This window comes from Colossoma macropomum, unplaced genomic scaffold (genome assembly GCF_904425465.1).
Source record: "Colossoma macropomum unplaced genomic scaffold, Colossoma_macropomum, whole genome shotgun sequence".
NCBI lineage: Eukaryota > Metazoa > Chordata > Actinopteri > Characiformes > Serrasalmidae > Colossoma > Colossoma macropomum.
Window position 1 is genome coordinate 15,959,055 of NW_023494806.1, and position 129,699 is coordinate 16,088,753.

Here is a 129,699-nt window from a genome sequence, read left to right on the forward strand (position 1 = left end):
TCGAAGTGTTGCCCATGAGGACACTTGATTTAGAAAGCTACCTCAACTCCCCTTACCTAATGAGAGAATAAACATTTTTGTACTATGTGTAAATGAGTACATTCTTATTTTTTACAGTTGTATTTTTGAAGTACTTTATAAACAGAATACACTGAAATTTTAAAAATTTGGAAAATTTGGAAAAATTTGTTTTTTGTTCTATTTTATTTTGTCATTTTGGCAGCTGGCACACCACAAACATTGCACTTTGGCCCCCCCAAAACAAAAAAAAATGGTCAGGTTTGCTTTAGATGAACACAAGGAATGTTTATAAATTCAAATCAATCACTTTTTTCAACATGCAGCCTAGATCTTAAACAAAAACTCAACTGCCATCAATAGGAAAAACAGATTATACACCTTTAACATTTGCCAAAAATGTTTTAGAGCGATATTCCAGTTCCATAGTTCCATGAAGAACAATTCAGTGTTTATTAAAACCACTTTTCCCAAATGAGATTTACAAGTGTAAAAAACATTTTAAATAACCTCCAGAAAATGCTAAAGTTTCAACACCAATTAACATTTTTCCTAGAACTGTCAATCCAATCCAAGAAGTATTTAGAAACTTTATGTTTTAGAATGTATACTGCTTTTATATAGACCATATAAAATTAAGGCTCCATGAGTGACAAAACCCTGTGATGGACTGGTGACCTGTCCAGGGCGTATCCTGCCTTCCGCCCAGTGACAGCTGGGATAGGCTCCAGCTCCCCCCGTGACCCAGAAGGATAAGTGGCTTAGAGAACATGTGTGCATGTGTGAGTGACAAAAGCTAAAATATGGAGGAACTTAATTAATGCCTCATTGCTATAGTCTATCCTCTTTGCTAGCTTTGGTTGGACACTTGCCCACTTTCTGCTCCATTGCTCTTTGGTTGCATGGGTGAATATGTAGACATCATCTCTGTGTCACCTGACAGAAGGTCTCTGGAGTGCTGTCCAGTCTTGCCATACCTGCTTGTGGCCTACGGCATGCCTAGAAGCGACAGGCCACACGTGTTTCCCCCCTAAAGGCTGAGGAACCTCTTTGTGAAGCTGTCAGTGATCCCTCTTTAAAGGACATGGCCCTTGGATTTGCCACTCATGTCCGAGCTGACTCGTGCCCTGGGGAGAGTCCAGCCTGACCGCTTTGCCTGAAGAAGCTGCTGCTAGCTGTCACGATGAAAGCAGTCAGGTATGTCGTCAAGCAGGCATGGAATGTTACAACTTGTCATGCTGGGGCTTCTCTCTGGCTGAAATGACTTGTAGCCAGTCAGGATAGAGCTGTCACAGGTTTATTTATCTGTCTCTGAGATTCTACAATTGAAGATTTTTCAGAGAAAAAAAAAAGCTGTTCAGAAAAAAGAAGTTATGTCATGTAAGTCATATAAGAAAACATGGACAATGTATTTTGTTTCTATGTATTATTTAAATGAATGAAAGTTCTTTAAAGAAGAAACAGAAAATGATAGCAAGCCTGAATTTGATCTGATCTGAATTTGATTCTAAATATTCTTGTTCATTGACTCAGAAACTATCACAGTGCATCTAACAGTAAGACAGCATCATGCGTCTTTTACTAGTGATAGAAAATACAATAGCACAAATTGCACATGATCCCACATGATCATATGGGATCTCCATTTCCCTAATTCTCCAATTCCACATGATGATACGTTTTGCTATGGTCATTATAGTTATGCAGGCAGCCCAAAGACTCTGGGGCAGATTTTAAATGAGTTTAACGACAATGCCAAAACCTTGTAATGTAGGGCTGAAAAAAAAATGATTTTTTTAAAGAAAATAAGGTTAATCTCTTAAACTGCACCAACACTGAAAAACTGTAAATACGGTAAGCAGTCTGGCAGCACAGATGCCAGACAAAACCTGTTAAATAACAGTAAAAGTATGTTTCTCACTGATGGTAAAAATCTGTAATTTGACAGTCATTAATTTCTTAGAAATACTACCTTTTACTGTAATTCACCAACTAGTTTTATTGTACCATGTACATAACTTTTTAGTTAAGCATTAGTTACATATTAGTTTCATAGTAGTTACTGAATAATAGGTCTTAAGTAAACCAAATAATAAGCCTGCAGATTAAGGGGTTAAACTCAACCCAATCACAGCAGCAACCCGTTTTTCTCACCGAAGTTCAGGCATTGGAGTTAATAGACACAACTATGATGACATAAATTATCATTAGAGCTGCAGTGTGGTGATATTTGAAAAGCATTTCCTTTTTTTCCCCTCTGTCACTCTCTTGTCTTGGATTTCGTTCTGCGGTTTGAGAGGCGAGCGTTTAAATTCAGAGAGACAGGTGTTAGCAGGATTATCTTTACGTACTCTCCTCAGATTAGCAGTGGATGTTGTGGTATGGCTGTCAACAGAGATTAAAATTAATAAGACAAAGAGGTAATAAGGATATGGTTTCTTTAGCAGCCATTTCAATGAAATTTAGCCCTGTAATATTTTGATGGCGTTCATTTATTTATTTCATTTTAAAAGGACTTAAAAAGCTATCCTGGCTGAATGACTGTGCAGTGTGCAAACTTCAACTTCAAAATTGAATATATTTATGTACACATTTTTTCAGTGTTTGTATAAATATGGCACACCTTTACTGAAGTACAGCTTAAGTTATAGTTGAATTATACCTTTCAAGTAATAGTTTAATGTTTATAAACTGATCGACTGCCCTTGCTACATCACATGCAACATGTAATTACAATCTTCTTTTTTTTTCTAGAGGCTTTAAACACATCAGAAAAAATTAATTAATACCCAATTCTATTTAGGTTATCCATCCCTAATACTGTATATTCCGCATACTAATGCCACATGTTTTCACACGCTCCTGCAATTTAATTACTTAGGAGTATCATTAAATGCAACAAATTTACAGTTTAATTTGGGTGCACTATTTAAGTCACTTTCGAGTCTGCGAATCCCCCCCTTCGTAAGTGGATTAATTAATTTGAATCAATAACTGCTCTCTTGCTTATCTGCAGCTGTGGAGGTCCAAGCTGGAGCTTTCGCTACTCGACTCAATAGTTTTGTTTCCTTTTTTTTTTTAAGTCGCACAAATTACACAGTAAGCAATCATGCCAGTGCTTCATGTCGCACAATATTATTTCTCTGTTTACAAATAATTGTTGTTATTATATTGTAAGACTAATTTTTGTGCGGATTATTGGCGGCTTGACGGATTTCCAATTTTTCCCCCATTTTTTTTTCCACCTTGCTTCCCTCCGAACTCAAACCGTCTGAAAATATTCTCTCTTTATGCATCCCGATCACTCTGAGGCAAGAATTATACATTTTAGTGTTCATCATAACTGTAAAATAGAATTTACTCAGCTAGAAAATGACAAGATTTATTTCTGGCTGTTTATGTATAATAAAATGGCTCTTTCCAAATAAAGCCGGACTTACTGAGAGAGCATTTCTGTACAAAATAGCTGTGCAAGAGTTTAAAGTGGATCAGTCTGGAAAACCTTAAAATAACTTTCATGCCTAGAAATATTCCCTCTCTCGCTCTCTCGTCCTGCAGCCACAGTGAGGAATCTGTGGAGGTAGTGCTGCATTTTTGTTTGTGTTCGACTGTGTTGCGAGCACGGCCTGGAAAGCGTAGCAGCCGCGTACAAGCAGCTTCCAAACTGTGTAAACATCTGACCTTTGAACATAAAGTAGAGGATATGTATGCACAAATTATATTTATTATTCTCATCACCTGCAAACTACAATCCAAAAATGTAGAGCTGGCTCTTGTACCTGTTAAGAAAACAAATCAAGTTGATAATAATTAAGCCCATTTTTAAAATGTACTTAAAGTATTAGTGCTGAAAGAATGTAATTATTCAAGGTGTTAAATCAGCCAAAGTCATTTAAGTTGATAAAAAGCATATGAATAGAATGAAATGAATGAGATTTTTAAATGGAATCATGAGATGCATACCCACATAAATTAAGTCTATTGTACTTAAAATAAATCTCACATTACTCAACTATTTTGAACTTTTTTGATGACTGCATGTATTCAAATGAGATCTTTAAGTTTACATACTGAAACTTTGTTTACTTTGATTGCCATTAGCAGCTGGAGGGATTGACACAAGATTTTATTGGTTTCTGGCTCCATCTAACTTAGATTACTTAAATTAGTTGACTTAGAAAGACTGTGCAAACTGCCTCAAAGTTATGCAACTTAACGTATTTAAGTTCAAGCTTAAATACTTTCTATGTGAGTTTTAGTAGCTTTCTAATTTTCACTGATCCACACTTCTGCAGCCAGCAAAGTTAACTCAAATGGCCCAATAATTATAAAAGGTTTCCAATGAGCTGGCAGAACTCTACTTTTTGAAGTTCTGCTTACTCTTATATTAGTTAGGTTAACTTGAATCAAATACTCTTCTTTCTGTGATGTATTTGCATTAATTAAAACAGTTCCTTTATACCTCATGGAATGTTTTGTACAATAAGGAATTGATGGTTTAGATAAAACTATAATCATCCATTTGTGAGGACTTGAAGAGCTTAATGCCTACTTGCCATTCTGTTAGCACTCATGGCTATAGGGTGGACTGGTAGACCTGAACACAAATGCATGACAAAAAATAACATTTTGCAAAGAGAATTACATTTATAAATTTTAAAAAATAAGAGCTAAATAACAGAAACCAACAATACCACTAAGAATGCTGGGAAGCTTTTTGGGCACAATAATATTCCATCTGTAGGACTTAACCAAATGATTTGTTTTTAACTAGATGTACATGAGTAACTTAAAATTATGCAAGAAATAGAAGGTGTTGCAACATTTGTATTAGGGATTTTAATAAACTAGTAAAGTAAACCGAAAAAAGATTAAGTTTGACTATTACGTTTTCCAGTGTATTTGCATGTTTAGTTTGACTTTCCCACTACTTTGCCAATCATCTCTGTATTGTCTTTCTTTCTGGGTTATCTGCCTTTGGGTATATGCTTACATTCTATATTTTGGTTAATTGTCCAGCCTTGTCACTGTGGATTGTAAGAGCAAGTACCATATTCTCTATTGCTGAGTGTGGTTCTAAACTAACTGGACTCTACAATGACCACTTTGAAACCAGGTCTAGTAAGATAAGTTGGACCAACATAAGTTAAGCCAACACTAATTCAAGTTCAGTGAACTTCAGTGAGTTAAGCTGGAAATGCCAATTTTGTTATGTTGGACCAACAAAGTTGCCTTAGTTTGATAGAAACGCTTTTAAATGTGTATAAATCCTTTCCAAAAGTCGATTAAACCAGGTATAGAATGATTTTTTGATTGCAAATGATACACTCTAGAATGGCTTGCTCCTACACTCTAAAATAAAGGTTCCTATATGGTCCTTGGCTTGAGCGTACAGTTGTAGGAAAACCTGTCAGTGGTTTAACCCGTTAAAATCCCAATTTTATTACATACTAAGGCTTACTATTCAGGGACTTATGCAAACTAGTTGAGCTTAGGTTATAGAAGTGTGAACTTTGGGCCCGCCAGCAGGCCATGGCCCCAAAAGGGGTTAAAATCTTTACATTTTGTTGAGGTCCTTTCAACTTTAAAAAGGTTGTACATCAAAATGGATTGTTTAAAGAAGCATCCTTTGAAAGTTTCTGAAGCAAAAGTGGTTCTTCTCTAGCATTGCTTCAACTAACTTTTTGGCACCTTTATTTTCAAGACCATAGAGCCATATGTAATGCGTATCTTTTGAGAAAACTCTGTGTCAGCTTGAAGTGCACTTCAAGTTTTCTGCTGTTATAAAGCAATCGCATTAAATGCGATGAGTCATTTTTATGATGCAATTACATAACATTTTGTAGCAGGCAGATGTTTTTAATGAAAGATCCAAATCATTCAATCATTCATAAAAACAGCTCTAATAGCATCTGTCACTTACACCGATGCTGCCACCTTTGAGAATATTGGAAACAGAATGCAAATAAGTTGCAGGCGACCTGTCAAAATTTTTGCATTGTTTAGACCTGAAAAAATTCATAGTGCAAGATAAAAATCAACAAGGATGATGGTACTGTTTAGTACCCAGGTAGAGTGACACTAAATATAATTTAATGTGCTGGGTAAAGGACAAATAACAGATGGTTACGAGAGTAGGGCTGTTTTTGTTTGAGGAAAGGCCTTGGCTTATGTTATTAAGTTGTCACATCTGCGTAGAATCGTGCATTTCCCAAGTTCTCAGGCTGGTAGGGCTGAAATCAAATGGTGCGTTTCTTGCTAGAAGAAGAGAGTGTGGAAATTGACAACATTAGAGAGTGCACTCCCGGTAGGGGAGGCAGTGAAGTATGAGTTTGTCTAGCACTGCCACTTCTGAAGGGTTGACAGTATCTAAATGCGCCGATGATGCCTGGAGTTCATCTTTAGTTCTTCAGCCATCAATATTCCGACTCATTTGTGTCAGCATCAGAACTACAAAAAAGAACACACACAAAAAGCCTCAGACAGTTTCACCAGACACTCGTCTTGCTTGGCCCTGCGGCAGATCATATTCAAAGCCGATGGCTTAGAATTAGAGTCATATTTAAGCACTGGCTATTAGGCTATAGCCCCAGGAGTTTTTAACCCCTTAAATTCTAGGCACGTTATATCCTAAGGCTTACATCTTAGCATGTAAAATGATCTTGAATGTAGTGTAAATGTCTAATATTTCTCATTAAAAAATAGTTACAGAAATATTATAATATTATTTAATGTATTTCTGCATTTTTACTTATTTTATGTCATGTTGTTAAGTAAATGATCTCATTCTATTGGCAGATAATTTATTTCTAAAAATAAGCTATTAGTAAGAAAAAATTGTGAGTTTCATTTGACCCCTTAAAATTCCAGTCTTATTACATACAAAGGCTTATTATACAGTAAATACAGTGACTGCAATACAAAACTGGCTGAGCTATTCTTGGGTTATAGAAGTGTGTAATAAAACTTTGGCCCACTGGTGGGTCCTGCGATTAATCTTCAGAAGTTACAGGTATCTCCAGCCATAACAAAAGTTCAATTCAATATTGATTGTTTCTCACATGTGCCTCATTGAAACAAGCATTAAAATTCTGTTGAAAGTGTGAATTTTAAACTTTCAATCAACAATAGCGGAGGAGGAGATATTTCATTACAATTTGAATTGGTTAAAAGGTTATTGTTGTGCATACCGCCTTGTTTTGCAACATGTCCTGACACCGAAATGATTGAAAAAAAACTTGGAAGTGCAGACTTTGAGTGTAATTACTGCATAATTACATATATAATTACATAATTATACTTGAATAGTGTAGCAAAACGAAGGAAACTCTTGATATCTAAAAGATTATCGAGAATGAAGCCAAATCCTCATTGTGCAAAGAAATTTGAGCAAAAACAGCACAAAATGTATAACCACAAGACTTTATTGAGACCATGAAAGGTGGTTCTAATTCTATTTCTGCTGATTTTTAGCTTGCTGTATCAATATTTGTTAAGTCAGGATAATATAATATTTTATTAAATAGGCTGTAAACATACAAAGTATGTGTAGTTCATGTAGTAAATGGTTCAGTAGAATGATGCTAATAGAGCAAGACCCCTCACAGTAAGATCTGATTTGCCATAACATTTCATGGGGTAACACCTCATCACAGGCTGAGCCCTTGGTGTTTGCATAGTCTAGATCTACTCCTGCTTGAAACAGGTAGCCTTGCTGAGAAACCCAAAGCAGATGTTGCGCTCTGAACCCCCCCCGCTTAGATGTCTAATGACTCTGAAAGTTAAGGGCTGCTGATCCGGAGCCGCTGTGATTTGCCAGCACAAATGGGCCATCACGTTCACGAAGAGCAGCATTACTTAATAGTATAAGCCGAGGATCTGGCTCTGCAGAGCTGTGGGTGTCGCAGCAAAGGAGGCAGGGGAACTAGGCCCCCTGAGACCTGAAGGTGGAGAATGAATCACTAGTATTGAGTGTGTCGTGAAGCCTAGTGGATAACTCATTTCCCTAATGTTACGCTTATGGGGAGAGCACTTCAAGCCTGCAATCAGAAAGACCTGGAAGAAAAGAAGAGAGACCTACACAAACCTTATCAAGGCCACGTAATGCAGAGTGGTTTATGCAAGGCTGTGTTAGTGAATGTGTGAATGATTGAGATTGTAAAAAGTGAGTGTATGTGAATGATTTCTACTGTAGTACAAAGATATTTAAAGGTGATTAATTGTGATTAATGGGATTTGTCTTGCTCAAATTTGACCCTAAAGAAACATTTTTTCCATTAAAAATGGTGCATTTTGTTATATGAGTGGATAAACTAAGCTTGGTCAGAATTATGATCAGTAATTCAGTAATATGATTTTCATCATGTCAACCCTGCATTCATATGATCCTGAACATGAAAACTATATGAGCTCCATTGGGTGAATATAGTTTCCAATTTTCATCACCAATGTCCAGTGAAGGCAACAGTGGCTGGATTTTCCAACAAATGAGTTGTCCCACTCGCTCTCATACCACTCTGTTATGTCTCATTTATTACTGTGGATCTATGGATTTATCCATGGGTCTCCCACAAGCATTGTAGCATAATCTCGTGTAGCCATCCTCCACAGCTAACATTGCTGATATTACCGATACTGCCAACATCAGTGCTGTTTTTTGATTACTTAATACTCAACGTCCTTGAGTGATGAACAAGTTCACACCATGGCAGTGGTTTTATTCTCAAGAATCAAATCTTCCGTCAATGGAATTTGCCATTTAAAAGCTAAAACAGCACATGAGCCGCTGGGCTTCAAGGTGAAACTATGAACTACGGATGATTCAAAGGTATCAAACTAGGAAAATTTATACTGTAAAATGAGTGACGTTAATATTTATTTATATATTAACTAATTATGAACATAAACGATTATTATTAACACATTAACTTTGACAGCAGTGTGTTAAACCAATAAATAAAAATCTAATTAAGGGTTCAAAGTTAACACTTAGAAGTGGAGTTATTATTGTTTTTTTTTAGTATACTATTCAAACGTAACATTATATTATGGTACATTAATAATTACATTAACATTCAGTTTACATTCTGTATCGACCAGTTAGATTCTGCACTTCTGACTCTTTTCTGTTTGTTTCAATGGCAAAAAATGATAAAAATCCAAAAGGTCAAATTACATGTTTTGTTGATTTTCTAAGTGAAAATACGTTAACACATCCTCCACAAAGAACAAAAAGTAAAATGGCATTTTTTTTTCTGCAAATGTTAGTACACAATTTTAATATGCTGGAGAAAAAAAATTGCACAAGCCACATTTTACATTTTATTTTAATCTTTTTCCAAAATGTTAAATTCAGTGAATGAACAGTAACTGTGCATTAAAATGAAGAAAAAATATTGTGTTATGATCTATTTAAAACCCAGATGTAAACTAAGATACTAAGATACTTACAATCTAAATATATACAGAATCACATCATCATTTGCATTTGAACTATTGCAAAGTGGCTGTCCCAAAACCTAAACCCTAAATTTCAACTTACAAAAATTACTTTTTTGTGTGTTTTTGGATGTTCTTTTTAAGATCTTTTTGATTTAAAATTAAATTTCAAGATTTAGATGTTTCATGACTTTATTTTCTTAAATAAAAATGTTTATTCAAATCATCAAGTCACTTTTTTTAGTCTTCAAGTCAGTTTTTTTTAGGTTTAGTCCATAGGCGGAGCCTTATTTAAGCCACACCTCTGCATTTTAAAGCAGGAAGTGAGACTGCATCCCTGTCCTTCATGGCCACATGGTGAGCAGTTAGATCCCACTGATTTGAAGTAAATGTGTCCCAAAGTCTGAAAATCAGTGAATTGTCACTACTGAAACACATTTTCTGCAATTAAGTAATTTTTTTGTATTTTAATGAAAAATACAGTGATTATATGTGTAAACCGTTCATAACTGTGTTTGGTAGTCATGTACTGGCTAGCATTGTTGAGTTACGCTCAAAATGAGCTACATTGTCAATATCGACACTACTGAAAAATTTTGTAAAATGTCAGTAGTATTTCAGTTGTTTTGTTAGTGACAAAATATTAAACATAATTAAAGTATAGGGTCACTTAAAGTAAAAGGATTTTAGTTTAAAGCCCAAGTCAGTTAAAAATCCAAAAGGGTTTTCAACTCTGACTTTAAACCAATTTGTTAGAATAACCTCACAGAATATGAGTGAACCAAAAGAATTATTAACATTTTTAAACTGCTGGAGTTACAATATAGAGTAAGCGACTTATCACATTAGACATATAAGCACATTAACCAACATTAACTACAAGCACAGCTTGGTCATCATAACAGCAGTGGGAGCAGTAATTATCTCCTCCTAGCTCTCCAGCTAAGAAAAAAAAAGCGAAAATCAGACTCAAGGCTTAGAGTGGAGAAGAGCACGAGTGCAATTTCAGAAAATAAACTTTTCCCTCCGTTTCTCAGCCCTCAATTGACTTGTCGACCCCTAAGTGTTGCCACTGCGGGTTTTAAAATTGACAGTGAGAGATGCTAATTGTTTTAGGGGCTGCTGGTGAGGGGGAGTACAGGCAGTGTTGGTGAAAATGAAAGAGAGACTTCCACAGCTCCGTGCCGAGCTTTTTTTTTTTCCTTTTTTTTGCGGTGTGGAGAATTAAGGTAGATTTCTTTCCATTTGTGTAAGCCTTGGTCAAGAAATTACAGTCTGCTCTTCCCACGGCGCTCCATGTTTTCACGCATCAGTTATTGTGCAGAGAGATGCATTACTGAACAAGTAACACACGTCCCTCCGCCCCCATATCTGCTTTTGATCTCATGATGCGCTTCGGCGAAAAACAGCTAATGTGGTTATGTGCTAACGTATACACTTCTCAACAACACAAATGACTACAATGTGCGGGATTTCACAAAAAAGCTAAGCGGGGACACTTCTCCGTTAAACAAGACATTATCTTTTCCAAAGCAGCCTGGCCGAAGCTTTTCAAGGACCAGAAAGCGTGCTCCTGCTGGCCGTTCTGTGCTTGACAGCCCTTTGTGTCCACTCTCTGGCTTTGGAATCGTTGGCTGTCACATTCTGAGCATAATAGCCGGCCCTTGTAACATGTTTTTTAGCTATTGTGCAATTTTTAGTGTCCTGATTTTTTTTTTTTCTCCCGTTGAGTGGCGGACACTTTAACCTAACAGACCTTAATGCTGGTGCCCCTCAGGGAAGGTAATTGCACTCTACATCCATCTGCCCTGACCCTTTCCACCCCTGCTGATCTCCGCCAAGAGCTAGCCTTTCAGCATGGCTGGTGGACCGAGGTGCTAACAGAATACAAGGCAAACAGCCATACCTGTTAAAGCAGTACTGTGCTGGCATACTTCTCAAAATATATAAGGAGAGACATTTCAAAAGTCATGAAGAAAATCAATGTTCAAAAATTCTTTTTGAATACAAGGTTATATTAAGAATCTCTCGACATTTTTTTTACTTTGCCACTGTTACAGGCACATCTCTATCACTTCAGCTGCATTTAAGCAACCAAGCAGTTCATCGCCTATGAATTGAAAGAAGAAACCTTGTCTTTCCTGAGTGGACAGTGATGAGCATATCTAACCAGGCTGCTAACTCTTCAAGGACCCTCATGGTGTGTACTTCATGCCTCTTCTTACATTTGGTTTGGTTATTTTTCACTCTTAGATCAGTGAGGCAAGCAGAGAGGTTTGTACAAAACGGTGGGTTCAACTGACACCATATTGTCATTCATAAGTAGAAGAGGAGATATTTTGTGATCATTTCAATTTGGAGAACACATTGCAGTGCTGAAAGAAAACCATGGCAATTTTTGTCATCTTTTGTCATTGAGACAAACGGGTAAAAAGCTGAATCTGACAACATGGAGTGTAAATGAATATAAATGTAATTCATTATCTTAATAACTGTGTAATTAATGGGTAATTATATTTGAATAACATAGTAAAAAGACAATAATAACAGAATTCTAAGACTTTAAAAAACTCACTTGTTCTTGATCTGTGATGCTCCAGTAGCCATCCTGAGGCTTTTGAAAGCATTAGATTCCTCTTGGTTTTAGTGAAGGAAACTCTGCAACTGTGACCCTCCAGTCCTGCTAGTGTTTTCCACAACTCCACCGCTCCTCATCCCCATGCCTTCAACTGTCAGTCGACGCGGCTGCCGAGCCAGCGTCACGCCAGCCGTGGCGAGATTAGAAAATTGCCCAAATAGTAGGGTGGAAAGGTATAATTGAAGATGGCAAAGGGGCTGAATGGGGGGAGACGTTTAAAATGAGTGTTCTACGCTGTTAAGTTCTCGGGTAGGCCTCGAAGGGCTACAGTGCAGAACGATTATGCCATGTGACAGGACTCTAGGACAACGCCATTCTGAGCAAGCTTGGCACATCGCACACAGACAAACAAGAACAGAGCTTAATCACGGAGATTACTGTGCCGCCACTGCTGCCATGACAGGGACTAATTGAGGGAACACGAGACACCTTCTAATGAACATCTAATTAAACCAGCACCATGTTCCGAGAAACAACTTGAAGAACTTACTTTGGCAACAAGGCAGGTGTTTTCTTTTCTGGCCATTTATGCACTCAAAGCTAGAGACAACAACGATGAGATGATGTACAATGCACCCAATGCTTGAACGTTTGTATTTGTTCTAGGTGACGGAATGAAGTTGTCCTTCACTGAAAAGAAAGGTTGTCTTTGACACTCATTCAAGCTGAAAAGTCAAACCTGCAAACTCATTTAAACATCTGACGTATCACTTTTTCCACTTTTTCTACTCAGACGTTAACTATCGTCGTGGTTCCATAATGATTTGTCTAATATCACTCTAAAGGGACTTGACAGCATGGCCAACACCCTAAACCTCTCCAATGAGTCTTCTGGTGTTTCAGTGGTAGCGTAGAGCTCTGCTAAACTCGAAAAAACACCCAACATATGCGCTTTACCCTATACTTCAAAATATACTGTAACTGCACCACAATTGCTTCAACACAAAAACCAAACCCAAATGAATCTGCACTGTTTATTTTGGACTGCTTGGATGTAGATGATGGTTGTCCAAGAGTGGCCTAAGATGATTTCAGTCAGTCATGTTGGTCCATTTTCTTTGTTTTAAGAGGAGGGAGTTCTGATGACTGTAGCTTTCTTTCTCCTTGTATTACATACAGTCAGATTTTGCATAATTTTGTATAATATATTCTTAAATATAAAGGTAAAAAATGTTTCTTTAAATGGATGCCGTAGAAGGATTCATTTTGTTTGTTACCCTAAAGAACCTTTTAAAATAAGTGGTTTCAATTTTGTTAAAAGAACCATCAAACTGAAAGGTTCTTCAGGGAACGACAAGCAGTTCTTCTATGGAATCACTCTAAAAACCTTTTGTACTACAAAAAGTCTTCCTTGAATTCCACTCTCTATAATGGTTTTGCAATGGTCTGTTTGTGTATAGAGATGAGAGTAATTTTTTGTCCCACTTTTTGCTCTCAAAAATTTAAAGTGATTATATGATTTTAAAAAATGCTACATAAAATGTTCATTTAATCATTGTGTTATTTAAGTGTATTCGATGTACCATCATGGGCTGCCTGCAACTCCACCATACATGTCAGTATTGGGAACAATTACTTCAGAAAGATATTCAAAAACAGAGACAGTTGACCATATTGTGTGCAGTTGTATGCAGAATAATATAGCTATTCAATCCTTCACTAAGTGTTGGCATAGTTTCTCAAAAAACAAAATACATTGCAATTTACTAATGACTTCTCTCAAACTTTAACTCTTACTTCCTGTAAAAAAAATGCACTGCTCATTTATGTCTATGTTACTTTTTAAAAGCCACACAACAAATATGTGCCACCTGGAAAGTACATGTGGAGAAAATGAAAAATTACTACAGGATCAATGATTTTATTTTATTTGCACATAATTTAGTCTGCTGATTCTTCACATCATTCTTCAGAAGATATGGAGCTGATGCTGTATATCAATCACATTCTAGAGTGGCAGCAATGCTAAAATGCTAAATGAACTCACTCCGGACTGCTGGAAATCAAATTACTGTCTTTCAAACTAAGTTAAGGTTTGACAAGGTCAAGATAACATTTTGCACAGATTTGTATTACAGAAGCAAATCTTATCTTAGCTGAAGAATTATGTCTTGTCCTACAGAATCTTATTTCAAGTTAGGAAATGCTAAACTACTCAATTGAGGTCGATAATCAGTTGTTATGCCTGTAACCAAGGAAGCGACAAGACGTGCAAGGTAAACATGTAATCAAAATAACTGTAAAAAGTTAGTTAGCTAGACAACTACCCCAATGTTAAAACAAGGCTAAAGTGCTATGAACTTAAAGTTATGAATTGTTTCTGCACCCCCTGCTGTTTAACGAACACGCCTGCGCGTTGTTGTTTCTCTACAAACATACAGCACAAAATACAATGCAAACATTTGCTGAAATGCAGAGTCTGCCTTTTCCATTGCATTTTATCATGATATTGTACGTATCTATGAGGCTATGAAGAGGGATTGAGATACTCGTCATCTGCCTCTCACCATATAATTGGTGGATTCATGTCTCTCTACATTTTGTGTAAAACTGGCCAATGGAAACTCAGGAAATCTCAAAGGACTTATGCATCACATCAGAAACCCTTCATTCTTCATTTAGTCAACTTCGGAGACATGTGAAATCGTGTGCAAGAAGTTTACAACTGCTGAAGTTGCTGCAACAGTTTTGCAAAGTACTGATGAAGATGACAGAGCAATTTGATATGAAACATATGAGTATCATGCTATATGCAAGTGCCTTTATAGAAGAATTTAAGAATATATGCAAAAATCGAGAAAATGCCTTTAGACCTGAGAGGGTTAACAGGGTGTCACCGTGTAGTTTCAGTTTCCATTTCCCAATGCTTTAGCCAGCCAACATTATTCCTCATTATAAGCCACACATTCAAGTCTACTCATTATTCACCATGTTTGCAGTGCCTGGGTTTGTAAACCACAAAGTTAGAAAAAACAAAAACAATTCTCAAATGAAACCACTGTTTTGCAATATAAATAAACATAACATCATTACGCTAGTTATAGTGAACATGCTATTCTGCCTGTCACAGTTGCTTAAACACAAAAGATACAGAAGGTTAAAACTGTAAAAACAAGTCCTAAATACTGTCCTAATGTCCTAATGTCCTTAATACGAAAGCCCTAACTTCTGTTTTAACCTTCTGTAAATAAAAATACCATTTGCAAGCAAGCTTAGAAATGTGGTATGAATGTATTCATAAGGGGTGTTAATAAAGTCTTCTGTAAATTAATTATTAACTGTTTGTTGACTATTGAGTTAAACATTAATTAACTGTAACATTTCCGTTATGAGCATAGTTTCAAGCATAGTTACGAGTATAGTTATAAACATAGTTACAATCATACTTTGAATGTCTTATGTGAAGTCTTCAGAAATATGAACAGGGAATCTGGTAGTAAATGCTAGTAAATGGTAACATTTCACACGCAAGTTTTCTCATGCATTTTATGTGCTATGAATCTGTTTGCTTGTCCAGAACATAAAAAACTAACAACTAATTTTGCAATGATTAGTAGACCACCATGTTTGAAAGTGTAAAACTACACTGCATGACACTTGTATTTAACAGCCCGTCAAATGAGCTGAAGAAGACATTCATAAACGTTTAAAGTTAGTCAAGCAAAGTTCATATATCTTGTTTAATAGAAATGCCCTAAAACCATTTGTATGATCCACTTACAAAGGTTTACAAACTACTTAAAAATAGTGTGCATATGAACACATACATTTAAAATGTATTTTATTTTTTCATTAATGATTTGCAAGACCTTAACTTAAGTGGAACTTATTTATTTCTAATAACTACTGTCTTACATTTATTATTTGCTTACATATAATATTTCCAGGTCATAAACTGTTAAACATGCTCATGAACTTTCAGACTTCATAGCTAAATTCAGTGAAATCCTGTAATTGAAGAGTACACTTTTTATTGTAAATTGTATTGTAAGTTACAAATCGCGATTTATGAAACATGACCATTCACTAGAATGTTGGGTAAATGTCAATTAATTGTTCATATTCCTTGATTAAGATAAACATGTGTGCTTATAACTGGAAGACTACAATTAATTAATATTTTACTCATTTGTCAACAAACAATAACTAATCTAATAAATATTTTACAACACATTTCTAAGCTTGCTTACAAATTATATGTTTCTGTTTGCTACATATTAAAATTAATGGTTCTGCAAGGGTTCTTTAGTAAAGACAATGGGCTTTTTCTTAAATGTGTTCTTGAGAAAAGTCCTGAGAAAAAGTCCATGACAGATTCATGACATGTTCTTAAAGCATAGAATTGTTCACACCTTTGTGCTCTCGAGAGTGTGTAGATTCTGTTCTTACCTAAGAACAAATCTTAAATATGAAAACATTGTTGAATGTCAGAAGCTTTGTGAAAACCGCATAAGTGGGTTTTAGGAAGACATTTCTTCTTAAGAACAGTTGGTGAATGAGGCTCATTGGTTATATATACAAACATTTCATGCTGAAATGGAACCATCTCCCAGTGCAAAGAACTACTTGAGCATGAAAACAGTTCTATATAGAACTCATTGTTCTAAACAGAGCCATTGCCTTAACTAAAGGACCCTTGACATTTTTTTTTTGAATAACCCTTGAATAATCTTTTCTTAAGCATGTAGGGCATTATTAAGTGGTTGTTGATAGTTACTAATTGTTAAGAAGTGTTACCAGATTCTTCTGTAATGTGGAGAAGTTGTTATGGTGATGAAACAGATAAGATTTGGGAGTTAGGAAGTTTCTGTAATACGGCCCCTGAACTTCAGAACTTACCTGCCAAAGGGTTAGTGTTTATAGCTCTCTCCAGTTCCAATTTATTATCTAAAGTAGTCATTTTGATCACAATGGTTCACTGAAATTACTCTCACTATCTTACTTTTACTTTCTAACTGCATACAACGAATCTGCTTCAAGCTTATGTTAACTTTGCTAACCATGCTAATGCTTATTATAAAATTGGTGGTGTACAATTTTTCAGTATCCAATTAACATTACTGGAAGTAATGCTTAAACTTGCTCTTGACATCATTCTGTACATACTAATATACGTAAAAGGTGCCCTGTTTTGAACTTTGTGCATCTGCTCCTCAAAAGGTCTCCGCATGGCCCTGCAAAGGTCACTCAACGGATTTAGCCGCGATTTAATAGGAAAAGTCAATGAGCTTCATTAGCCGCTGCCTGCTCACTATGATTGCTGGCCTCTTACGATGACCTCGTACTTTTCAGCCCACTCAGACCCACATACACTGGGGCCAAACACTGACCAGTGGCCTGATCACATGGTGTTCTATTGGAGCGCCTCTCCAAGACGGTGTCCTCAAGTGAGCTTCCTCATCATTACTGTCCTCGACTGACACATATAGCAGTCTGGCAGGGCTGAGAACGTGACCTGAAAAAGTGGGTTTAAGTTGGATTTTTCTCCACAAGTCACAGACTCCCATCAATGCTTCAGCTGCAGGAACATCTGAATTGCATCAGAAAATGACCCTTCTCAGCCAGGGCATGTGACAACATTATTAGGGGGCATTATAGTGTGAAAGAGATTTTGGGCTAATGTGGATGACACCGCTGCCCATTTATTTTCGAGCTGTAGAAGGTGGACATAACAGCGCCCACTCTGAAGACATATGTTAAAGATGCGTGGGGTTTTCTAACTGTCACTTTAGTGGTTTCGTCTCCCTAATTGGGATAACACCAGGCTGTTTTCCACTGAAAACATGTCATAGTCTGGTCTGGCTATCATTCTGCCTGCCAAACCCTTTAATACCCTCCCAAACAACTTAATTTGTGCATATTTTACTTGTGTCCAATTGACCTCCACATTTTACAGAGGTAAGTAGTGCAAAGCAAAGTAATATGTAACTTCATTAACTTCTCTACTGCTTGCTTTAGACAGCAGAAATGTAGAATTAAGTTTCTGACTCAAATCGATCACAAATGGTTCAACTTTCAGCACAGCTCTTACCCAGTCCACAATTGAGTTTCACCGAGTTTTCCATCTTAAGCATAAGTTGTTTCTCTGTGTTGTGGGACTTTAATTTAAGGGCACACTGTTGGTTGAAACCACTAAATATTGGGTTTTCTCATCTATTTTTCTCAGGAGCCGTCCAAGACAATTAAAGTTATTGGATTCTCTATCATTTAGAATAATCTGGAGAAAAAGGGTAACAAATTCAGTCTTGATACAACCATAAATATGCTATATACCTCATTAGTGAACCTGATTTATAGCACAGTATTGTTCAGGTATGAAATGATTACAGATTTTATACTATCTGATTAACAGTCATGCTCATCATTCCTTCACATTACCTTTATTGCTGCCATAGTTAACTATGTACTTTTGAATTTAACTTTTAAAAATCAAATTAATTTGACTATATAAAAGAATAGGGGGGTTTTAAGACTAGCCACATACCATATTTAGACCACAAGCGTGCCCTGTTTGATTCATCACCACTCTAAAGCTTAAAAATATGCTAAGCAGACTAACCATCACAAATCTAAGCAACATCCGATTCACTGGATCTCTTGTTCTTTCTATGCGATTACAGGAGCCAAATCTGTACACAAGAGGCTAAATGCCTTTGAAATCAGGGGTTCATCTTCACGTAGGTTTGTGCTGGCTTTCAACCCAAACAATCTGCCACCCCGATTTAGTCAAGAACAGCAAATCGCCAATAGAAGGAGCCCTGAGGTCCAAACCCATTTTTAATTTCATGCCACGGCTGTTTCGAGCGACAATCGCCAGGACTCGCAGCGTGAATATTAACTGACAAACGCTGAAATTTCAGTCTAATTTACTTGAGAAGGCTATGGGACTCACTTAATCAAACAGTTCACCAGTTTTGCTCTGTGCTTAACCAGCTAATATGTTTGACGGGTCTTTTAAATCAATGATACTGGGGGAGGCGTCTGATTGGCCAGCCTGTGACTTTAAAGAGGATGCCTGGGGCCCATGATTTGCTCACTGAGGATGGAGGAAGAGGGATCTTTGTGAGGGACGTCTGTCTGGAAGTGTCCACTGGATTAAGAGCTATTATGGGAACATTTATTATGACACCTAAATCGTCAGATGCAAAGCGCTGCCAAATGCACCATGAAATGGACCCGAGAAGACCTCCCTCTTCACACCCCATCTGTGCTCCCTGCCACGCCATCTTCTGCGGGAGGAGATGGACTTGCCAAGAGTCCAAGCTGTAGAGAAACTGAAGGCTTTACATATGTGAAGATGCAATATACCATACTTAGCTGAGAGTACTTATCTAATGAAACTGAGCTAAAGGGAAAGTTCACTCATAAATCCACTTTAGATGTATATTTTTTGCTCCTGATTAGTCATATTTATAATGTGTACAGATGACCTTCTTACCCGGTAATGTCAACTGGAGACAAACATTTGCCAACTTGTTTAGTATTACTTGGTTGTACAACAACACACATTCTTATTACATTTTTCTTGCACAAATACACTTCGTTGTCGTTGTCCAAGCCTACCTTTAGATTCTTTTGTAGAAAATCTCCTCTTGCCCTCTGTAATATCACCATAACTACAAAGTGACCCATGATTACTACCTTTCAAAAGGCAACAGCTTTGTGCACCTCTACTCCCTCCTTATCAACAAATTCACACCTTCAGAGGTTGGCTTATGCTTTCTCAGAGACTACTTGTAGCATTTAGACCAGTAGGAAGCAAGCAAAATGCTATTTCTGGCTACTGCAGGATCTACACAATAATGAAAACATTATCTTATCATAGTGTGAACTTCATCAAGCTACCATGTAGCTAATTCGTCAGGTATAATAGCATGCATACAGATGATATTACACAAAACATGTCAATACAATTTTGCTAATATTGCTGCCAAAACGACTTCCCATTATAAATAATGCAACATACCAAAAGCAGCATAATTCCCCTCGGCATTTGGATTTAGCATGCTTTTATTATTAGGAAGGGTTAGGTCTATTGTGACTAGCATGTTGTAATTTAATATTAATTATGTTTTACTTGAAGCTTAGTGAAGAAAAACAGACAAATCCTGCCAAAGAATGGATTTTGCTCTTTCAGTTGACATCACATTTGTATTTGTGGGTTAAATGTAAGGTAGGTAATTTTTTTATGATTTGAATTTGGTGAAAAGTTACCTATACAGTCTTATTTTGTGGAAAGAAACAACATCAACACATTTTTGTGACTTCTATACATCAAAATAAACAGAAAAAGTCAGGAGAAGAAATGTAATAACTGAATAATTACTAATAATTACTATGTAATTAAACATGTTATTTTGTTTGAAGGGTATAAATACATGTAAGTCACAACTTTTGACTGTGGGAGTTCGTAAAATGCATACTTGATGTTATTTATAATAATGTAAGACACATATAGGCATGCAACGCTTTGTTCTTCTTCACTGTACAAATTGCGACAAATACATCTCCACATATTCATACCATCTTTCCAACCTCATTACATTTGGTCTCAAGGAGCGCATCAAATCTATAGTATGGAGATGACCCAAGTGGTGGCCCTCCACTGGCTTCCCTTGCCTAGAGGTGAGTGCCTCCCATCTAATTAGGAGATAAAAGCTGCCACTTACCGTGGGCTTCAGGGCTCGCTCAGAGAGAGCGAGAGAGAGATGGAGAGAGAGAAAGACAGAGACAGAGTGTGAGAGGAGAGGCTGAGTGTGCACTCAGGTTACCATGGACACCTGCCAGCGCGTCCAGCTCAGGGTGCATCTCTATCAGCAGTGAAGGAACTGCATCTGCCTGGCAGCAATATGCAGCTAGGGAAAGGCAGTATTTTTAGAACATGTTGTGTTTTTCTCCCTTGCCACTTCAGGTACTTTGTACAAAATGGGTGTTAGCTGTATCGAGGTAATGGAAAGCCCTATTAGAGGTGATAAACTAGCATTAGTGTGTTATAGCATTGTAATGTTATTGTGTTAGCCGCGAGTGTGAATTGACATTAATGTATAAAAGGGCGAAATGATTTGATTGATTTCATAGTGGGACTGTTGTTATGTATGATGTAAATATATGTGACTTTATAATGATCCTTTTTGAGACTATAAACATTAACCCTCAGAATTGAAGTTATTACTTTTGTTTTCCTATATTACTAAAATATGTAGTTTTATATTTAGTTACATTGTGAGTTTAGCATTTAATTACATTTACATTTGTTACAACTTTGCACTTCTCACAATTCAAAATAGTTGTTACTATACTGTTACAATTCTCCCATGATTGCACATTTAATTACATGGTAATTACCCAATTAAGTACATTTACACTTGACTTACATCCTGTGTCAAAAAGTTTGAGCTTTTTCTGTGAATTTCAATGTCAAGAAATGACAGAAAAAAGTTGCCAAAGGGATGCTTTTTGTTTCCACAGAACAAGATCACATACACAAAAATGCAAATCATCATAAAATGTATGTATGTATACATGAAGATAATATATGAATGAGAAATAATTAAGGCAAGTCACTATGGACAAAAATGACAATCCGGGTCCCATCAGTCACTTTTCAAATTTTTGGATAACTGGCTAACTATAACATCTTCTTTTGAACTATAATCATAAAAATGTCAAAAGTTAGCAGAAATATGTTTATTTCTGCATGTTTTGTCATTTCGCATCCACTCATGTCTAAATATGTTTTCCAAAAGTCTGTAATATTAATGAAGGCTTGGCTCCACCCACTCTTGTCAAAACTGTGTCATATATCACTGAAAAGCTTGTTTCCTGTAGAATTTAAACAGAATGTCCAAAAATGTGTATCACCTTTGTAATAACAACAGATTCCTATAAACAGTGCATGCGGTAATGCTGTTCTAAGGACCAATGTTAAAATTGTTTTCTCAAAAGCAGAACAAATCTGCACTCATTAAATTTTATGTTTTAATTCCCAACCCTATTCAGACAAATATGAAAAAATTATCTGAAAAATATTTTCTAATAACAATGCACAGTTCTTGGTTAAATGATAATAATACAATTTGTAAAATGCATTCATAAGAGTGTGTGTTCACATTGAAAGGCTAGATTTTTGTTTTGTAAAAATGTGTTAATTCGTGTATATTTAAGTAAATAATATATTTTTTGCATACATATTTTCTTGCAACACATCCAATACAAAAACACTTCTAAGAATGTTAGCAATCAAGTGGCAAAGATTCATTGTGATATTTTTTTTGTTTTAAAAATTGATCCTGTTCACCTGCAGTGTCACATCTTAATGTTGAATTACACACTTTAGTCACCACAGTGAAGGGTTGAAGTGAGAAAGTCATAGCAGAAAATAGAGATAGAAAGACAGAGAGAAACTGTAGGAACAGTTCCATTCATGTAGCAGCAGGATGGTTGTCATCAGAGAGAGGAACTTGGTGCCAGCCCGTGGCTGTGTGTGTGTGTGGATGCTGGCAGAGGGAGCAGTAATGAGGGAAAAAAATAGGCCGAGGCACCAGCAATAATCCTGCCTTCAAAAGATCCAGATGGCTAACCTTTCAGTCAAAATATTGTTTTTGGAGGGAGGTGTTCAGACTCCCACCTCTCTCTCTCTCTCTCTCTCTCTCTCCCTCTCTCTCTCTCTCTCTTCTCTCCCTGTCTCTCTCTATCTCTCTCTCTCTCCTGCTGTGCTTTATCAGATCTTGGGGCCCTCCTGGAAAACAAACACTACTCATCAGAATGTTCCGGAGCAGTTTGGGGTTTGAGCAAGGAGGGCCGTGGATGTGTATAATGTGCTTGGTGGGGATGGTGTGTGTGTGTGTGTGTGTGTGTGTGTGTGTGTGTGTGTGTGTATGTGGTGGGGGATGCGGGCTCCTTGCAGTCTCCCGGACTGGACACACACAGAGCGACTCTGTGTGGAGGAGAGGGCCGAGTCACTACTCACACCACTCAGCACCACGGATAAAGAGCCGTCCATGGGTGCACTCACTCTCACACACTCACTGAAACACACACACACATACACACAAGTTTGATATTTAACATTGTGTTAACACTGAATGAACAAATAGAAATAGTCCAAAATTACTTGGAATGAATTCTTTTTACATTAACATATATTCAGTGTTTTGGAAATATGAAATTTTAGTCTCAAAACAAATATAAATATAAATATACATGTGTATATATATATATATGTATATATATATATAAATATAAATATACATGTATATATATATATATATACATATATATAAAATCATTATTATTATTTATTTAATGTCCAGTCAAAACAGCCATTAAGCACTAGTTATTTATTTTTCAGGAGATATTTCTAAATAGATTAGATATATTAGATATAACATTATAAAAATATATATAAAATACTACAGTCAAAGGAAAATAAGGGAAAAATGAAACTGAAGGTTAAAAAAGATGATGAGAGATGAGAGATCTCTGAGAGAGGAGAAAATCAAACTCCACGTTTGCTTCCACAGGTGTTTCTGTCCATCCTTCCACTGTGAGAAGACAAGTTGTTAGTTGTTAAGAAGCTGTTATTGAGAAAAGGAGTTAGTTAAAAAAAACAAAGACGAAAATTTGCAAATTAATCAAAGAAGCTGCTGGTGAGTCCAGACCTCAACAACCCTGAATGTGTTCAGGATTGCTTGAATTTTGAGAAGCAAAAAATGCAAACAACTATTAAGAATGAACTTTAGAGGTGTGGAAAAATACCCCTTCCATTTTTTTTTCTGAAAAATGAAAGCAAGTCTCCTGAAAACAACAGATAACGGCAATTGCTGGACCCACTGAATACTGTAAAATATTATATTTAGTTGAGGCTTCCTTTTAATGACTGTTTTAACTGCAAATTAAACATATGAAGGATGGTCTCTGGTGTTTGCACAGTACTGTATACAGTATTGTTCCTACAGTACTTGTAATAATAATATGCTTCATGTATTAAATGTGTGTACCTAGAGTTCATGTAAACACTTTACAAAAATGTATGAAAATAAAAACATAACCACTCTCACTCTCTCTCTCTCTCTCTCTCTCTCTCTCTCTCTCTCTCTCTCTCTCTCTCTCTCTCACACACACACACACACACACACACACACACACACGTTGCAAAACTCAATCCCTCTCCATTGTTAAAGTACTGCTGAATGTCCAGAATGTCAATTTTCTTTCCAGTTTTTTCTCCAATATGAAGCCAGCAGTTGAGCCTAATAAAATATTCTGCTGTAGTTTTCATAAATACACAGTGACTCTAAAACACTTATAATCAGTAAATTTTTAAGATGTTATTTTCAGTAGAAAAAGTCACCACCAGGTTATATTGCGTTACACCACATTAGCTTGGCACTAACTGCGCTGTTGTAAAAACAGTTGTAAATCACGCTAGGCTCCACATAAATCTGTCAGTGGCTTCATCAGGATAATTAGTCCTAATTTGCTGTTGATGATTTAACTCAGATTCTAATTGCACAAGACGCTAAAACAAACGACGTGTGGCATTCTCACAAGCGACGCTGTTCTGGACATCCTGTTGCTCTCGGGTCACAAACATAACGGCAGTCAACTTTGTGGCACTACAAACTGGAGTCTATGAGGCAGCTGCAAATGTGCATGCACACAAATACGTGTCAAGGTTTTTATCCTTGACAAGTCTGAGTTTATATAAGGACCTTATCTATCTATCTATCTATCTATCTATCTATCTATCTATCTATCTATTTATCTATCTATCTATTTATCTATCTATCTATCTATCTATCTATCTATCTATCTATCTGTAAATCATGTGTCATGCACCCACACTCACATACTTGCATAAAACAAGCTGTGCTCAATTGTTTCTTTGTCTCATGGGTATGAAAGCCAATTCCTGCCAGGTAGAGGTGAAAAAAACATTCTTTTTTCCCCTTCTCTCTTTCTGGCAGCAGTATGTCAAAATTTTAACTTAGTATCTAATGATAATAACTTACTATGTCAAATAATGGCTTGGTTTCTTGAAATAATGATTTATTGTATCAAAATAATGACTTATATTTTCAAAGTTTTGCCTTAGTATCTTGAAGTAATAATTTACTTAATTGCTACATATTTTGACTTAGTATCTCAAAATAATGACTCACTATGTCAAACTAATGGCTACTTAAATCTCAATAAAAAAGTTTTATTATTTATTATTTTTACTAAATCCAAATTCTGAAAGCACAAAAAAAAACAAATTCAGAATTTCGAGATACTAAGTCAAATGTTTGACATATTACTGCCAGAATAGAGAAGGAGACAAACAAGACAAGAATGAGCTTCCGTACACGGGGCCTTATGTTATCTCAAAACAATAATACACATCCGGGGACACCTTGTTAAATTTTTGGTGTTGGATTATGGTGAAATCCACCATAAACAATGGGATGCCTCCTCTAATCCCACCCAAGTTTCTCTAGTGCTTGCTCCTTTATAATTAATAAGCAAAACAAGTTAGCTAGGTAGTTTATATGAGGTTTTCTACCACAAGTAAGGTGTTCTCCACACACGGCACACATCTACATGCTTGACCAGCGTTTTCTGGGAGGAAAAGTCAGTCATGCTAACTTACACTACATACATGGGGTTAACGACCAGCTTATTGTCAAATGTTGACGAGCGTACCATCGTCCCTACTTTAAGCTCTGGCCTCATGAGGTGTTGGATTGTGTTAGAGTTTTCACACTGAGTTTGTTCCCACCCTAACAAATCTATGTTTTCTCCCACATTTAGCCCAAAATTTGTCATGGTCGCCCCCAGACATTCTTGTTACGAGATCATGTCTAGGCCACACAAGACTATTTCTCTCTCTGCGTCCTTACAAACACACAAAAACACAAACACACATAAAAAATCGTGCCTGCACCCCCATACTAAAACACTTACACTCTTCTTCACACACTCACACACACATGTATGCACATACATGCACACGCCCCCACACTTAAAACAAAACCTGCTCTCTCTCTCTCTCTCTCTCTCTCTCTCTCTCTCTCTGTCCACACACTCACACACACACACTCACACACACACACATACACACAGGTCCAGTCAGTGTGTGTTGGGGGAGCCGGGCTGGCTCCTGTGGTCGATGGTTGGGGCGTCTCGGCCGTTTGTGTGCTGCCACACTCGCTCTCGCTTCACCGGAGCTGTGCAGACAGCCAGACTCCTGTGAGTGTGTGCATGTGTGTGTGTGTGCTGCTGCCGCTGTCCCCGTCAGTGGAACACAGTCCAGCCAGCGGTGGACTAACAACGCCTGGACCTCTCCCACTGTCCACCACCCTGGCCAAGAACAAGAGGCTGGCTTTAAAGGAAAAGTTCAGTGAAAATCAAATTTGCACAAATGATCTCTTCCCCGAAATGTAGTAAACTAAGTCATATTCAGTGTCCAAAATTTGCTTCTCTAGTTCTTTAGTTTTGCGCTGCTTGTGTGTTTAGCTATGCTACACACTTATTTTCCATTTTTATAGACAACAATATTCAAATAAACTTTTTTAAGGTTAAATGTACATAAATAAACCATACATACACTCCTGGGCAAAAAATGGGCCAATCTACTTGTTCAATGATTTGTTGAAAATGTAAAATGTAATAGCTTCTCAGCTTGATTTGTGTGTAAATTTGCAGACAGCCTTTTACAGAAAGAAGAGTCAGCATTTTTCCACTTAGCATTGATGGCTTCAAACAGTAAAAAAACATTGCCGAGCTAGTTTTTTGTTTAATGTGAATCATATCGTAAGTACTTTAAAATTAAGCCTGTGATATTAATAATGGAGTGGTTTAGCATGCTGGCTACCTTTTAGCCTGTTATCTTGCTGACAAGGCTAGTTCTAGTTAAGAAAATAAGCTGTAAGCCCTTCAGTTTAAACAAAAAATGGGTTCTTACTTCATCAATACACTGGGTGGTTCATGTGCGAACAGCATTACAGTCAAAGATTACTCCATTAAGAGCACTAGGGTTTTTCGTGCTGTGGCAGACTAGTACAGAGTTTGTTGTGAGGTGGTCAAAGGTGTGCATATATCGTGTAAATTACAATGCTTAAAAGCTTAAAACTACACTATATAAGTTTTATGAATTTTGGACATTTCTCTGGTGGAAATGTGTGATTGCACACAACACTTTAGACCCCACCCCCACGTGGATGAATTTGATGATTGTGAGCATGATTGTGAGATTATCCAAAGATAACTCAAAACTTGTGTGTCTCCTAAAGATGTAAGTGAATTATTTACTGTTGAGATCATGTCTTCGTCAGTATTATTTTGATTTTGCATTTTCAACCTGAACATTGAACTGGACCTTCTTTTTGAGCCTGTGTGTGATGTTTATATGCAAAGATGTATGGTATGGTCCAATAAACTCCCATGAAATTTAACTCAACGACTTTTAAATTCTTATTTCAGGTTTTACAGGTCGACTCAGCAGCACATGCATTTCACACACTCAGACACACTCAGTAATACTATTTCTTTAACAAAATAATCTTACATAGTGCATCTTTAAAACGGTGCATAAGACCCAATAATTTACCTTAAATTAGTTTTAGATTCAAAGGGACATTTCGAGGCCTATACCTTTCCATAACTTAACTGTTTTTAACTAGAAAAATAAAACATATCATACATAATAAATATATAATAATGCCTGGAGTCAGGCTTTGTGGAGTCCATGCAATTTAAAAAAAATCCAACAAAACATATTGTACAGTTATATTCCCTAAATAAAGAACACCAATCATGTCATGGCCGATCAACTACATCTAGGTTAAGGGGAAACTGTGTCAAAAAGTTTTTGTCAGACTATTCCTCTAACTGACTTCAGACTTTCAAAGAGTAGAGCACAGCATTAGAGTTACTGTTAAAGTTTAAAACATGGAAGGAGAAGGAGAGAAAGAATGAAAAGGAGACCACTGGTGACTGCTCCTAATCTGAGTTGTTAATCATGTGGCAACACTGTGCTATGTAGTTAGTAAACAGTGGAGTGAGATATTTGCTGGGTTTGCTGGTTTTCCATCCACACGTTTTTATGCATATTTTGACAAAGTGAATAAAATGACTTAATGGAAAAGGCACATACCGAATAAAATCTACAAAATCCAAAAAACAGTTGGTATGCTTGTTCGAGGTGGATACATTTTTTTGCCACGTGTAAAGAAATGGGACACATTTGTGATGTAAATACATTTACTGAAAGTAAATGCAAGTAAATAAAGTCTTAAGACTGGACAGATGATCCTGTTCTGTTGCTAGGTAACATGGCAGAAGGCAGCAGATACCAATGAACTAATGAAAAAAATAATTAAATGTATTTGTAATTTTATGTTATTACAGCAGGAAAGATAATAGTGATTTTAGATGGTGAGCAAATATTAGGTGCTTGCAGCTGGTTTTGAGCCATATAATTACATCAGTGTTTTGTCTTTGCACACTTATGATGTAAAATTAATCTAAACAGCAACAAGAAGTTATTCAATTGGAAAGATTTCTTCATAAACTTGCTCCATATTTCTGAGAAGTGTTGTTACATACATGTTGTAAATAGTTGTGTTCTCTTGTATGGAAAAGTAGCCCAACTCATACCATTTTTTGTGCACCGTTTCACTTATGTGCTTGAATTTCATGAAAATCTATTACAAGACAGAAACAAAGTCAAAGAGTCACCTGCAGTGAGACTGAAAAAATTTTTGTCATTCATGACACTTTGTAGGAAAGAAGGAGAGAATCCAGAAAGTGAAGGGAAGAGAGACTATGTTTGTATTTGCAGTAATTTTGCTGATTTCTTTCACTGGGCTGCTTTTTAAAGGGTAATTTAATTGACGTTTTGACTTCTTACCGTCCACAGATTTCTCTTGTCATCCTTTCACTGTCCATAGCTGCAATCTGTCCCTGCTGTTTTTACAGTAACCATGCACTTTCACTGCTTTTTGTCATACACTTCACACCAATTACATCCCCATTACACTCGCGAAACATTAGCCACCTATAACAACACTGATTTCGTCATAGTAAAACAAACCCGCCAATGGGCCGAAATCCCTTGGATACTGTAAATACTATTACAGGGTCAATACAAATGGGATGCTACAAAGAGAATGGGATTTCCCGGACCCTCTGGGAATTCTCTTTTGATGCGGGAAAGGGTGATTTCCGCGCGGTTCTGCTATTTCAGGGAAAGCTGGAACCTAATAAATATTCCTTTGGAAAAATGCATGTGAAACCAATAATAGGGAAAAAAGTGTTAAACCATGAACTTTCAAGGGGAAACAAACAATGACTGATCAATGTGACATTCAATATTTTGAAGTCGCAGCGTTCACATACCGAAAAACGTCCAAAAATAACTTTGCTGAGCTCTTTGCTGTGCTGTAAAAGAATGTAATGGATATAGACTGGCAGTGTCTATCTGTCTTTCTGGATGCTGTAATGGACATGAAAGAAATTCTGCTCCCCAAAGATTCTGTAAAATTATTCTCAATCATATACACCCTAGATAACATTATGTGACATATAATGTTGTTATATACTAGTATTAAATTTCTGTGATATGAAAGCACTGAAAGCCTCCAAATGTCAGCAATCAAAAATACACTGAAATATATTGTTTATATTGTTAAAAAGTCATTTTTATTTAGCTACTTCAGTTTGTCTGATAAATTCTATATGACAAACACACTCGGCACCCTTGGTCAAATTATGTTTTATTCATTTTCTAATCAAAAATAAGTGAACACCTTCTCCACAGGGAACACACTTCTGCACATTTTAATGCATAATTGCTGTTTATTTGCTAATTTAACATGATATATACATATGTAAAACAAAATGTGTGCAAAAGTTGTGCATATATTTTTTGTACTTTTTTTTATTGTTTTCCATCACGTTAAATTAAATTAATAAAATCGTGCTCTACAATTTGCAAAAAAACGACTTAAGTTTTTGTATTTATTTTTTTACTTCTAAAAATCAGCAAAACGTAATTTGAACAGGGGTGTGCAAACTTTTACACATGATGGTATAACTTGAAGTAATTAGCATATTAACTTTTTAAAGACTTTAAGGGCTCCTTTTGGTCATTTAAACCTTCATACTTGTCGCATGACTGTACGAAAATAAAAAATATGTTTGATGCCTTATGAATTACCAAGCCTCCTCAAGCTCATCTCAATAAAGCATCTATTTTTGCCATTTAAGCCACTTTTCTTGAGTTAATCAGGTGCTTTCTGAGTGCTGCTGCTGTGTTTATGTTGATATGTAAAGAATGTGATCCAACAAAGGCAAAAATGCGGAGCTTTTTACTTAGTTTGTTTTACAAACTACCCTTTTTAAATACTCAGTTGCGCTTTATCATCATCATCTGATTAAACAAAAAATAATAATAAGCACTTACTGATAGAAGCCTCACTCTGAACGAGTTCACATGCTCACTTGAAAAATTATGGTTCATCTAACAAGAAAGCAAGTCTTGATGAAAACATGGTAGACACAGAAGCTCTGGTTCTACATGCTAAACTTGATAAAATGATTACACCGTGGCCAACGGGGATGTGCACATGAGCCTGTCATCAGGCTAATCAGGTTTACTTAATTCACAGGTTAATTGATTCATTATGTTATCTAGCAGTATCAATATCCTCCAATATGAATCTTTCCCACTGAGCAGAACTCTACAGATTTTTTTGATTTATTTTATCACTTGTTGTTTTGTAAAACCTAATCAACAATATCTGCAGCACAGACCAATTCAGAATGTTTGTAAATATACAGTTTGGGAGTACTACCGGGTAGATAACTTGCATCATGTCAGTGGTGGGAGCAGCTCATGGTGATAAATACAAACAGACTGAATCAAAACACTGCCGATAATAATGAAATCTAGCCATGTTTGGTGCTTTTTAAATAATAGATTACGTTCTTGTTTTCCAGCTTTCAAAAGGAGAAACTGAGAATTGGACTCAATTTGGGAATTGTACACCACCTTTAGCTTGGTGCTAACACAACATATGAAATTCCATAGAGGATTTTGGCTAATGCTAGTTGAAATCAGCATTATTGTAATGGACAAACAAAGGCAGTGAAATTTCCTTCTTTTAACACTGCTATATTATGCAGCGCTGGTGTTTGTTTAAGATTATATGAGGACAACATTAAAAAAGTGACTACAAAATGACTGGAATATACAGTTCTGACATTTCTCTCATTATTATTAGGATTATCATTCTTATACACAATAAAAAGCAAAATACAAAGATGATGAAACTTACTTAACTCACTAGAGTAGAATGTGAAAGCAACCAGAACAAACCTGTCCATCTGTATTGCTTGCAAGCACATTGTTTGGACAGGTTTAACACCCAAAGGAAAACAAAAACAGGATATATATTGTTTTTTAAAGTAAGCAGTAATAAGTCAAAGTTAAACAGAGACTATGAAGTTGTGTAGTTATCAACATAGGAAGTGGCAGCTATGAAAATAGTAACTGGCAGCTAACTTGGATTATAACAGCATTCGTGGCATTCAGGTTTGTTAAGATCAATAACAATGAAATTGGGAGTGTCTAGTTTGTCCAAAAGTGAATACTGAATACACAATATCTCAGGATTTTGATATATCATAAAGTAAATAAAAGTGTTCTGTGTTTAAAGATCCACTTTTGACTCCCTAAAACTGACAGAATATGAAGGAAGATTCTTTTAAATGACCCATCCAAGCAAAGAATCTTTCAGGAATTTTCATTTTTAAGGTCCAAAACTAGAACTTCAGTAAGGTGTTTTTGTTCCATTCTGGACAGCTGAATTCTGTGGAACAAATTCCAGCAATGACAAAGGTCTGGGTGTCAGTGATACCTCAGAAGGCCTAAATATACCCCATGTTCTGGAGTGACAGGAGCAGGTGGAGAACGGGCTCTGCCAAATATTTGTCCCCCAGGTCCCCAAATCTTACAGGTCACTTTTTTTGGCTGTGGGTGTGTGTTTTTTGCAGGCCTCGAGGGGTGGGGGTACGTTGGTGATGTGTAAGTGTGCACATAACACTCTGTTCAGAGGCGAAAAGGATCGGGGGGACGCAACACAACCCAAATCAGGGTTACTGTTCAAAGCCAGCTGGTCTGGCTTAATTAATGCAGGACATTATTTTTTTTGTGTATGTGTGTTCCATATACCAGATTTTTCTCCGCAGACCACTGAAGATTTGATTAACCTGGCCCACAGCAGGAACTGGAGGGTGTGACTTCCTGGGGAAGCGTGAAAACGGCACGGGTGAGTTTTTCTCTCCCTACTCTTCCCTTCCTCCTTCCCCTTTGGTGATGAGTCGAGAACTTCTGTCCATGGAAACTTCTGGAAATCTAGCGCAGTTTAGCACAGAATGTTCTGGTTGAGCGTGATTACTGGTCTTTTGTTGTTTAATATTCTTTATGGCTGGGACTGTACAGCACAGGTAGGGTTCACTTTTTGACTGCCAGGCCAAAATAGCTACTTAAAATTAGTCTCAGACAGTTGATGTCATTCATTTCTTTAATACAGAACATTCACAAGACGCTTTAACTTATTTGAAAGAAATAACGTTCAGAGTCTTTTCATGTATCCATATTGGTTTGGTTTGGGTAGTTAACATCTGAAGGGAAGCATGGCTGGACTGGTCACTTCAGCACAATGCATTTGTTAGAGTCTTTTGAGCTACTGCAGTATCTGCCCAGTGACCAGAATCAGATTTACCTTATTGAACAGATATTGGTGTTTAAATTTAAGAACACACCAGCTGAATATTTATATATTTGTTAAGTTTGCATGTTTTCCCTGTTGGAACAAAACCTTGCATCTCCAAAACATTATGTTTACAGGCAAAGGAAAAAAAAACATTGTTAACTTATAATGGAAGTTAAAGTAAGTTATAGCCCAAGTATTTTAGACCATTTCTTCCGGTCCATTCATTAGGCCATTTTCACATAATGTAAAGGGCAGAAAGTTGAAAATTATGAGTTTTGTAAGATATAATATCATCTTTGAAGGTGCTGTAAAAAAAAAGTGTAAAAGCAATTAAGTTTAAATCACTAGGTAGAGCTACTGAAGTCTTTAAATAGTCCATATGTTAACCACGTCAAATGCTTTATCGTTGCTGTCGGAACAAAACCTTGTATCTCCATTTTTATCATTTTGTACTTTCTACAGAATTTGAGAATGCCTTATACTGTATAACAATACTGAGGCTATGTATTGTAGAGAACTATTTCAGAGCACAATCCAAATCTGAGAATAAAAGCATTTATATCCTACATATGGACCAGCTTCCTAGACCAAGATCAAACTTGGGCAGGTCTATATAGGATTTTTAATGATGAAACTCCTCTGGCCTTGCAATTAAGCCCAAGACTGAGCTTAATCTAAGTCCATGAAACCAGTCCAAAGTTTCCTCTGATCTTACAATTGGTGCTTTGCATGGTGAAATGGTTCTTCTGACTGACAGAGAATGTGGTGTACATGGTTCTATAAAGAACCAAAAACCAAAAATGGTTCTGCTATTGTTATGATGTGAAGCCTGTAACAGTAGAAAAACCCTGAAAAACAATTTCACTGTGTGCAGAGCCATTTAAGCATGCAAATGGTTCAATACAGAATCCATGGTTCCAAATAGAACCATTGCCTTTATTGAAGAACATTTGCAGAACCATCCTTTTTAAGTGTGTACTAACTGAACCTACATATTTTTTTAGGTTGGGCCAATTTTATAAGTGACTGAACAAATTTATACAATAGTTATGAAGTTTATGTATTAGTTTTCTGCTCTATGGAGTGAACATGTCTGCCACCATCAAAAAATGACTTCATTTCATGGCAAGTGGTTGGGTCTAAAACATCAGTCATTGCTCAGCAGTTCTAAATTCTCAAAAATTGAGAAAAAAAATTGAGCAATACTCAGGCAGCCGTTAACATTGTAGCAAATAAACCACAGACGTAATCAGGTGGAATTAAACGTGACTGCAATGAATTATAATATAAATGAATCAACTGAAAACAAACATGTAAATCAAGCCCACCCTCCACCCCCGTGAACATACGCAGGCTTTATTTACATTCGCAGAACTATATTTCTGAGGCAGCATTTTCGGAGGAAGCGCCCGCTGACAAGCTCTCTGTCATCTAATCCCTCTCTTCCTGGGTGTTCAGGCAGTGCCATGTCGCACCCCCCTCCGACGCGCCCCTAGGAGACCGAGCCAAGGCAACTATGACCCAGTTTACAAAAGCTCCCCTACTCCTCATTTGAAAACTCACTCCCCCCACAACCCCAACGCCTTCACAGAAATCTTTGATCAGAACTGCGGCTGGGGAAGAGCGTTGTTTTCTTACGGCGAAAAGGGGCGCGCGCTTCTCTGCCGATCCTTTCTCGCCCCTTTGAGTCCGCGTCTGACGCCTAGAGAGCAGCGGTGTTGAGATTTTTGTTTGTGTTCATGTTCTTACCTTTTTCAGTGCGCTCATAAATTCACACGGTAGGCCTGTGTGTGAAATCTACCTACAACAACGAAGAATCATCCGGGTGCTTTGCGAAAACTTCTGCAATTGTTCTAAGCATCAACTATAGGTAATACATGTAGTTCAAGGGTTTAGTGCAGTAATACTACAGTGCTTGCATTGGCAAATCCTGGTCAGTTTGCATAGATATACCTATTAAGCCTTAAACCCCGTGGTCCAAACAGGCACCCCAGGAAAGTCTATTTATATTAATCACAGTTGGCGTGCGGCTTTGCAGTAGTTACCATCGTTATGTTGCATATTGCAGATCCAGATGCCATGCTCTTAGGTTACACGGGCCATATTATTGTCTGTCGAAAGAGTATTTCATATTTAAAACAAATTTTCGGCGAGCCGTGACATATTAAACACATGGAAGCAGTTTCATCTCCCCAGCATGGAAAAGGAGAAGAATCTTTGTTCCATTGTAATTGCTTGCAGTGACGGCCCAGTCCTCTTTTTTCATCTCCTTTCTCTCTCTTTTTCTCTCTCTCTCTCATTCACACACACTTTGTCCTCTCTCTCTTTTTTTCTTTTTCATAATTTAATTCTAATATTCCATGTCAGTGGTGTAGTCTAGGCCTTCTTTCGTTCTTTCTTTCTCTCTTACTTTTCTTTCTTCATCTTCCTCACTGTGCCCCTTGGAGAGGATGCCACCACCACGCAGCGTTCAGTTTCCTCCTCTGCTCCACCATAAATCTACAAAACATGAGCGCTTCGCCGCCTTTTGATCTCGGGCTAATCTCTGTTGCCTGCCTCCCGTCTGATCCTGTTTGAATAAGAATGAGTCTGGGGTGATTCTGCTGGCACAAAGAGGTTTAGACGGCGCCCCGTTCCGTAGAGTTGCGCTGCTGACTGCAGTGTCAGAACGAGTTCCTATACATCTATATTCACAATCAGAGCACTTCTGTAGTGGCTGGGTGGGAGGGGGGCTGAATATTCCTACAAGTAAATGGCCTCAAATGGCTTTAGATTCTTATCGTCAATCAGGGCTGAGTGGTTCTCACCGCAAACGTGGCTCAAAATTGTTTGGATAGGAAATGATATGACCTAACAAAGAGGGTTAACAACAAATTCTAAAGAAAACCGTACAGAAGAATTAAAAATTGCTCAACTGAAAAAATACAAACTGTCATCATGTCATCCATACCACAACAGGCTGGTTTTGTAGACATGGATTAAATCTAGTCTTAATAGTCACTAAACTGCAATACTGATTGTATTTAAGCTCAATCTTTTGATTTTAAGAGTTTACTTTCATTGTGCTACACTATTCAAATGTAATTATGTAATTACTCATTATTACATATAAAATACATAGTAATTTGTGCAACAAATTACATTTATATTCAATTTACATTCTGTATCAAAGGATTCCACAGGTCCGCATTTTCTTCTATTGTTTCAATGTCAAGAAATGGCAAAAACCTAGCAAAAATATAAAGAATGTTTCCAAGAGGGAAGATTGTGTACACAATAACTTTTAAGCAACTTAAATCCATAATAAAATATCTCCTTTTCTACTTAAGAACACAAACGTGGTGTTGATTGAAAAAGTAGAATTTCTCCGCTTATTTCAGTGAGCTACAACTGAGAAATAATTGCTAGTGAATTACACCATGCTGACAGTGACTGTCTCTTCTAACTTCTAAGGGTTATGGACAGTAAACTGGCCTGATTTGTTCAGCATGCACATGAAATGATGTCTCTAAAGATATTCTCCTATGCATGCTACATATTGTGAATCTCTATGCTATAGTATATTATGCCATGAAAGCACTGTAGTACATATGTTACAGCCTGAGGGGTTCACTGTGGGCAGTGAGGCTGCACTAGTGCAGGTCTCTGAAGTACAGTGTCAGGCCCGGTCAGGGCTTACAGGGCTCAGGGTGAGAGCAGCTACATGTCAACCTAGACACCCACTCTCCACTGTAGCCTGAATTATTCAGCAGGGAAAGAGAGTGAGCGAGAGAAAAAGGGAAAGAAATACAGAGAGAAAGAGAGAGAGAGTTTTCAGTTTTCTTTACCACCTGAAGGGTATTGGGAGCAGCTGGGTTAAAGCAGCACAATAGCTCCAGTCAAGAGCTTTCACCCTTATATACTGTATTTCACTGCTGTGCAGTAGCGGCCAGACAGAGAAAAAGAAACACTGACAGAGTGAGAGACAGAAAGAGTTAAAAAGATAAATAAATAGAAAGAGGTGAAAAGTAAGTGAAAAAGAAAGAAAAATAAATAATCTTAGCAATTACAAAAGGGTCCAGCAAGCACATGCTTGAACCCCTAATGAAAGAGTCAAAAAGGATGTTAGAAATTGTGCAATGTTGTGGTTATAATTTAACTAACAATAAAATAAAACAGGCAAATTATTAAAGGCCTTGAATAGGCTCAGATGACTTATTTAACACAGTCCCTTTTCCTTACTGTAGGCTAATTGTACAGCATGAATACTGTATATACTGTCTGCTTCAGTAAGTAGCATATGGGCAGTTTAGTCTATTTGTCAGGACATGTAGGTTTTTCCACTGCGCGTCCATAATACGCAACATCTGTTGGGGAACGGCCCCTGCACAAGCTCAGGAAACACCGGTTGGCACCCCAAGTCTAGAGACAGAAAAATGTGGCACGTTGGCATCTTTTTTAGTGCCGCCGTTATGAAAAAAAAAATGGCGAAACAATAAAATAATTGTGCGGATTTCGCCGAGGTTATGAGTGAATTACTTTCCAACCATTGAAAAGAGGAAAACTCATTAGAAGCGTTTTTCTTTCTTTCTCCTGTGAAGCAATAGACAGACAAAGGCAAGTCTGAGCCTAAGGCTAAAATATAAAAAGAAACCATCGTACCACACTAAAGTGAAGGCAGTGAAGGCGAGGAACTCAGGAAGTTGCAGCAACTTTCTCTGTGAGCATTTAGATGTCTAGAAGAGCTGAGTGATTGAGCACAGTTACTTATCTGCATGAACCCAAATATGGCAAAAACATATTACTGTGTACTCTATTTTTCATTTAATGGAGTAGGCCTTCTGCACTGAAATAGTACTACTGCTAAATTCTGACAAAAAATCTTCCAAGATTATCTCAGAAAGTCTTGGAGAGCATAGCTGAATTTAAGATACTTTCACTGTATTTTTGTTTACTTATGTTTTCCATTCAATTCTATTAATGACAATATTAGGTTTACAAAAAAGAGAGCATCTCTTACATGACAGAGGTTTTCTAGTTCCATCCCAACTCCAAAAACAGTACACAAAATGTAAATGAAAACAGAAAGCACTGATTTGTAAATCCACTTGGACCTGCATTCAAAAGAAATCAGTACAAAAACAAGATATCTAATGTTTCACCTTGTCAACTTCATAGCTTTGTGTGCTTATTTTGAAACTGATGGCTGCAACACATTTTAAGAAAGTTGAGGCAGGGGCAATTTAAGATTGGGAACATTGTGCAATGTTAAAAAAGTATCTTAAACAGATCTACTAGGATATAAAAGTAGCATCCAGGAAAGGCCTAGTCCTTTATGAGCAAGGATGGGTGGAGGCTACACAGTGAAAATGTGTACTGTAGTTTGGTGACTGTTTATAGAAATAATGTACACCATGTACACCAAGAAAAAAAAGACCATCCAGATTTTTACCAGTATAAAGTTTAAAATCCAGTGTTTGTCATTGTGTTAGTAAGTTGTAGTAGTATATGTAGTATACACTTTAGAGCAACATATCATCACTGTCCAAAGAAAAATAAGTTTCTGTAAAAAATAGTAACCTTATAGAAGAGGGGAAAAACATTATATACTTTTAATGTAAGTTAATGTAAAGAGACTTAATTCCAAACAATTTCTGCCATTGCAAAGCATTCCTGTTGGTCCAATCATCATTAAAATTTCACATAGTGTAAAGGGCAGCTGCTGAGCTCCAATGAAGTAGAAAAATGAAAATAAAAAAATGGAGATACTTGACAGCAATGATATGCTGCCTTCAAGATGACATCTTTTTCAGCAGTGTCTATGCTCATTTCAACATGATAATGTAAAGTCATATCCTACACATTACAGACTGTTTACTGGAAGAATGGCATAAATGTCTGCTTTCAAAACTGGATCAGTTGTCTTCATTCCCCAGATGATCACATTTACTGTTTTTATTAGCATTTGGCATACTATGCTCAGAGAATAAACCACAGAAACAGACCAAATGCAACTCTTCATGTTAACTTTAGCTAGTGGAAGCAACTAGTCCACTGTCAAAGAGCTAAACAGCTGTTGCTAAATAGGAACTGTAATCTTAGTAGTATCTAAACCCAGAAGAATTAAGTATTGATAGCCCAGAATTCACCTTATTCTCTTGGCTTTCTTATTCTTATTTGGACGAAGAGTGGGAACAGAGTGATTAGTCAGTCATCAACTATGAAAAAGTGGATGAAAATTATGTTTTTAAGTTTTGAAAGCATTAAATAAATGAGTAAATGGGTCCTCAAAGACATTTATTACCTCTATGTGACATAATGAGTAAAATGATATGGTTCCACAGGCCCAAGGTAGTTTTGAGATGGAGACATCATCCAAAACAGAAAGCTTCTGATACATTTGCCTCACAAACCCAGACTTTCTGTCTCCATAAACACTGAAGTCCTTGCGACCTCCTTTTGCACTTCAGAGATAAGCTGGAAATAGACACACACTAAGCTACCATCTGGACCAAAGTTAAGGTGAATTCAGTAGAAAAGTATTAATGAAACCATCTCATGACCAGAAACTTCTCTTTAAGTGAAAATTAAACGTACAAATTGCTTACTATTACATAGTAAAATAGAACTGAACAATTTTATAATGCACTTACATATTATCTTTTCTCTATGCAATGTATCACCATAAAACATATTTTTTCTCAAATTTGACTTTGTGCTGTAAATAAGGCTTTGAACTAAAGCCTGCATGTCGGACTTTAGTTCAAACCCTTATCTGCGACACCTTATCTGACTAATGAATGTCTTCAGAAAAACATGATCAGGTGTGTTGCTTACTGTTAAGATGTCAAGCTCTCAACCCTGCAGTGTAAGCTACATAGTTTTCAATGGTGGAGTAGAGAATTCACCCCAAGTCTACAGTCCACAGTCATGAAGATAAGATGAAAATAAAACTGCAGAACTGTTCTTGTACTGCAGGGTAGACAAACGTCTCCATTTTAAAGGATCTGTTTGGCAAAAAATCTAATTTTCCACTTGACGACCAAGTCATGTTTAGTGGCCAAATTTTGCTTCTTTAGTTTAGCGCTGGAACCATGAGGCTAACATTGGTAACAAACACTAGATGTCAATAGTCACCCTAATCATTTCCATAATTGCATGCCCAAAATGTCTCTCAACCCACTCAAACCACATCCAGGCGTTCATTAAGATTGTAAAGACCTATTGATGTGGTTTAACACAATTGTGTAAATTTGATTTTTAACCATTTATTCAAGGATCACATTCAGTGTATATGAATCCTATTGTAAATTTCTCATATTAGGCTGAATATTTATTTTTGTCTTAATAGCCTGTTATCAGGCAGCACTCACCCACTGCACTCACTTCTTGCAGCATTAGCATGCTATGCTACCTCCATTTTCTCAGAACACACAGGAGAACTGCTCCTATTGTCAGTGCACTATGTAGCCACCAGAGTGTCATGGTGAAGAATTAATAAAAACACATTACTAGGGTTTTAGTGTATTATGTAAAAAATGTTTGAACTGAAATCTGCAGCGAGTTATTATATATATTTATGTAGGTCATTATTCCCAATATTCAGGACACACACACACACACACACAGACACACACATACACACACACTATCTAAGCCACTCATCCTCTTGGGTCAGTGAGAGTTACTTTAATCAAGAAAAAATACTATGTTAATTATTACAATCAGAACCCACATTGGTTAAAATATTTACTTTATGACAGAATGAGCTGTTATACAATGTCACTAAATTCATTCTCCATGATGGACAGGATTGCTTCACATATGATAAAAGCTCTAGAGCTCCCCTGCTGGTAGAGGAGAATATTGCACCCTTTTTTAACATGTCTCAACTTACTTGAAACCTCTATAAGACAAAGCCCACAAGAAATACCATGTATAGAGCCTAGCCTAATAAGAAGTTTAAACTTTTTTTAAATTCCACCATGAATGTGTGCGTGTGAGAAAGTTTTTTTCAAGATCTTCATAGTCGCAGGGTCTTGGGGTGAGTGGGACAAAGCACAGGTGCGTTGACAAGGGAGATAAAGACTTCAGCATTGTTCAGTTAACTAGAACACCACGAGGCTTTTTCCAGAGCCTGGCTTCACCGCTGAAACGAGAGAGGCGACCTGAACAAAGGCACAACCGGCGTTGCGCTGCTCGTGGTTCATCTATAATGAATCAAAGGTGTAGCGTTGACGCGCTGTTTGCCCAACAGAACATGCAAATTACCAAATTTGTCCCACACGAGTCAACACTCTGCTACCCGTGTTCCTCCAACCACACGGTGAGCTGGAGACAACCACAGCGCTGAAAGCAGTTTGCAACTCTTCTGATAGAAGTGTAAGGGAGCCTTAAACCAAGAGATAGCATCGGTTATGAGCTTTTGCACCTTAACTGGTGAAGTTTTTGTTATTAAAGATAAGCTAATGTGGTTTTCAGCACACGCATAGCAGAGATTCAATGGAATTGTGCTAATGCCCTAAAAATGCTACAAAAATAAGTGAAGGCTTGTTTAATAACACTGAGAAATTGGAACTGCAGAATCTTACTTGAGAGGCTATAGAAGAAACTAAGCCTGTGTTTATGGGTATTGTAATCTTTCTGAAATCTTCCAGTGGCAGTGATTATGTGGGCCAATAAAAAGTTCATCTGCTGACCATGAACACTGCTATGCTGTATAAGTGTTACATTTACATAAATGTGTTGTTTTTGATGTTAATTGTATGAATGCAGATAGCCTGTATAATTTATGAGAATATGGATGTATGTGGAAATATTAGGAAAAAAATATATTGTCAAAGGTAATTCATTGTTATCTGCTTCATTTCAGTAGGAATAAAATATAAATACTTCAGCAAAAGCACAAATTCGGGTCAATACTGAGATTATTAGATGATGTTTAGAATTAGAATTGTATGCATTCTCAAACCCTACATCTATCTATCTATCTTTATCTCTATCTGAGCATCTATCTATCTATCTATCTATCTATCTATGTACCTATCTATCTATTTATGAATCTATCTATCGAAACAGAGGCTCATTATATCACAAGTACTGCATTGTAATAAGCGTATAATTTGCACCTCAATAGGACAAAATATGTACATTTCAGTAAAAGCGCAACTTTTACTCAATATTAAACCAAAAGAAACATTGTTTTGGTTTAATATTGAGTAAAAGTTGTGCTTAGATCTAGGAAATCTAGATCTAGAAAATTAAAATTGTGTGCATTCCTAGATCTATCTATCTATCTATCTATCTATCTATCTATCTATCTACTCTATTCTTCATATCTGTCTATATATCTACTATATCTTTCTTTGCAAAGGATATGAAGGAGAAAAACATGTGAAAGGAGAGCAGAGGGGGAGGAGAGAGATAATGTGTGGGGGGGAGGAGATAAGAGATGATATGAGAACAAGTGGGGAGGGGAATAGAGAGAGAAAAAAAAAACAAGAGAGAGAGAGATATGTGTGATCTGGCCAGGCTCTAGAGACAGATCTATCCTCAGTATAGCTCTGCTTGGTGTGAAGGCTTGAAGGCTCTGTGGTAGGGTTTGAGCACTTGACAACATTATCAGCTATGACAGCTAGATTGCTTTTCACGTGAGCAGATTACACACACAGACACACACAAACACACAGTTTACAAACACACGCTTGACGATTTCTGTTTGCCAAGAAAAATGGGCTGATGTTTATCATGCTCCAAGGAAATAAGAGCCTTGTCCTTCTTTCTTCTGCTAACAAAACACATTTAGAAAACAGATGCTAATAAGACACATTACATAGCACTACCGGCCTGCTGGAGACACACACAAAAAAAATGTAGGGTGCATCGCTGTCAAACGATAATGCTGGGTTATCTTCAGTATGCTCACAGCTGCTAGATCCAAGCAATAAAAACAGAAGCCAAAAGTTCACCAAACAATCGTTAAGACAGGGTATACAAAGTGAGTCAAACTAAAAATTTGTTATCACTAACTTTACGTAATGCTTTAAAGTTACTAGAAAGCAGACTACGATCTCAAATGAAGATAAGTGAAATGTGCATGTGTAAGTGTTTTATTTAGCTCAATAAATTCATTGATTTCACAGAAAATTATACAGACTTAGTTTCCACATTTCAAAGAAATCTGCAGGGATATTTTTCAATACCTCTAAAGTTCAGTCTTAGAATTTGGTCACATTTCCTGCTTCTCACAACCACAAACACATTCAGTGATGTTGGGGTCTAGACTTTGGGGTGGACAGTCCATTGTTCTGAGGAAAACCAGCAGTGCCTTTGTTTGATTTGCAAATCTTCCTCCTCTTCTTCTTCTTCTTCTTCTTCTTCGTCTTTTCAATTTCCTTTTCTCAGTAACAGCTTCTTAACAGCTATCAGACCCAAGTGTAGCACAAACGTCTATTGTCTACAACATTCTTTGACCCTTCCTTAATTAAGACATCTGACGTATCAGGCTGCAAATTTGATCAGGGGTTTAATACAGTTAGTACACATCCTACATTCTACATTCCGTAGGGTGGTCATGCAACATGCCATGGAGGCCTGTGAGTCACACATAAATACGTCAACAGTGTGCCCAGGAAACCACCATGTAAACAGAAGCCTGTGGGCCTGACCACAATATTCTTTGTCGACTCAAGACACGGCCTGGAAAAAAAAAAAGCAATGGACAGGACGTGTGTACTGAAGCTCATTTGGGATCAAGACCCTTCTATTCAATTAAATGTACTGCTTTGAATGTGGACTGTAAATTTGATCTTTGGTCAGTATTTTTATTCTAGGGATGTTACATTTTTCACCCACTTAATCCTCCACTTAACCCCATAGACCTTAAAGAGTCATATCCGGCTCACACTGTTTTTCCTTATCTCTATTTTCAAAAAAAATCTTTATCCACACCAACAGCATTTTTGAAAATCTCTCTCTCCATACAAGAACACAAAAAACCTCAAAAACACTTGCCCAGTGGAGGGCGATAATACCTCATTACATTTGAAGTCAAACACCTCAAGAAGAACGTGTGAATATTTATATTGTGCAAAATCTAGAGCTCAAAGCAGAGACTGCTGAACAAAGTAACTGCGGTGCATTACAAACACAGTGGGCTTTGTCTTGTAGACTATTAGATCACTGTAATTCAATAACATACACAAAGCCCAACTTCTGCCAGAAAATAAAAGCAAAAAACAGCCTACCAAATGCTGCTGCAGGGCTGTTTACGTTGCCCTTGCCACTGTCTCTAAAATGTCGACACAGTCCTGATCAGGCATAGAAGCTGAATTTTTCTAGCTTTTGACACCATTTGACTGAACTAGATTTTTTTTTTAAATCTCACTTTGGTTAATGATAAATAAGTCACACAGCCTTAGAATCACTGGGGTACATTTAATACTTGCGATTAAGTTGACATCCAATTTAAAAGAACTAACCTCAGTTCAGATTCTTCAGTTCTTCTCAATTCAGATGCTTCTTTACTACGGTGTAATGAAAAGTAAAGCTAAATTCAATTATAAACGTTATCGCCCCCAAACTGCCAAACACACAAACACAACCCAGTCCTTACCATGTTTCATAGTTCTGCATGTTTAAATACTGAAAAGATCAACAGGCATGTAAAAGTTAATGGTATGGTGTTGGGCCTAGTAGTTACAAAGTCTGAATGAAACTGAAGAAATGTATAAATTTTAGGCTTTTGTGATAACTGTTTCTGCTTTTTGAGTTTTTTTGCAAAGTATTGCAATGAAAAAGGAGCAACAAAATTATTTAGAGAAGCTATTCCTACATGGGGGCAGTAGTTCAATATTCTAGTTAGGGCTGCACAATTGTGAGCAAAAATATCACATTGAAACTAAACTGCTACATATTTTATATCAGCCAAATAATTTATAGTAGTTACTGAATAATAAGCGGTCTTGAGTTGACTGAAAAATAAGTCAAGGGATCAAGAGATTAGAAAAAAACAAAAAAAACAAAAAACAAAAACAAAACAAAACAAAAAAAAACAGAAAGGGTCTAGAGATGAGAGGGCAGCAGTAAGTGCTATTTGAAAGGTAGTACAACATTTATCTCTCACGTGGAGTGGATGGAAGCTGCATATGGACGCAGCAGTGTGTCCGCAGTTACTAATGCTCTTAGCAGGGCACGTTGCTGATGGTTAACTTTGATCTGAGGGCTTTCTGCGAGCATTGATGAAACCCCCATGAAGTCCCAGGCATCGCAAAACACAATGCACGAGTTGTTCTTATTGTATTTTTCCCATAACTCCCTTCTGGATTCTGCTAACCTCATGCATATGCACAAGACAACTCAATAGCAGTGTTTACATATTTAATTATTCCTTTTGTAGAGCTCTCCTCCACCCTGAGCATCCTGAACAGCATACCTTGCTAGAACTACAAGCCTATTCCAGCTAGATTAGCTCTACCTAATTTAAGTGATTATTTTTTTATCCAGTATGAATCTGCAGTGTCTGTAGTTTTTACAGCAGTTTAGCAGCAATAGTTCCAGTGTGAATTCATTTCTGTAAAAGGCTGAACCCCATATAGCTTAAATAGTGGTTACCAGTATGTATTTTAGGCCTAACTGAATACCTTCTGATTTTCTTTCTTTCTCTTCTCTCGCTGTCCTCCCCCAACAGGTGCCAAGCAATTCTAGAGGGTTTTCCTGGTGAAACCCAGAGAGACTACACTTACAAAGCAGGCGGATCTGGAGGAGGGCGCTTTTGAGCTGAAGGAACTTACGATCGTAGTGGGGGAGGTATAAAATCTTTTTTCTTTTTTTTATGGAAACTTGCTGGAAAGTCAACTAACAACTGCTTTACATCACTAACTTCACTTTACAAGGCATGAAAATGAAAGCAATTTCATTAGCTGCTTCCACAGTGTGCAGGTCAGTCTCAAGTTTGCGCTCAAAGTCACAAAGTCAGGATTGTAAGGCCTCAAGCCATGCTGTGGCTGCTGGATCCATGGCTTGCTGGTCTGAATGCCAGAGGAACAAGAGGAAATGCTATTCTATATTGCCATGCCTCATGACCCTGAGGTGGTATCCCTTGTAAAGTGACACCCGCAGGTCCGGTTGCAGTCTGCTAGGCAGATTAGCAGGTTTGATTAATTCATTAACTGATTTGATGTTTTCCCCCTGACTCTGGCTTGCCTGCTACTGTGCTAGTGTAAAAGCACAGAGAAGAAGCAGGGTGTAGTAATGCAATATTTCTATGAAGAAATACAGAAACATACGTCAGTGTTGCGGGATTTAAGAGGGAACTGAAAGAACTACTATAATGATAGTTTCTGTTCTCTCACCGTCTTTTGAACACAGATTCGTTGAATTAGCGTTACCAAACTTTCTCAGAGTAGCTCTACATGCTGTACTACAGTCTCTCACTTAACATCAGCATGACTCGTGGTGTTCATAATTGCATGAATGGATAGTATGGACTCACAGAGTGTCATCTGCTCATAAGTAGAATATGTGTGAGTTATTATTGAAAAAGATATGGAGCACCTATTGAAAGATAAACTGGAGGATGGAGAGCTCACCAGAACACATACGAACCTGCATAATATACATAAGGAACCGATACATACTGTTCAAAGGTTAAAATAAATCTACAAAAACTAAACAATCAGCAGCAGCAACAACAACAACAATGATGTACATAATTTTTATCCATCATTTCTTTATACTATCCGCCCTGTGATGGACTGGTGACCTGTCCAGGGTGTATCCTACCTTCCACCCAATGATCGCTGGGATAGGCTCCATCTCCCCCCAGGATCCAGAAGGATAAGCGGGTTAGAAAATGTGTGTGTGTATGTTTATTTATACTAGCTTCCTTGTAATATACTGTATGATGACTGTGTAATTACTCTGATGGAGTTCATGAAGCTGTTCCTAGAACTGAGCTGAAACTTGTCTCAACAACGGCCCTGACCTGTTCAATCATAAATAAATAAATAAATAAATAAATGCCCCTCCGTTTGGGAGTCCCGAGTCTCCACACAACCCCCCCTCCCACCAGCACCCCGCCCCCCACTTCAGGTTCCCCCTCTTTCAGGTGTGATTTAGGCCTGCTATCGGCGCGCTGCTTTGGCTGAAGCTCGGGCGCGCTGTAAGCCCGGCCCCCTTTCTCCTTCTCCTCCAGCTTCTCCACTAAACCCGCTATCTGTCCCCTCGCGCTGAGACACACACACACACACACAGAGAGAGAAAGAGAGAGAGAGAGACAGAGAGAGAGAGAGAGAGAGAGAGAGAGAGAGAGAGAGAGAGATACCGCGCGCGCGCCGAGTGTGGGAGAGAAGTGGAGCAGAGCTCACGAGCTTTAACGGCAGCCTCGCGCCACGCTCTCACTCACTCACTCACTCTCTCACTCACTCACTCACTCACAGCTCGCCGCGAGTCCGCGGAACACGAAGCCCAGCCTTCGAACCTCCTGAAGAAGAAGAAGAAAAGAAGAAGAAGAGCTGTCCTCCATACACACTCCGCTTCAGAGAGCGAACAGTTTTTTTTTCTTCTGAGGTGTTTCGTTCCTCCGTCTCTCAGTTTTTTTTTCTTGAGCGTCTCTTTTCTCCGCCGTGGTGGATTTTAAAGTCCCAGCCTGTGAAGTCCACCACCCCGCGGCTCCCTGACGGCTCCTCTCCGCGCGCTGTCACTCGGCAGGACGGTCACTCCACCGGACACTCACTTTCCGCACAGAATGAAGTAAGTGACGAGCACTGACACCCGGTCTGTCTGCGTGTGTGTGTGTGTGTTTTCAGTTGTAGTCAGCGTGTATGTGCCGTGGACAGCGCGCGTGTCAGGTGAAAGGAAAGGGCGCGCGCGTCCTCCTCGTTTTCCAGTCAGATTCAGGACAGAACCGCGAGCCGCTTTTTCACTCTTAATGTCAGCGCTAACGGAGAGCATTTATGGTATTTTTCCGAAATAAATCAGCAGAACGGAACCTAAAATCACTCTAAGCAGAGTCTCAAGCGTGAGGGCGCAAATATCAGCAGCAGAACCGTCTCCGTTTGGCTCAGAGGGACTTTTCGCTCTTTATTTTTAGCGTAGCTAGGCTAATTTTTTAAATGTCTGCTTCCACACAGTGCGACAAAAGTTGCTAGTCTCTCAGGACACGACAGACAACATGTTCACCTGCGTGGCTGTGGCTATTTTAGCGATTTACCCCCGCTAGCTAGCAACTTCGCTCACTTCACTCACACACAGCAGATTAGCCTCATGGTTTTGTTGACGTTTTTACCCAGAGCGCTGACCTTGTCTTTCCCGTTTAAACCCGCTGTTGAAAGCTGTATAAATGCTCTAGCAGGCTGTAGATGTCGAAGAAAAAAATAATGCTAGTCTCGGTAACTTCAGGGCTTTATTCACTAATCTCCTCAGCTCACACCTCAAAACTGGTAACTACTCATGATACGCTAGTTTTACAAGAGTCCCATCAGCCCCGTGTAAACTTCACTCAGCCTGTATTTTCACTTAAACACATTACACCTAGTTTTTCCTCCCATTACTCCCAAAACCTCTGTCCCACCCAGCTTAAAACTAAAAAAGCGTCTGCTTTTAACTGACTTATTTCTCCAGCAGCTGACTGACACTAAAAGGTGATGGTGGGAGATGCCTTTTTAAAAAAACTTTAACATGAGACAAATTTGCAACCCTTTATTTGGAAGAGTGAGGTCACACACACTACATCTTTCAGCGCAATCAACTAAACCTAATAAAGAGGGGCTACTGTAATTTTTTATTTATTTATTTTTAGAGGAACTGTGCTTATTTTTATCATGCACTTCAACATCGTTCAGCTGCCGCTGGCTCCCTGACCAAACAAAGCTTTTAACTTCGATGTGAGAATTTGTGATGTCCATCTTCGACTGAGGCAAAAAAGCAGACAGTAGTGCTGTAGAGAGCGATAAAAGCTGTTTTTTTTGTCTTAGCACCAGAAGGCAGGAATTATTACCACCATGCGAACTGATATTTACAGATAAAATGTTCCAAATGTAACTTTCTTACTTACAAGGCACTGATATAGTTTTTCCAGGGTGTAAAAGTGATCAAGAATTTTAGAATATAAGTTCATCTTTCACATACGTCAAAGATGTTTTATTGCATGGATTAACATCAGCAAACGCTAACAGACATTAAATGTTTTATTGCTCTAACGGATTAAGAGTTAATACAAATATTGCTTGTAACAATTTGGTGTGAGTTGTCATTTTCCTTTCTTAGTGTAAGTAAAGGGGAACAGCAAAACTTATTGCTTTTTGTGTGCTTCATTAAACAGGCAACTGGAGAATATAACAGCATTTTGTGTAATAAATAAAGTGGGTTTATGAATAGGATTGTTGTGATGTGAAGTGTGATATTTTGAGAATACTTTCAGGAGACGCTCTTTTGTTCTACAGTTTGAGTACGGTATGTGATACAGTGCATGATTGCAAAGAGATGCATTTGGTGATTATATTTACTTGAATGTTTTTTTTTTTTTAATGGGGGTGCATGGCTCTAATGATTTTAGAGCGTGAGGTCCGGCAGGTATTGTATTTCTGTCTGTCTACAAGAGAAAAGTGACCTCAGACACACGCTCTGTGTAACTGTTCTGTCACATGCTAAATGCAATCAATGAAGCTCTCCTCTGAGTGCGTGTCTCACCTGTTGCTCTCTTGGGATTTAGCGTTTGGCTAATCTGCCCAGGAGGAAGGTGAACACACTCACATGTGAACATGATAATACACAGAAGGAGGCTCAGTTACACACACACACACACACACACACACACGCATACGCTGGTCTTCCTCAGACCCTCAGACCTGTCGTCTCCGGGAAATCACTGGGGATTTGGCCTCTGCCGATTCACAAAACCAACAGTGACAACACGGCCTTATGTTTCCCCCAAAGAGCGGGATTAGCTCCACACGTGTCACTCTGATTGGCTAGAGGAGTTAAACCGATTGTCAGGGGCACACTTAGTGTGTGTTTCCCCTCTCTAAAGACAGGCGAATGCTCACAAGCACTGATAACATTAACGGCCAAACAAAATTCCCTCCCGTTAAGGACTTGTGCAATATCAATTTGGAAATAAAAGCCATTTAAATAAAAATTACAGTCAAATGAAACTGTTAGCAGAAAAAAAGGTGCAACACTAAACAAAACATTTCAGCCCACAAAAGACTTCCAAATCCCCAAAACAAACAAAGAAGCTTTTAAAGTGTTGCAGTTCTGCATGAATATCTAATGAATGACATGTAGTTTATCCCTCTATAGATCACGGCTCAACTGTTTAAATGCCCATATTACTCTGCTTTTGAAATGTAGCTTAGGACTAGTTCTAAATGTTTGTAAGGGTTTTTGCTGGGTTTACACAGTTAAACTTAATGAAAATGTTTTCATTTGCAAACTGCCGACTGGCAAGATCTGCTGCTAGATAGCGAAGCAAATTGCACTTTTCTTGCCCACAGGTAAGGAAAACAGTCTGTTTTGCAGTTTCATGACTGCTTATTTATCTTTCACACAAAGGCATGTCCCCCTCATATTGCATATTTCGTGGTGACGTGAGTGAATGAATGTATTTGTTAAATGCGAATGACTTTTGCCGCTGCTTGAGCATATGCGCCTCGCCTCTGCTGTATGATCTTTGCCTTTGAGGATAGCGAGTTTATTTTTAAATGTTCAAACTTGAAGGCCGACTCATAAGTCTAAGGAAGTTTCCAGCGCAAGGAGGTATTTAAAGGCACTTTGAGAAGAAATAAAAAAGAATTTCATTTCTCATTAAAGTTCTTTTAGTGTTACACATTATTTGGTATTATTTGTTTTAATACAGTACAATTCACTTCTTCACAGCTGATGAAGTCTTCAACATTTTATTCATTTTCTCCTGTTGTCTCATTGCTCTCTCCCCAGCTTCATTTATTAGGCCCCTAAAACTGTTTAATAAAGCAAAGAAACCAGCTTGAAATCAGTAAATTTTGCCCTTGAATATGGTGCGGTGGATCTGCGTTAGGGGAATGTGCCCGGTGTCCTGGTTTTGCATAACGACTTTCGCCTCTGCATCTGTCTCTATCTAGTAATTAGCAGTGATGCCTGGCAACTTTTCTTTCTGCGTTAAGTGGAAAAGAGTGTGGGTTTTTTTTTTTTTCGTTCACTGGAGTGTTCGCAAGATCACAGAGGAATAGATCTGCCTTTGATGTTTAATTGTATTGTAAAACACATTTTAGAATATTTCTGCATAACGTTGAGTCGAGTGGAGGCCTGCTGTGTGCTGTGGGCTTGTGTGGTACCCGCGCGTCTGCCGTGAGATCTGTGTATGCACTTGGGTGGGATACTGCGAGGTGTCTGAGTGTGTATGTGTGTGTGTTTTTGTGTGTGTATGTGTGTGAGTGTGTGTGTGGGTGGGTGGGTATGTGGGGGAGTTTGATATATTTTCGTGTGTGTTTGTCTATGCGCAAACGGCGAAGAGCCGTGAAAGGCAGCTAAGTCAACTTGAAAGAGGCTGTGTGATAGAGAAGGCGGTGTGATACAGACCAAAAGTATGGAAGCATGATTTTTAAAGTTTAAAAAATGATTTTACAATTAAGTCCATTTGTCAGCACATCTACAGAGATTTTTTTCCAAAATATTCTACTGGTTTACACTGATACACTCTTACTCTGATCTATTACATGAGAAAAGCCTTCATGCTTTTTGCTGACAACAGGTCCTTACAGTGAGCGATTTTTAATGTGCTCCACCTGGTTCATCAAGGGCCTCAGAATTAGAACTGTAATAAAGCAGCACAGATTAACAAACAATTAGTTGTACTCTGTTGCTGTAGACCAGGGTTACTCAAAGTGCACCAAAAATTGGCCCGTGAAGAAGTTTTATTTGGTCCGTCAGAAAAATTACCCTAAGCCCACGACTTCATCCAATGAGATAACATATTTTTGTACAATACATAATTCGGTTTTATTTTCCTTTTAAACTTGTATTTTAGTGATATAATATAGTGTAATGTTATAAAAGAAATTTTTAATAGCTGGATTTGAAACCTACGTACTGTCTTTATTTGTATACCACTTTGGCTTTTAGCCCACCACAAACATTGCATGTTGGCCCCCCAAAACAAAAGGTTTGTGCATTCCTAATGTAGACATTTATCTAAGCCATCGTGTTCTGTTGAGAAACATATTACTGTCAGTTATCTCTTAAAGAACAATTTTACAAAGCCTGTACATTCAAACATTTGGCCTGTAGTGTTTTTGCATGGATCAGTCATGCAGTCATGACCCATGCAGAACTTTAAATTGTGTTGCACTGAGAGATGCTTCAATCTAAACGCCGCTGTAGTGTTCTACACTGGGTGAAGGACCCTCCTGTTTCCCCTTTAGGCTCTCTCTTTCATGCATACTCACTACGTTAGGTGGTCTACCAGGGCCTTCTTCTCTTGAACCTCCTATCATCTAGAGCTCAAAACACCGTCCTGTTCAGATGGAAGCCGAGACTGCAGGCCTGTGGCAGGAGAGGCACATGAGCAGATAAGACAGAAAGAAACCTTCAGAGAAGAATGAGAAACATTCGTTTGTTTAAGCACAGGCTCATTCGTCCCTACATGGAAAAGCCCTCGAGAAAGTATGACTGCTTTTTCTTCAGAGGAAGAAGGCTTTGCTAAAGGCATACGCATAATCTCTTAAAAATAAAGCTTCTTTGGGGAGATGCTTTAGAAGAACCACTTTGATTCCCTTACCTTTCTGTGGATGATTCCTTAAAGAACCATTATAAGTGTGAAGAACTTTTTTGAAGTTTAAAGAACCTCCTCATACTATAAAGCAAAGGTCTTTTCTAGAATTGTAAATTTAAGCCAAGAACCATTTAGGAATCCTTATTTTTAAGAGTATATGTGTTTAGTGTCAGTGTCAGCGTTCTGTATTTAAGCATGCCAGGCTACCATTCGGGGCTTTGCGTGTTTGTTTGTTTTGTTTTCAGTAACCGCCCCTGTGAGAGGCCGCTACTGGAAAAAAAACAGCAGCTTAAAACTAGATAAAGTCCAGAGACTTTCAACTACTGTCCAGGCACCAAATATAGCCTTGTAAAAGCTGCCCGGTTTTTACGCATATTTCAACAGGGTTATTCCCAACACTTAGCAGAACCCACTCAGGACTGATTTCTCTCTTACAGGCTCCTGAGTGAGAGAGCCTGTGACCACGTCCCATGACGAAGCAGTGGCCTTCCTGGGCATGACAAGCACTGTGGCACAGTGCTGGCCCCTGCCCAAAAAAGCCCAAAAAAAAAGAAAAGAAAAAAAAATGAGAAAAAAATAAGGCGCGAAGGGAAAGCAGGGGGAGGGGGGTGGTAGCGGATGCTGAAATATTTTCCAGTGAATGTAATTTATCTTTGTCAGTGGGGGCAGCATAGCCCTGTCATTCTGTAACATCCTCTGATGGGAGTGAAAGGGGGGTGGGGGTTTGGTGGCTGGGTGGGACAGAAGGCCCTCTGTGTCCCGGCCTGGAGCAGCATCCTTCTGAAAAGCCGGAGCTGCTGTTAGACTAGTGCAGTGTTTTGCAGGGGATATATTTTTAGTAGATCCTGTCTCCACAATAGACTCGGAGGTGGAGGTCCTTGCTTGTTTTTTTTTTTTTTTCAAAAAAGCTGTGACGTAGTGTTTTTAACAGGTACCGTATACATGCTTGTTAGCCAGCACTGTAAACACTATAGCAGCTCTACTGGGACAATAAAAAAATGACAAGCGTGAATCTGAATCGTGCCCGTTTCTATGCAAAACAAAGGGGAAAGAGTTGCTGAAGTTTGTTCCATTTGCGCAGTAATTACTGGAGTACCCCTCTCCTGCACATTTTAATGTTTCCTCTGCTCTGACACACCCACTTCAACTCAAGAGGGACTTGTTAACCCCTTAAACTCCAGACTTAAATTATTCACTCTAGATAACTGATGCATCATTTTCACAGCAGTTACTGAAACACTTGTAGCACATAAAAAATTATCCATTGAAAAAAAGTAAGTAACCTTGCCTTCTACTAGTAAGTTAACATAACAATAATCTGTGATTTACATTCTCATATTTTATTATTTGAGGTTCAATGAGCTTAAAATTTTAAGGTAAGTTTTTGGTATTGTGCCTTTAGACTGAATGTCCTGTAATGTGCCACATTCAAAAAACAGTGAAACACTCTTTGTAACTTCAGGGTGAGTGGGAGGGGCTAACTGCTCTAGTCTGAATAGGCAGATACATGTAAATGTATTGGTTTGTGTGATATCACAAAAGCAACAAATCCCAAATAGGCTGGTTTTGCAGCTTAATTTCCATATATGAACTGGGGAATTGAAAGTTTGAATATTTACATATTACAAATTTTTATTAAAAAAAGCGTGTATAATTTGGATATGAGTCTTTTAGGGTTTATTTGGCTGACCAGGTGTGTTAGAAACACAAAAATGTGCAGGACAGTGGTACTCCAGGACCGCTGCATTATCTGGAGTTCAGGGGACTTTTACAGAGGATTTGGAGCCTTAACATATCTGTGCTGTCTTTTGGAGCACCTCGTATGGTGCTGCCAAAGCGCACACGTGTGTGTGTATGTCTTTCCACAGTCATCTGCGCCTTTCTCAGCGGCCCTTCCTGTCAGCGCAGAGGGGGGTCCGGAGTGGCGCAAACAAAAAAAAAAAGAAAGAAAAGAGACACGAGGCAGTGGACACAGTCGGTGAGAAAAGGGAGCGAGGCAATGAGGGAGAGAGAGAAAAGAAAGGTCTGAGGGGAAGAGGAGAGGAGAAGGTGTGTGAGGGGCTGGCGTTATGACACTTCGTGCCTTTATGTTTGCAGTGGCTGCTGTACAAGCCCCTTCAACAGGCTGTCACCTCCCAGCCCCATCAAAATGAAGCTGCTTCAGCGCTAGCTTCCAGCTTTCCCCTTCTGCCTGCTTTACTCTTAAATCTCCACAGAGTGAGAAAGCGACATTCACTCACACTGTCTGATTAACTGCTTTTTCCTTAGAAGTCAAAAGTTATTACTTTCAAATGTACTTTTACATGTTTGATTGCATAGAGGGTTACACAATGAATTACATTTACATTAAATTTTGACAGGTTTAAGTCTGTATTTCTGACTTTTTTCCTGTTTGTTTAGATCTCAAGGAATGACAAAAATGGAAAAAAATGTAGAAAAAGTTTTTTTTTCTTTGCACAAATTGGGGCACACAACAACAAAAATAATCATTATATTAAAATCATAATAAAATATCTTCTTTTCTAGGTTTAAACACAAACATATTGGTTGAAATTTTAGAATCTGTAGTTTCATCAGAATTTCTCAGCTTGTTTTGGTAAGAGATTAGTGAGTAATGATTACTATTAACCAGTGATAACTGAGACTTCTCAGAATTAAACTCCAGGTTTTATTTCATTATTGAACATAAGACATTTTGTGCTTTTTTCACACATTTGTGCTTATTTTAAAAGGGAATTCCAATGAGAAATACTCCCCTCTACGGAAACCAAAAGGATTTCCTTACAGGGGTGGTGATAAGAAAACTGAATTGTACTGCCATTTTATTTATGTAAAATGATCAGTGAGCCTCCACTTGTCTTCTGATAGTAAAATAGTGGTTAATCTGAAGTGCTAAGTTTCTTTTTAATTTAGGCCAAAACTCAGAACTGTCATAAAACAATGTATCAGGCATCAGGCAGCCTCACTGTAACCATTTTGTCTTAGAACTGTTTGCCAAGCAGCTTTTAGCGGCATTAAATGCTTTAGACTTCTGCTTCCTATTGCCACCACTGTAAACAATCAGACTTAGTACGCTTCTCTAGAACAGAGCATTTTACACCAAACCATCTTAAGGATTGAATTATGCAGAAACCTTAGTGAAAGCAGTGTTTTGTGTTTTTCAACACAAAAGTGTCGCATGTTTGCACAAAAACACGTTTGAATTATCATATCATTTTTAGAGCATATGTAAGGCATGTAGTAATAAGAGTGACAAATTGAAAGGTCTGGACCTGCTGAGTTCAAGGGGTTAATCTCAATTTGTGCTTGAAGCTGTTTCTTTTTTCCCTACTTGTTTTAAAAATCACATTCACATGGGTTCACATTGCCAGTCATTTTTCATGTCACCATTCTAAAATAACTGGGGGAAGACAGTGGAACTTCTGTAACAGAACAGACATCCAAAGCATGCTTTTATATTAAACGGGAATCATTTGGATGCAATCTTTTTTTTGCATTCAGAATACGCTGAAGAAGAGAGAGGGCCTTTCTCAGCATGGGTTTGACTCCATCAAGGATACCTCGCGCTCCATCCTTCAAAACCATTGCTTTAAACTCTTGGTGCCCACTTTCTTGTCTGTGTCATTTCTTCCCTTGCTTTGTCTCACACCAAGCAATGGAAAAAGAGTGGGCAAATGGCTTATTAAAGATGTCTCTTTCCCTCCATATTCCTTAAAGTTATTTTTTTTTCTTTCTCTCTTTCTTCTCCACAGTACCGTGTGTTTACTTTGATGTATGACTTTTCTTCCAGTAGTTCCTCCAAAGTGCAGCCAATGATGTCATTAATTTTATTACAGATGCACTGTCTGGAAAAGGAGAGGGGGGAGAGAGAGAGAGAGACAGAGAGAGTGAAAGAGAGAGAGAGAGAGAGGGAGGAAATGTGCAGCGCAGAGTTGTATGCATAATGAATGAGAGCAGCACTTCATTTGAAACTTCAAGGTTTGCTGAGAGACCAGAGAAGAGAAGAGAGGAGAAGGAAAGGGATGACAGAAAGAAAGAAAGAAAGAAGAGAGAGAAGAGAGAAAGAAAAAATGAAAGAGAGGAGAAATTGAAAGAGAAAGTATTAAAGAAAGAGAAGTAAAAGAAAGAAACAAAAAATGAGGTGAAAGAAAGTGAGAGAAGACAGAAAACAAGAAAAAGAAAGCAAACAGGGATAGAAAAGGAGAGAGAAAGAGGGAGTGAGAAAGAAAGACAGAAAGGGAAAGAGAGAGAATGAGATCGACCTTGCTTTCGCTTCGAATGAGTGGACTTGCGGAGGTGGCTGCATTCACCTGCAGCTGCTCCTCTCAGCCTCAGTGGAAAAACAAATAACCTTGTGTATGTATGTGTGTGTGTAGTGTCCGTTCAACCCTGTCGATGGGGGGGGTCCTGGTGGGGGGAGCTCCTGTGTCAGTAGTTTGGGCGACACAGGCGTGGTATTAAAGTTTTTTTGTTCTGGCTCGTGGCCCGTGCTTCCTAAACAGTGCCGTCCTGACAGAAATAGCTCAGCCATGAGATTGACTTTTCTCCTCATGTTTGCTCCCCTTGTCCCATGTGTGTGTGTGTGACGGTGACTATGTGTGTGAGCTCGCAGTATTGTTTGGGTTAAAAATGGCTGCTGTCTTATTTTTGGACCGGAGCGCCTCGCGGGTTTATAAATAGCAAAGGAAGTGAGGGAAGATACCTGCCGAGACTCTGGCTAGCTTAGCAGTCCCACTGACGCCCAGCATCCATGCTACTCTCTCTCTCTCTCTCGCTCTCTTCCTCGTCCTTCCTTTCATGTAGTTTGTTTTACCAGGCAGGTACATTACTGGTGCATACTCACACCCTTATTATATATTATATACAATTATATCCAGTGGGGTCCAAAATTCTGGGACCACATTGAAAATCTGGGAAATTATCTTTCATTTAGACCTTTTTGTTTACATTTTTGAAAAATCTAAAACAAAGAAAAGTTATGACAAGATCCTGCGGTGCAAATTTGTGATATTGACCATGTTAAGGTCTTTGTACAAAAAGGTCAGATTTTTTTAGTCTTATCTGTCTATCTCTTTCACTTAAGCTTGTGTTCAGGTGACTTTTAAGTGCATTTGATTTACTCATCAGAGGTTTTTCACAAAGTTGCTTGCTCAAGAGCACACTGTCATTAAAGCATATGGGAGAAATTTTTGTAAATGTTTCAAAGATTCTCCTGTTCTCTCCTTTTTATGCTAATAATTTATAATGAAGATTTTTTATTAAATTTAAAAAATAGGAAACAAGCATTTTTACTAGATATATCAGACTTTTGGATCCTTCTGTATGTATATATTAGTTAGTGCACGTGTCTCCATCAGGGTCGACTGTTTGGCCTGCAGACTGTAAGTCAGACAGACAGAAAACAGACAGACTGGACACACTTCTTGCTCCCACAACTTGTCAACTCAGGCCAGCTTTGAAATTCATCCTTCAGATAATGCTTTTGAGGGAAATGTTGGTCTGAAACAAGCTTAATAATTCAGGTTCTTCTGGAAGCTCCTTCTAACCTAGCAAAGTGGTGCTACGTCATTCCCCAATGGAAGAGATAACAAAATGGCTGCATATTTCTGAATCCATTTGTGCTCCACTTTTTTCTTTCCAGATACCAATATTGAATCTTTGAGTATTGCTAAGATATTTTTAGATATATTTTGTTAAATACTACTTTAAAATTATTTTTTTCATTGAAGCACTTCATGTAAGAGGACCATCTAAAAGTATGCTATCATACACTTGTTACATGATTGGCTGATCACAATTATTTAAGCTGACCACAATTATTTTCCATAAGTGTTAGCTTTCACAGTCATACGTTTGTCACAAACGGAATGTGAACTGGGCACATTTTCATCCGCTGGGTTGAGGCAAATACATGTAAATAACAGAACCAGACAAAGTATTTATTGAGACACATCATGGGTCTTAGGAAAACAGCAAAAGTTATAACTTCTGACCAGTGCAATTACACTTTTAGAGGGTAGCAGTGAGTAACGCTTGTTTGTTTGAGCGTCAGTTGGGAGGTACTAAGCATTGACAGCTACGAAGCAAGATAGATGATCAGCCAATTTGGCCACTCTAGGCTTGTGCTTTAAATTGTTAATCGTAATTATTTATCTCGCAGTTAATCATCAGCAAAAGTTTCATTATTGTGACAGTCCGACCGCCGCATTTCCTGCCGATATTGTCCCAAGACTGATAACCATCTATGCTGATATGCCATCTCTAGCGTCACCTTTTACCACCTTTAGCGAACATTGTCTGTGTTTTAACCATAGCTAGGCCACATCGGTCTGGCAGGATGTGGAGGTGGTGGAGGTGTCCAGGGGTAAAGGCCATAAACAAATGCACAGAAACTCCACAGAAAACAGCAGGCCTGGAGTAAGTGTCATACCTGTGGTTACTGTTGCCTTTTTTAAAAGAACGAGCATGCTCTGTGGTCCGCTTAATAGAGAAGGCCTGATCTTATTAACTAGAGTGTCTTTAGCCAGAAAAGGGAAGTGTCTGTGCCATGCCTCAGTGTGCAGGAGAAACCGTTGTCTTTTCATGCTAATTAAGCAGTATCCAACCAGATGAGTTTTACACACCTCTCTCGCTTTCACTCTGTTTCACTCTCCTTTCAACTATCTACAGTCATATGCAAAAGTTTGGCCACCCCTGGTGAAATTGTTGTTGTATTGATTTTCTAATTGAAAATAACTTAACATATTCTCTACTGAGAACACACTTCTGCATATTTAATGCACAGTTACTGTTAATTTAACATATTGGGAAAAAAAAAACAAACATAAATTGTGTCCTGTGCAGAAGTTATGGTGCAATTTGTATTTTCTGTTTTATTTTCTTCAATATATTAAACTCAGCAGATAAATAGAAATAATGCACTACAATGTGCAGAAAATGGCATATTTAATTGTGTTCCCTGTACAGGATGTATTAACTTGTTTTCACTCAGAAAAATCAACAAAATGTAATTGGACCAGGGGTGTTCAAATTTTGCATACATATCTAGCTATCTGTCCGTCTCTCTGTCTGTCTATCTACTTCTCTGTTTCTCTTTTTGTGTTATTAATGTGCTTATGACAGATTAATGCGATAAGAAGGCCACATGCAGAAAGACAGAGGATTGTTCTCACCAAGCAGAATCGTTTCTTTTATTTTAAACTTACTGTTCTTCAAAATGCTGCCATGCAGCCTGTCGATGACCCATTTCCGAGATGGTCGAGAAAACAAGGAAGAGCAGCAGAGAAATCCATGGGGAGTAGCCTATGCTCAGGCGCGCATGCACAAGAGAAAGTAAGCGCGAGAGAGATGGTGGGGAGGGGGGCTGTTAATTTTTAGTGGGAAATGGATGTGAAAACTGTTTTTTTTCTTAGATTTCTTCCAATTGCCCTCCCTCTTTCATGAGACCATAGAACATTCCCGCATCCACCACTCCAACATCTCTCTCCTCCTCCACCAGCGAACTCAGAAGAGAGGCGCTGGGAACGTGAGCATGGATTAAGCTTCCACAATAGCCCCCTCTCTTAATTACACGTGTAATGAGTTGTTTATTTGGGATAATGCACAGCAGGAGCAGCGGACCGAGCACCGGAGCCTGGAGCGGACCCGGTGGAGAGCGAGGGATGAGATGGAGGGGAGAATGAAGAGAGTGGGGGAGAGAAAGAGAGAGAGACGGGGGAAAGAGCTGTCAATGTGGGCTCAGAATGAGGGAAAAAAAGGATTGCTTTTGGGGAAGAGAAGTGGAGTAGGTACTTTTTTGACGGCCTAGGGTCAAACAGCCTTAGGATTTTTCTCAGGGTGGAGAAATAGAGAAAAAAAGGGCTTGATATCTTGGAAAACACACAAAAAAAGAAGGGAAAGCAAAGTTCGCAGAGTAGGGAAAGGAGGGGAAGGGAGGGATATGTGCCCGGCAGTGGAGTAAAAGGGAGTGGAAAAGACTGTGGGCGCAAGAGTGAGAGAGAGAGTGAGAGAGAGAGAGAGACAGAGAGAGACAGAGAGAGAGAGAGAGAGAGAGAGAGAGAGAGACAGAGAGAGAGAGAGAGAGAGAGAGACAGAGAGAGAGAGATAGAGAGAGAGAGAGAGGCTCTGCTATCATTAGCCAAAGGGGACAGGCGAGGTTATGTGAACGGTGCAGCTGGAGAAGGAGCTGAGGGAATTGGAAAGGGCGAACTGCTGGGCTGCTTGTGAACCAGCCCCCCTCCCTGCCCCCCCCAACCCAGAGCAGCCTGCATTTTCCCAAAGCACCCCCACACACACCCACCACCCCTACCAAAAAAAGTAGCAAAGATGGTGAGGATAAGCTTCTGGAGCAAGCCTCAAAAAACACACACACACATAAGCGCACTGTTGATTTATACACCGTTTTGGCCGTAGGCACTTGCCTCTCCTTGTTTTCTTTCCCATCCTTATCAGCCCCATCGAGAAACAGACTTTATTCAGCAAGAGCTGGTGATTAGCGTCAAAATAACAGTAATTAGAAGGGTGATTATTTTTGATAACCCTACCCCTGCCCCCACATAAAAAATGAAAATGTAGTAACCCCCTTTTCCTTTTTCAATTCCTCCTTCAAGCTGAATTTTATTGTTTGTTTATTTGTCTTGCTTGTCTTTTTTTTTCTCCTCGTTGAGCCATCGCAAAATGAACGAAGGAGAAGCATGAGCCGGTTTAATCCAGCGTGATGCATCAGACTGACTAAAAGACCCAAACTTTCCCTGTCACCCTTTTGTGATCACATGCGAGAAAAGAAAAAAAAAAGGAAAAGAAAAAAGAAGGCCCGCCACAGCTGCGAGACACGAGAAACACGCAGCAAAGGAAGCTATGCAAATGTGCACAGGCCTGCTACCGTATCCAACAACAAGGAAAAAAAAAAAAACACACGCACACACATATCACACTTCACAAGCTACTCCTACAAAAAAAAGGAGACAGAATGGATGATATGGAAGATTTGAAAGAAAAGGGGAGATAAAATACAAGTTGTAGAAGTTTCTTTTTTCTTCTTACAGGAGGAAAAAAGAAGAGGAGGTTGAGTTTAATTGCAATGATGCGTGGCACAGTGTCGTCAGTGTCAGAGTGGAGGGTGAAAGATGTTTCGGTACCCTGGAAAAACAGGGAAATACACCCTGACAGGTTTTCTTGTACCAGCCACATGTTGTTTGGTGCATCTTAAAAATAGCTGTGGCAGAGGTCATCTACTTGTAATCCTCAAGCTTGAGAAAGGAGTCATGTTGAGTGATTCTGTGGACATGGAGCTCCAGTCCAAGTCTTTCACCACACTCAGCCACCTCTCCTCCCCCTCTCTGTCTCAGTCTCAAGGGTTAAAAAGCAACACAAGTTTATCAGATTTGGCCGGCTACTCCTCTCCTTGCCTCCCTTGTGGGCCTTGAGGGTTTTTTTCCCTTTGAAAGTTCGGGCCGGTTTGATTCACTGCAGCTGGAGTGGACTCTTTAATCAAACGCTATCTTCTCGCTGGTTTACCTCCACCACCCATTTGCTTCGTCACCTCCCTCCCCCCCATACCCAGGCCTCCATCTCCCCTGAACACATCTTAATTGGTTGCTTTCTGTGACAAATTATGAGGACTTGCTTTGATGAGGTCAGCCCGAGCTGTTGCCTGAGTGGAGCGTGCCTGGCTTTGCCAGCCCCTTCAAGCTCTTCTCACCACTACAAACAGGCTAGAGGGAGAGAAAAGAGGACGGGATGTGGATGTGCCAGTCCCGTAATGACAGACTTGGGATAGGATTGGCCCCTTGGGGGATGACTGGACCCCTGCTTCAGGTTAGACTGCGGAGGTATCTCAGAAGTTGGTGGACAATATATGATAATTGCTAACACTATTTGAGCCTTTGCAATACTGAGGTCACAGAAAGCTGCAATATGCAATTGCAATATTGCCATCTAACCTATCACAAAATGGTTCATTTTGTTATTGTGAGCAATACAACCAATCACAGATGTTTCTGCTGAAAGTTGCTGGGTATGCTGGCAAATGAAGGCGTTCACCTGACCCAACAAACGTAAAACATTTTTTGGTCAAAATAATATAGGCCAATCTTTGACCATATCAAGATTTTTTGAGAATATCATAATTGCAGTACATAGCTACAGAATGGCAATATGGTTCTTATTAGAGACTCATAACCAACTGTCATTAATTGGCAATTAATTGTTAACCAGCAAGCCTAAAATCAAGAATACAATACATCACAAAATCCATTATAAAACAGTATAAAACCTTATAAAACTTCTGAAATCTGACTGTCAGGGCCACATTCAAACCCACTGTAAAATACTCGATAGACACACACTAATGAGAATCTACTTAGAGATCTACTGAATACAGTATTAGTGCACTAAAATATTAAAAAGTATTCCTTGTATGGACTTTTGTATGACGCACTGATAGGTGGGCCAGGCATAAGCATGTACATAAAGTAAACTCAAAGCCATATAAGACGTACCCTACAGGAAAAACACCCTGGTTTTAAATCAAGGGCTGACAATGGTAATATGTTAATGATTATGTGACCAAAAACTAGTTAACTAGTTGAGAAAAATATTGTAATGTTGGGCTATTGAAAGCTCTATTCTGAAGTTCTAAAACTTTATTTACCACTTATTATTAGCCTAAGTACAAACAAACATAAATGCCATGACTGGGGCTAGCTTTGGCTCAGTGTACCTTAGTAACTCCCAAAAGCTGTTGCTGTCCATCATGTCTTTCTGTATAATTTTGCAAACCCATGTGTGATTTCCTCAAACCACCATTACTATCTCTCAGAGAACATGGACAAAATAGTTGTCTGTCTTATCGCTTGAGGATGTTTGCTTTCAACGTGTTTGCAGTTGTGCTATCATCCTCTCGAAAGTGGTCTCGAGCACCACTATTTTTAGCTGTGCACATTTATTTTTTCAGTAGGTCTGTCTTGTGTAAACAGTTGCTTAGTGCATCCAATCCTCACGCATACAATTCAAAAATGTTCCTCAACTTGAATGCCAAAAATTCTAATTGTTATTTATTGAGAATTAAAATAAATTAACTGTTAGCATTGGTAGAACAATTGTTTATTGGCTGCTTAACAGTTTGTCAGTTAATCATTTACATCCCCAATTCTTAACATTCAGGTCATTCCACCACTCTTGACATTTAAAAAATGTATTTTTGTGCCATTTCAACCATGTAATGTGAATATAGTCTCAGTCTTATATATTCGCAGTATTTACTAGTGTTTCCATTGTGGCCTAAAAAAGTGATATGATCTGTCATGCTCAACTGATGAGTATGGTTGCATGAGGGGGAGAATGGACCAGAGAGGAAGTGCTATCTTGATTTGTTTACATTTTGACCCACTGGACAGGAAGTCAGGGAGGGAGAAAAAAGTCAAGGGGGGAGGCAGAGAGAGAGAAATTGAGCAAGAATTGAATTGGAAGGGCGAGGAAGGCACAGAGAGGAGGGAAAGAAAAATCATGGCCCTCTTGTTTAGACAAACACCAACTGCAACAATTGTTGTTTAATGGCGCGAGACATCAACAGTGCAGCAGTGGTTCCACCAATCAGCCCAATCAGCTTGCGGTAACTCTGAATGAGTATGACATCATTTTGGAAAGCTGAGGATGGTGGCGATGACTGGAACTTTTTGCAGTAGGAGAGTTTGAGAGGGCGTCTAGGCTAAAGCAGCCGCTCTCTCCTTTCTTTCCCTCTCCTCAAACTGGGTTACTCGGTTTTCGTGCAGAGCTTTGGGACCAAGAAGAAAGAGAGAGAAAGAGAGAGATAGTGAGACAGAAGAAGAGAGAGAGAAAGAGAGAGAGAAGGAAGAAAAAAATGTGTAGGTCGAACTTATGAAGGACATCCTGGTTGAAGTGCTATGCCTTCGTGTTTCAGATATTCTCCTGTACTCCATTTCGTAGACCACATTGTCTGTGTGGGTCAATTCAGACATCATTCTTTTCTAATTTCATATTTTAATGAATACGTTTACTGTGATTGTTAGTCTTATTTCTCCCAAAGGTCTGATTCATATGAACCCTCAAGTTGTGGTTCAAGCAGTTTTAGATTTTGTAAGGAGGCGTTTGTGGTAGAATATCTTAGCCTGGGATATTGATTACCATCTCTGGTCATTGAGGCCTCTGTGTACACTCATTTTGAAATATTGTACTGTCCGTTTGAACCTGCTCCCACATTTCTGTGAGGCATTTCATTTGCCTACAAAACAAGCCAGAGGTCAACAGGAATTTTAAGATTTGCACTGGTGAAGGACCAACCACAACTGACCTTAAATGAATGAAAAATGAATATTAAGGATAAAGCACCATGTAACCGCTTTAATCCTGAAATAACAAAGTTAACAGTTGGAATTCCTGTGATTATATACTCATATATGCATCCAAAATAAGTTTCTGTCATGCAGTTATGTCGCTAAGTGACATATCAAATAGACTATGAGTGCAAAGAGTTTATATCAATAACGAATTTAGAAATAATTGTCTCATTATTTTTTAGATTTGTTTTCATATAACTATGGATGCATAGAAAATGAAAAAAGCCAGTTTCTTCATGTTTACTGAAACATTAATCACAAAAAAGCACAGGGCAATTAATGAATATGCTGATTGATCAGAGGCACGAAGAGAAGAGATTGCTTAACTTCCTTTTTTCCACTCTCCATCTCGCCTCGTCTTAGGCGGCCTTCAGAAGAGGGAAGGAAAAAAAGCTGTTACAAGATTTCAGTAAAACACTTCAGTATCAAGTGCCTCAGTAGCTTACCGTACTTCGCCACACATGACGAAGAGAAGGAAAGAAGGGTGGAAGGAGAAAAAGAAGAGGCAGAAGCGAGGAGGAAGTGTGTTGGCACCCGCTCTCGGTCTACGAGCCATGTTAGCCTCTGGGCTTAATTGAAGCCAGGAGGGAGCGTTTAATAATTGCTGTCAGAAGATCAAATTTAATTCTCTTTTTCACAGGACCGCTGTAGGGTAGGGTGAAACAAATTGTCATCGGAGATTTCCAAATGAACAAAGCTTTTAATTAGTCTGATTAGAATGCCAAGGTAGAGAGGGGGCAGAGGAGGAAGGAAAGGGGGAAAAAAAGTGCGATGAAATAATCAGAGGGCCATCTAGGCGTGCTGCTGGCTGGTGTGGTGCGGCGACCACGTGACTCGGCCTGCAGACACGCCGCAACCCCTGAACACGGCTAACACCGCTAGACGCTGTCATCCTCCGTGGAGAACATAATTGGGCGAAGATGTCAGGCCTTTGTCTGTTCCAAGTGACATAGCTCTGGGCCGTGAGCATAGGGAGGTGATTAGTCACCGACCAAAGACGTGCGCTGCGTGTATTTATTTCTTTATTTCTTTGCTTTTTTTTCCTCAACCATTTTTTTTCCACAATGCATTGGTACTTCATGGAAGTCTACAGTTGTAACTGTCATTTTGCGATAGCATTTAAATGTAATGAAATAATTACATATTTAAAGACATAGTTATATAACATTAGTATATAATTTTTAGGCTTAAGACTTTTTTTCTGCTTTTTTATATGCTTCAGTGTTAAGGAGTAACTGAAATATGGCAAAACTGAAAAAGATGTTCACTTTTTCTCAAATCTGAATGCTTTCCACTTCTACTTGCAAACACAAATGTGCTGTCACATGAAACTTCAAACTTTCAATTTTTGATAGATTTCCTATGTTTTTTGATGACATATAAATGAGAAATGAGGGCCATATTCTACATTTTTGTTGCATTTTATTATTTTTTCATAGGGTCGATTTATAACATTTGTGTGTTTTGTTTTTTTTTGTACCAAAAATAGCAATAACAGGCTATTTTGTTACAGTGTCTTTAAGACCAAGATACAACAAATGAGCTCTGTTCTGATTGGCTGTCCTGTATTGTGCCTCATTCAAAAAGCAGTCCGGGCTCTCTGTAAAACTTCAGTGTGAATGGGTGGGGCTTAACTGCAACATTTCCATATATAGACTGTATGCACTGGGGAGTGAATGTTTTAAAACTTTGCCAGTGTTTACATGACTTCAAACTCCTTTGTTTCAAAAAAGCGAGGGAAATTTGTTTTTCCACGATATGGACACCTTAAAATGAAATTTCACCATGCTTTTGGTTGTAGCGATGGCAGTAGTGACTTCTAAATGTTCAATGCTTCATTTATACATTCGTCTGTTTATTGGGACGGGGTTTGTTCTGTTTGAAGTGTTAGTCAAGTGAAGAAGTAAACCAGAGATATAAACTTTTCATGAGTCTTAATTTTCATGCTGGACTCGAGCAGTGCTGTGGTTGCACCTGGACCTTGAGCTGCTGCGCGTGACGTGGCAGTGGTTAGACATTTGCTGATAAACACAGCTCTCCTTTTGCAGATGTGTGAGGAGGGGATCCTGAACACACGATTGTGGTTCTTTATTCAAATCACGGTGTCTGAAGACCCATGCATCTTTATGTCACTGTAATAGTAAAAAAACATGTTGAGCACAGTGCTGGCTGCAGGATATAGAACTTTATAATGAGCTCAATGATCTCAACCCAAGAGCCTATGATTTTCTTGCTTTCTCTTTTTCCGTGCCATTGGTAAATTTCAGTTCTCCTTTCTTTGTATACTTTGCTTCCACTGTACCAGCAATTCATCAGGAAGTGTGCATTTAGTATCTTCTAGGTACTGTAGTCTACAGCACACATGCTCCTCGACCAGCTGCAGTTTCTGAGAACTAGCCATACGCTGAGCCATTTTACAGAGCCCACTTCATCAAGCTGTTCTGAAGGTTCTGTAGCCCCCAGTATGCACTGGTACACTTCAGCTGAACACCTGTTCTGAAGAGGACAGTTATCAGTCACTACTGAGCTCACCCATTCATATCTCGAAGCCAAGCAGCTGCCTCCTCCCTGCCTCTCTAGTTGACATGGTGTGTCGAGCCACGTTGTCCTTGGCCCGCTTCGCAATAGCTAATTGACAGACGGCTCTCACCTGGCCCTGTTTCGGCTTTGGTGGGCCATGGTTGGTGTTTACCGACTGAGTGAGGGACGTGACTGCTGTCAGCACCCCTTCATCCCCGTTTCCACTCCTTTCACTTGGTCGTACAGTGCCTTATTTGCTAATGTAAGGGTATAATCCAGGAATTAGCTCCAGTCAAGAAAAGAATTTTTTTAATTTGAAATTTGGTGTAAAAAAATGTATGTATATACTAATGAGAGGAATTAGGCTATATCATCAAGGGAAACAACAGGACCTTTTGTATTCCTGTTTTAGAGATTTCTCTATAGATATTTGAAAAACAATCACTTTAACTACAAGTATTTGGCTGTCTAAACTTTAAAATGTGAGCAAAGTGAAGGATAAACATCATTTTCTTCTCATTTGATGAAATGCTAAGGCCTGAAGCCATTTGATAAAGAGAGGGTTCTCTTTGGGAGACATCTGTGAGACTGGCAATGAAGTTGAGCGTTATTTTAAAGAAATTTACAGCTGATTGCAGGGAGAGACAGGGGTGAAGCATTGCTGGGGAAGGTCCCTGAAAGAGCACTCTGTGCAATGTAAAAGAAACCTCTCCTTTTCCATCGAATGCCCTAATCTCACGTAGCACCTGAAAAGAGCTATTCACTGAATGCAGCCCAGTAGAAATGCAGTTCATCCATAATTTCACACATTTGCTAATAAAGTCTCTCATTGTGGCATTCCGCTATTTCTTTCTGCTTGTCTTTTTTTATGAGTTGAGGTAAAGTCTAGGTTTTTGGGGGCTGTTTAAACGAAAAATGATTGCTACTGTTGGAAAGTCCAAAAGAATGGAGACAGTGTGGGTTTCCCAATCAGAGAGTGATTGTATTAGCGATGCAATGAGGGGAGCTCCACTGGTGCTGGAGTTCCATCAATGCAGTAACGTAGTTTTGGATAATAGTCTTTCATGTTTAAATTCTGGCTATAATATTGCTTCCCCCATTGCCCTTTTGGCCCAGAATGCTTTGCTTCCAGCACTTGCATCAGAAAGTGGCCGTTTGTTTACGGTCAGCGGTGGCGGCAGCAGCCTCAGCTCTTTCTTTCTGTTCTTCTCTTCTTTTCTTTCTTCTTTTCTGGCCGGGAGAAGGAAGCACAGGAGTTTTGGTTCCCATTTTGTGCACTCTGGAACAGTTTAGGAAAGGAAGCACCTTTACACCTTTGATTGTCTGTGGTTGCTGATGTCACATCCTTCCGCCAAGGCTCTGTGTTTGTGTGTGTGAGTTTCCTGTCTTGCTGTCCAGTGTTGGGGGTCTTGGGGGTTAGGCCAGTTTTGAGAATGCATGTGGCCTTAGAATGCTGGTGTAAAAGTTCTTCTGTTTAACTAGACTGAGGGCAAATTTTCTTGCAAGGGACATGCTCTCTTTATAGTCCAGTTAAGCCTCAAGAATTCTAACATGCAAAAAAAATATATATGAAAATCTTTTACATTTCACAATCAAAGGACCAACAGAAGTGGTCCAAAATTACTTGAAATAAAATTTCATTAACAGATTCCCTTAATTTCCTTCTCCTACCAAGTTACCGCTTAGGAGGCACAAGATTTTCTTACAACAGCAACAGTAAATATCGATATTTCCACAAAATGTGAGCTGAACATAATTCACAAGATTGACATCGTGGAAAATAGTCAATCTTGCCTACAACCCACCTCACTTACAACCCACCAGTACACTCCCCTTAAGCTTCTGAACTGGCCTTAACAGTTGTCATGACCCATGCATTCCTCAAATCCCACCTCCACCAAGCTGGATCCTGGGATTAGGTCACTCATCCCATTGCATGGCTGACTGACGCTGGCCATTCGTCCATGCTCCTATCTCCCCCAGGCAGCCTTTCGGCTCACTTAAGGGTCTCTGGTTGTAATGACATTACAGAGACAATGGACTTCCCTGGATCCCCCTGCTATGGCCTGGCTTTATCCCTACGCTCAATTAACTATCGTTGATAAACAGCTGCCCGTCTGCAAATAAGTGTACTAAATAAAATCGGCTCCAACAAAATGAACACTGTTAGGGCAGGAAGAAAAAGTGTTTTGGGGGATTAAAATGGAAGAAGGGGAAAAAAAGCTTCCAAGTGCACTTCCAAGCACTAGAGTTCGTCTTCATACTCAAATTGTTTGGAAGCTACATTGAAGCTACTTTTTTTGCGCTGTCTCTTCAAGGAAACGGGAGTTTATTTGAAAAGAGTGAGGGTTTATTTAATGTATCATGCACCTCCTAAAAGGTTTACTTACTGCACTGTAATATGTTATTTCAAATCCCTGCGACCACATTTCCCTGCGAGGATAGAGGATACAGGCTCTTTTCAAGCACATGCTATTACCAAATGTGTTGCAGATGTGCAGGAGAGGAGAGGGAGAGTGTGAGAGGGAGAGAATATGTGGTGACAGTGCATACTGAGGGGAAGTTCTTGGAAGAACTAAGACTTTGTTATTGTCTGGTACTAGCCACTGAACTGGTTAAATATCATTGGAGGTATCTTAAGGTCACACATTGACCCCTTCCAACCCCAGACATATTAACAAGTCATTCATTTTAGGCCTTATTATTCAGTAACTGTTATGAATTATAAAAAAATGTGTACGTTGTGTAGTTATGAGAGGATGAGCCCATTTATGGAGCAGTAGGATTAACTGGTTAAAGGGTTTGTTCTATGTTCTGTTTCTTGTAAGGCGTCAACCCATAATGACGATAACATGACATAATGTATCTGTTAAAGTTGAGAGGTATGATAGCTGCTACAATTTGTAATGCTTTATTACTTTTTATCCCACATTAATCAAATTCAGTATTCAGTATATACCCTTGAAATGGGAACTTCGCAAAAAAATTGCTTTTTTTTTCTTTTTTTCCTTCTTTTTTGTGGCAGCCTATCTGATAAGCAAGCACAGGAAGTCATATTCACTCTATTAAGACTTTGACAATACAATTGAGTGTAAATGATTTTTTTTTCCCCTAAGTGGAACACTTGGGAATGAAACGACCCAGAATTGTGCCTGGTTTTGTTCGTACCCATTGCCCTCTCAGCTCTAGTTCTCACCGAGAAAGGGAGAAATGGAAAGAAAGAAAGAAAGAAAGAAAGAGAGAAAGAGAGAGAGAGAGAGAGAGAGAGAGAGAGAGAGAGAGAGAGAGAAAGAGAAAGAGAGAAAGACGGCTAGCAGCTCATTACATCCCAGTACTGGCTCTCAATCCTCCTCTCTTTTATTCTCTCTCTCTCTCTCTCTCTCTCTCTCTCTCTCTCTCTCTCTCTCTCTCTCTCTCTCTCCCTCTCTCTCTCTCCACCCCCCCCAACTCTCGTTTGTGGCACAAGAAAAGAGGCATGGTTAACAGATGGAAGGGTCAGCGGCAGCTCTTCTCCCTCTCCCCTTGAGAGACCTGCTCAGATATCTCTCTTTCTCGTTCCCTCTGTTTATAACATGTTCTCTCCGTGTTTTACTCTTTCCTGCTGTCCTTGCTCTCACACTACATATGGACGCAGACTTGGCAAAAAAAAAAAACCTTCTTTCTTTCTTTTTTTTTCCTCTCTCTCTCTCTCTGTCCCTTATGGCACCCTGCTATGACCCCGCAGCCCTTAGCCGTGACCCCTCAACCAGGCTTTCCTCTGGCTACTGCACAAAGCCAAGTCTTTAGGTACTCTTTGAGGAAAGAGGAATCTTTCTCGCTCTCTTGCTCTCTCTCTTCCCATATGCTTTGGCTGTGGATTAGTGAATTAGCCTAACATGGCAGAGAAAGCCTGTTAGTTGTATTTCTCTCTCTCTCTGAAACACTCACACATGCACACAAACACATACACTGAACCATGCACACACAAGCAGCACTGTTTGCTCTCATCAAAGCAAGTCAATCACGCTTGTGTGGGAAAATCAGGCTTCTCTATGTTTTTCTATATGTGTGTGACAAGGTTGTTTTGCCAGCTGCACTCCTGTTTATACTGTAGTGCAACTCTACCCATGTAAATTAGATTTTTTATTTCCACACCTCCAAAGTTCAATCTTAGAAGTTGCTACCATTTTTTGATTCTTATGTTCCAACTCATTCAGTGATGTTGAGGTCTGGACTCTTTATTGGCCAGTCAGTTGTTCTGAGAAAAAAAGCAGCTTCTTTGTTTGATTTCTTTTTGTCTATTTCCTTTTCTTGGTAATGGCTTATTGATAGTTACACGTCTTTTTAGACCCTTAATGTTGAGCTACCTTCTTACTTTGGAAGGATGGACAGAAACAGCTGTGGGTATTTTCAGTTCTGAAGCAAGAGTGGCGCTTGATTTCCGCCTGTCTCACAAAGATGAAAGCTTGAAGTATTGTTTATCTGATGGTGACAGTTTTAGTGGTCGACTAGGTCAATATGTTCTAGTTTTGGAAACTCGTATTTTCTCACTTATTTTTCTTTGACCTTCCCCTTCCTCATGCACGTGGATTGATTACGTAATATCTAAACTCTTCAGAAATACCTCCTGAATAATGAATAACTCGTACATAATAGCTGTATTGACTGAAAAATGAAGGGTGGTCTCAGATGGATGGATGGATGGATGGAAAGATAGATAGATATAGAATCCACTGTTCATAGCTTCATCTGCTGTCTGTTAGTTCTAATAAAGAACACAATTCTCTTTTTAACCAAGTCGCTGACATTCAGTCCAGGTCCCAAAGCCTTTAGCTGTTTATCCTTATATAACACATAATGCATTTTCCCAGCAGGGCCACTGAGGAACATAGCAAACCAGAAAGAACAAAGCTGACCTTATCAATAAGGGTGTTTCTTTGAATGATGCAAACACAGAACCTACTGTCCGATCAATTAAGCTTCTTAATCGTTAGAGCTTTCAGTTACACTAAAGTGAATGTGGCTTACACCAGCTTTGCTACTGCATCTCGGTAAATATTTACACAGTAATCGAGTCATTATCACTTGCTTGTCACCAGGTTGTTTTGCTCCTTGTTCAGCAGTAGTCCTTCAAACAATCATCGTGCTAGCTTTACTTTCGCCATCCAGGTGCTAAGAAACACTCACTAACAAGTCTTTCTAACAGCTCTCATAAAGTGTGACTGGTGTTGTTTGGATGCTAATAAAGCATACCATTAGGTCTGTTATTAATAGAGACCACAGCACACAAGTAGTGATGGGCTACTATATTAATAACGGCATGAAATTTTTCCTTTGTCTTGCACAATGTGTGTGTTTAACTAATAGGTTTTAACATGATAATGAGGGAATTTAACATGACAGTGTAGAATTTTATGGAGTAGCCACACAGTAGACTACAGAGCCAGCAGAATTTGACTACACTTGCTTTTTGACTCATGTGAAATAGAAGTATAGTAGTGTTCCCGTTCACTCCCCGAAGTGCCACATAATCTGTCTTCCTACAAACTCTCACTTAGGTAAAACAGGTGCAACATTATAACACCAAGGAAGGTGCACGAGACTTGCCTGTGCGAATGTCGCAAATTCAAGTTTCTGAAATCTGCTTATCAAAGAGCCAGAAGAGGACAGATAGGTGGATAGACGGAGGGGAAGACAGAGTGACACGTCTTTCAGATGTAGCGGCATCAACGTCTGCGACTCGTTCTGGCAGGTGCTGGGGAAACGCGGTTCAGAAACAGACGGAGAGAAGAAGAGAGAGGGGAGAAAGAAGAAGAAGGAGGAGGAAGAAAAAAAACAAGAAGAAAGAGAGCGATGGAGGGGTTTTAATGCGACACCGCTGACAGCTCCACTGCATTACACCCAGCCTAAATAATGGGATGCTCATTTGCATAACGAGGGACGTTATCACCTCTACTGTCAGAAGAAAACACAACAACACTTCTGCCGCTCCTCCCCGAGATGAATCGGGTTGGCCTACTTTATGGCACCGGGGAGGTGCACTCGATGTGCACACACACATGCCTGCACACATGCACATTGTGCTCATACACACACACACACACATGCGAGAGATAGCTCGCATCGTTTGTTATCGCTCGCTCTCACAGTACGCGGATCTCATAGGTTAGCTGCTCGAGTGAGGGCAGCCCCTTCAAACTGAGGAGCTCTCAGCAGGAGGCCTGATGAAGGCCTCACATGTCTCTCACACTGAGAACAAGAGAGAGAGACAGAGAGCCGAGAGAGGGAGAGAGAGAACAGAGATAGGCTGTGAAGTGATTACAGGATCATGTCAGAGATAGGCTCGCACAGTGTGTTTTGCAGAACAAACCAGAGCAGGCTAGGTTGGCATCAAGCCTCTCTTTCAAATCTATTGATATTCACATTGCTTTTATGAATCAGTCATGCTTACACAAGAAGTCAACTGATGTATCCCATCCACCGTTGTTTTCATTTTGTTGAGCCGATTCTACATAGCAGGGAGAACATGTGCGTAAACCAGCCCGTTACTTCAGTTTGTTTTTTTTTGCGAGTTGTTGTAGTACATGCAATAGTGCTTCCTGACAAAGTAGCATTTTTTTCTTTAGTAATCTAGATATGCTTCGCTGTTCAGACATAAACACCACATTGCGGGTGATTAGAGCCGTTAAGTTAGTGGCACTTCCAAAAAACCCTGTCAAAATCTGGGCAACTGCGGAGAGAGCGTGACAGTGCTGTCTCTCCTCGTAGTCAGAGCGCCGAAGAGCTGGCTCTGATTTGCATGATATCGACAGCGAAAAACAGCACTCGCGCAAAATGTTGACAGATTCTTTTGTCTTTATTCACTGTCCCATGTGGCTCAAACTCTGCTTTTTCCTTTTTTTTCACGCTGTGTTTTTTTTTGCCATTTTTCTTCTGACATAATGCCTCTCTCTCTCTCTCTCTCTCTCTCTCTCTTTCTCTCTCTACCTCCCTCTTTCATACAGGTACAGCTGCAGGAATCTTTGAATTGAGTGGAGCAAGTACAGAGAAGAAAGCCAGGTTTGAGGAAACGCAAAAAGAAAAAAAAAGAAACGGGAACAAAAGCAAAAAAGTTATCTGCTGAAAGAAGAGAGAGAATAAAGGAAGGGGACAATGGGGAGAAAAAAGATTCAGATCACGCGGATTATGGACGAACGCAACAGACAGGTAAGTCACACTGGCTGAGTGCGATGCTATACTGAACCATGAACAGGACGTTTAACCACTAAGTTAAACGCAAATGATTTTTTGGAGCATGTTGACTCCAAATGGCTTATTTTAGTACTGAAACCATCCTTAGCAAAAGCACCAGTGGCACTAATTTGCGACACCCTTCAAACAGCCCATTCCCGACGTGCCACCAGCTCTAGCTAATGACAGTGGAAGATTACTTTAGCTGGGGTGGGTACCGAGTGGGAAGCGAGAGCAAACAAACAGGCAAACAGAAGTTAAGGCACGCAGCGGAGGGAGAGAGGGGAGGAGCCCTTGTGAGTTCATTTTCAGGGGCGTACCACTTGGGCCAGTAGTTTTCCTTTTCAGATCAGCTTGTAAGTAGAAGCCAATGAGATATGAGCTCTGTGAGTGACATCACCACAATGTCCTTATACAGACTAACTAGCAGACTTTTTACAGTTATTGTTTTGATCTTAGGAACCTGGTATTTTTCCACATGTCCTCAAATTCGTGCCTCCAAAGGATGCAGTCTTATTCAAACACAATGAAATTGATGTAATCGTTATATTCAGGGATTAAATACAGTTAAAGCTTTTTGCTAATGCTTTATTATTTAATTTTTATTTCATTTATAGAGTTTATATGCTTTTATATTAATTGAGGATACAAAAAACATATTTGCATGACCTCAAGACATCAGCCAGCCAGGGCTGCAAACACAGACAGATATCGCACCTAACAAATGCTGTACTTGTATTGATTATGGTGGTGCCAGTAACATAGGTACTTGTTTTACAGCAAGATCAATGAGCTCTTCTCTGGGGCTGATGTTTATGTTCGTCCGCTGCCAGAGTAATAAGAGTTTAAAGGTGCCTTCAGAGGGCAAACCATTGAAAAGAAGCATGACTTTGAAGCACTTACAATTTGACTTAATGTGACCTTAAATGTTTTTTTTTTTACAAAGCAGCACTTGACAGTAGTTTGTTCAGCTCAGTTTTTTCAGGGCTTTTAGATATTTTTTTTCTGTTTGGTTGGGGCTTGTTAACATAGTTCAATTAATAGAAATTTTCTCAGCCTTGTATTCCAATACTGACGTCACAGCCGTACACAGAATCTAATATTGTCTTAAGGAAGAAAACAATTTGCAATTGCAGTTTCTTTGATCCAGATGCATTTGAGAATAAGACTTACTGTAGCCAACAGTTTCAGTGACATAGAAGGGGTCCACACTTCAGTTAATGGCTGCTGTCTGGACTTTGGGAAGAAGTTGATCAATTATTGAAGGTGGCACAAGGGGCCAAGGAGGAGCAAGAGAGAGGAGAGGAAGAAGAGAGGGGAAAGTAATGGGTGTGTCAGGCAGCACAGACGGCAGGGGGATGGTGACATTAGTCACTTGGTGCTTGTGGGTTGAGTGAGTTCTCCCCCCCTGAGGAAACCAGTGGCTCACATGCACATGGCGGCCCCTGACAGAGATCTGCAAAAATGAATCAAACATCAGTAGTTCTACTTCTTTTACCGGTATTCTTTTCTTCTTCTCTTATGTGAGCTGAAAAAAATTATGTATAGGAATCTGCAAGAGTTGAGGGAGTCAACTCCTAAGACATTCTTCAGTAGGAACAGCTTACTGGCTTGTTTTGTTCTTAATTTGAATGTCTTAATTGAACATATGCATTAAATTTTAACACATCCTCTTTCAAAATCACAAGTCTTCCTTCCTGTATTTCAGTACAGTGGTATTAGTCTATGACAGATGGTTGTCAAGGTGATATGACAAAGTGTTCAGGGCAGAAGCATAGTTGGTTTGATGAAGAGCCACACTGAACAAGACAGAAAGAGAGAGGAAGAAAGAGGAATTAAAGCGAGAAGGATGAAGGGAGCATGGTCTAGGTCAGGATGTTTTTGGGGGAGGCTATCGTATTGCACAGAGCATCCTGTCCTGGTGTTATCGCTCTCTCTCTCTTTCTTTCTCCCTCTTTTTCTCTCTTGCTCTGTTTCTCTCTCCCAAGATCAGAGATTGATACAGGAAGGACACCTGATGAGAGTCAATGCCACAGCTTTCCGGGACTTGGGATCAAGAGGGATAAAGGGAGGGCAAGGCAAGGCAATAAAAGAGAAACTGGTTCATGAACTGTTGGCCACATTTTATTTAGAAAAAGGAAAACCTGATTCACACCTTTTTAGAACTATGTTAAATATTCTTGAATTACAAAACTATGTGAACTATAAAACAGAGCACACTGAAAAAGGCTTTGTAAACATTATCTCAGATTATCTTTTTTTGGATAGTTTTTACATTTTTAAAAATAAAGGTACCTGAAAGAATTCTAGGGGCAGTGCCAAAGAAGAACCACTGTTGGTTCCTTGTAAAACCTTTCAATTGAGAGTTCACTGGAGAACCACTTTTTTAACTGAGATGTGAGAACATTTTTCTTCATACTCACACATGAAAGTTATTCTTAGGACAATGTCCAAACCACAAACCATTAAGGAACCTTTTATTTTTAAGATTGCATCATGTAATTTTTATATTTGGACTTGTTTGTGTTTATGTGTTGGTTGAAACTGTGGTGTATTAGGCAGCTAGAACAGAGATCTTTAAAACAGTGATCCTCCCACATCCGCGTATTTGACTGACTGCAGCAAACAAGCAGTGTCTGTATGATGCAAGACTATCATGAAGACGGACATCACAAGACAAGAATGGGGGACCTTTGACTCACAAACCTTATCCGTTCCCCTCCTCCCCTCCCCGCCGCTCTCAGTTTGTAGAAGTCGTGGCTGGGCCTTTGCATATTTTCACTTCCCCTTTAAGGAAATCTTTCCATACCAAAGCAAAATAAATAACTGCCTGCTTCAGTGGTGTTACCTTTGGTGCAACATTCTTGAGATGTTTGCATGGTTTTCATGCAAATGCCATCGGATCCTGCATCTGACCTACCGATTCCATGACAAGTTTCTGCTCTTTACTCACAAAGGGAAAAAAAGAAATGGTGAAATTAGTTACATTTGCCACAAGGGATATATTCCAACCAGTAATTACAAGTGCGTCTTCTTTATATAATTCCAAAACAGCATGTATAAAAATTCTGTGATCTGGCATTCACAGTGAACAGAAAATTGGCTCAGAGGGCATCCTGTTCCAGCCCAACTTCTGAGACATTAAGACAGTTTAACGATGTAATAAACGGATAGTTATTTGATTTTTTAGCCCAGAATATGAGGCAACCTTAAAAGAGCAAGAATACAAAATGGACTACTTATCTTAACATTGCCTAAAGCTGGCATGGGCTCCAAAAACGATGCTGAAAAGTACTTTAAAATTTGTGCACCTCATGTTCTTTCTCATTATTTCTCTTTTTTAATCACCCTCATCAGAGTGGCAGGCCTTTGTCCGGCCACCCTGCCTGTGGCGCCATGCCTGTGGGCACTGGGCCCCCGTCGCCCTGGGCGGCCACTTCGGCCGCCTGCCCCACCTCCCCAGAAACACTTCCCCAGAGCACAGCCACCTCCAGCAGGCCTCCCTGGCGTTGACTGGCTGCCCAGATGGCCAGACAGAGGGCATCAGTGTGCGAGGCCTGGCTCTGTGCCCCCCATCCACTCAAGCACTTTTCCCGGGCGCATCACATGAAAGGACCCCCTGTGTCATAAAACACATTAGCCGCAGTGCTAGCGCCTCCTCCGTGCCTGTACCGCCCTCGCTAGCATCCATACTTGAGCTCAGTTCTTCTTGTGCCATTTACTTTATTCAAGTGGTGGCCATTTTGCTTATTATGTCACACATAGGATTGGAATAAAGTAATTACTCAGTCTGCAAAGACATTTTCTCATAGCTGATGACTGATAACCCTGTCTATTAGGTAATAAACAAAGTATACACTATGTGCATAACGTGAATTCATTCTCTTACACCTGTAAAGTCAAATTAAATCAGAGGTGGATCATGCACCCTGTGACATCTTATTGCCAGTCTAGAAGCCGTTTCATTGGAGTTGCCTGTAATTGGGCCTAATGGAGGGTGGCTAATGCTGGGTTGTGATCCATCTGGCTGGGTGGCAAACCAGACTCGGGCCAGGTCAGGAGAGGCCAGGAGGAAGTGGCCCCTGATGGCCGTGTGGCAGGATGGGGGATGTAGTCATTAGTCATAGGAAGGATAAATGGTTTGCAGCTGACCCATCATGCTTCAAGGAGAAGACCCTATTTAACATGCTAGTACCAAAGCAGTGGCGGTTATTGCATGGTTGTAAGCCTAATTAATGCAGAGAAAAGTGTGTGTATGGGGAAGGACAAATCTCACGTGGAAGATACTCTCTATGCCATTTACAGCAGCACTCGGAAAAACATTTGTATAAAGAAGGCACTTCTCTGGTATCCCTAAGGCATCATACCTTGATCAAAAGCCCTAGCTCCATTAGACAGCCAGCTTGTGGGATACAGTACATGCCTAGGCCAGGAATCAAACAAGTCTCATTTGAAACTATTTGTTCTTATTTCGTTGGCATCCGTAGGCACTTGATGTGGTTCTAACTCCAGTAAATGACTTGGCTAAGACATTCAACTCTACATTCAGTAGGGTTCAGTAACTTTTCTCTTCATCTGTGCTTGGTGAAGTGATGGCATTGAGAAAGGAGCCGGATTCCGGCACCCGTGACAACAGAGACGTCTCTCCAATCAACAGTGGTGAGGTGTGAAACAGTTTGAGTGAAATTAACAGCAGGAAAATAATGAGGCCCTCTGGGTATCCCATCACCCCTACTCACCTTCCTCCGATTCCCACCTTGCTCTTCTGATCACTTCCTCTGCGTCTGTCTGCTCAAAAAAAAAATATATATATATACACTGCGCTTAGGTTTTCTTCTTCTTCTTCTTCTTCTTCTTCCTTTCAAATTCCCTTTGTTTCATAAAATTCTGTCTTCTCCAAATTCTGTCTTCTTTCTTTTCTTTGAATTTGTCTTCCACAAATTTACTTCCCCTTGTATTAATTGTCATTCCTTTTTTTCTCATTACTGTATCTCTTCCTCTTTTTCCTTTGCGTGTCGCTTTGTTTGCCTGTTACACACCTACCTCTGTACACTCTTTTTTTTTCCACTTGTTGTGTCCATTCTCCATAAATATAGGTCACCCAGCTTTAATAGAACCAGCCAGTGGAACCAGAAGGGTGTGGAGATGGTGTTGAAGTCAGCATAATATAAGACACAAAATCATACAAAGCCCTCATTGCAAGCTTACGCATGCATACCTCCAATTAAGACGTCTGTGAAGGGGCAGTTCAGGGGAGTGAGTCCCATGGGTGTGGGTGCAGCATGTGGGCGATTCAGGGAGAGAGCGGGGGTTGAGTGGGGGTGGGGGAAAGCATGGTGACAAATGGCTGCTCGTCCTCTCTGTCTCTGTTCTCCGGAGGAACTCCCCCGGGGAAAACAGCGAGCCCGGGAGGCGGGAAGCAGAAGCGAAGCCATTGTGAAGGGGAAGCCGTCAGGCACTTCCTGTTATGAGAGGAAATGCACACAAATGTGCTTCCTGACCCTCTGTCTCCAACCCCCTCACATGCAGGGCAGGGAGTCAGACTGTTGCTGACCTCATTTCTCCTGATTGCTCACTCAGTCTCTTGGTTTGCTTTGGGTTTTTTTTTTTTCAGCTGAATTGATCATGGTCCAGTCCTGATACTGAAAACTACCCATGTTTATTACACATGGTGAAGCTTGTGTTTAAGTGTATATTTCATACTCCAAGGCCTTCTGGCCAGGGTTAGCACTAACCCTACGCACAGCTGATTTTCAACAGTCTCCTGACTTTTCTCACCCACTCACCACGTAGTGGAGAAGGTGCCATAAGTGTCATTTTCAGCAATTAACGCTGTGACTTGCCAAAGGCTCCAGAGCCCCAGAAAGAGTGAGGCATGACGATGTGGTGGCAGGTTCAACAGTGAACTGGAGAAAAGGAAGAGAATCATGCCTTGGACTCTTGTGTCTTGCCATTACATCAGTAGCAGTAGAAGTGGAGAATTTTGCACAACGTGGGATTGCTCTTGGAAGGGCCTCAGATGATGATGTCATTACTTTGACCAACAGTGTGACCCGAGGGCAGTGCTGATTTAACACAAGGTGTCCCAACATGTTTCCTTTGCTTTTGTTACTTATTTCTTTGTTTAGACCAGTGGCAACAAATGGGTGAGTTGTGCCCACGTTGGCTCCATCTATTCAGATTTTCTTTGCACTGTTTTTGTGGCTGATGAATAAAGGACACTGTTGAAGGGCAGTCAGGGCACCGTTATTGATTTAAGAAGTAGTCTAAAGCAAAGCATTGCTTATTTGCAAATTCATACACAATGAAGACCACAAACAACAAATCATACTAAGATACACAGTGGTCTTGGCAGGATGCACAGAATTCTTGTGCTCTTGTGTCCATAACTCACTCCTTGACTCTTGACTTCTTGTTGAAATAATTGTGTGAGATTTTCAAGGGACATATAAACCGGCGGGGCCTTGTTGATGACTAGCAACATCAACAGTACCATTTGTTTTCTATGGCTGCAACATCACAAAGGACAAAGTGGACTATATTTCAATGCTGAATAAATGACTTGGAATTAATGTGGGACCACTATTCTGCCTTGAATCACTTAATCATACATCGCCAGCTGTATGGATGGATTACATCCAAGAATACCTTTTTTTCTGTAATGTTACCTAGCAAGCTTGTGCACCATCACCTGTTTCAGGGCACAGAACACTGCCAATGAGCCTGAACAGGTTGCCCTGTACCTCAGTGGCTATCAACAGGGTGAAAGGTCCTGCGCCTTTTATGGACACAAAGTCACGACTCAAAAGTTTCTGACAATGTTCTGTAGAGCATGTGCAGACAAGCTAAAGTAGGTTGCCTAGCCTTGTCATTTTAAACTCCCTATTTAACTCCTTATCTTGATAACAATGTGTATGCAGTTTACACTTCTCGATATGCAATTCAACGCACGTTCCTTTCAAATGTGTGAATTGAGCATCATGAGCAGCCTGCGCCAGGAAAACCAAAAAATGTAAAACCTAGGTTTCACATTCTTATCACCATCTTCAGAATGAGTCAGCGGCAGCATCGTGAGGAAACTTCACACACAGCCTGCGGGCTCAGGGGCGACAACTTTCTGCAGAAAGCTCCCGTCTCCACCTTGGCCTTTTTCTTAAATAGAAGAAGAACTGTCAAAACAATCGATGGTGTTCTCCGAGCTTTCCCTAATGAACCTCGCTGATGAGACGTAATCAAAACATAATCACTTCCCTTATGGCTCAGTGGAGAGGAATGGCGGAGGGCTGCTGACAAGATTTTATTTTACCCTAGCTGTCAGCAAGAGAGGCCGCTGGTATCCGCCGCCACACGCTACTGTCACCCATCGGATGGCATTCGTGTGAAGGTGACAGGTGTGGGTGCGTGAAAGCGTGTGTGTGTGGGTGCTAGCATGGTCTTGAAATCTTCCATATCCCAAACTCCGTGGATGTCAGATGTCTCTCCATTTGTTGATTCAATTAATGTCACACTTTGTTAAGATTTTTGTCAAAGTTCTGTAGGTGTGCATTGCATCTGAAATAATGCAATAGTTGTGTATCAGCAACCAGGTGTAATGTCAATGGAAAGCTTTGTGCTCCAATCTGAAAAGAAAGAGAGGGTGGTGTCTCTCAGATAGCATGTTTACCCTTCTATTAAATGTTTCCAGGTAATTGGCTTTGCAGCGAAGCTTCTTTGTTTTGCACTTGAAGAGTGTCACGGCAAGAGAAAAGAGGGGTAATGAGAGATTAAATTGTGAAGCTTCAATTTTTGGCACACGTGGCTGATTAGTCTGTGCATGTGTATATCTGTGCGTAATTTTAACAATGCCACCTAAGACTATTCCTGTTCCCTCCTGCTCTTTTAATTATGAAGCTTTTACATGTTCATGAACCAGTGAACTTATAAATATTTAAAATACCACCCAAGATTTGATGCACAGCTGCGCAGCCTATTTAGCAATATGTCTACTTTTACTAGCAAATCAAAAAAGGACAGTCACTCTGCATTTGGTGTGGAACACCAAAGCTGTCATATATCATATCACAAAATTTGACTGTGACTGTTCTTCTCAGACTCTGCCTTAAGAAAATCTGCTTGGCTAACTGCTTCACCACCCCACTTAGAGCCGTTAGCCAAACATAACCGGTTTTGTGGCGCTTAGCACTACTTAATCACAGTTCCATGTGAACTTTGAACTCACAGCCTTGCCATTAAAGTCAAACACAGTGGAAGACGAAGGGCTTTGCTGAGCCACGAGGTTCTTCTGAGTTTGCAAGTGCCGCAAGTCACATCAGCAGCTTTGTGGTTTCACTAGAGCTTTGTTTGTGTGTGCTGAGCGTGTTAACACGATCACAGGTCCGAGGGTGCAAGCTCTTATTTTTAATGTTTCTAATTTGATAGATGAGAGCATTTTCTGAGAAGTCACCTGTCTGCATTGCTAGCGCTAGGAGATGACAATCTGTGTATGCGTGTGTGATATGTTACAATGTGTTATCATTGAGGTGACAAATTACGTCATAGTGTGTCTTTGTGAATACTGGGTAGTGTCAGTACTTCTAGAGCACTAAATAACTCGTCAGATTTAGGCAAATTATAGAGAGACAGTAAACAAGAACAGCTAGTTTAGAATAACAGTATAACATTACTATCCAAGACACGTTTATCTATTTTTTTTTCCAACATCACGAGCACAGCACCTGCCCTTTTCATTGTGTGTAAATTTCATCATGAATAGACCAGAAGAAATTGTCCAGAATTACTTGGAATAAATTCTCTTTACATTAACTTGCATTAAAATTAGAATGTTTTGCCATCTTCGGTAAAGGTACCATTTTGGAGATACATGTATTTTTTATTGTTTTTGGACAGCAACAATAAGCTGTACAATAACATATAAATGGTGGAATCATTCAAGTGATTATTACATCTTATGAATTTATTTTTCCAATAGTTCAATATTTTTCCTGTTCCTTCTTTCTGTGGAGACTGAATTAAAAATAATTGTAATCAATAGTTTTTCAAAGCTGGTGGCCCTACTATTTTGCTGGTGCATTTTGTTAATTCCAACTTGTTTTTAAGCCTAAGAAAAAGTTTATGATACATGTCTTGTGAAAATGTTTTCAAGCCTGCCCTCTCTATGTGAGTGGTCTTATGTGTGAGCAGTTCAGTTCTATTCTTTTATGAAATAAAAAGTATAAAAAATAGTTTTTCGTGACCCTCATTCATCTACTTGAGTCAAACATTCTTAATTCATGTTTTATTTAGAAAGGATTAGGTGTACATGTTACACTAAGATACAAGACAATTAGCATAATAAATAAATACACTTAATAGGACCAAGAGGTTGATGATAGTTTAAACCGGGCTGTATCAAAGGGATCATTTTATGGAAGTGCAATTATACTACTGTCTGACATTCTTATATTTAGACTGGACATGTGAGGTTAATCAGGGGCTCACAATAATTATTCAGTTTCTCTGACAAGTGTCAACTTTTTATGCATTTATGTTGTTTAAGCATATAATAGTAACACAAGGGGTTGACTTTCATTGTAAGAGCAGATATAAAAAGAATCTGTCTCCAACATTTGCCTGATTTATAGGTGGAAAAAGTCTTATTACGCCAGTGTCTGTTTTCCCAGACATTTTGGATGAACACAAAAGAAAAGGGCAGGCATTGATTTTCCAACAGTAGTATTATATACAGGGCAACTCACAGGCCAAGGAGATTCAAAACAGTACTCCTTCAAATCAAAACACACACCATTCATCCTCAGATACCGTTCCAACCTTTTTCTCTCTATCTCTCTCCATCCTCCTTTGCCCCCCCCTTGTAGGTGACGTTCACCAAGAGGAAGTTTGGCCTGATGAAGAAGGCCTATGAGCTGAGTGTGCTGTGTGACTGCGAGATTGCCCTCATCATCTTCAACAGTACCAACAAGCTCTTCCAGTATGCCAGCACCGACATGGACAAAGTGCTGCTCAAGTACACTGAGTACAACGAGCCCCATGAGAGCAGGACCAACTCTGATATTGTGGAGGTGAGCAACCCTCACATCCTTGCAGCAAACAACTAGTACAAGCTCGTAGTACAAGATGAATTAGAGATGAATGGAGCAGAAAGTGATAGATGCTGTGTATAATGCCATATAGTCATTAGGGCTCTCAACCTTGGTCATGCATTTTATGGTGTTTTCCCTGCCCTAACACAACTAATCTAGGTAATCAGCTAATTTACAAGTCTTTCCTTTCCAAGTGGGTGTTAAAAAAAATCAAAAATCTGCAAGCTGGGGAACTAAGGTTAGGTCTAGGACAGGCATCTTCTGTCCACTATCTACATAAACTTTAAACATTTACACATAATTTCAATAGCAAATCCCAAGATTTCCAATCTTAGGCAGACCACCAGCGCTAAAAGTATAAAGTCTAAGTGCACGTATACTTTGTACATGTACAAAAGTCTTAGGCACCTGCGAAAATGCCTTTAAAAAGGCATTACCTAGGTAGTATGCAATATGCATTTATTTTTCCAGAAAAATCATTAATATGTGAATAGATATTCCAGAAATAACATTAATACAATACGTATGTATGTTAATGGTTAACATTTTCCAAAGCTCTCCTCAAGGAAGCCCATGTTAATTACAGTAGTCATCCAATACTCAATTTGGTAAAACAGTACTTCACTAAGTTAAATCAGGTGTGCTGCTAATGGATTTGAAGTCAACGCAGTGGCTGGGAGCATCAAGGTGAACCAATCCTGTGCTCTAACTTGCCTAAAAGACATCAACTACTTTTTTGAAAACATGAACATTCCTTTTTACTTTCCTGCATTTATGTTTATTTGTATTTATTCTGTTATTACATGATGTTTGTACTGGTAAAGCACATTTATTGCCCAGATAAATGGTTTTGAACATTTGAATAGGTAACTAAAACTTTAGCACAGTACCGTATAGCTGCTGTACATTCTTTCTATTATCTTCGAGCATGTGTGGGCATACTCCTCTACATTAACACTGATATGTGTATGGTGAATGGGAGAATTGTGGAGTGCTACTAGAGAGCAGACCTCTGCTACTGTTTTTAGCAAACAGACAGTAGTCAGAGCATATGACACAAGCTCCCTGACATCCGGCCAATCTCTGGCCACCTCGTGTCCAAGGCAGTGACCCGAACCCGCCTAAAGCTTTGGATGGCTCTTGGGCCTCAGTGATATGTTGCCTGTTGGCTGCGTGATCACTGGCTTCACTCCTGAAACCAAAGCTGTGTTCAGTTCTGCACTAAATGGCCGTGACAGTGGCTGGTCATGAGGCAGACATCCAGGAGCTAACCTTGAGCCTGGCATTAGCTGGTTACGCAACAGGCTTTCCCCATGGGCAAAGGTGGGCTGATGAGATACTTAGGGGCTTATGGAAGTAGATACTGTTTGTCCTCTCTGGATCGTGCCAATCTCAACCAAGTAGCTACCTCAGCTAGCCCTTTTCTAAACAGGTAGATCAGGGATATCATCCTCGAGCCACGCAGAGCCTCAGCTTAGTGTTCTCCCTGATTCAACTCGTTGAGTAATAAGTGAGTCCTGCTTGTGTTGAATCAGGTGGGTTGCAGCAAAGGAAAACACTGTGCACTGCTGTTCCCCCCTCCCCAAGAATGGAAATCCAAGTTCCTTAGAAACTTCTGATTTTGGTCCCTTTTTTCCACTTTCAAGTTTCCCACCTTGTCCTTGAGATGAGACTAAACCTTAAAGTCCATGTGATGTACTTGATTTGTCTTATTCCAAAATTATGGCTCTGCTGAAAGAATGTAAATGAGATTCTTCTTCCACTGACAGTCAAGAATAAGAGCGGCAGAAGCGATTAACCAGACCCGACAGATGTATCTCCATTGCCGTTAAATGGCACTGAAATCATTTTCTACTTTGTCATTGATTCAGGCTGTGTTTAAAGCATGTTTTTTATTTCTGTCAACATTTTTTTTCACTCTCTCTCTGAAATATTGCATGAACTCTCCAGAGTCTCTGCAAGCTTTCCCTCAGTCCCTTCTCTCATCTCCATTTCACACAAGCCTGTGTGTACACAGACTGTCTTTTTTTCATTTGCTCAATATTGCTATAAATTGAGATTTTTTTTTCTTCTTTGACTTTATACTGTATATTCATAATGTTAAGACATCCATATACAGACAGCGAACCCTTTATGGAATAAATAAATCTAGTAGGACAGCCTCCTGCTGGTCTCTGCATAGTGATGGTCTGTAGAGCAAAGGCAATGACTTGGTAGCCATCAACTTTCATGGCCAAAGAGAAGCATGCTTGATGTTTTTTTTTTATTTTCCTAATAAGCCAAGACCAACAGAAGATAAAACTCATTTCCTGCATTATATCTCCAGTATTACAAAGCTGAGATGCTCTCCAAGTGGTCAGCACAACCACTACAGTCCATTAATGCATTATAGACATTTGTATAGATATACACTTTTAACCTTGTCTAGACCTGATCTCTGTCCAGGGAATGATTTATAAATTGTCTTGCTTCACTTTGGAATTTCCCTGAAATTGAAGCACATAAGTGCATTACTACCCACTAAGTGCTAAGATAAGGAGCATGTCTGGTAGCGCTAGACATTTGTACACTATTTTTACATTTAAATACAATAAATGTTAAGCAAGAGGGGAAAAAAGCCACCTCAGAAAGAAGTGGCGGTGCCATTTTGGGCCCCTCTATTCTGCTCACATCAAATGCAGCAGTCAGTAACCTTCATGTCATCCATGACTGTTATTATGGAGAGCGCGATGTCCAAATTGGCCCAATTTTCAGAATGGGACATGTTTGGAGAGCTGTGCCCTACTGAAACAGTGGAATAAACAAACCAAAATCCTGAACATTGGTGTTTTGGCAGGGCCTCGCAAAAAAGAGAAACTCAAACCGCCAGAGGAGAATCGGTGCAAACGTCTCAGGCTAGGGTGTGAAAAAGAGCACAGCCTCGTTGAAGTCTTCCCTCACTTTGGGAAGAACTGGCGCTTAGTGCTAGCTCACTAGGTCTTTCTCCGTCCTGGCAGATTTGGGCTAGGAGAAATCGATCGGGAGCGTGGCTGAGGTGGCAAAGCTAACTGGATTTGCGAGCGGCAGAGCAGGCGGGCTCCTGCAGGGCCCGTTTTCTCTGCTGCTAGGTTACATCACGGCCGGGGGACGTGGGTGGTGGGAGGTAAGGAGGAACAAAGCAGACTTCCTGTTGTGATGGCAGGATGGGGATGAGGCCTCGGGGTGGGCTGTGGGGGGGTGAGGTGTTGGAGCTGGAGCTGAAGTTAGAAGGGGAGGGGGGCAGAGGGGTTGGGTGCCAGAGCCACAGAGCAGCTTTGAGCTTCAGTGTGGTTATTGTATGTGCGCTTGTAAGTTTATGAAAAAATGCATGTCTGTAAATACATGCATCTACTTACAAGTCTATATTCACTGATAGAGATTCTGCATTGTATAAATGAACGCACACACATACATGGAATTACAGGCGCACAACAGGATAAAACACACACGCTCATACTCACACAAGGATAAAACACACACTCTCAGGCAGTCTTTCCTGTCTTCGCCTGGCGTGCCTCAGGGGGTGCAGTGGGAGGATAAGGAGAGGCAGGGGAGCCGGGCGCAGCGTGTGGGCGTCTTGAAGAGCGGCCTGCTACATTAGCAATAAAGCTCCGTGTAATTAGCATGTCTTTGGTTGATAATTAGCGTCGCTGGGAGAGTGGCAGCGCCAGGCTCGGCCCGGCCTCTTTAGCTGTGTTTACGAGGGGCTGGCGGCCCTGCTCCCTCGCCCCGGCTCTCATCAGCTCGCTTTCTTTTCCGCTCTCCCCTTCCTTTCGCTCAATTTTTATCTCCGCTCTCCGGGGTCAGGCCCTTTCCTCTTTTAACCCAGTACCGTCTGCCAACCTAGCAGGCTGTAATAAGAGCCTATATACAGTATGTAACGAGGAAGCCAGAGACAAACAGGAGATAAAGAGAGAGATGGAGAGATACTTCACTTCGGGAAAGCTGTCTCAAACGCAGACAATTTATGCAAAAATGCATAAAAACCAAACCATCTTTTCTCTGCAATCCTCTTATGTGTATTTTATCACTTGGAGGAAATGGAAGACACCCGCACTAAATGTGATAATCCCACGGTGAACCCATTCTGACCTGAATTTATTAGAATGATGCCAACCCAGGAAGAATTCCCAACAAATCAATCCCTGTATTTGAAATGGCACATTAGTCACTATTTCCAATGCTGGAAAAGTGTAACACACAAACATAGGAGATGAAATTGATCCAAGTAAATGATTTTGCTTGCTAAAGGGATTGCTCATCATTCTGTGACTGTCTTCATATTCTGTTGCATAAACACCAACACAAACATCTTGCTAGTCAGCTGGCCATCAACCATCTAAAGCCTATTGATGTTCCATGTAGTGGCATTACTTCCTCAATTCTATTGCCTGGAATAATTTGTAAAAGGGCAGCTATACTCAAAAGAGGACTGAAATACAGTCTCTTAACCCATTAGCATCCAACTTCCAATGTCAAAGTCCAAAAACAGTAATTAGCCCGTTAAGCTCTTTGAGGATATTATTTATGTGGTCCCAAGCTGACCTATTGGAAAAGTCACATTCATAGACTATTCAGAGTGTATTATGGGTATTCCACACCTGTTAGGTCACATTGTTTGGACATTACCTAGTGCATTTTAGTGGAATAGTGGAATTTTATGAGTGGCAGTCTCCCAAAATAGTGCACTATATAGTGAACAGCTTGCAGTTTGTAGCATTCTGAATTAACACTGCCCTCCACATTGACCCTACCAAACATGACAGTAATAGACAGTAATTCTTGTAGTTTGTTTCTGCTCATTTTTAAGGAGCAGCTCATCATGTCTCAAACAAATTGCTTCTGATAGCACTTTTTATTATTTATTTATTTATTTTACTATGTGAAAACCCATTAAAAGCCTCCTGCATGCCAGCATCTCAGGTTTGAGGAAAGGTAGGCAGGTCCAGGTAATTACATGTTAAGTTGCAAATAAAGACCAAATTATGGGTGCTTACGTAATGAAAAATTAGCTAGTTTTGGACTAGCAGGAAGAAAGCAGCGCTGTCGATGGAGCAGACTGTTGAGTGTTCCTCTGGCATGGATACAGCACATGGTTTGTTTGGCAGCAGATGAAAAACTCAAACAGGCAGATAGATTTCCTATAACGACAAGTGCCAGGCAAGCCTACCCGACATGTGAGGCACATTAGAGCAGAGCCGAGGCAGCCAGGGTTGTGAAACCAGCAAACAGTCAGTGTTACTGAAGATTGACCATGATGCACTGAAAGTGCTTTGTTAATGCTGACAATCTTTAAAGGCTGAATACCAAATGGCCCCTAAACACATAGTACAGCATTTGGGTGTAGAGGTCATTATTTAATGACCTATGTAGTGCACTATGTAAAGAACAGGGAGGTATGTGAGATTCAGACAACGTCTTCCCATTCTTCAGCAAAGCTGCGTTGTGGGTTTAGGCTTAGCAGACCACAAAAAATTACAGGGGGTTTCATGTGATTAACTATCTACTATTTAAACATAATTACATAATTAGATAATTCAGTACATGGTTATGCAGTGAATTGCATTTACGTTCGGCTTACATTCTACATCAACAGGACTGAGGTGTGCACTTCTGACGTTTTTCTATTTATTTCAAACAAATTCAAATTTCTCCTCTCTCCCCTTTTCTACGCTGAAGAAAAACTGTAGGCAGGGATGCAAGACAAAGCCTGTTAATTAACAGTAAAAGTATGTTTTTCAGTGATAGTAGAAATCTGTCAAATTACAGTCATCTAATTTCTTAGAAATACTCACTTTTACTGTAATACAATAGTTTCACTGTATTTTGGCATACAATATTTTACCATAACAATATGAGTAACAACCATTAAATACAAATACAAATGTCTGTGACATAAAGGTGATAATTTGTTTTTGTGAATTTACATTCTATTTCTGTAAATTAACTACAGCAGTATTAAAATTCAGTTTTTTTTCCAAGTACTTAAAGACATCTGAGAGACTGAGAGATCCACAAAGAAAAAACAAGAAGTGAATGAGCAGAAGCATATGGGGAGTGCAAGGCCACCTCTAGTCAACTCCTCTCACATGCCCATCCACATGGAGTCAGGTAGTGTGGCACAGACACTGGAGGCAGCTCTGGCCAATCCCATTCCCCTGTCAGATTAGCCTAATCTGAACATTCACCTTTTAATCTCAGCTAGGACCTCCACTCTTACCTAGCTGCAACTTCTGAATGGGTGAGCAAGGCAGGAGAGGAGCAGAGCGGGGTGGGGGGGTAGTAGGGAGGAGGAGGCGTTGAGGGAACAGCGAACAAGAAAGAGAGAGGTTGGTAATTATTTCCAAAGGTCATTCTGTTAATGACTACCTGCTTGGCTAATGAGATTCTGTAAAGCTCCCTCACGATGTTTTGCCCTCATATGGGTCTCCATGTGCTGAGATGTGTGAGAGGGATCAAGCAGGGCAGTCGCCTCCCCTCCACTGTCGCCTGTCTAAAGGAGAGCGGGAGGGAGGGAGGGAGAGAGGGGAAAGAAAACTACAGAGAAGCGTCAACTCAGGTTCATTAAACGTCTTGCGGAACGCTTAATGTTGCCAAGGAACGCTAATTAATTGGACTGATTTCAGTTTAATTTCTCCTCAAAGTAGCCGTTATGACTTAATTAAAAGATATTTTGCTTGTGTGGGTGCTCGCACGTCAACAGCCTGCTAGCGCCGAACGCTTGTCTCGTGAAAATAACTCTTTTCTTGCTTATTTGTGGCGCCGGCATCAGAAGGAACATTAGCCCAGAGCAGTTTTTCTCGCAGTGTCTGAGCTGAAGCACTATTCATTCTCCACACAAAGAGCCGCTATACGATAAACTGCCTGACACGACCGTGTTCCCTCAGATAGCTCCCTTCAGCTGCGATCAGATAGGCAAAAGTGTTTGTAGTTATCATGATTAAGTTAATAAAAACACTCTTGTCCTTCTCCACCTGTTTTGGTGACAAATGTGTTACAGTGAACTGTGTACAGTTTATGGTCATTAGCGCAAAGTGATGTATGAGATGTATGAAATCAGTCACTCTTGATGTTTACACCAGTGAGTCTGGGATTAAGTAGGCTTTATCCACCTAAGCAAATTAACCTTGTTGCACGTGGACATCAACAGTGAAAGGACTGGAGAAAACAATGATATTGTCGCCAATAGGATACTGTTATAATGGAAAGATTACGATATGGGATGGATTGTTAGTGTCATCTTTTAGAGTGATTTGTTTATTTTGTATTATTTCAACAATAGCTTCTTTTCACAGTAGCTATAGAATGCAGTTCCCACTTGTTTTTGAGTAGGTCTCCCAGTTAAACTATGATTTTTTTCTCTGAAAATGTTGATAGAATATATTTCATAGAAGAGCAAGCAAGTCAACATAAAAAAAGAACAAAATGCTATGTTTTACTGGGGCCGTTGTATGTAGGTGCTTTAATATCAAGAAACCTGCAGTTATGCTGTCTGTTTTGTCTCAGCACAGCCATCTTTGTGGAGAGATGTGAATTGTTTTCACAATAGGGGTTCCCTCCCCTTTCACCCCATTGCTCACTAGCAGCTCAACAACGAGTTATAATATTTCACACAAGGACAGCCAACAGTGTCCTTAATCTGATAACAGCTGGGGAAACATTTTTATTTGATTATGTTAATTCAAAATATTGAATTCATTGGCCAGTAGGGGGCCTGCAGAAAGAGGCTGCATTGGTTATAAGATGAACATCTGTTGTTTTTCAGAAAGGTTTGTGCTCTTCAATTACTTTTTGTCTCCTCATGGAAAGGTTCCAAAGATCTCCTCATTAGAAATAAGCCAGTTCTTGACATTTGTACATCCCAGACGAGCTGATAAATAACTACCATTATATATATTTGCGAGGCCACTTCCAGCCTTCAAAGCAGGGTTGATCAGTCAGTGAGTGAGTGAGGAGCTTCTTTGTGCTCTCTGGGCCTTCGAGCTCTCCTCCTCTAAAGCTTTTTGGACAGACGGCCACAGAACAACTTGTTGTACTTGTGCCTCGTGGCTCATGGATTCTAGGGGGAAAAACAAAATCATTTGCATGTGCTCTCTCTCTCTCTCTCTCTCTCTCTCTCTCTCTCTCTCTCTCTCTCTCTCTCTCTCTCTCGTGTTTTCCCTACCCCTCCTCTGATTGGAAACAGCTGCAGAGCACTCGCAGCAACACTTAAAAAACGAGTGCATTTCAGATGTCCAAAGTGGGAGCCCCCTCCCTCCCTCCCTCCCTCTCTCTCTGTCTCCCTCTCTCTCTCTCTCTCTCTCTCTCTCTCTCTCTGTCCCTGTCTCTCTTACTCCCTCCCACTCTCCCCATGTGTGTGTGGTGTGTGTGCGTGAGAGTGTGTGTTTTTTTTAGTATTCTTCCCCTAATAAATGCCTCAAAAAAACGGTAGTGGCCTAAAAATAGCGCTCGCCGATGCTAAATTTAGCGCTTGGCTTACTGCGCTGGCGAAGCGAATGGAGAAGAATAGGCGTGGAGAGACAGGGTGAGTAAGCAAGCCTCTATTCATTCAGCACCCGATGAACCGCTGCCCTTGGCCAGCTAAGGCACAAGACTCGACTCTCACACCACCCTCCCCACCAGACCTCGGGGTGCCAATAAACATTTGATCCTCGGGATAAAGGTTCTTTATTATTTATTTCTCTCCTTTTTTTTCAGTGTCGGTCTGAGTTTTCTTTTTTTCTCCTTCTCCTCCTTAGCAGGGAAGACAAAGCCTTGTTTGATTTAGTTACAAGGAGAAAGAGAAGAAGCTGTGAATGGCTTTATTAGCGTTGTTCATGTTCTTATCAAGTGAGACAGATTTTAAAACAAAAGAACAGGCCTTTTTTGACCATATTTCTGTAAGACTTTTACTATGCGAGGGCACCAATAAGCTTTCCATTGCAAATAAACATTCAGAAGACACATGTAGGTCCACTGGTGGTTTCGGAAAGCAAATAAATTGGCAATATTTGCATTGTAGACATCGCAAACCCTGGCTCTTATCACCATCACTGTGAAGAGTACAGTAAACCACTTTACATCAAACCATTCTCAATCACTTTGTATTTTAAGGACTGAATTTATGAAGACATTTTGACAAATCAGTGGAATTTTTTTAGCCATTTCTCTTCATTTTGAAACGATCAAACAGTGTAAACCCAGCTGGCATTATTAACTGGTGTAAAAACTACATATAAAAATGGAATTATAAGGTTTTGATGACAGTGACAGAATGTTTTCAGTGAGTATTGTATGTGAGTTTATGATCTTGTGGGTTTTAATCTGTCTACCTTAATGGAAATCTTTATCGTCTTTACTCAATTTAATCTGTTCTAATATGAGCCACAAATAGCAATCTGACACTCTTAACTCATTGTAATCTTTCCAGTATGCACCACAATAGCTCAGACATACAGTAGTCAATTTCTGTGCAGCATACCAGTAATCAATGTTTTTTTTTTCGCTTAAAAATGGTATAAAATGAGAGACGCACCCTCCTGATCCTCCCTGCAAATGTGGGTGGAAAAAAAACGAGCGGTCTATTTTGGGCTGTGGGTGTAGATGGCATTCAGCAGCCCTCCGTGGGCTCCCTTTGGGCCAGTCGGGTGTGGAAACACAAGGTCATGCCAGAGAGGTCAGGTGCCTGATCATTGTTCCTCAAAGCCCTCGGCCCCTTCCTGTAATGCAGCTGCACGATAAGAGGCCCAGAGCAGACAAAAGCTGATAACTGACGCGAGTGTGTGTATATGTGTGCATGTGTGTGTGTGTGTGTGTGTGTGTGTGTGTGTGTGTTTTCACACTCAGGGGCAGGGACTCTCACCACCACCCAAAAAAAGAATCACAGCTTGTTGCGTGTGTCAGTCTGTCCTTCTGCAAATATAAAAAGAAATCCGGACCCTCTGAATTTGTAGCAAATAGAAAGATAACCATGGCATAAGTGCCCCTTTATTGAGCCTGACTGGGGTGCTATTGTGCAGAAATGGGATGGGTCATAAAATATGAATGCCTTCACTGTGCTCATTAATACAGACACAGTGAGAGGACATGAGAGTCTGATTTTTTTTACAGTCATAATCTGTAATCAACAGACAGATGCTTTTGAAGAACATATCACAGTCATGAAAAAAAATCTATCTCTGAAACTACATCTTTACAGAAGGACAAGTCTTCAAGACCCAAAGTGAAGACAGGATATTCTGGAGAAACATTATCCATATGGTTGCCAGGATTCGGAAAAGACTTGACAAAACTTAATAACAATTCCAAGTCAAACAATTGTATTGGTCCAATTGAAATGTCCACACAATAAATGTGAATGGAAGCTGCCTTTTTCAAAGCTAAATGGAAAAAATGTAATTATGAAGCTTTGCTATGAAAGCGACAAGAACAAATATTATTTGGTATTAGACAGTGAGTTAATGATATCTTGTTAGAGATAGGGATGCACGATAATACTGGAATCATCAGGTGATAACTGTTTTTAAAAAATCATCATTGAACAGATTTGACTGATATTTCAAATCCAAATTTGATGAAAAATGTATTACACTCTGAAAGAGAAAAATGTTACTAAGGCTACTAAAATATCTCCATTTTATTCATTTTTCTGCATTTGTAACTGTACAAACATAATTATAGTGGTACATTTCTCTGTAATACTAATCCAGGTGGGTTTACTCCCAATTTAATAACATGACAATAGTAACAATAAGTAACAATACATTTTCTAAATATTTTTGTACTTGCATCGGCAGATATCTCCATGAAAAATATTGGATATCGTCACAGCTATCACATCGATGCATCCCTAGCTATGACAGCAATGAGAACAAGTATTCTCAGTATTAGACAGTGAGTTTATAATGTCTTGGTTATAGATTTGAATCTGCATACTTTTTTATTGAAAATACAGTCTTTATCCATTTTAATCAACCCTAATCCCACTGACAGTATACCGCTAACAGTGTTCGCTATGGCTTTGGAAAATTACCGTAGTAAAAAAAAGCATAAGCCCCAGATCCAATCCATACCCTTAAGATATGTTTAAACCCTGTACGACTAAACTAAACGATTCACCAACACCAGTCCCCTCCCCCCCATCTCATTTTTTTTTTACTTTCATGCATATGAATGTTCCTATGAGGAGCAGCTGTGTTCTTGAATAGAGCGCCACTTGCTTCGCTATTGTGCCGTCTGCCAGTACGGTTCCTACACTGTATGCCTTTGTACTGGGATTAGCCCATATTCAGCAGCTCCCCAACTACAGTACTTATCTGTGTGCATGGATTTTCCTTACATACCCCCACCTTCACCCCTCCCCACCCAATATAAACCACAGACAGCTGTAATTACATCCTTAAAGTGCGGTATTGCTTTAACTGTGGGCTGATGGGTCTTAAGCTTGTCTCTTTGATACTTGATTACAGTGCATAGGGAGGAGGCTGTATTTTTCTTCTTTTTCTTTTTTTTTTTGAGCAGTATTACAATTATGGTAAAGTAGCCAATCTGTGGGGTTTGAGGAATTAAGAAAAGGCCCCTCACTTTACAAGAGAGAGTGGAAGCTTGGCTGTAACTGTATAAGGAGAGACAGGCATAAGGTCTTCTGCGACAAACCACCAAAAGGGAGGCAGTATTCTGCGCACACTCGCATACAGACACAGGCATGTGGCGTCCCTGCCCCTTGTCGTCTCTGTTCGTGCCCGGCTAGCGGATCGTAGTGTGTTCAAACCGCACTTAATGAAGTGGTGGCTTCCCCTGCTCTCACCCAGCCACCTGCTTCCAATAACCTACAGCCTGACTCTCATTCCCACTCTCTCTCTCTCTCTCTCTCTTTTGCTAAAAAAAAATCTCATTCACTCAATTATGGGACGTTGTGCTGTCCTGCATGGCTGAATGTGTGGTCAGTCTGTCTGCTTTGCATATGTAAATGTATGTAACAGGGCTGGACAGTATCATTTTTAATCTTTATCGCAATACTGCCCTTTGTGAGTAGATAAGGCAATGAGCCATTTAACCAATAACATTTTTTTTACTGTGTCCTGTATGACTAGATACCGATATTTTAAAAGCGTTTTTAGTGTATAAAATACTTTAATGTTTTATTATTATTTAGCAGACACTCTTATCTAAAGATATTCACAGTGGTAGATTATTGAAAATAACAATGTTATTACACTCACAATGGAACTTGAGCTTTGACCACTGTAAATGTTCATGTTCACTGTAGCAATGGATCATGAACTTCGCCATTGAACTCTGTATATTCTGTTTCAGATCAACAGAAATCTGCATACATATCTGAAAATGTCTCAGTCGCAAATCTCCCAGCCTTTCTGTTGCATATTAAAACGCAAATATTTTGATTCAAATTCTAAATATCTATCTAACTAAAATATAGCTTCTAACGAAAGTACACTTTCTGCTAGAATTTATGGTAGGACATTACAATGAAACACAAAGCGACCCAAAGAGTCTGCTGTGGGCTCTAGAAAGGGTGTGCACAAGCTAAAAATAGGATGCAAAATTATTGGTTGTAATTATTGGCCATAATTTCAATATTTGACTGATAATAATAATAATTACTTTTTTCCATTTATTGGTAAACAATATATCAGCCACCAATATATTGTGCATTCCTTATTCTGACTAATCACGGTGTTAATGAGCAGGTTGATGGTGTAAATTCATATCTGGATAACTACAGTTTTTGTCTCATGTACAGTTTTTGTCTCAACTTGTGTTCACACTTCCTATCTTTAAATCCATGTAATGGTCCTCCCCACATTCATTTGTAAAATGCTGGCAGCATCACTGCTAATGCAGGACTCCATAAACTTCTCATAGCATTATGTTGTGCCTGGAACTGGTAGCTGGATGTTTAAAAGTGTGCTCAGGAGTGGAACACTATTAGCAAATGTCAAAGAATTGTGAGAATTCAAAGAATTCTGAATATCATATATTTAGCAGGAGCATTTTAATGTTTAATTATTTAATTTTGAAACTACATTTCAGCAGTCAGTTTGGGTGGGCCAGTGATAAAAGTGGATGGACCTGGGGACCTATGTCAAATCATGCTGCTGCCATTGAATGTATGGTTAAAACCATAGAATTCATGCTTTGGTTACAAACATTTTTTTGAAAACTTTGCTACTTTTTCTGCATTAGTGTTTATTTCTATTTATTCTACTGTTATAATGTTTTTACAAGCAAAGACACATTTACTGCCTAGATAAATAGTTTGAAACAGTTTTCTTGGCTGGCCTGGACTGCTGCACAGCACTTTATGTAAGAGTGCGAGTAGTTCTCCGCCCTCTTGTGGAACACTTAAATACCCCGTACACCCCCAGCACCCTCACACACACCCCACACGCAGTCACGCACATGGCGTAGGCAGGGCCGCTGAGAAGTATGAAGTCATTTTTGCTGGCCTAATGGGACCACCTCGGAGTCAGCGGCTTTCTGCATGTGTCTACAGTTCTACAGCACAGAGTGGAAAAAGCTCTTGGTCCACTACATGCTGAATAAGGCAAACCACCCGACTGCTGAAATATGGACTTCATGTGAAAACACTCCCTTTTTCATACAACCTGCTAAGATGATTTATCAAAGAAAGAGACACTGCCTTGCCACAGTCTGAGGAAACACTAGCTTTTTTTCCCCCCCACACACAAATCTGTCAATCAGGCAACACCATAGTAATGTCTGATGTCAGTACTTTACAACTTTCTCAAGTTAGATAACAAAAAATGATAGCTACAGTATTTATCCCTTAATGTCTTCTCGTTGCCAAAAAACTTGAAATATTAAATAACTTTTGATGACTAACTTTTTTGTTTTAACTTTTGATGAGTTTATAATATTTAAATCTATACAAGTTATTATTCACTAAAACAGCAATGATTAATATGAAACGTGACTCCAAATGTTTGAACGGTAAATGTATACTAGAGCTTGTCTTAGTCTTGGTTCCAAGCTCATGGGGTTGCAGGTTACTTTTGTGGCCTGCGCAATTTGAACAGGGTCGCAGGACGCTGGGCTCAGCCTCTGTTTCCAATAAGGAAATGGGTTGAATTTGTTTTGTTGGCCGGGCGGGAACATTGCGTAAACACTGTCGCCCTGCTTTGTCTCCTGGCCTCTATAAACACGCCACTGAATGTGGGCTCTCCTCCAGCCCTCGGCGTGCTGTCCTGCCAAAGTGGCCCCAGGAAAGGAGGCTCTGACCAGTTTGGAGGGATCCTCTTTTACACCTCCTGAAAATACATCCCCCAAACTCCGCAGTGTCTGTCTGGACCTGAGCCCCCCTGGGCCCGATTCCAGGGTTGTCTGATGGTCAGGCCTGAGCGGGTAGAAACTGGTCATGCAGCAGAAAGAGGTCAAAGTGGACACTTGGGAGGCCAGCCAGGGCTTTTCCACAGCTGCCCAATACATCGGTTTGAAAGTCTGGGCCTCAGACGGTCTGACTGAGACCAAAATTCTCTGGTCTGGTATTACAGAGACATTTATACAACAATTAGCTTTGAATATAAAAAGCATTTTAGCACAAAGATGATTCCTAAATGGAAGTGCATGCATCACACTGAACATTCTCTCTACCAGTTAAGACCAAAATTCTTCTGGGAAACTGGACCCTGGTTGGTTGAAAAGCTTCTATCTGTTATTATTGCCTGCTAATATTACAAACATATACAGTACTGCGCAAAGTTCTTAGGCACCTACATACATTACTTAAAACAAATCATAGCAATAAGTGTGTTTTTACTAGTAAAATGACAGTAGATCATTAGAATAAATGCAAAAAAAGAAAAAAAAACAAAAACTATAAGAATGTATTTTTCTAATTATTTTTTTTTCAGTCGTGTGAGTTAGTTTAAAGAACAAATCACCAGCTCACTTAATTTGACATAATGAAGTATTGATTAGTCAAACCAGGCATTGGATGGTAACTGCAAGTAATACTGGGCGTCCTTAAGGAGAGGTTTGGAAATGGTTAAACAAGCACATTAACATACATAAAATCACTACTTATTAATATAATTTGTACTTGGCGTAAATTAAGTGTTTTTTCTGAGCAAATAAAACAGGATAAATCTAATAAATCTATTTTTGGCTTCTTTGGGCTTCTTTGCTTTACTGTTTTCCTTACTTTCAAAAACTTTTGTAAAAAAACAAGCTCAAATAGCATCACAACATGACTTAACCCCTTAAACCACAAGGGCCTGTAAATGGCCCCACAGTTAAGCTCAACTGTATAACTTACATATTAGTTCCATATTAGTTACTAAATAATTCATAGCAGTTACCGAATTATAAGTGTTGAGATTAATATCTGAAAAACACAAGCCTCTGGTTCAGGGGGCTAATGGCGAGGGGCTGTGGCATAGACTGTTCCCAGTAGATCCCTGGTTTGATGTCTAGCTTGAACGCACACGTGTGTTGGGCTGAAGGTTAGACAAAATGAGTGTATATAGGCCACTGTATCTCCACTGTTCTCTGACAGAAGAAGCCAGTAGGGAACAGTGGGAGGAAGGCATTTAATTAGGAGCATGCCTCTGAAGGGGTTATTCCCTCTTCTTTCCTTTTCTCTCCCTCCTTTTTAGTTCTCGCTGCTGCTGCCCGTTCTATCTTCCATCCCATTCACCTTCCTACTTTCCTTCATCTTTTCCTCTCACATTCCCTTGATGTTTTTAGCTCAAACATTCTATCTCTCTCTCTCTCTCTCACACACACACACACACACACCTGCATTCTGTATCTATCTCCATACTGTATCCTCCTCACTCCCTCTCTCTCTCTCTCTCTCTCTCTGCTCCCTTTGCCAAGCCATTTTCCGCTTTGTTAGATTGATTACTCCTCATCAATAATGTTTTGGACGGTGGATCATGCAGCTTTCATCTACTGAAGCTATTAAGATGTCAGCCTAGGAAATGATTTCTCTGCTCGCTCCAAGTACATAGCGGGTTTGTTCTCTACAGTGACTTATTTTTAGTCACACAAACTGGAAACATTAAAGATGGAGAGTGGTGTGTTGGGAAATTGATTTAATTGTCAGACAGGTTTGTTTTTTTTTCCCTTTAAATTAAAATTCTAGCATGTTCTGTTTTATTATAGCCTATGTGTCTATGTGTTATGTAGGAGTGGGTGATCTGAGAATTTTAATGTTATTGTGAAAAATTACATCACAGAGCACTTTCCTGAGCATTTCTAGTGAACTGACCAATTGCGTGCTTTGTAATAAACATTAATTAATTTGTTTGCTCATTAATAAAAGAATTTAGACTAATTGTAGAGAGCCTGTAAAACAGTAGTACCCAAACTTTCTAAAAGTGCAACATCTGTGGTTGACTGACGGAAAAAAGACAAAACAATTTACAAACAGAGAAGGTAGATAGGTTACAAATTAAGTTTTTAAAATTATATTTTACATTATGTATATTTTGTCACATCATTTTACAGTTGTCACAATTTAAAAGGATTTTTTTTTCTACTAAGTTAAGTCTTTGGTTATTTGGCTCTACTGTTTTGCTGGTGTCCCAGTTTGTTTGCAATCCTCAAACAAACGAGCACATATTTACATATATGCATTGTGTATCGTGATGATTTGTATGGCTATATCACATTTTATCACCCATGTCACCCACCCCTGCTGAATATTACATCATTAGCGATGGAGGAATAGATATAGATAGATATAGTGCATGGAGGAAATATATATAGAGAGAGAGATGAATCAAAAGGCAGTGAGCCATCTATGGCCATCCTCTGTATGCACACTGGTGATTGGCTCTTCCCCGTGCCCCCCTGCAGAACAGTCTGCATGCATTGCGTGTGTGTGTTCTATGTGTGTGTGAGGGCTGGTGACAGGTGTGGGCGCTCTGACAGGTGCACATGTCTGGAATGAGTGGCATAGCTGCCGGCCTCCAGGGGGCCCCCGTGGCGGCCCCACGCTGGCTCCTAAACTGCCAGGCCCTGCTTGAAAGCTCCTTCTGCCAGCATGGCCTCCCATCAGTCCAACACTGCCTCTTTACCCTTCAGCGCCTAACAGCCAGCGCAGTCAAACCCCCCAGCACTGTACTCCCTCCCCCACTGGCCTACCTGAATAACTGCTAGTGCTGCAGTAAACCTAAATATCACTGGAGCTATCCAAGTTCATTTAAAGACCACTCAGGGCCAAGAAAGCCAGGAGTTATAAACATGGTGGAAAGACAGTTTGCTCACATATTAGCTGATTCTTGACTAATGCTAAAAAGTCAGCACTTCCTTTGATTTTGATTTCACCAAATATTCCCAAAATTATGTGTACAGGTTGGTGTTATTTTATAGAGAAGTCTAATGAAGCAAAAGAATAATAGTAATTAAAATTGACCCTTATGAATAATAACTATGATAATTTAACATGACATTAAATTAAGTATGGTAATGAAACCTTAATAAAAATACTTTTATAGGTGTCAGTTATCGCTTCTGATATTAAAAGCATGGTTTTGGTGTTAATTATCTCAGTAACGCTTTAATGAATTTATAAAGCCGCATGACACCTACACACTTTCATGACAACGGACATAAACCTACTTAAACATTGATAAAGGTTTATTTCAATAAGTGTCAATTGTCATAAAGACTGATTCTGTCAATTTTGATGTGATTTCACTTCAGAAAGTGTTATGACAAATGATGTTTGTTGAAATACGCCTTTGTAGATATATTATAAAATATTTTTCGATTTTTAAATTCTAAAAAAATCTTAATCTGCTCTCCGTCTTAATTCAGACTTGATGTCTACAAAGTCTCGGTCTTGATGTGTCCAGGACTTGGTCTTCACTTGCCAAGGCAGTACAACCCTTAGTGTAACCATTATCCTTCACTCATATTTCATTGAAACAAGCAGAGAAATTCTAAAGTGCAGATTCTAAACTTTCAACTGAAAGTAGAAGAGGAGATATTTTATTCAGATTTTTATTTGATTAAAACTTGTTTTATATTTTTACCACGTTTTTATCATTGCTTAGCATCTAAACAAACATGAAGAAAATCAGAATTACAGACTTAAAGCTGGCAATGCAGAATGCATTGAATGTAAACGTAACTCATTGCATTTTCTATGTAATCAAATATTTAATTACATAATTACATTTGAATCGGACAGCAAAATAAGCTTAGTAACTCAGTACTAGGGTAGTTTTAAAGTATAGACCTCAATGTTGCTGTCATTTTCCACTCAAAGAATACAAACTGTATTTTTAAAGGGTTTGATCAGCGCATAGTAGTAGGATAAAACAAGGAAGGGAAAAAAAATAGACAGCACATATGCTGCCTCCTATACAAGCAGAATATCTTCATCCCTTCTAACACATGATTGTTATATATGCGTCACAGTGAAGACGGAAAATGAGCCTAACCTGTCTCATCTCACTCTTTTCGTCAGTGTTCATCAAATCTTGGCGTCGGCAGAGTAAATTTAATTATGGGGTGTGTGATGCAGACAGGCAGATGAAAGAGACGCTGTGTGTGTGAGTGCGCTAGCTGTGTGTGTCGTTAGCGAGCTGCTGCATCCCCCATATACGCTAATCTCTCTTTATTATAGCCAGTCGTGCTTCGCTTTGATGAGGCATCTTACTCTGCTATCTCTCTTTCTAGTTACATTGTGAGAGTTGAGCCTCCTTTAATGAAGTCATGAGAGGACATGGTTATTTATGTACCTGAAGTATGCAGAACCCACCAACAAGCTCATTTAGGAAATGTTTGTGAAATCTCTGTGGAGGACCAGATTGTGCTGTATTCACTTTGTGCTGAACAATCACAATAAGGTACAGTACAGACATGTTCTTCAGCCACTGTTTGTCTGAAACCTCCACGTGAGGAACGTGTCATTTCTACTAGAAGGTGGCCATCAGGTGGCTGGAAGGGAAATTGCTAGCTCTGCAGTCAGGAGAACTAGATTTTGAGAGTGGCTTAAATAGGAGTCACCATAATCGTGTTTTTAAATATCTTTTTTATGTGTCAATGTTCAGTACGTTGTCTTTTGTTTATCTCCAGCTTGCTTGTAGTATGTGTCTTTACGAGCACGATGACGTCAAGATACCTTTTTCTGCTTTTGTTTTGATGGAAATAAGGAGGTTTTGTCCTGAACAATGAAGATAGGCATGGTCCTTAAATGGGAAGTCTACCAATTTTCCAAAATTTCTACATAATTCGATTGTTGAGATGTAACTAAGTGAACATGTTCTGATGTAAAACTGTGCATTGTAGACAAACCTACTGACTCTGATTTCTTTTACAGTGGTGATGATAAGAACTAGAGGTTGTGATATCTACAACTTACGTATAGCCATCAAATGATTAAAAAAAATACATTTGAAGCTAAAAGTTTATCTCAAAACTTCCATAAAACAATGTCTCAGGCATCAGGCAGCATATTCATAATGATTTCATGTAATAACTTTCTGTGAGGGAGGTTTTAGAGGCATTAAACACTTCAGACATCTAGTTCCTGTCACCACCACTGTGAACAATTGTGACTAAGTTTCTATTGAATGGAAGATTTTACATCAGACCACCTTGAATAACAATGTATCTTGATTTAATATGTAGAAAATTTGAAAAAAAAATATGGAATTCCTCTTTAATGTTTGCAGAACATCACTGCTGGAACAAAACCCTGTATCTCCAAAATGGTAACTTCATAGGGGATGAAAAAAACATTGTTTACTTGTGATGAAAGTTAATATAACAAAATTTTTAAATATATTTTTATAAAGGCCTTTTATTAGTCTGTTCATTATGAAAATTTAACTCAAAGCAAATGGTAAATGGAGTTTTCAAATCATGCAAAAAAGTAAAAAATTGCATAATGTAGATACAACGCTTTTGCGTGACAGTGATGATATACATTCTTATAAGTCTATAACACTTAAACTTATAAGTTTATAATTGTGTTATTACAAAAGTAAGTAAACTGAACTGCTGATGTAATATATTTCATGCATAGGTAAGTAATGTAAACATTCAGATCAAGTCCATTCAAAGCAACAATTTTTTTCAATATTTAAGCCTGACACAGTATAGATATACACTTTCTCTCCCTGATGTTGGCTCCATGGCTGTTTTTTGATCTACGTCCACCCGCTGTGTTTGCAGACATTGCGAAAGAAGGGCCTAAATGGGTGTGACAGCCCGGACCCAGACGCAGACGACTCGGCTGGTCACAGCCCCGAGTCCGAGGACAAGTATCGCAAAATCAACGAGGACATAGACCTAATGATCAGCAGACAGAGACTGTGTGTAAGTACCTTCACTCATGAACATCACTCTCACTCGCCTTCTCTCTCTCTCTCTCTTTGTTCTCTATGGCCTTCAGGCGTTGAGCAAGAAGGAGAACAAAGGCGGCGAGAGCCCGGAGCTCGAGTCTGCTCTCGCTCTCACTCCGCGCACGGAGGAGAAATACAAACAGATTAACGAAGAGTTTGATCATATGATCAAGACTCATAAGATCCCTGTAAGTACAGCAGCTGCAGAGGAGGGCGCGCAGAGAGCTAACAGCTATTCAGACGTGCTAGCATAGCGCTAACCGCTGTCTCAGGAAAACTGAAAGCTAGTGGCTTGAACTGGCTTGAGATTAAACTCACTATTACCTTTATAAGATAGCATGCTGCTAACTAAGCTAAGTGGATGTTGACATTTTTTCTATTGCTTGTTGAATTACATTCTGTGGGTTTAAAAGTTTTTTGTTTTTTCTTTTTTTTTCCCCTTGATGAGACCAATTATGCCTAGTTATGTGTTGAGTCTTCATGAGGCAACAGTGCAATCCAATCTACAGCATTTCTGTTAATTCCACTTAGTCAAATACTCATTTTAACCTCACGTACAGTTCACTTAGGGTTTGTAGTGAAGTGAAACGATGTCTAAGCTAGTAAAATTAGCCAGTTAAGTTTGCATGGGTTTCCTCAGAGCATGCTAGTTGAAAGAGTGTGCTGGTCCATGTGTCTGAAATAACTCAGCATAAAAACAGCATAGCACAAAGAGACGCTGTCCCACAGACATGTACATACACAAACACTACGAGGCACACATGCCAAAAAGAGTAATGCATTGAATTTACTTAAGTATGTATATAATTTCCACAGGAATAAAATATATAACATCAACACAATTTCATCTTTCTGTCTGTATCAACTTTTGATATTGTGCTGATGTAAGATATTTTATGCATGTAAAAATAATGTACACATTAAATTCAGTGCATTATTTTTCAGTGCAGCAATTCCAAATAGAAAAGGTTTTGATGTAGATGTATGAAAATATCCAATACGGACATTGTAAAATTGTTCAAATGCAGTACTGTGCAAAAGTCAGAGACCACCCTTAATGTATTCAATTTCCAGCTAATTTGGCAGTTAAGTACAAGTTAAATAAAGTAAATAAAGCAAAATAAAGTAGAAAACATATATATTTAAACGAAAATTATACAGAAGCCTCAAGACTAAATGTATTACATTTTTCAGTATTTAGTGTGTCCACCTTTTCGCTACAGCTTCTGTTCCTTTTAGAAATCTTGCTTTCAGTTGTTCAAAGAAATCTGCAGGGATTTTCCACACCTCAGAAGTTCAGCTCAGTCTGAGAAGTTGGTTGAATAGAAACTAGAAACAAAGTGTTTTAATCCATCAGTTCAGGGACCCCTAGCCAGTCCACCTTTTTAGTCTATTCCAGCTCCAAACACATCTATGCCAGTCAGTGCTGAGTGCATGGAACAAAAGAAAACAACAAAAATGTGGACTGGCTATGGCAGAACCCACAGTACGCGACTAGTCTAGGGTGGGGTCAGGGTCAGGGATGAGTCGGCCATTGTGTCGGCCATGGTGGCAGCTTGGCTTGCGGTCACCATGGCTGGGCTGTGCTCTCCGAGTTACAGAGGAGAACAGGAAGGATGGCACCACACAAATAACAGCCTGCAGAAAAGATGGAGAGAAAGAGAGAGACAGAAAGAGGCAGAGGGAGGAAGAAAGCTGACCCTACGCATGATCTAGAAAACACAGAAGAGGAGAAATGATAGGACTCAGGGTGGAGTGGTAGATAAATTTAGTAGCAAAACAAAGGGTTGTTCAAGATTACTAAAACGTGAAGACTTTGTTTGGGATTTTTGTGGAAAACATGATGGGGCACACCTTTAGGCGGAGGAAGGAGGCGAAAAAGAAAGAAAGCAAAAAGTGAACACACAAGGGAAAGAAGAGCCCTCGTTCTCAGAGACCTTCAACACTGAACAAAAATATTTGCCTAGCTCTGTGCAAGTGATTGCTATGGCCTTGCGGGCAGAGAGAGAGAGAGACAGAGAGAGAGAGAGGGATAGACTGACAGTGAGTGAAAGAGAGAGAGAGAGGGAGGGACTCGTCTCCGGTTTCTGCCGGCTGATGCTCCCCCAGATGAGCACTTACGGACCCTTAGGACACATGGCTGCAATTAGGGGGCTATTTTCTCCTTACGAAACAACATGGGGGAGGAAGAGCTCACTTGCCACCGCTCCTCAAGGTTAAGCCTCTCTCCTAGAGTGACATGGTGAATGAGAGAAGATCATGCTCTGCCTCTCTGTCTACGTCTCTCTATGTGCCTCTATTTCTTTCATGTAGTATCTTTCTCTATATTGATTTGGAGCCTGTTAGGTAACACTGGAGAGAAGGACTGTCTTATTCAAATCTTTCAAAGCATTATGTATGGACATTTACCAAAGCACTTAACTTGATTCAAGAACCCTTGATTGCTCTTGTTCTCTCCTTTTCTGCAGTGCATAAACAAGTTGTTGTAATGATTGTAGTTCTGTTCTTTTACTAACTCTTGCCTTGTCCATATGTTCCCCCTCTATTTCCCATTAGGCTGTGCCCCCCTCCAACTATGAGATGCCTGTGTCCATCCCTGTGAGCAACCAGATCTACAGCCACCCCGGTGGTTCCCTAGGCAATCATAACCTGGTCCCATTGGCCCACCACAGCCTACAGAGGAACAGCATGTCCCCCGGAGTCACACACAGGCCTCCCAGTGCAGGTATCATGTAGAAGAACTACTGTGTCCTTTTGGATGTATATGTGCCAGCTTTAGATAATCATGTTAACCCCTTTAAACTGCAGGCTTGTTATACATTTATATATCTTAAATGACCCATTTCATGGAAGCGAAAACCAATACATTTATGTGTACTCGCCTATATTGAAGCTGAAGTTAAAACGAGTTTCAGCCCAGACTGCCTTTTGAATGAGTGCAACCATTCAGAACAGAGATCGTTCACATATATCAGTCTTAAAGGCAGAGTAAAGGCACAAGCTCAGCCTCTAACAACCTCTGTAATTCTGAAGGATAGACAGATCAGTAAATGGTTGTGTAAAAATGAACTTAAACATACTTAAAACCACACAAACAACATAACTGGAACTCAGGGATACAAAAAATAAATTAATTAAATGCAAGAGAAATGTAGGATATGGACACTTACTACTCATTAACTGTTATCAGTTATTATGACACTAATGTATAAGTTAATGTAGTTCTGAAAGTGAAGAAATGACGTTTGACTGATGAGTTTAAGTGGTTAAAACTTGATAATCTTTTGACATTTTGCCACTGACCACTCACCACATTGTATTATATAAATTACATTACACTTACATTTAATTTACATTGTGTCAGCAGGTTCAACTCTGCACCTTTTTCCATTTGTTTCAAAGTCAAAATAACAAAATAAATGATGACAAAGTTTATTTTGCTGTCCTTTAAATAAATATTTCATCTTCATATTCTTTTCATCACATATAAACAATGAATAAACAATGATAAAATATCTCCCTTACAAAATGTAAATATGGTAACAATTGTTTTGAATTTCAACATGATTTCTCTGCTCTATTTCAATGAACTACAATTGAGAAGCAGTTAATTTCAAATTACATCATGCTTTCGTTATCAGCAGTGGTAACTGCGACTTCTAAAGATTAAGAAGGGCAAATCCTTTGACCCCACTTTCAGAGCTTCAGACATTACAAATCACTTCCCTCTGGCCCCGTACTGCCATGCATTGCCTATAACCAAACGTAAATGTGGTATCAATTGGTGACACACAGTCACCAACCCCATCCCCAGTTTGTTATTGCTGTCCAAGTCTCTGCCTTGGTAAGCTAGGGGCTCTCCCCCTCAGCCCTGTCATTAGCAGCCATGCTCTCGCCATGCAATCAGCCGCCCATTACAGGAGCGCTGGCTAAATATGAGCTTTGGCCCAGCCCCACGCGTGCTGCCCAACCACAACCGCTGCACTGCCGGCTCAAAAATAAAAATGTGTCATTTTTCTTGGACGCAGAGGCCCAGCCTCTCTGGCCACAGGCCCCCCCCCCACCCATTGGCTCTCCAAAAAAGTGAAAAAGAAAAAGGTGCTGTCTTATTCATTCGTACACACTCTTTTTTGTCACCTCAGTTGGCCTGTTCCACTCTCTCTCATACACACACTCTCTAGTAAGAGGTGGGCCAAGAAGGTGGGAGATGGTCGTGGTTGGAAGAAGCTGAATAAATGATGTGACAGGTTTGAAGGAAGGTTTTGTGGTAGGATATGGATGTCAAGTGCAATGGGGTGATTGAAACATCTCCTCACTCTCTCTCTTTCTCTTTCTCTCTCTCTGTTCCAGGTAGCCTTATGGGGGCCGATTTGACCACAGGCCCCGGCACCAGTGCTGGTAAGGATGGCATCCCCACCTACTACAGTATGTCCCCTCTTGTTCACATCTTTCATACAATGATCATGCTTTTTCTTCCAGCTTAAAAAGACCACAAAAAGAAAAACCTTCAGGAAAAGCCAGGGGCTGTACTAACCATTTCCTTGCAGACTGCAGTCATTAACTTTCACTTTAAGTTTTAGGTGAGAAGGCTAGAACAAATATAAATGCAGAATAAACAACAAAAGCTGTCAGCCGGCCCAGCTGAAATAGGGTATACCTGTCATTTCTGTTATACATAGTAATTACAATGTAATAAATGTTAATGTAAGTTAATGACAACCATTTTCGATACTTGACCCATTTTGTCCGGACATATAACAATTACCGCGGAACACTATGCATGAAGCTTGATGGGCGCAGTGCAATGAAAACATTTTGCCTCAATATGTCATCTGAGGTTTGGCTAAGCCTAACATATACACACACCGTGTTTTTCAGAGCGCTCAAAGAACATTTAGTCTTCGTAGCAAGGATCGTAAACACTGGTAGTCTTTTGTAAAGGGGTAAACAGCATTATGGCTTGGCTTTGCCTTTGTTTGACCCCTCGCCAGTGTTTGTTTGCCTTACCTCCAAGCATCTGATCTAAGCAGAACACGGCAACACATGTAGCATTTGCTTCATCAGGCCTGTTTGTGTTTGGCTACTTCAATTCTTGTTCTCGTATAGGATAAATGCTAGCATATGTCTGGAGCGCAAGGAAGTGTGCGTTTGGATTTTTTTTTTCTTTAACTAGGCCGTAAATAGCTTTCGGAATGTGTGTACGCATGTGTGTGTTTAATCCACTTGAAAGGAAAAGTTATAGTGCATGCAGACACAGACTGGGGCTTTGACTTGCGGTCGCCTCGGAGACAGCTTATGTATGCATATGTGTATGCTTGTGCGCATATGTGTCTATGTATGTCTGTCAGAACCACTCAGCAGTGGTCACCACAGAAGCATGGCTTCTATATAAAAATCAGGACAGTAGCTTCTTGGAAACTGGCATGGGGTTCACTCTAACACAGCTGGCTAACCTTGTCTGGCCCTGCAGTGCCCTCGGGGCCACTGCAAAGGGGTGAGGCTGAGGTCCCTCTGTCTATCCCTGTCTCTTTACTGTCCATTGCATACAAAAGTAGCACTTATGGTAGTAGCCCTTCCGTCCACGCTCAAAGCCTGCAGCCGTCCAATGCGGCCATTGTGTCGCGCCGAGGCTGAACAGAGGGCACAGTGTGGCTCTAATGCAGGCCGTCCCACTGGAAACAACAGCCTCGAAGAGTCATGGGGCGCTCAAAGACGTCCCATTCAAGTGTCCTTCAGATTCATGTCCCAAATGTAAAAAAGGAAAAGATGAATATTCAGTCTTTTTACTCGAATTCGCTCTTAGTCATGACTGAGGTTTTTTTTTGTTGTGTGGCATGCCAGCTGTTTAAAAAAAGCTCCCCTCAGTCAATGTGAAAAGACATACTAAGTGGATGAAATGACATTACAGTAAATGATGAATAACACAACGGAGTCTTAATCATAACTCGTTTGGAAAATAGCACAATACCTCGTGCTCCGGCCTTTTTCAAACAGTGTGTTTAATATGACTCGATCATTTTCCGTTCGGATGGCTATTTATGTGCAAAAAACTGCAGCATTCTCAGACAACCGCAGTTTCTCTGCAAAACAGTGTATGTGTTTGTGCATGCACTACACTGTGTGTCACAAGTCGATTAGACATGCAAGAGTGTGTATGTTTTAGAATTTGGAAAAGACTCCATGTCACATCTTATGAGCACAACAGGCCAGACCTGTTGAGCTTACATAGTATTATTTCGGTTGGTAAACTCGGGCCATGGCCCAAAACCTCAAGCCCAACAGCGTATATGGAGAGCAGGATCCAACATGGTCGTTAAACCATGACAAGGAATCAGAGACACCGTCCAGTTTGCGTTTAACCGTGCTGGTGCATCCGCTTGCCCCTCGTAGCCCTTACACGGAAACTCAGGCCAAGCACATTTACAGTTAGGCTTCTTCTGCGAAGGCCCAGAAATAGCCTTGGGTTCTTTATCAAATGTACACATCAGGCCTTTTCGTGCGGGTGGAGGGGACTGCTGGTATATGGCCAGCTGTAATTTTAGCACTTCCCCATTGTGAGTGAAACGGGAGGCCCTTGGGCACTAGCTGATGTGGGAGAGAGAGAGAGAGAGAGAGAGAGAGAGAGAGAGAGTGAGAGAGTGAGAGAGTAGCCAACAGTTTAGTTTTGGAGCAACAGAACAGTCTGAAGGATTGTGTATTTAATTTCTGGGATATTGTCTAACATTTACATTTTTTACTTCTTAGTTGTGATACTGTGCAGTAACACAGGCAACTCAGAGAAGTTGCCAATACATTATCGGAGATTTTTAACTTCTGTTAAGAAGAAATCAAGAATGGTCATTAGACAGTAAAGTATAGGGCTAAATTAAAGTTATGAAGTCAAGTACGTGGATCCTCTTATATTGTATTCCTTCTATTATCCAGTGGTTAAGCCAACTATAAAATCCACTGTGCTAACGTATTGCCTGTAATAACTTTTTTCCAGTGTCACTATTCTATGTACACAATCTCTGCACATTACTCTCATTTGGGCTTATTAGCTTTAGCCATCAATTGTCACTTCTTCTGCTATCAGAAAAGCATCACAAACATATTTAGAGCAATATTTAATATGCTCATAGGGTGGTCTAATTAGAATATTTCTTATATTTTGTGATTGCTTTGTGTAATAGATGTCCTTAATTTTAACCTCTTGCACATTATGAAATCTAGCATGTCTCCATGACTACCAGGGCAGAACAGAGTGAACACTCAAAGAATAGAGCACTCTAACTCTTAGAGGAACTACATGACTTTTTTTTTTTGGTTTAGCAAGTCGCAGCGTACGAATGCTTATGGTGGGTATGTTTACAGGGCCGACCTACAATGCAGCACTTTATACCCAAAATATTTGAAATCGCAGAGGTAGTCTTTGAAACCTAAAGCATCGGCCTAGTTTCTTGATAGAAAAAGTTAGGATGAATAAATCTGTTTTTGAGGGGGAAGGGGATGCATTTTCTTCTTTCTTTCTCTCTCTCTGAAGCCTCAACAATGATGTGTGGTTGTTGAGTCTTCAAGTGTTCAGAAAAGTACCGGAGCCAGCTGCTCGCAGCCTATACTTCACTGTGTATGAAGAGGAGGCAGGAAATACATCATTGGAAATAGCACACACACATGCACAGAAACACACACACTCCCTCACAATCTCCTGGTTCCCAGCCCGCCTCTCCCCCCTCATTTTCCTCGAATCATACAAATTGCGCTTTCAAGACTTTTCATTTCAAAACAACAAAAACCGTTGCCTTCAAATTAAAGAAAGATCACCGGGGAGAAATTGCCGAGGACAACATCTGCGTCTCGTTTTCCCCTTCAGCATATGATTAGGAAGTTCATTTATGTCTAACGTATAATTCCTGCCCCTCTTTTAAGTGGCAGCGAGTGTACAACGCTTCATGTTTTAACCCTCAAAGAAATAAAGTGGGTTGTGGAAAGAAACAAAGACACCATACTCTCTCTCCCTTTCCCACTGTAACGTACCCCTCTGGGTTTGGTGGAGTCAGTGAAGTTGGGGCTAGGAGCTGTGGATTAGGAATGTAGATTGCCAGCCCGGTTCATTCTTTGGTGCTTTGCTGGTCAAACCCACATGGATGCACATGTACTTATCCTTGATTGCATATGTTTAAGAGTTAACAGGTTTTGTCATTTATGAGGGCTGCTTGCATGGCAACAGGAAATGTCAGTGGTAGTCTTCCTTTCTAATGGCCTTCACATGAACTGTGAAATGTGCAGTACAAGAAGACAGCATCAATGAAATCTCACTTAAGTACATTCTTTAAAAAAGGTGCCACAAAGGGTGTTTGAAAAAGAGATTTGTGAGTGTGAAGAAACTTCTAAAGATTCTATACAAATTTAAGGGTTCCTCCTAAAACCTTTATGTGGCTGATCTTTACACTTTAAAAAGGTTCTTCACAGTTGATTATAAAAATGGTACTGTGAAGACTTATCCATAGAAAGGTTCTTTAGGAAAGCAAAAAGGGTTCCTCTGTGGCGTCGTGCAAAAAGCCCTTTATGGCACCTTTATTTGTAAGAGTATATATGTTCTGTTTACTTATTTATATTAATCATTAGCACTGTAGGTAGTTTTTTTAGATTTCCACTACGGTTGTTTAGATTTTCAGCCATGTTAAGGCTGCAATGGGCACACTGACTTTAGTCTTTCAGAACCTTTTCTTGAGTTTCTCTAAGAATTCTAAAAAATATAGAAGTTTTTCTACTATCATAATCTAGTTAACTAAGCTTGAGAAGCATATTTTCACTTGTAATGCCCATGGTACTTATTTCTTACCTGTAATGTATTAAGAATCAGCTTATAAAAGCAGCTTAAGCCAATGAGTACCAAGGGTTAACAAGTTTCCTCTGTCTCCTCTATTCACCAAACACCTGCCTCTTTACTGCAAAACCACAGCAGGAACAAGTGAGACTCATCTCTCTCAAACACACGCACTCAGCTCTTGACTTCTCTAAAGATAGCTGATGGGAAGTATTTGCCTGCTGAGGTGAGATGACTGGGTTTATATGGGAGTGAAATGTTCACACAGGCATCAGACAGACATTGCAGTCCCAGTGTACAGTGGATGGAGCCAGACTCTAATAGAATTTTAACCTTTTTAACTTGAACTAAACGAAAAAGTCAAAAGTGTCTTTGAAATAGATTAACAGGCTGTTGCAGTCGTAGCAAATGTATTAATTACACCACACTAGAGATGTGTTGTGCTTTAACACTGCTTTCCCCCTTTATGGTACTTGAAAAATGTTGTTATAACATCAAGGGCTGGTTTCCCGGATCCAGATTAAGCTTAATCCTAAACTAAAATTATCGTTGATATTACAATTTAGTCTAAATAGCCTGAATTCACCCATTTAAGGTCCTACTGAGATTTGACCACATATACTGTATGAAAAAGGAAAGCCAAAAACAAAAGAACTGCATTTAAAACAATACCAAACTTCACCTTCATTAGCTCAAGAGTGTTCAGTTTACGGGACCTAGGGTGCAGGCCGAAATGGGCTATGTTCTATGAGAGAGCTCCTTCTCTGTGGTTTCCTGAGAGCTGAATGAGAGAGTATGTATGGTGAGGGCTTACTTCACATGAATGACTGCTTAGCTGTGCTGAAGGCTATGTGAAATCGTGCGGCACTGTCGCACCGAAAACTCACGTTTCTGGTGAAAGATGATTGAAGATAGTTGCAATGCACCGGAACGCGTCAGACTTAGCTTTAATGGCCATGTGTGGTGAAAGGAATCTGGAACAAAGCTACGTGTCAAAGACAAGTCTGAATGGCTGCTTTATAGTAGATGACTTGGAAATTGGCATATTTTGGTTGAAGGGTGCAGGTCAAATGGAGCTTGGTTAAACATTGTGGTATGGTGAAAGCTTGATGTGCCGTATTTGGCAATATGCTAGAGTGCCTGACTCTCTCTCTCTCTCTTTCTGTCTCTCCTCGTTAGGAAATGGCTACGGAAACCACCGTAACTCTCCAGGCTTGCTGGTGTCCTCCGGAGGCATGAACAAGAACATGCAGGCTAAGTCTCCACCACCTATGAACCTGGGCATGAACAGCCGCAAACCTGACCTGCGTGTGCTCATCCCACCTGGAGCCAAGAACAACATGCCCTCCATTGTAAGTGGCCTTAACTACTTCACTTCCTGCCTTAGGGCAGCATGACCTCTCTGTTCTATCTTCTTCTTTTTTTCTTCTTTTCTTCTTCCTTTATATTAGTTTTCTAGCTTTAGCTAGAAACTCCCTTAAGCACTTTGTCTTCCATGCTAGTCAAGCTAGGTAGTTCCGGCCCTTAGATTTACCTGTAGGGCAGATTCGTAATTTGGCTTGAACAAGCACCACTCTCAGAAAATGACACTAATTGTGAATTTACTACCCTCCCCTCTTTACTGCCATCAGTCTGAGGATGTTGACCTTCTATTGGTAAGTGGGACTCAAAGTAGTGATATGGACTAATAAACACAAAGGCCATCCTTCATCCTCCAGCAGTCATATTAGATTAGTGCCAGTGTTTAAGATGTTTTGAGATGATCCCATATAAACTGTCCCTACATGCTAAGCAAGAATTCATTTACTTTATGTTACCCATACTATGGCTGAACAACATAAGCAAATCTCCATGGGTAACTTTTGACAAGCAGTACCTTATCTGGTAAACAACGCCTTGTCCTACAAGACAAACGGCAGCATTTCCAAGGAGCTGGAGTGACTCCTAGTGGTCGCTTTTAGTCAGCACACCCTTGTCTCCCCTGCTGCCAGCCAACGAATCTGTTTAGCCCCCTCCATCTCTGCTTCAACTCCATACAAGCTTTTCTCAACACACAGAATGAAGGACATGAGTGCATTTCTACCTCATCAGTCATCATTCCAGCAAAAAAACACAGCCCCACTCCCTGTTGTTGCTGATCCTGTTGCCTTGGAGACCGTATGGGTTACTATAGAGACCGAGCACCCTGCAAGGGGTTGTAAATGATAGGTTGGAAGAGTTCAGTGGTGCTGCACGTCAAGTGATTAATTTCTTTTCACAAGTTTGCTTATTCTCTAGCCGTCTGCAAGGAATAAAGAGAGTTTATGTGGCTGACGTATTCCGTCTTCATGTTTCCCTCCCTATTCTTACTTTTGTTACAGAACCAGAGAATAACCAACTCTCAGTCTGCACAGTCATTGGCCACCCCGGTTGTTTCTGTGGCAACTCCCACTCTACCAGGCCAGGGAATGGGCGGCTATCCTTCAGCTATCTCCACCTCATATGGTACCGGTAAGTAGAACTCAAAGCACTAAATGTTCTCCGTTCACACATTGAACTGAAGTGAGTCTTACTGTCACTACGTTACACGGAATTTGCACGATGCAACTAGCGATAAATAAATATTAATTAAATAATACATAAATCTGAATTTGAGCCTTGTATTTTGTATCTCTATGCAGTACAGCATGTAGTTCTGCTCTGTACTTAAACACTTTAGATTTTAAGTGAAAAATGAAGTGCAGAATGTCTTTTAGATTAATCCCTTAAATGGCCATTTTATGCATATTTAACTAATTTATTTGCTTTGATGTAAAATATGTCATCCAAGAGAAACTTTCTGAGTCAGACTTGTTCACAGTTGTGGTGAAGGGACCAGATGTCTTAAGCATTTAATGCCTCAAAAAGTTACCTTACAGAAATCTAATACATGAAAAGGTTATGGGAATACATAGTCTGATGCCTATTTAATGCAAAATATTACATGTTTGGTACCATGTTAAGCAGCAAGAACATACCAATGAGCTTGGCATTTGCAAACAACTTGGTAGACCACAAAAGAGTAGTGGTTGAAGTGTTAAGAAAAAATTAACTGATTAGGAACACACTCCAGGATGTGGGCATAGATGTGTCAAAAACAAACATAAAAAGAAGAATACATCAGTGTGATCTCATAGATTTTACCACAAGATGCAAACCACTGGTACAGCCTACGGTGTACTTAAAAAAAAAGCCTGTAGCATTCCAGGACAAAGTCTTATGAACAGTGACGAGTAATTTATAGAAGATTGACTGAATAAGCGTGTGAAAGGAACTGCTCATGATCCAAACTACCTCATCCGTGAAACATAATCCCATGAGCTTGTATGGCTGCTAGTGAAACTGTTTGAAGCAGCAGCTGGATGAATTCTGTGTTTAGAAGCATCTTAACTGGTCAAATCCAAGCAAATACCTTTCGTCTCGCAGAAAGACAATGGCTTGAAACAGACTACTAAAGCGACTATGAAGTTTTTGTCAGGTCCTAAAAGTGTAATGTTCAAAACAGTCACCCAACCAGAAGCTTTGTAAGCATGCATTCCACTTATTAAAGGTCAAAAAAGCCACCAAAACAAGCAGTGCTGGAGTACAGAGCTGAAAACCAAACAATTTCTGATGAACGATTTTTCTTGGAACAAAGGCTTATATCTCCATTTTTTGACGTTTTCATTTTTCCGCGTCATTTTAAAATGATCTGTCATTTCCAATGTGTCAGAATTTCATGATGAACGGACCAACCGAAATGGTCCAAAATGACGGAACAAAATCTTGTGACATTACTCTAACTTTATACCTCTGTTCTGTTCTAGAATACTCTCTGAGCAGTGCCGACTTGTCATCTATATCCGGTTTCAATAGTGCCAACACCCTGCACCTGGGCTCAATGAGCGGCTGGCAGCAGCAGCACCTCCAAAACATGCAGCACTCTGCTCTTGGCCAACTGGGGTGAGCCTCAGCACATCTGTACATATGTTAAAGAAGTGATAAGGACTTCTCGCTGCTAGCCTTAACTCTTTCATTATGCCTTCTCTTTCACTTACCTTTGTTTCACACATTTTGTAATTTTAAAACTCCTCCTTTCATATTGTGTCTTCTTTTTATTAAGTCAGTTGCAGCTTAAAGCCCCAGTCAGAAACTGGTCATGATCTCTGAAACAGCAGCTAAATAGAAGACACAAAATATTCTAATGTTACAGTTTAATTGATCTATTCATCATGAAATGTTTATACAATGTAATAGGCAGTTGTTGTTTTCAAATGGTGTAAAAATGTAAAAATTAAAAAAGTTTATTTTCTTAACACAGTGTCAATATGCTAAGTCTTTTGCAGTTTCCTGATTTGGGCTTTTATAATTTATGTACTTTAGAATTTACAGTTAATAATCAGTCATTTGTGTTTCAGTATGTATGTTCATGAGTGCGTGGGCACTCGTCACATTCTGTAACCCCCCTCCGTTTCCTTTCCTTCCTACAGAAATTGCACTAGCACTCACTTATGTCAGGGTTCAAATCTCTCCCTGCCCTCTACTCAAAGCCTGCACATCAAGTCCGAACCTGTTTCTCCTCCTAGAGACCGCTCCAGCAGCGCAACGCCCGCCGGCTACGCCCCGCCCCCTCCCCACCAGCAGCAGCAGCATGGGGCCCCGCCCCCTCAGGCACGGCAGGACTCGGGCCGCTCGCCGGCTGATAGCCTCAGCAGCTGCGGCAGCTCGCACGAGGGCAGCGAACGGGATGAGCACCGGCCCGACTTCCACTCGCCCCTGGGAATGGGCCGCCCCGGCCTGGATGAGTGCGACAGCCCGTCTGTCAAGCGAGTCCGCCTGTCCGAAGGCTGGGCCACATGATAAGCTCCGCCCCCCAACACCAACACCTCAACAGCCCCTCGACCTTGACCTCGGCCCACCCGTGCCGCATAATGCGCCATCGCGCCATTCACACACTCTCTCTATTTCTGTCCTTTTCTGACGAGTTGTCACCCTCCCAGTCCTATCAGTCATTACGTGAACAGGGAGGAGGTGTTTTCTCATAATTAGCTATAAGGTTTTTGTTGTCTAAGGGTGTGTCCAGTATACATATTGACGTAATTGATGGGTGTCGGTAGGGGAAAGGGTAGGAGGGGCTAGTATAAGAGGGTTAAGAACAAGGTTTTTAGTGGGCGGGGTTACTATGCATAACTTGTGCCGTGCGTGGATTTGACTTTCAAGAATTACCATATATGCATATGCATATGTATTTACACGTGTGTGTAGGTGTACATATATGCATAGTAACAAAAGCAACTAAATGTCAGGTACTCTTGATTTTTTTTTTGTAAAAGTACTTACAAACTTTCCTCAGCGATATTCAGCCATGGGAGAGAAGCTCAGCTGAGGACTTATCGCCGAGTCGAGACAGGCTAGCACTTGAGGCGCTCTACCAATACTATGTGTACAGATTCACTTTTCTTCGCCACTCTCTTCAGAGTGTTCCCTCGCTAAATGTATGTTATGATTGACAATGTCATGTTGCGGGTTCAACGTATTGTACATAGAGAGTGGGCGGGGACAAGGGGGAAAGGGTCGAGGTTGCCAGACATTGCAGATTTAACACAAATGAAAGCTTTTATGCAAGACTTTTTGCTTTTCGAAGGATTGTACAGGTATACCCCCTAGGTTTTAGTCAGGGAGAAGGAACCTTTCAGATCATTTTGACGAATCAAGCTCTTCTGGCGAGGAGTGTCAATAGCAAGATCGAATGGCAGTCGGTAGATGAAGGACCATACCTTAAATTAAGAGCCATGTTAGTTTATTCTGATGAAATTAAAAACCTAGGACTTGCTTTAAATGTTCAGTATTTAAAAAAAAGGACAAAAAAAGAAACAATTGTATGATACACTTGCTTATATTTTCTTATAAAAAGGAATACAATGCAAAGCATTTTTGTGGCTTTTTGTAGTTTATATAAGCCAGAATGTGTTTTGATAGCTTTGCTTATATGAAAAACGATAGTCGTACAAGAAGGAGTAACCTTGGGCTTTTCAAACCTAAGCCATGACATCTGAGAACCCTTGCTTTGCTCAACAGTTTGGATTTTTTTTTTTATTTTGTAGAGGTTTTTGTTTTTAAACGTGTATTTCTAACTATATTGAATAATAATATTAAGATTCTTTTTAAAAATCTGTGAAATTAACATGCTTGTGTATAGCTTTCTAATATATAAATATATATGATAATAATTATGGTCATAGCATTTTTTTTCAGTGTGAGGTTACATAAGTACAGTTGCACATGTTTGTTTTGTCTTTTATTTTTCTTTCTTCTTGCTCCATACAGAATCTTTCAGGGGCAAACCCAGCCAAAATGTCAGATTCAGCTTCAGTTTTTCACCCAGCAATTCAGCAATGCTCATGAATAAGTACTTTGGGAAAGATACACCTCTTTGCATGACAATGGTATGATGTCACTCAGGTGAGGAAAGTGAATCCACTGAAGTAAGCACACTTCCGATCGATATTACTCCCATTTTTAGTGGTCAAGTAACAAGAGTTAAAATCTTGTTATTGACACATTCATCAAAGTTTGACAATTAAATTTCTTACTTGTTTCTGTACCAGTGGTTCACCTGCCTGTATTTATATCTAATATTCAGTGAGCACAAGATATTTATCCAAATCAGTGCTTTGGTTAGGAAGAAGCACAACCTTTCTGACATTAAAAACCTTTAGTCTGTGAACACCAAAGCAGATGGTATTCAAACTCAAATAATGAACGGTTTCACTTGAATTGACATTGCACTGAAAGATTTAAAAGCATGAGAGACGAGTAACGTTTTTTTTGACAAATGAATTTGTTGTGCCGTCATGGGTTCATGGTTTTATCTTAGCTGATTTTGTGAAACCTTTGGTCATATGTGTCCAGCTAATTTGTTCCGTCATTATCCATTTCAGCAACACAAATGCCATTCAGTACACAAGGCCCATTTCTTCTGACCGTAACTACATCACTGGAAACCATCTTGTACAATGTGCTTCATATGATTCAGAGATTGGACATTTCTTGATATCTTTTCTACCAAAGACATGGAGCAGAGTTGTTTTTGGCTTTGTTCTAGTCTATTTTCTTTGGGTTTGAGAAACTTGTATTTCTTTTTGCGTTTGGGTAATTTCCAATAATACTGGTACCTCATATTCACCTTCCCAGTACCTCAAATTACCATTCAACCAATCATGACAAGAAATGGGATATTAAAATAAAATTGAGAAAAAAAGAAAAAAAAAGAACCCAAGTGTACAGTATTGTGAAATATATGCCATTGTTTGTTCTATAAATCTCACGCAACGTCCACATATGACTCCCTGGTTCATCCTTTTTGGTTTGCTGTTGTTTTCCTTAAAAAAAAAAGTTGTTTCCATTAAAAAAAAATACAAATAAAAAAGTAAAAAAAAAATCTGTAGTAACAAATGTAGCTTGTATAAACCTACCGTGGGTAAGGTTGAAAGGAAATGTGTTTTTTCTGTTTCTCTGTCTTTTTTTCTTTATCCTTTTTCTTTTTCTGAAACCAGGAGAAAGAGGCTTTCAGCGGCATAAGCTGGACTTTGTCGCCACTTGAAGACAAGATGTCATTAAATTAAAAAAAAACACATCTCTGTATCTCAAGGGACTTGATTCAGCTGTATGTAGTGAAAAATTAATGTATGGATTAAAAAAAATCGTTTCTCCTGCTGGGATTCAAAAAATGTATTTGTATTTTGCAGAGAATTCAGTAAAGTTACTGGCTTTCTTAGTTACCACTGGTTCCCTAGTGTGCTTTTATTTGTTGTGTGTTTTATTTCTCTCACTGTGAGCTCATCTCGTGAACGCTGGTAGAAATGGATATGCATGGCATAATGTTGACACTGTATAATTCAATATTAAAGGAAAATATATATCTTTTTAATTGGAGCTGAATGTCATACAGGAATCATGTAGAAAACACACAGGAAGTAGCTTCTGTTGTTTAACTTAAATGTAAACTATTTCACAATAGCCTTTAAGACTCAACTATGAATTCAACTCTTTAAACTTTTTTACTACCAATATTTTTTTTAATATTTATGCATTTTTGTGTTGTTATTCATGTTTATGTGTCATCGTCGTCAGAACACCTTGTACCTCCAAACTGTATACAAAGTCGGTACTGCTGTAGAAGGATAACCTGTAAATAACCAGTTTTGTAAATGAGATACGCGAGTGTGAAGATTCTTATTAAGGTTTCAAGAAGCTTTACTTCACATGTAGAGGCTCTTTACTAAATTAAGAGTTCTAACTTTTACATTATGTGGTGATTCTTCAAACTTTAAAAAGGTTCTTCACACTCACACATTTACATAAATTATTCTCTAAAGAACCATCCTTTGAAAGGTTCTTCGGGGAACCAAAAACAGTTCTTCACACAAAAGACCCTTTTTTTGCATCTTTATGTTCAAAAGCATAGGAGAAGAAAAAAATCTTAACTTTAGTGTAAGTTCATATAAGATTTTGATCATTTTAGACTATTTCTTTTGGCTCAGTAATTAATCATGCAGAAAAAAAATATAATAATAATCATGTAAAAAGATTATTTATTGATGAAAAAATAACTAATTAGTGCAGAATGTCAGCTTTAAGTCAAGGATATTTACATTTCGAATAGAATGGTGAACCAGTTCTGACTATGTATACACCATAGCTGTCTATGTTCTTTTCTAAATTTAGGTACTAGGTGTAAGAAAACTCACAATAAACCACAAGCTTTGGTACCAGGCGGTTCACAGAGTGCCCAAAATAGAAGATTTCTGCTTTATATGGTCAGTACTTAAAACCATAGACGAATTTCCAAAATGTCTTAGACCAAAATGTATTAAAAGTGTCCTGCCCTCCAAAATAACAATATTCATGCATAGTGAATATGTACTTTGCCTACAAATGCTGATGTGTGTGAACACTTGTGGCTTCAAATTCCACTCCTAAGTTTCTCCTGGCAGCGCTCCACTGCTTTTAATATCTCTCAAATAACCTCAGAATCGCTCTGGGAGCTGGAGAAACATGCGTATTAACACATGCTCCTCTAATTTTCACTCATCAGCTCCGGAAGTGAGTGTGTTCTCACTCACTCTGCAAGTGTGCAGGATGTACAGCACAGCATAGAAAAGCCACAGTCTAATGCTAGAAGTTCCCCTTTTCTACTGATTGAGTCCTGCACTGTACAGCTAACCTTAACCATTATGAGAAAAAACACAAAGCTGACCAGACCAAGCGTAAATAGGCGATTTCTACGGACATCATCCCAAAATGTGCAGCTACACTACTCTGACCTACTGCTGTGGTCAGGGACCACACAGGGGCTGTGCGGAGCTCCACTGCCGGCCGTCAGCCCACTGCTGGCCCACCCACACACTGCCTCGTGTGTGGGCACGGTGGTGGTGGGTCAGGCCGGAGGGGGAAATGCCTACTATAGATTTTTTGACCCAAGCACGTTGGTTAAAGTCTTAAAGAATCTTAATATGCAGTGGTAAGATGATGAACATTATCAAAAAAGCTAAAAAGTAGGCCTGCCTGTCACTGCATGATGATTATTAGGAGTTTAGGCTGGGCCACTCGTTAAACTACATTGCTACATTAAACTTTTTAAACTCTATGCCTTAAGCTTCAGATACACTATATAACTTTCACATTAGTGTCACAATACTTACTGACTTATTCAGAGCAGAGAATAGTAAATCTGACTAAAGTTTAAATGAATTAGCTTTAAGTTAGAATTTTAATGTCCATATTAATATGCTTATGTATAGAATGGGTGAAACCAGTTAGAAATATACACACATACACACAAGCTATCAGTCCATGTCTTCTGTGTTTAAGCATTAAAACACTTAGAAGAAACCCCTTGTTTTGGCACCAGACAGCTTACAAAGACGCTCTAAGCCATAAATTAAGAGTAATCACTGAATGAAGTCCTTTATGACTGAGATGTGACTCTACTGCCCCCCAGTCTCCATGCAACTTCCTCCTCTGATCCTCTGCAACAGCTATATTCCAATAAATACTCACAATTAAATTTCTTTTGGTTTCAACCTGATGAATATGAGGCCATGCAACATACCTAGACTGTCCAAGAGCTACACCTACGCTAACCTACGAAGCTGTAATCAGTTTGGTTAATTATCTTATGAAACAGGCTGACTCTCATAAACAAACTTTGGTAAAAACAAATTTCACAGTTCTGTGCAAGTAAAAATAGCCAAATGTAATACATAGATTTTTTGTTTATTAAAATCTTATTTATTTTTCTTATTTCATTAAAAATTTGTTATAAACATTCTGTTTCATACAGTGCTTATGGAAAGCAGAATTTTAAACAGACTTGAAAAGTGCTTCTAGACCAAGATCATGATTTGAAAATCAGGATTTGAAATGCCTCATTTATACAGTCTCATTTACTTCTATAGGGTCAAACACTAAAAAGCTGGTCCTGAGTCTTGTATTAATGAAACTGTAAAAATATTTTAAGACCATTCTGTTTAATGCTTGCATATCCAGAGCCTCATTGGACCTTATGAGGCAGAGGATAATTGCCCTTTATTCATTACATAGCAACATTTCACTGAAAACAATAAATTCATGTACCAAACAAACATCCTGTAAATACTGCCTTAATAATATAGCACGTGCATAATAATATACTATTAAAAGAGGACACTGTCCAGATACATCAGTGACAACAATAAGATAAAATGAAATTTTGACATGGAAAAGTGATACAAAAGGATCTATTTAATGAATCTAATTGATTCTCTTAATTGACTTCAATTGTTTTAATGGATTTGCCTAATATTCCTCAACAGAAAATCAGGTTGAAATCTTTAAGAACGTAGCACTTCTAGTACGTTACTAACATGTCCCATATGTAAATCTGATAGATGGCCATATATGCATATATATCATAAGGGGTCAGGCTTATATTTCAAAATATATGTACATGTATGTAAGTATCAAGTATTGGACATAATATATGGATCATACCTAATAATATATGGATCATATGTCTAATAAGTGTGTGGACACATCCCAGGACAGTTATAATTGGTACTTGGTTATCTGTTTCCTTTAAATATTAAATTATTTAAACGTGTCGAGGACAATATTCTCATTTACTTCACATTATAGTGAATTTATTGCAACACTTATATTTATTGTAACACATATTTAAAAATACATGTTTGTATATGTAGATATGTGTCTTAAATATATGGCTATATTTGTCCACATGTGACAAATAAAATCTGGATATAGGAGAAATCCATATATGATAATATATGTTATATATTTAAAACCTATTGAATGTCATATATCAGATTTCTGTATGTGGTTCAGTGAGTCAGTCTGTAATGGTTCAGTTCTGAAAAAGCTAAATGAATATAACCTTTAAGAACATCTTCAACAAATAAATCTTATTCTGAATCAATATCACAGACTTTTTCTAACCTTAACCGTCTGCACTACTTCACCTGACTCGCGCTTTGCAACATTAGTGTGGCGTTTAGAATGTAATGTGCCAGGCTACCACTAGATGGCGCCAATGCTTAATTTTCGTCCCTTTAATCAGCAGGCTGTTTGCATGTTGGCCACACGGGGGCAGTGTGGATCTAAGACTGGCCTCATAAAGCAGCAAGCAACACAGAAGCAGTCACAGATTGAAATTATATTAAAATAGAGCTTTTAATTACTGACGTCGACAGGTTGCTCTGGTTGGCTAAAATCGTTTCCACCATTTTCAAATGTTAAATCAAAACATGGAGAGAATCGTGTTGTATTTTCGCTGGTTTCACATTTTGTGCCAGCAGAAATAAAGACTGTCTGGGAGAAAAAAAATAAATATCTCAACTTCAAAACTGAATCCAGGTATTTCCATCCAAGTGTTCTGCTGAGTGACTCAACGGACTAAACAGAACAGCCTTCTGATCGACTGGCTGTTGTGAATCAACTGGCCAGGAGACCTTTGAGCAGAATCATCACTTAGAACCAACGTGATGGCTTCAAAAAGCTGAGAAGAAAAAATGAAGACATAAAGAAAAGATGTGAAATGTGAAGAAACAGCTGATAAGCTCATCCATAAAGCGAGGAATGTTTGTGTTTGCGCTTGATTGTTTACACCACGCGCTTATTAAACATTGCATCAAATAGGCACGAGTTCTTAAAGGGTTTTAAAAATATATTCAATGATTTATAATTTACTATTACAATTTCTGTTTGTTATTGTTATTGTATTAATGTTTATTAGCTCTGCTGCATTTACTTTAAACACTCACATGTAATTATTATTACAGACAACGCGTTATTGGTGAAAGAGAGAAAGAAAGAAAGAAAGAAAGAAAGAAAGAAAGAAACACACCATTCAAAAGAAGCATCTGATAAAAAGGAAAGAAAACCAGTAATGTGTTGCTGAGAGCACCGCTCACATTTATTAATTACACTGCACAGTACAAACCATTAAAAGCAGAGAAATGCAGACTGCAAAAGAGAGCAGTTACTAAAACACGCAGCGAACTCGTTTGCTGATCATTTTAATGTTAACCAAGAAACATCAGGCACGTCATTTAAGACAGCTGGAAAAAGGTGAAATCTTAAAATGTGTAAATCTGCATTAACCTTTAACGAAACAGAAGGACGCACACATCTTTGTCAGGATGCTCTCTGCAGTCCAGCCCTATTTCCTGTTGCACACGGCTAAATAGAGATTGAAAATATGGTCTACACGAACATTAAACGGTCTTCAGAAAGTCCATCGCCCACAACACACTTGTTTTCCTCTCATGTGAGTTTGGGCGTATATAACGTAATTATCTCGTGAGCACATTTTATTTATAAGATCAGAAAAAAAGTGTTACAAAAAAGCAAAATGAAAAGAACAAGAAGTATTCGAGCAAAACCTCAGTCAAAATCTCAGCCATGTCCATGTTTTATTTCTATTATGAGGCCACGTCAATGTCCCATTAGATAAAGCAGTGAGTGCTGCTTATTCAATTACTGCCGTTTTAGATCACGTACTGCGATGACGTAGAAGTTTTTTGTGTGTGTTTTATGTATAAAATGCGTTAATAAAAGTACAGGTGAACTGGTGTGTATAGCTAATACCATGTATGGAGAACAGGGGGCGCATATTTAAATGTAGAGAACAACAATTAAACCCACTGGGGCTAAACTGTATACGGTGCTTATATATATATATATATATATATATATATATATATATATATATATATATATATATATATATATATATATATATATATGCGATTCGGATTTTGTTATTTATTGACTGATTGGTTGATTGATTGATTGATTGATTGATTGCCTGCTTTGTGAATTGATATGTAGTTAAAGTTCAGATTTGGTCCCTGCTGTGTGATCATTCAGACGTGTGGGCCACATATACATCTCTAAAAATGATCAAGTCTATTCATTCTAAACTCAAGCTACTCGGAAACACATAAATGTAAAATGTTAAGTGAAAACGAAGGGCGGTTTGGACTGGTGTCCAGATATGGCTCCCCTATCAGCTGAAGAGATTAAGGACTATTTTACATAAACGAATATTGCATCAGTCCTACGAATAATTCACCGTTTGAGGTGTAAAAACCCAGGATGGTATTCCTCACTTCAAAACAAGCCCGTTAGAAGATCCTCCGAGCTCCTTTACACGTCTGTATGTGGGACACGATTAAGTCTGTATCACAGCAACTAGAAATAGTAACCGTATAAAGGGCTACATTTAATGAATGTAAATGCATCCTGGGGTTCGTTCAGCAGTGCTGGCATCTAATATACACATTTTGTTTTTTTATCACGTCCGGAATGATTGACCGCGCTTTGACACAACCAAGCATTTATTTATTACTCATTTCCACGAAACATTTATTTAACATGAGTGCAGCGATCACTGTGACTCATTATTATATTTTTCTCTCTAACGTTTTAAACGTGTTTTCTCCTTTTTTTCTTCTTGACTTGTGCTCGATGTACCCAGAGTATCCGCTAGAGGGCGCCACGAGTCACACGAGCGACTTCCAGTGACCCAGATTTTATTTTCAATAAAATTTAAATAAATCAAAGAGCAAAGAAACAGCCTTAACTGCCGATTATGTATATATTAATATCATGATGCGTTTGCATATAATATTTTGACCATATTTACCTTAATAATCAGTCATTTCACACCATCCATTTACACAAAACCAGGCATAACACATGAGCCAGGAATTACAGTAAAAAGCAAATAAAATGAAATTAAATGAAAATAAAAAAGCCTAGCTGCAATCAGTTAACGTTCGGTAAATGTGTATGTTACCTTGTATTCACACTTATTCTATAAATGTCATCTAAAGCAGATTTAGACAAAATATCTATTCGACGCTGGTTGCGTTAAAAATACTACAAAACTCAAAAGTAAAATGAGAAAAAAATGTTTGTAGCCTAATAAGCTAACATGAAGTATAGATTATGAGATGATGAAATCATGCATGTACATACGCACAAGGGCGCGCGCGCGCACCCACACACACACAATGCTAAACAGTACGCGATTCCATGTCGTCCATGTTTTAAACTAGCTTAATCATCCTAGCAGGTCGTGTGAAAAGCCTTCACTTCTTCGGATTGATCTCTGTTCTGCTCCACCATGGCGGTTTATTCCGTGTTTGATTTGAAGCCCATTTCTTTAACGAAATGATACCGATATTGAAGAAAAGAGAGGTCTTTTTATTCCCACGTTACAGAAGCATTAATGCTCTCAATAATCATGCAAGAGATTCAACTGAATCAGATCCAGTTATCATTGAGCGGGTAAATGTTAAGGCTGCTGAGAGAAACTCTCTCAAATACCACACTTTGCTTTCTGGAATATAATAGACGTTTAATTTAACATCAGTTCACTGAAAGCTAATAACGGAGATCTAAAGATAGTCGTTTAAAGACAGCAGCACGAGCCATGCTAACACACCTACAAACAACACAGAGCAACTTCAAAATAATACTGAATGGTTTGGATGGATTAGGAGGCGCTTCTGATTGTATTAAGTGGCATGAAACTCCTCAGTTGTGTCTTTTCTTCCATTTGGATGAACAGAATTCGTAGCTGTTTAAGCAAAAATAATGCTAAAGAACCAAAAAAATGGTAAAACAGGAGATAATAAAATTACGAGAGTTGATTGCAAATGGATAAAAAGGATGCAAATGCAAAAAGTCGCAGATCGAGAAATGATAGGGAAATTTTTCAGTGCACTCCAGAGATAAAACGATGCCTTCTTTGGTTCTATTTGTTATTGTTTATTATTGTTTTGATCCAAAGTTGGCCTCCCTATTCTAATTGCGTTGTGAATATGCATGACTATGGTAATGGTGGTGGTGTCCTGCTGCTCGGGGCTGGAGTAGAGGCAGAAGGAGCGCACAGGGGCAAATTCAGTCTGCACCGCGGACACAGAGCTGCGCGTTTAAGGGCAGCAGCAGAGCGAGAAAACCGAACGGACGGTGCGACGAAAGTGCAGGAAGTGGAGAAGCACATGAGCAAAGCAAAGGAAGAAGACATGAAGAACACAGCAGAGAAGAGTACTTTAAAGGGAGGAACTAGGAGGAAGAGATGACCATGACTGCACTAAAAAAAAAAAGTTGTGGAAATGTGCGGTGCCTTGGATGAGAAAGCAAACAGACATTAACTGATGCTGTGAGGGTAAGTCTAACACTCTCTGCCTCTGCAAACCGTAAGTTAAAAGCGAAATCTAATGGCTTCTAAAAC

At 39.4% G+C, this 129,699-nt stretch overlaps 1 protein-coding gene and 1 long non-coding RNA gene across 7 annotated transcripts in view; both read left to right on the forward strand.

Annotated features, from left to right (window-relative positions):
• The first annotated feature begins 32,168 nt into the window (after nucleotides 1-32,168).
• Nucleotides 32,169-121,678, forward strand: mef2cb (myocyte enhancer factor 2cb). Of its 6 annotated transcripts, XM_036598946.1 has the most exons (12): nucleotides 32,169-32,409; nucleotides 45,524-45,642; nucleotides 74,445-74,646; nucleotides 84,525-84,728; nucleotides 104,922-104,981; nucleotides 105,142-105,279; nucleotides 107,648-107,816; nucleotides 109,442-109,489; nucleotides 115,080-115,252; nucleotides 116,261-116,390; nucleotides 117,725-117,860; nucleotides 118,388-121,678. In XM_036598946.1, exons 3-12 carry the CDS (start codon nucleotides 74,593-74,595, stop codon nucleotides 118,755-118,757), a joined length of 1,482 nt encoding a protein of 493 aa, XP_036454839.1. In that variant the 5' UTR covers nucleotides 32,169-32,409; nucleotides 45,524-45,642; nucleotides 74,445-74,592; the 3' UTR covers nucleotides 118,758-121,678. The 6 variants fall into 6 exon arrangements, with proteins under 6 accessions (XP_036454839.1, XP_036454834.1, XP_036454837.1 ...); XM_036598941.1 differs by lacking the exon at nucleotides 105,142-105,279 and having other exon boundaries at nucleotides 104,922-105,065; nucleotides 109,442-109,516; XM_036598944.1 differs by lacking the exon at nucleotides 105,142-105,279 and having other exon boundaries at nucleotides 104,922-105,065.
• Nucleotides 121,679-129,348: 7,670 nt separating this feature from the next.
• Nucleotides 129,349-129,699, forward strand: part of LOC118827518 — a 42,168-nt gene continuing 41,817 nt past the window's right edge. The window contains exon 1 of the long non-coding RNA XR_005008871.1: nucleotides 129,349-129,633. This is a non-coding gene — a long non-coding RNA (uncharacterized LOC118827518). The remainder of the gene's footprint in view (nucleotides 129,634-129,699) is intronic.

What these genes read in the sequence shown, in the direction of transcription:
- mef2cb (XM_036598946.1), top strand. Translation starts at nt 74,593, where the DNA reads ATGGGGAGAAAAAAGATTCAGATCACGCGGATTATGGACGAACGCAAC. An exon ending in ACCCAGACGCAGACGACTCG is followed by an intron (nt 104,982 to 105,141) that starts GCTGGTCACAGC and finishes TATGGCCTTCAG; the next exon opens with GCGTTGAGCAAGAAGGAGAA. An exon ending in AGGCCCCGGCACCAGTGCTG is followed by an intron (nt 109,490 to 115,079) that starts GTAAGGATGGCA and finishes TCTCCTCGTTAG; the next exon opens with GAAATGGCTACGGAAACCAC.